The following is a 135,327-nucleotide window of genomic DNA, read 5'->3' as shown; positions in this document are numbered from 1 at the left end:
TTGGTGAGTGTTTTAAGTGGGCAATTCACAAATTAAGAACTATAAAGTTCATTCACACATGAATCAAAACAACCAGATTCTATGCTTTTTGTCTACTAAATTGGAAAAGAAATGTTAGCATAAGATTATAAATTGGTGTAACCTATCTGTAGAATAATTTGCTAATATGTATCAAAATTACCACTTATAAAAATATCCTTTGACCCATAATTCTACCTGAGGACATAATCAGGGCCAAGATATTCATTTCAGATTGTTAATAATAGGAAAACTTGAAAATAATTTAAAAAGCTATTTAAATAAATTATGATAACATTCATAAAATGGAATGGCAATCATTAAAAATGGTGATGTGGAAGAATATTTATCAAAATGAAAATAAAATCATAGTTCTTGTGAAATGAAAAGCCTGGCCATAAAACAGTATTTCAACATAATTCTGCTCATTACAACTTAATTCAGCAAAGTTTTATTGCTTATCTACAATACTGTAACTTCTGTAAGGGGAGAGCCTTTCTCTAAACTCATTTGATCCAAGCCAAAACATTGAGTCATGGATCTCTCATTCAATTTGAAAATGAATGAATTCCTTAATTCACATTCAAAAAAAGTTATTTAACTTATTTTTGAACACATCTTACCTTCTTCCCTTTTGTAATCCTATCAACATGGTTTCTGCTTACAGAATTTTCATGGAGCCCACCCAAGATAGTCAGTGACTATTGTTGAATTGAATTGTGATTACTCTCTTTGGTGTTCATACCTGCTCGTCTGGTCAGATTGCATCAGTGTTGTGTTAGGATATATATGTGTGTGTGTGTGTGTGTGTGTGTGTGTGTGTGTGTGTGTGTATTTTATGAAGGAAATAAGGTATGAACTCAGTAGTACAGAGATAATGTTGGTGTTATTTGTTGGCCACTATGTAGGAAAAGTCATTTTCAATACATTTAGCAGTTTCCACATGACTTGTACTTCCATGCAAGTGACCATCATTTAACTTGCAAGACAATTCACAATTGATTGACTTATTGATTTGACCTCATTGATAAGCCTTTTAGAAAGTATCACTCACATTAGTTTGTGGATTCTAAAATTTAAATTTACTTATTTAGAATTTCAGATGGTTATTGTTTGGAACTTATATTGTTTTCTTTCTTTTGTTTTTAATCCAAACTAGAGCCAAGAAGACGACAAGATTTTAGAATGCCTGAGCTCTATTCAAGTAATGGAATATCCACTGTAGTTTTGGTATATAAGATCTTCAGTATGTTTCTTCTTTCCTCTCTGACAGTCATGTAGGTTTAAGAGTTAGAAAGACATAGTAAGTACATTGAGTTAATTGTATTAGGACCTAGAGCTGAGAGATCTATGGTGGGCCTAGAGCTGAGAAATATATGGTGAGTCCTCATCTCAGAAGGCTTGCAGCCAAGAAACATTTCTGAGCTATCCATCAAAGTATTTAGTAAAAATCGTTCCCCTGACTTATTTTTGCTCCTTTGAGTTCCATTAGGTATTTTCCACGATCATTGTACTGCTGTGTTAAATTATGAATAACAACGACAGCAATGAACACATTCTTTGGGCACATTTTCCTAAGACTTTTACCATCTTTTGTATCCTAAAGTAGATGAATATTCCTTTACTTTACTAAATCAGTGACTTGTTTCCAAAATTATTGGAAAGGTCTGCATTAATTTTTGTAAACAGGTGATACTTGCCTTGAAAGTTTCAATTATGAGGGTTTTTCTTGTTCTGCCATCAAACTGACAATTCCAGAAGGAGCCATGTGCAACTGATGGTTTACAAAAGAGATTTTCAGCAGGCAGATCCCCAGCTTGGATAATAGAAGAGAGGAAGCACATTCTCCCTTGTTCTTCTTACTTTTGGCTAAAACTTACAAACTCTAGATTTTGGTTAAAATTAGTTTTCACAATTTTCCATCCCTCTCCACCCCCAGTTATATGTGTGCACTGAGCATGAGATAATTTTTTGGAAAAATGAACCAAATTACTGTTTCCATATTAAGATCCATGCTTGGAGGCTCCCATAGGAAGGGCTCTGGCTTTGCAGGTTTGTAATTGACTATTACAATAGCATGGGGAGTGTTGGACTGCTTCCATCTGCCCTGAGGCCTGGATGGTCAGCGTTGCTGGTCAGGATGTACTTCCTTCTCAGTGGAAAGAGGCAGGCTTATTGATAAGTAGTGAGGTTCTGAATGATTGTCCACTATGCAACTCTGAATGCTTTTACCCAAAGCTTTTCTATCCACCATGCCACTCCAGATGAAGCTAGAGATAGTCAAGCAGAAAGCAGGAGCTCTCCATGCCAAGGATGGGTACTGGCCTCACTTCAAGGCTCATCTACTCCCCTCAAGGAGTGCAATATTTCAAAACCTATCTGGGGGATGAAATGAAAAGTGATTTCTCTGAGAGAAACATCCTCAGTAAGTGTGTATATAACAATATAAATTTATAACTACTTGTCCAATATATACTAAACAAATTAGCATAACTCTTGATATCATCCTTCAGATTTCAATCCATGAAAATAGCATTCCAGTTTGAACTGACCACCTTAAGTTGGCCTCAACTTACTGGAATTCTCTAGAAAGACACTCTCACTTCTGATTTTACAAAAGAAAACTTTGCAGTCGTAAAGCTTTATTTTCTTTTTTCATCAATCTTGCTCTTTTTCCCAGGATCTCTTACATTGTTTTTTGAGTGGGAAGGAAGTTCTAGAGGTCCATAGTGGAGAGAAAAATAATCAGGGTTTGCAGGAGGAAGAGCACATTGCTATGGGGTACATTTGCTGTTGGTTTTCCTGGAATCAGAGTCAGGAAGGCCATTCTGAGATTGCACAGTGCCCTCAATGAGGTATACAAAAGACACATTTCAGTCTGACTTGAGGCCACTGGGGATTGCAAAAGTAAATGACTATTTCCTAGGAGCTTTAGCGACTTCCTATGGAGATGGAGGATGGGCCCCAAGGACAAAGACTCACTGAACACATCCAGCTGTCTCCAAAATGCCATTTGCAATCTCTTTCTAAAAAATGGAGTGTTCGGACATGAAGAGGAGAAAAGAGATGACTGCTTACCTTTCTGTTTCCATGTATGGAAGTTTAGTTACTGGTAAGTTGGTTGCAAGGATTTGAAGTGTTAAATTGCCCTCTGTTTTTTTTTTTTTTTTTTTTTGCATAAATATTGACACAGAGAAACTTTCAAGTATTCTAAGGTAGTCTAGATCTGCACTGTCCTATAAAGTAGCTACTCGTCCCATGTAGCAATTGAGCACTTGAAATGTGGGTACTGTGACCCAGGAACTGTATTTTTAAGTGTGTTTGTTGTGATTAATTTACACGAAAACCTTTTTGCATATTTATGCTGAAATGATTACATTTTAGATATACTGGGTTAAATAAAATATACTTTGAAATTAACTTCATTGATTCATTGCACATTTTAAAAAATACTTTGAATATTTTTATCAAGGCATAAATTGCACTTAATTAAAGTGAACAATTTGGTAAGTTTTGTCACAGGTATGCATCTATGGAACCATTGTCAAAATTGAGATACTAAACATGTTCAGTCTTGGGTAAATACCTCAGAAAAGAACGGCTGGATCCCATGGTAGGTGCAATTTTAAAGTTTTAAGAAACTGCTAGACTATTTTCCGAAGTAGTTGTGCAATTCTACATTTCCACCTAGGGTGAATGAGAGTATCCATTTCTCACCATACTTGCCATCACTTGGTCAGTCTTCAATTTTAACCATCTACTACGTAAGTAGTAGCATCTCATGGTTTTAATTTGCATCCTGGAATGACTAATGATGCTAAGCATCTTTTGACATACTTATTTGCAGCCAACACATTTTTGGTGAACTGTCTGTTCAAATGTTTTACTCAGTTTTTGGTTAGGCTGTTTATTATCTTATTATTGAATTTTGAGATTTCTTTACATGTTCTGGATAAAAGCCTTTTGTCAAATAGGAGATTTGCAAATATTTTCTCCAAGGTTCTAATTTGTCTTTTCATTCTTCTAACAGTGTGTTTCAAAGAGAAGGAAGTTTTTAAAATTTTATGAAGTCCATTTTATCAATATATTATACATATTATTTTATGGATTGGGGTTTTGAAGTCTCAATGTAAGAAATCTTTGCTAAAGCCAAAGTCATAAAGATTTTCTCCCATGCTTTCTTCTAGAGTTTTACAGCTTTCAGCTTGACATCTAGGTGTATAATCCATTTTGAATTAATTTTTTTATATGGTATGAGATATGGATCAGTGTCTTTTAAATATGAATATACAGTTGCTTCAAAACTTTCTTTTCTGCATTAAAGTTTTCTTGCATCTTTGTCAAAAATCAGCTGTCCATGGAGCGCATGGATGGTTCAGTGGTAGAAGGCTTGCTTTCCATGTGGGAGACCCAGGTTCAATTCCTGGACTCTGCACCCAACAAACAAACAAAAAAACCCATTTGTTCATAAATGCATGGGTCCATTTCTGAAGTCTATTCTGATTCTTTGACCTGCTTGTCTGTTTTGATGCCAAAGCACAGTTTTGACTATTGCATTTAATAATTAGTCTTGAAATCAGGTACTATTAAGCTCCCAACTGTGTTCTTCTGTTTTGAAGTTATTTTAGCTATTCTAGGTCCTGCACATTTGAACTTGAGAATAATCTTGTCAATTTCTACAAAAACTTTGCTTGGATTTTGATTATGATTGAGTTGAATCTATAGATTACTTTGATCAAAATTTATGTTAACAAAACTGAGAGTCCCCTGACCCATGCACAAAGTATATGACTCCATTTATTTACGTCTCCTTTATTTTCTTTCAACGATGGTTTATAGGTAGTTTTCATCAACAGTTTTTACAAGCTGTTTATCAGATTTCTCCTTATGTCTTGTTTTTGTTGCTATTATAAATGACATTGGTTCAATTTCCAGCTATTTGCTGCTAGAATATGAAAATGCAATTGATTTTTATATATTGCTCCTTTATCCTACAAACCTCCTGATTAATTCCAGTCACTTTTTTTGCAGGTTTTCTATGTAGTGAACAATGTCTATATATTTATATATTCTAATTATTTCATATAAGTTAGATCATCCAATATTTGTCCTTTTGTGTCTGGCTTATTCCACTCAACATCATGTCTTCAAGGTTTATCCATGTCATTGCATGTATCAGAACTTCATTTATTTACAGCTAAATAATATTCCATTGTGTGTATTGAAAGGTTTAGAAGGCCAAAGGGTGAGAAAGAAGGAAGGAAGACCGGGAAATTTAAAGCGGGCAGGTTTATTTCTGCACTTCCGGGCTGAGCTCACCAAACCCAAGATGGAGGGAGGTGAGTCAGCGCCTGGGTGATGGCGTGGGCAGTTTTTAAGCAAGGGGGTTCTCCGGAAGTCAGGTGTCCGGAAGGGGCGGTTCCAGAAGTCATGTTAGGAGGGGTGACACAGCCTCTGAAGCTCCAGTTGCAGTGAGTTTCCCCATTCCCCCGACCTAACATGTATATACCACGTTTTGTTTGTCCACTCATCTGTTGATGGACATTGGGTTGTTTCCATCCTTTGACAGAGTTGTGAATAATGCTGATATCAACATCAGTGTGTAAATATCTGTTTGAGAGTTCCCGCTTTCAGTTCTTTGGGGTATGTATCAAGAAGTGGGTTTGCCAAGTCATATTGTAATTCTATACTAAGCTTTCTGAGGAACTGCCAAACTGTGTTGTACAGAGGTTGTACCATTTTACTTTCCCCTCAACAATGGTGAATTCTTAATTCACAGTTTTTTTCTTCAGTACTTTAAAGATGTTGTTTCATTGTCTTCTTGCTTCTACCGTTTCTAAGAAGAATTCTATAGTCCACCTCTGTAGGTAATATATATCCCCACTGCCACTCCAGTTGCTTTTTTAAGATTTTTTATTTTTCACTGTTTTTTGAGCAATTTGGTTATGATATGCTTTTTAGTCTTGTTCTTATTCTTTGTGCTTTGGTTTGGTTGAGTTTCTTGGATTTTTTTCACAAAAGTTGAAAAATTTTCAGTCCTGCTTATTTCATTAACATGATAACCTAGTCTTTCATTTTTCAGAAACACAGAATCAGAGAGTTCCTTGGACAGTAAATAGTGTTAAAACTTGCCATCATCTCCACAAATATATGTCTTATAAAGTATGGTGGATATGTTTAGACTTATTTTCAGTAGATTAGCAAAAATGATTGGCTTAATTCATCAGGCTTAATTTAAAATTATTTTACCATTTCTAAGGCAATTCAGCCTATTGGAGGAAGAGGTTGTCAACACAGAATAAAAGTGCTGTTACCTGATCATACTCTACTGATTGCAATGTAAATTGGTATGGTCCTTCTAGAGGTCAGTCTGGCAATGTTTGTTAAAATTTAAAATGTTATACCTTTGATGCAGTCATTCCACTTAGAATTACTTGATATTTATCAGATATAGTTACACGCGAGAAATCATGTGAAATTAAATATGGCAACAGAATTTGCACAGCAAAAAAGTGAATTAGTCAACATGAGGGGACTGGCTAATTAAACTGTGACACTCACAAAAGGAAATGCTATTTCCTTCAAATGAAGAATGAGAAAGCTTCATATGTACTAATATTGAATAGGAGAAAAGATATACTATTGGGTGAGCATCAAGGTACAGCAACTTAATATTCTATCATTGGTACATCATCTTTCATTTGTATATGCTCAGAATATTTATAAAAAAGGTAGAGGAACTGGAAAAATGGAGACCAGGAAGGGATGGTTACTTTTCACTTTAGATCTTTTATATCCCTTAGATGCGGTATCGTGCACCTGAATTGCCCATTCTAAGAAAAAAGTACACAAACAAACCAAACAAGCAGATAAATTATGTAACATGGATAATTCACAAAAAGATCATTGAAAATCAACTCTACTTTCTCAAATTCTGCCCTCCAGAGAAATAAATAGAGACCAATTTTTCACAATAGGCTGGAGACAGTGAATTCTGCTCCTTTGTTTTAGTTGGGAGATCACTGGGTTTGAAATCAGAAGCCTGGATGGCGAGATAACTTGGGTAGACCTAAGTGGACATGGTTTCAAATCCAGGCTGTGAACCTGGTGATTTGGGAAGGTAAATCATCCTTTCTGAGCCTGAATTTTCTCATCTGTAAAGACTGGGTGAGATAGTAGATATGTAAATGCTTAGCATAGAACTTGGCTTGTATGTTGTTTTACATCCATCCAGGAAAAAAGTGCTGCATTGAAAACACAGAAGATATCTGAGGTTTACTACTTATTCATGCTACTTGCCATACTTTTCTGTACCAGAAATTCTCTGCAAGATACTCTTATGCTAAAAAAAGTCAGAACAAGGGTGCACGGGTGGTTCAGTGGTAGAATGCTCGCCTTCCATGTGGGAGACCTGGGTTCGATTCCCAGACCATGTGCCCCCCTCCACCAAAAACAAGTCAGAATAAGAAAAAAACTTCACATTTCAAGAAGTACTGCACAAAGGAATTTTAAGAGGTGTGGAATTTGGGTCCTTTTGGCCCTCTTATTTTTGTACAGCTGTCAAGTGGGAACAGAAGTTCTGAAAACTGCCTCTGGCTGTGAGGCAGAGTACTATGGTTGGATGAAAGAAGAAAGTTGAGCCTGAATGTTCCGGGTGTCTATGAGATTTGGGGGGAGAAAGATGAGAGCAAAGGAAAAAGACAAACTATAAAGCAGTGATGGAGTAGGAGCACATAGGAGAGGAGAAGAGTTTTAAGGAGCCGTCCTTTAATTGTGCATTTAATCTTCCTTATGAGTCTTCAGATAAATACTGGAACCACTTTATAATTACTTTTATTTTTGGACATTTGCCTGAGCCTGGACGATGTAGAATGTCAGAATTCAGGACGTTGGGTCTAAGCACCCTTAGAGACTTTTGGGAAGAGCTCTTAATGTTACTGTGGATTTCATTATCATTTTACTTTATTCTTTTCTTCCAGAAGAGAAGGAGTTGAGCAAAATATAATAGCACTTGCTTTCTCAGTCCATTAGGACATGATATTCTTTACATAATTGCACAAATCCCTCTTATGAGAAGTCCGTACCATGCCCGTGAAGGTCTACATGTTCCATCACCTCCCTGCCTCTTAACCTTACCTCTGCCACCATCCCCCTCACTCTTTCTGTTCTGTCCATGATGACTATCTCACTGCTCCCCAAAGTTGCCAAGCATGCTTCTACCCCAGGCCCCTCCCACCTGCTGTTCCTTCCCCTTGGAATGCTCCTCCCTCAGCTATTCCCATGGCTTGCTCCTCCTCCTTGCACTCAGCTTTATGCTAAGTGGCACCTCCAAGGGAGGTGGTTCAGAAACAAACCTATTTAAAATAGCTCTTCCATCTCTGTCCTCTACCTTCTTCTTCTTCCTCATATATCAAATTTATTAGTGACACTTTATTGCCACCGAGTGACTCTGTATTTGCTTTTATATTAACTTCTCTCTATTCTTCTTGAACACAGCTCTACAAAGGAATTACTTTGCCTTGCTGATGACAGAATTCCTGCTTAAATAATATTTGTTGAATGAATGAATGAATGATGAACACATAATGTGTCTTTTGTCTCACTTAATCATTTTAGCAGCATCCACTACTGAGGTACAGAATCCAGTACAAGATAACAGTTTAAGAAACAAAATAAAAAAATATATAAGCATGTGGGCTATTAGAGACATTACAAACAAATGGGGTAGGGGAGTGGGGTTGGGGTGAGAGGAAATAGAAAAATTGTGGCTTCCTTACAGCTTTCTGAAGGTTCAAAACAGTGTGTGTGCATCCTAAATGGAGCAATCATTGTGTTATCTTTCACTTATTTAGTGCTTGACTGCGTACAGACTGAAGTGTTTCCTCACATCATTTCTTTGCTAATGCATGTGAAAACTGATATGAAAATATGAACTCACCGAATAGATCAACTCAAGGGTGATTATTTACATTAAAAAAGAATTCTTTTCAGTACAAAAGAATTAGCAGCTGGGTTCCTTTAAATGGCATCTCCCTTAGTGCATTAAAGTGTTTATTAGTAGATCATTAGCTGCTTGATCAGGTTGCCACAGATTAGAGCAACTTAAAGACAACTGATCAGGAGACAGGACCAGTGGAAGATCAATTAAATTGGGAGATGATGTGTCCCTGATATGATGCATAAAGTCAGTAGGGAAAGAGGTTCCATTTACCTGAATTTGTTTTATCTCAGAAGAGAACACATAGTACACTGGGCTAACCACGCACCTCCGCCTTCCCATTCATGTTGAACCAAGACAGATCTGCTCCCTAGCCGATACCGCTGAAGTCTAAAGGTCCAGGGTCATGGTCATATCTGGCCTGCATTGGGTTGTGCTTTAATTAAGAGGTAAAAATTATTAAAACGGCAGCTGTTTCTAGCCTGAGGACCTGGGCCCAGATATAGCCAGCAGATGGTCCCAAGCAAGAGAGCCCCCTTGAATAAAGAAAGATTTGCAATTCATGAGTACTTGCGGGGTCTGTTTCCCTCATCCCCCAGTGTCCTGCTTGTCAGGGGGTCCCATTGTGTGGCCAGAGAGCCTGAGGAATTAGGCCAACCCCTTCTGGTTCAGGAAGTTGTTGTCTTGTGCTGATAAAGATTAAAAGTGTTATCTCTCGGAGGATTGAGGGATTGTACGCTCCAGAGTGGAGACTTCCTGTACCCTCTCTTTTCCCAGCAAGGCCATCTGAGTCACCCTTGATGTCACAGGCACTGCCCAGATGATTCGGCCTCCAGGACTCAAAGTGCTGAGAGAAAGTACCTGCTTCTCCCATTGAGTCCTGCATCCCTCACTTGGGAGTAGACTGAGGTCAGAACTGGGGCTGTCTTTGATCTACTGCTGGGAGAACTGGAAGGTGGAGGCTCTACAGGGATTATTATCTGGAGGCAAAATTTTCTGGCTAAACATGAGAAAACCTCTGTTCTCCTTTTGATGCCCAGAGTGTCCCAGGGCAAAGCCCACGCACACAGAAATCTCTGAATTGCAGTTTCATCATTTTTATTTATTTAGCAAATAGTTACTGAGGATCAGCTGTAAAAGGGAGAGGATAAAATTTGCCCTGCCTTGGGAGAGGACTCCCAGGGATGAATCCAGACCTGGCACCGTGGGATCAGCAATTTCATCCAGACCAAAAGTGGGAAAAGAAGTGTAACTAATAAAATATCAGTGGTAGAGAGAGTTCAAATAGAGTTGAGAGGCTACTTGGAAAGTTGCTCTTACACAAGCTTCAGGCAGACCTGCTACCTATCATAACCTGCCAACCCCCAATCAGGACCATTCTAGTCAATCCTAAAGAACACCTAGGGTAATATATAAGATTTCACAAGGGTTCCATGCACTAGGGTAACTTTCCAGAAACCTACAAACTCCAGGTGGGTCCCTGGTCCAGATAAGTCCTGAAACTTAAGAGTCCTGTTCAGCCTCTCCAGAACATCAGATAGTTCCATCTCCCTACCCCTTATTAGTGACAGACCCTTCTAATATCAAAAATTTAGAATTGCCATAGCACAAACAACCTTAAAGAGAGGTTTAGTAAAAACCTAAAATTGTGAAATTGTAACCCATGTTAAAGTCTGAAATATGTTCTACAACTAATTGTGGTGCTGTGCCTTGAAATTTACAGCTTTTTTGTATATATGTTATTTTTCACAAAAAAAAGAAGGAAAAAAAGTTGATTGTGATGATAAAAAAATATTTAAGCCCTCTAGTCTAGCTGGAGCAGCTAGAAGGGAAAGTATGAGAGGATTGTATGGTAGCCCATGACAAACTCTGGGATTTGTCTCGTAACCATTTGTTGAAGGGTGCTTTGAAAACTATTGCTTTTTTCTTTGTATGCATGTTATACTACACAGTAAAACAAAGTTTTAAAAATGTTACATTATGAAATGGAGAGAACTTCAGAAATCTATGTTTCAATTGATATTTAACAAGATTCAAGATGGCATTGCATCTATAAATTGTGAGTTATGAAAAATTTATGAGATTGTATAAGGATGAAACAACTGTCAGATTGTTAAAACAGATGCAGAAAACAACACTTTGATTTGTGTTCAAAATCATCAGATTTAGAAGACATGATTAGTGTGGTAGTTAGGTTCAGATGTCAACTTTGCCAGGTGAAGGTGCCTAGTTCTATTCCTGTGGACATGAGCCAACGGCATGTGAACCTCATCTGTTGCTGATTATAACTGCAGTTGACTAGTAGGCATGCCTGCTGCAATGAATGATGTTTGATTTAATTGGCTGGAAGCTTAAATGCGAGAACTCAATGTAGCACAACCCAAGCAGCTCAGCGTACCCCATCTCAGCACTCGCAACTCAGCCCAGGCCTTTGGAGATGCAGAAAGGAATCACCCCAGAGAAAGTTGTTAGAACCCAGAGGCCTGGAGAGAAGGCCAACAGAGATTGCCCTTGCCTTCCCGTGTAAGAAAGAACCTCAGTTGAAAGTTAGCTGCCTTTCCTCTGAAGAGCTATATGTTTTTAACTAAATAAATCCTCTTTTATTAAAAGCCAATCCATCTCTGGTGTGTTGCATTCTGGCAGCTTCAGCAGACTAAAACAATTAGAATGCATGAAAATGATGAAAGAATAGATAAATGCTACTGATCCAGAAGAGTTTACATATAATTTTCCCAAATTAAGCAGTGTGCCATTTTGAAGCTATTATGTACCCCAGAAAAACCATGTCCTTCCATCCTCATTCAATATTGTTGGGTGGGATCTTTTTCATTATTTCCATGAAGATGTGACCCACCCAATTGTGGTTGGTAATATTTGATTAGATCATTTCCATAGAGATGGGTCTCTACCCATTCAAGGTGGGGTAGCTTACTGGAAACTTTTAAGAGGGAATCATTTTGGAAAAAGCTTTAAAGCCAACAGAGCCAAAAGAGCCACACAGCTAGAGATATTTTGAGATGCTGAAGGAGAACACTCCCAGGGAAGCCTTATGAAATGAGGAGCGAAAGCTAGCAGACTTCACCATGTGTCTTTCCAGCTGACAAAGGTGTTCTGGACTTATTGGCCTTTCTTGAATCAAGGTATCTTTCCTTGGATGCCTTAATTTGGACATTTTCATGGCTTAGAACTGTAATCTTGCAACTTAATAAATTCCCCCTTTTTAAAGTCATTCTATTTCTGATATATTACATTCTGGCAGCTTTTGCAAACTAAAGCAAGCAGTCATGTATTTCAGAAGGTTTAGTCCAATTAAAATTTTACATGTTGGCTTTTTGCACAGGTAAATAGGCCTGGATGATTCTGGAAAATTGAGACTTCATTCTCAGATCTAGGAGGCAGCAAAGCTTGAAAGATCCCAGGCATATCCCAAGGAAACAGCTGACTCTTGGGTCAGGAATCACATTCTAATTAATTAGATTCTAATTATCAGCTTTAACTAGCTCTGATGGCAAAATAAGTTTTAGGATGCAAGTTTGGGTTTCAGATATCCCACTGGCCAAGGTAGAACCTGTATATCATGTATTCTCATGACACTGAATCAGTAGGCATTAAATATTTTCCTATAGCTGATTCATATCAAAGTTCTCACCAAGACATTAAATGTCTTTACTGCTTCATATTGGTGTCTGGAACTCTGAGTTACACTGGACCATAGATGTGAAGCTACTTGCTTGAGAGCACTTTTAGCTCCATTACTGAAACTTTAATCTTCTGAGACCTTCCTGCTGTCACCTTCTTTCTTCCTGTTCTAGTTTGCTGGCTGCCGGAATGCAATATACCAGAAACAGAATGGCTTCTAAAGGGGGGAATTTAATAAGTTGCTACTTTACAGTTCTAAGGCTGAGAAAATGTCCCAGTTAAAGCAAGTCTATAGAAATTTCCAATCTAAAGCATCCAAGGAAAGATACCTTGATTCAAGAAGGCTGATGAAGTTCAGGGTTTCTCTCTCATCTGGAAAGGCACATGTTGAACATGGTCAGGGTTCCTCTCTCATCTGGAAGGGCACATGGTGAGTACAGCATCATCTGCTAGCTTCTCCTCACTTCCTGTTTCATGAAGCTTCCCGGGAGGCATGTTCCTTCTTCATCTCCAAAGGTCGCTGGTTGGTGGACTTTGCTTCTTGTGGCTATGTCATTCCCTCTCAGAAATCTCTCTTTCTCCAAAATGTTTCCTCTTTTATAGGACTTCAGAAACTAATCAAGACCCACCCAAATGGGTGGAGACATGTCATCACTTAATCCAGTTTAGCAATCACACTTGATTAAATCACATCTCCAGGGAGATGATCTGATTACAATGTCAAGCATATAGTATTGAATAGGGATTATTCTGACTTTATGAAATTGGATTTTGATTAAAACATGGCTTTTCTAGGGGATATACAACCTTTCAAACCACACACTTCCCAACCCATAGGTGAAAAGGTCCAAGAAGAAGCTGGGTTTTTACTTCTGATAGCTTCTTAGTTAACTCAGGATATTCTAATTTAAGTAAAGCAATTTTAGGAATATTAAAAAAATCTATACAAGATGGAATTTTCACATTTAACTGGATTAAGACAACAAGAGTATCAAAACACATTATGATTGTGAAATAAAGATCCTTATTTGGCAGATTGGCATAAAAAATGACTACATAGGATGTGGTATTATTTTGAACTGTAATTTTATTACATTAGTATTTTTCATATATATGTTTCTGTCCCCTATTTTTGTTCTGACAGTGTATGCTGCCAACTATCCCTTTCTTTGAGAAGAACTGTCCTATATTGTGAAATTATTTCCTTTTTACTTACAAAATTTTCTTTTTAAATGAAATGATGGGGACTGTAGATGCTTAAAAAAGCTTTAAAAAGTTTTATCTTGGTAGAGTAAGGGAACTCAGTAATTGTTAATGTATATACTATCTCTAACCTCCCTCTCTGTGCACCTTCTCATTAAATATCTAGCAGTCTTTGAAGGGTGATGGGTCAAGGAACTACCACCTAGGTTCTAGGTAAAAGCAATCTGGACTGAGAGAGAACAATATTTTCTTTGTGGAAGTTGATGCTCTCCTTCATTCTTAAATTTAGACTCATGTGTATGTCTCTGTATTGTTGTGTATGTATTTATATACAAATATTCAAATACTGTAAATTTTCTAGAATTCCCATTTGGATCTTTTAAAAGTGTTACTATCTTTCTATAGAAAATTCATTTCTTTTCATTCATTCTGAGTATATTTTCATTTATCTCCTTGAGCATACTTAAAATACTCAAAATAGATCCACTAAAATCTGAACTTAAACATCTGGGTCAACTTGATGTCATCTCCATTGATTGTTTTATCTCTTGATAATGGGTCACATTTTCTTTCCTTCTTTTTTTCATATATCCAGTGATTTTGAATTGCATTCTGCATGTTATAAGTGTTCTTTTTGGAGTCTCTGATATCTATTTTATTCCTCTGAAGAAGACTGTGTTTTGCATGTTTGTTTTAGCAGACAATTTACTTGGCTGGACTAAAACAATAAATTCTATCACTTGTGCATCAGCTCAACTTCCATTTCAGTGATTTTATCCTTAGCTTAGCTGCTTGGAATCTGTACTGCACATGTGTGATTTGAAGGTCAGCCAGAGATTTGAGATGACCCTAGAAAATGTTAAGGGACTATGTTTGTGAACCAGAATTTCTCACCAATATGAAAGCACATATTCAGCAATAATACTGCTTATGTGCATTTTCTAAAAACATTGTCAATGAACTCTTTCTATATTTGAGAGGGAAATTAAATTTAAAATGCAATTGAAGAATGAGAAAGAAATGAAATGAAACCTGCAAAATACAGAGTGAAATAAAAATAACTAATTGATATCATTATGAATAAAAAATGCCAGAAATAATTCTTTAATGAGAAGCTACAGAATACAATAATCTAGTTAATAGAATTTTTTTTTAATCTAAAATTCAGTTTATAATGAACACAAACAGAAGTATGTGGATCTGGAGGAAAGCTGAGAAGTAAAAACAATAAGTCACAAGAATGAGTCATTCTCAATATTGTTATACAGGGAGAAAGAAATTCATTTTAAAATTTGAAGACAATAACTTTAAATAATATGTAGAAAATTATTTTTATTCCAAAATTACTGCCAGAATAATAATTACAGTTTGCATAATATACAAAAAATTATAAGTAAAGAAAAAGGAAAAAATATAGGAAGAGCCAGGAAACAATGATACATAAAGTTAATATGAGGATAAGCAATTGACTAGAATAAAGCAAAGGAAGACTATCAAAAGGAAGAAGATCAAAAACCAATAAGGGAACAAGAAGTTTTGTTTTCTATTGATAAAAGGATCACTGAACAACAAAGATATGACATCATAAAATTTTATGTGTCAAGTAACATTGCATAAAGTATAATGAAATATATAAAGCAAGAATGGTTAAGAGCACAGCGAGAAATGAACAAATCACAGTCATAGGGTAAGACTTTAAAATACTATAAAGAGATAAGGTAACCAAAATTATAAAAGGTACATTTGAAGAAGATGTAGAATGTTCTCCTCTCTAAACAGAGACAATCATTAAATATACATAGAACAGCTATAAAAATGGATCATAATTTTTAAAGACAGTATGTAAACACCAAAAAGTATATGAATGGTGTTATTTAAGTTATGATGCAAGGTAATAAAATGAAGACCTGTGGATACGTCACTAAAAAACAGAACATTACCTAAATCTTTTAATGTTCCCTGTTTCTTTTTTTCTGATTTCCCCTTTAATGTTCCCTGTTGCTTTTTTCCCGATTTCCCCTGGTCCCCCCTGAAAAGATAAAGGTCAAGGATAAAACATAATCTTTCACCTGGTTTCTATTTATTGTTCTCTTGATTATCTGCACGGTTCTGTCACATGCATAGGCATCCCTTTATAATTATGAACACGGATTCATTCTGCATGAAGTGTTCTGCGATTTGCTTTTGCTCGTTTAACATCATGTTTTTCAAATTCATTAAGGTTGATTTGAATAGCTACATCTCGCTCATTTGCATTCTGTATGGTATTTCATTGAACGACCATACTACAAATTATTTAACCATTCTTCTGTTAGTGGCTAGCTTTACTATTTCCATTTTTTTCCCAATTATTACCGACGCTTCTCTGAATATTTTCACATATACTAGCTGGGACATATGTGTACATGTTGTTCTATAGCCGTGATATTCAAACTATAGTTCCCAAACTATTGGAGGTCATTATATCAATTTCCTGAGTCACAATGTGCATTTTCTTTCAAATAATTAATTTTTTAGAAGATTAACCCCCACACACAAACACACACAGGAGCAAACTTAGCCAAAACAATTAAGGAAATGCAAATATACAAGATTAGAAGTGAATTGGGGAGGATGACAGAGAATTTGAGTGACTTAAAAAGTGGAAGAGAATTCCATAAATGAATTCAATGCTAATAAATTTGAATTTCTTAAAGAAAATAGAGTATTTTTCTAGTAAACATCAGTTACCAAAACTGACTCAGGAAGAAGAAACCTAAATAAAGATCACCATGAGAAAAATTTTAAAAACTTCTCAAAGAAGTATTCCATCCCGAAAATAATAGGTCAAGAAGGCATTAGAGATTAGTTCTTTGACCTTCAAAGAACAGAAAATTCTTGCAATATTTAGTGTGTTCCAGAGCATGGATAAAAATTGAAAGCTTTCCAGTGCATTTAACTGTGTTAGCGTAACCATGTATACTTTAGAGAAAACAGCAGAGAAGAGATGTCACACTCATACTAGGTAACTTGAAGGGAGTTCAGTAAAGGTGTAGGAAGGGTATAGATAAATCAGGGATTGTACAGTTCTATGTCCAACCTTAGGCCTGAAAGGGAAGGAGAGAGAGTGATGCTCAGAACCCAGCAGAAGAGCCTTAAAAGATCTGTGAACTTTGCTCCAGGGACCTAGCCAGCTTCTGGCAATACCATAGGGAAGGAGCTTGGAAAGTGCTGGGAGAAAAGTTGTCCTTCCTCCCTCCCATTTCCTTCCCCAGGCTCCTCATTGGCCTAACTCAACTGGAAGACAGAAGACAATGGAATCTTGATGTAGTCCATATAAGTCAGCCTCCTAGGGCAGGGGCAGGTGGAGAAGAATGGGGAATGGAATTGAAGGGGCAAATGGAAGCCATACAGCCCATCATGATGCACAATGCCTGGATTACAATCTAAAAAGGGTTGTGGAAAGAACACAAGTGGAAAACAAGCCAAGCTATGAATAGGGATGTGAAAATGTTGAAATAAAATGTCAGTGAACCAAATTCAGAACTATATTGTGATACTTGTTGCACAAAACGCTTCGGTATTGAGTTGGTGTCCATGTGTTTTTAGGACTCATTTTTGATTCTCTAGGTTTCAAGGAAAATTCCCACTGTTTCTTCCACCCCTCATTCTTCTCATCCTGACTTCCTTAATTGATGAGTATTAGAGAAGACATCAAGCATGCTGGTTCTCTTTAGGTTCTCTGTCCACAGAATGTAGGTCTCTTCTGCTCCTTTATGGAGTCATATTACAGAGACGGCTCCTGTCCTTCCAAATGGGCCCATGAGAAAGTTTGTGAATGACTGAATTCCCTGTGCTAACCAATCTAACTTTTATCAGTAAGAAAGCTAATAGTTATCTCCCTCTGACTCCTTTTACTTGTTCTAATTAGAAGGGAAAAAAAGGACAGTGTTATTTATTGGCTTTAAAAATGACAATACCATTTATATAAATCATCTTTCTCCAACCTCTCGCCACCAATGTCATCATCAAATGCACACAGCCATTGAGACTTTCTATAAACACTGTCTCTGGTTAGGGAGGACTCAGAAAATGCAAAGATCGGATTTACTGGCTTGTGAAACTCTTAAGCAGATCTTTATAAATCGATAGCAAAAATATACACATAATGGTCATGGCTTTTCTGCAAAAGAGGGGAATATTTTGATATTTCAGAAACTTGGCTTTAAGTGGAGAGTGCTGCCATCAGCTGTACACCATCTACCAGAGAGTAGGAAGAATTGGGGCTGAAGTAAGAAACATGCCTCTGTCCAGAATAAGGAAACAACCATAGGTAAGAAAGGAAGAATGAGAGGCAACTTGAAGTTGGAGGTTATATGAGGGGGTAGGAATTCTTATAGAATCCTTGAGAAATGATGGGGGAGGATTCTAGAACTGAAAGGGCCATTTTCTGGTTTCCCAGGGTGTGGTCCAGGTTTAAGTCCAAAATAATAATAATAATAATAATAATAATAATAAAATGCAAATGTAAATGTTAAAGTAATGCTGGCTGAGGGTAGTACATAGTTCTATGGATTTGAGGGTGGTGTGGGAGAGACTGGTTCTCTTTCGAGGAAAACAGCCCAGAATTCTCTACCCTGTCACTTCCCCTCCCCAATTGTGGAAGTGCCAAACCTAGAAGATTGAAGGTTGAGTGTTCTCTGGAACATAATTTGGGATTTGCTGCTGTGCACAGTGGCTGGATCTGATCCTGTACCCTGGATTTAGGTACAGGGCACACCTTGCTGTTGCTATTGTCTGTGACTGCCCTTTGGGTGATATCTCATCAACAGTCTAGAGATGCTTTAAGCTGCTGCACTTTCTCCTTTCCAGGGTTTCAGTGCATGGCAAAGGCACGCACTAGAAAGAGAGGAAGCTTGAAGTTGGAGGTGATGTTAACAGGTAGAGTTTCTTCTGAAATCTTCCGAGAAGCTGGAGGAGAATTCTATGCCAGAAAGGGCCATTTTTCTGGTTGTTGTTTCCTATGTCCTGGTTTCATTTCCCAAAAGCCTTTCTGTCTATTGCTTCTCAGTGCAGTGAGGCAGAGAATTAATTCTTTGGTTGGTCCTGTAATAATCATTTGAAGAGAGGCAAGGGGTGGGTGGTAAGAATGACACAAAAATTGAAACTTTCAAAGCATTTCTCACAGTTGGCATTCAGTTGGAAATTTTTAGAGATGAGGAAAGTGGGCTCCCCAGAGATTAAAAACAGAATCCAAGAAAACAAAGCTATGAAGTGCCAGAAAGTGCATTTAATCCCAGATTTTATGCTTCTAAGTCCTTGCTCCATCATCTAGCTGGGTATGAGTGATGGCCCCAGTCGTGGTGAATGTCAAATGAACTTTTAATGAGGTCTTAATCAAGTGCTTTGTTACTTGGACTCTCCGGGAGCACAGCAATGGCCCTTTGGAGACAAAAGCTGGTATTCAAGCCAGAGGGTTTGGGAGAGCTTACAGGTTCAGCTCCCTTTCAAAGACATGGCTGTCTGCCTTTTCACCCCTTTACTCCTACTGCCCTGAAGACCTAGAAGCAAACAAAAGGAAATCCCCTCAGATCTCCTTTGCATTTTCTCTGGACTGCCATTGGCCTTGGTGCTAATGAACTAACTTAACAAATTCTCTCTGAAAAGTTGCATCCATTTGCATATGTTTAGCTGCTCCCAGCATCCCTACATCCCAAGGCTGATGTGACCTTCGTCAAACCCCAGGAAGCCACCTTTTTCTCTCCTTTCTTCCTTCTTTCCCTCTTTTTCCTACCCTGTCTTGCTTGTTTGGCCAATCTTAAAACAGAAGTTTAGCCCCTGGCTAATTTTTCACATAAAAGGTAAACATGCATGTGCCTTCATTTAGAGCTGCTAACTTTGCCTGACAATCCCAGCTTGATGTCATCTCAGACAGTATTTTCTCCCACAAAGACGAAAAATGTGGCTGTGCTAACAAACTGATAGTGCTGCTGTTGAATTAGGTACTGTTCCTACCGCTCTTGGTTTTCAATTGGATGATTGAAACAAAGGAGATCTGTCATAAGCATTAAGTCTAGGAGCCAAGATTAAACTTGAGGAAAATTACTATAGCAATTTGGGGTATTTTATACTCATTCTCATTAGATGCCTTGAACTCGGGCCTTGAAAGCAACAAACACTAAAAAGTGAATTATTGATTCTGAGAACTTAACACTCAAACAGAATGAGTCTGGGGTCTTGCCCTGAGGATTTGCTGAGCCATAATATGCTAAAAGTATGAACATGAGCATGTCCATAAGTAGATGGTAATTGTAGCTACTGCAAGGGGGTTAGGAATATCTACTTATTGAAGGGTAGCAGAAAGCAGTTTGTCGTATTATAAAGAAATCAAACAGTGCAGTACATTCTCTTTCTTGTTTCATTTCTGTTAACACTAGACATGCAATTCAGCATCAGTGAGACAGTGATAGAAGTTATTGCCTTATGAGCTTACGCAAAGTACATTTGTCTCCTCTGAATGCCTTTTCTTCCATCCCCTTCTCCATCTTGCTCCCCAAATTCCTTGTTCCCAGAGGAGCAGGAGGAAGTGAAAACCAGAATTTAGCATCTAGCACACAGTATTACACATTAATAAATATTAAGTCTTAAGTCTTATGTTTCTGTTAGTTTTTTTCTCAGACACCTGCTTGTAAATGAAATGGGTTCCGGTGATTCTGGAAACAAGAATTGTACACTGATAGAAATTAAGGATCTGACAGAAGTACAATTGCTTAAATTATAGAGGAAGATGTCAAATGATTGTTTCTTCATTTGCCAGGGCTGCTATGACAAATACCATGAAAGGATGGCTCAAACGCTCACAGGGAGAAGTCCAATGTCAAGGTATGAACAAGGCTTGCTTTCTCCTGGAACCTGTAGCATCCCAGAAAACCTCTGTCACATGAAAATCTCTGTCTCCTCGTGTTTGCTTCTCTGGTTTCCACTGACCTTTGGCTTCTCCCTCACTGATCAGTTTTCTTTGCTTGTAAAAGAACTTCAGCCATGTGGATTAAGTCCAAAATTGATTCAACCTGGCCTCTTCTAAATAGAATCTTAGAAGATCCTATTCACAGATGAGTCCACACCTTAACTAATAATAGCACCTTCAAAGGTCCTATTTACAAGTGGATTTTCACTCAGACTTGAACACGTCTGTTGGGGAGACATGATTCACTCCCCAACAGTATTTTCTTATTTGACTTGGAAGTTAAAGTCCACTGGTTTGCAGGATGTTTTCACCGCATATATGTCTGATGTCATGTTCAGTTTGGGAAAAAAGCATTGTTGAGCTGAATTCAGTCTGCCTTGCAAGTGGTGATTGTCCATAACTCTTCCCAGCTCCTAGTTGAGTAATTTGTTTTGGAGATTTGAAATCAATCATGGTGGGAGTATCGGTGGGAGTACCCAGGAAATTAGCAAAGGCTTCAAATCAGAGGTTCCACCCATCTCAGCAGGGTTGATTTACCAGATTTGCTAGAATGTCACTGTTCTCACAAATCTGGCAAATCACCCCTATCTAGCCTTGCCGCTATTGCCAAATCATCTGCACCGATCTCTCTAATCTTATTGCTCCTCCTGCATTTCTTAGTTCAGGAAGTAGAGTGATGTTTCATTTACTGAGCATCCGAGAGGTGCAAAATTGTGCTGGATATGATGGAGGTTGCTGCAACGTGCTGACAGCTACTGTCAGCCAAGAAACTGTGGTCTGGAACAGAAGACCCATTCAGCATTGTGAAGAGGTGAAGGTATTAAAAAAAGACATGGATGGCTCTTGAGCTGATCTTTGAAGAATGGAGGAAGATTTCCATTGGATGAGAAATGGAGGGATGGTAGGGAGAGCGAGGAAGGGCATTTGGGTGGTGGGAACAACAGGAACTAATGGGTTGGGTCTGTGAAGCGACAGTGCAGGAGCGTTCTGAAAGCACAAGAAGTCATCTGTGACCAAAGGAAAGCATTTGTAACTACTAAAGGGTGGGGTGAAGGCAAAGTTTCAGAATTTTGAATGCATTTCTCATTTTTATGGGAGATAAAACTCCACTTCCTCATCTATGTAGCTATTTTTTGTTCCTTTAACTTTTTTCTTTTTCTTTCTTAACGCATTTTAATTGAGATATATTCACACACAGTTAATTCACAGTGTTATCATATAGTAATGCATTTATCACCACAATATATTTCAGAACATTTTCATTGCTCCAGGAAAAAAAAGAAAATGTTCATTGTTCGTCATAGTAAAATATATAATTATGGACAATATCTTGTGAAACTTTCTATAACTATCATCTATTATATAATATCACACCAGCTATAAAATACATTGTATGATTGTTGCTATATAATTATTGCTATGTGAAGATACATTATATAATATACTTATGAAAAATTCATCCATCAAAAAAAAAATTAGGTAGTCTCCTCACAGAGAGAAAGTAGAAAAGCACTGTTTAAAAACAGATGTTCTACCTCAAGGTGCTTTCAAAATATAGGAAATGTAGAAGCAAGTGCAGCAAATGGGTGGTTGTCTAGTAAAAGGATACAGAGGTTGGGGAATTCCCTGTAGGGCCCGTTCTGTCTCTTTTCACATTCAGGTAAATCAGAAAGCTTATTTCTTCCTTAAGAAAGAGACAAGAGAAATTGCCCAGTGTGTTACCCAGAATGCCTGGGTAGGGAATTACAGAGAAGTTTCAATTCCCTCTGAAACACTTCAGCAGGATGGCAGGCTTACAGGAAGATATGCTGTGGGTCAAGGACCTTCTTATCTGCTGCTCCTAAAAACACTCGGCCTGCCCCGTTGACGTTCTTGAGGCTCAAACTCACTAGTCTTTCCTTGGTGTCTATGACTGAGAAAGAGTCAAATGTAACAGGTGAGCCTTGTTCCCCAGAAACTCCAAGCGAGGAAGAACTGCTGGCTCCTGCTCCGAGATTGCCGAATTTGGGGGACTCCTTGGTACCAAAGGTTAATGCCAAGCCCAGCTGGCTTCAGTTCCCATCCCAGATGGTCAGTTCATGCCACCTGCCTTTAAGTTTGTTTTAGACTCTCCCCCTCATCTCTTGTGCATCTCTCTTCCTTGTTGGCAACCCCCAGTGTCAGCATAAAGGTAAAACTGACTTGATAGAAGTCATCTGGTTGGAATTTATCCCTCTTTGATATCTGTTTCCTCCCCTAACTCATGATTCTCTATCATGTCCTGCACCTCCCATATCTACCTTGTTGATCTGTTAACCCTCCTGCTGTGCCTTAGGGTCACCTACATCTTCCTGGACCACATCTTCACTGGATAGTCAGGGTTCTCTAGAGAAACAGAATCAACAAGAGATAATATAAGTGTATGTGAAAATATTAAGAGATTTATTGTAAGAATTGCCTCATGTGACCTTGGAGGTCGGCAAGTCTGAATTCCCTAGGGTGGCCACAATTTAGAAATGCACTGAAGGTGACAATGAATTTCCCAAAGAAGCTGAGTGGCTAAAGAAGAGGCAGGGATTCTTCTTTCTGACTTCTGAAGTCCTCAGTTCTTGCTTTGAATCCTACAACTGATTGCAGAAGGAGACTCACCTCATTACCAAGAACAATCTCCTTTGTTGATTGCAGATGCAATCAACTGATAAGAGATGCAAAGCCACTACAAAGTACCCACAGTAACAACCAGACCAGTGTTTATTTGAGGAAACAAATGGACACCATAACTCAGCCACAGTTACATGTGAACATAACCATCACAGTTAGGGACTCGATACAGACTGCCTCAGGCCAGGGAGAGGCTGAGGGATGAGGCCAAAGGGTGCCCTACCCATCCAGCTAACCTTTTAGCCCTCTTGAGTCTCAACTCACCATCCTACTAATTCCCCATAGCCCCCTCACTGTCTGTCATTCTCTTATATACAAGGTGTCTATTCTGTCCAGAGCTCTGTGTGGGAAGGGACTGTACCCACTGGCATATATCCCCTGTTAAAAAGCCATTGTGTTTAGATGTCTAAAAATGGGAATTATTAAACTGTAAAAGTTCTTACTTGTCCTAAATGTTATGCTCAAGAATATTTACTCGGCAAACTCTTGCCAACCAAACCCTTATTATTGCCACTCCCTATAAGGGTGCCTCTCATGGCATATGCCCAGCCAAGAGGATCACCCCCTAAATCTGTTTCTCCTTTCAAAGAGAAGAAGTTTGGGGAATCTCCTAAAAATGTCATAATCCAGATGCTCACCTGAGCCTGAGTCTTTAACATTTTGATAATCACTTTTCATCCCTAGTATCCAGGAAAGTGTCTGACTCATAAATGAAATAACATAGATTGTGTTGGCTGGATGAAAACCAATGAAACTGTGTGTGTGTGCCATGTGTATATAGAGGGGAGGGGCATTCAAATGGGATAAAGAATAAGATGCCACTCATAAAGAAAGCGTTCCCAGTGATGCTGATCACCTGGGAATAAAATAAGAAAAGAGAAAGCTTTAATGATGTGGTTGGGTGTGTGAAGGTGCAATGCAATTCCAACTCTACCCAGAGTTTGTCCACATTTCCCAGATTAATGTAGCCTTGCAAATTTATCCTTACTCCAGAAACCAGCTGCAAGTTTGGGGTTTCCCAGGGCCACCCTCACTTCTGACCATTTGGCTATAAATTCAGGGGTTCCCTCTACCCCTTCAGGTTCTACAGTATGATAGAATGATTCACAGAACTCAGGAAAGCACTATGCTTAAAGTCAGTTTTATTATAGCAAAAGGATTCAAATCAGAAGGAGCCAAAAGAAGAGATGAAGCCGAGGGCTACATCTGGGAGGTCCGCAAATGCTCGGTGTCCATGTCCTCTCCCTGGGGAGGCAGGATGTGTCACTCTCCCAGCATATGGATGTATCACCAATCTAGGAAACTCACCCAAGCTTCTGTGTCCAGAGTCTTTCTTGGGGATCCATTACACAGGTATAATTGGTTGAATCAGCACCCGGGTGGCTGAACTCAATCTCAGCCCCCTCCCACCACCCTCTGCTTCCTGGAGTTGGGCTGATATGATGTGACTCAGAGCCCAACCTGCTTATCTCAGGCTTGGTCCTTCTGGTGTACCCAGCACCTGCTGTAAGGCTACCTGTGCTAGGCTGGCCCTGCCTGAATCAACCAATAGCATAAAGTGCCAGGTGTGATCCAGAGACTGAATTATAAAGAAACATTGATCACTCCAGACATCCCAAGTACTAAGAGGAAAAGACAATGGCCAGATCTCTCTTTGGAGGCTGAATTCCTAACTATGCAAAAGGCAGTATTCGTAGCACAAATGATGGTTAGGGAATGGCCATTTAACAACCCCATCCTCCTATTCCTCATGGAAGAATCCACCTCCCACAGTAGAGGCTGAGCATGATAACTGTGGAGTATTTTCTCAGCTTCCCTTGCAGCTAGGACTGTCCATGTGACCCAATTCTGGCCAGGAGATGCTTGATGGAAACTTCTGGGAAATGCTTGTCTCTTCTAATAAAAGGGACACATAGATGCATATGTCCCTCCTTTTTAGCAAGATATGGTTCTGTCTCCAAATAATGCCTGGAATGGCACCATCTTGTCACCATGGAGCTCAGGTTCATGCACTGAAGAGTGGGCTATGGCTGCAGTAGGAAAATAAAAGAGCTTTGGTCTTTGACTTTTGTCCAAGTTGATTGAACTTTGACAAATTCTTGCCTCTGGACTTCTTGTTTGAGATAATAAATGGTCTTATTTTTCTCAGCCACTTTTCTAAAAATACAATTTTATTGAGGTGCATTCACACACCATATAATCATCCAAAGTATACAATCAGTGGCTCACAGTATCATCATATAGTTGTGCATTTGTCACCATAATCAATTTTAGAACATTTTCATTACTGCAAATAAATAAATAAAAAGAAAAAAGAAAATGCAAAACATCCCAACCCCTTATCCCCCCCTACTATTATTATTACTTTTTTCTTCATTTGATTACTTATTTACCCATATACTGCATAAAGGGACTGTCATTCACAGGTTTTTATAATCACATGGTCACACGATAAAAGCAATATAGTTACACAATCATTGTTGCAGTTATACAATCATTATCAAAGATCAAGGCAACTGGTTATGGTTCAACAATTTCAGGTATTTACTTCTAGCTATTCTAATATACTAAAAAAGAAATCTCTATACAATGAGTCAATAGTCATAATCATTTGTTAAAGCCTAATCTCTCTCTGATCATTCTCTCAGTCTTCAGGGATATCTGTGCAATGACCATTTTAATTTCTTCATTGTGGAAAGGGGTGATGACTTTTTGGGGTAGAGGAATGAAACTTGTTGCTGTTCTTTGAGAGGCTGGTACCCCTGAGTTTCAGGGCTTATCTGGCATGGGAACAATCTGGAGGTCTTAAGAGTCTGAAAAAATAAACTTGCTAAGAAAAACTTTTATAGAGTCTTAGATGAGCCCAGGGTATTCTTTAGGGTTTTCAGAAATACTGTTGGTTGGGGCTTGGCATACTGTGGCAATTTGAAATATCTGGCTGAAACTTGCATAACAATAACTTCCAGAATGACCTCTTGACTCTTATTTGAAATCTCTTGGCTGTGGAAACTTTTTTTTTTTCGTTTCTCTTCCCCTTTTTGATCAAGAAGGCATTCTCAATCCTGTGATGTCAGGGTCAGGCTCATATCTAGATGTAATGTCCCACATTGCCAGAGAAACTTACACCCTTGGGAGTCATGTCCCACATACAGGAAGGATAGTGAATTTATTTGCAGAGTTGGCTTAGAGAGAGGCCACATCTGAGCAACAAAAGAGGTTCTCTGTGGTTGACACTTAGGCATAACAATAAGTAGGCTTAACTTCTCCTTGCAGAAATAAATTTCAGTAGCACAAGCTTCAAGATCAAAGACTTGTCTTATTAAATTGGGAGTCCCTAATGCTTAAGAGAATATTAGGAATTCCCCAGGTGGGGATGTTTAATAGTTCCACATTTTTCCCCAGTTCCTCAAGGGGACTTCACAAATATTTCTTTCATTTTCTGCCCCAAATACTCAGAAATATCAGGGTATTACATGAACCTGCACAAAATAACAAGATCTCATTTACTTTTCTAAGTTCCATGTAATCCTGTTGTTCAAATAATCTGACCAGACAGGATAAATTAGAAGTGTGCTACAAAAATTTAAAGTTTGAACAAAATAAACATTTCTTTCTTTGGTCTCACATACAAGTTGATGTTTTAAAATACAGACAATATCATCTTTTACACTGTATTCTGATTTCTTAAGGAGGTCTGTTCCATTCATATCTCTAACTGAAATCTGATCTCTTTTTTGGCTTCTTTAACAGTTGCTGTATGGAGTAATGCTGACTTTCAGAGTAGTAGTATTCTATCTCTGAGTCTCAGCTGTCACACAGATACCCACAATTCCAGGGAACTACCAGGTATACACAAAGATCACAGCATCTCAGGATTTCAAAATAACAAAAACTCAGGAATAAATGTGGCTGCCATAAGAGCTTACAATCTAAGAATTTTTACAATGAGCTTTATTGGACATTCTGTTCTAATTAGTCATTGATTGCTCAGTCTCTCTCAGCTACTTTTAATTGTTACTTTGGGAGGAAAACATCCTCACTGATGCATTCTTATAGCCATTTACAAGAACATATAGCCATTTCTGACTAGCACAGAGACAGTTGTGTATAGCTATAAGAGTAAATTAACATGCATGGCTGCAGGGGGATTTTAAAATCTGTTCATAGATGTTTTATCTTTGATTTATGATTCATATTTTATAATTAGTAGTTCACAGCTTACTAATTAATGTGATGACATTCATTTAAGGTAGCTTTTCAATTTTCTGTATTTCCACAAAATCTTCAAATCAATTTTTTTACACTCCTAGAAGGTAGAACCAATGTATCCCATCATGTAGACCTGTGTCTAGTGCTGTGTGCCTCGGAGATGCTGTGAATAATGAGGGATTTTTAAAACCGTTAATCTAACTGAGAATCAAGAATTCTGGTTAGATATTATGAAATCTGTCCCGAAAAAATGGTGAAAATTGTATGAAGACCATGAGATCTGGGGAAATGTTTCAAATATGGGAACTTGGAGACAGATGGGAAGAGTCATGTCAATCCATAGTAGATTCTAAACAACATTAACTCATTATGATCAAGTTCTTAGGACGTTTCTTATTTGCCTTTGCTAAAGACCATCCCTTCTCCCCCACCTTCCACATGTTATAGGGAAATGAATGGTCATGAATTTAAGAGGCATTTTCCCTTCCCATTTCCACTGAAATATCCTCATAGCCTAGCAGCCAGTGCTTCTCAGTCAGGCTCATGAGCTCAGTTCACAGACATAGAAAAGAACGTGGGTCAAAATTCATTTGTGAAAACAACTTGAAGCAAATTGTTGCCAGATGCCGGTTCTGTTTTATTTGATCAGTGCAGTACCAGGTATGTCCACCGGGTGGTGCGGACAGCCACAAATCGGGGAAAACTAGCATGGCAGGGAATTAGTGGGGAACAGATTTACAGGAAATGCGCTCTTTTTCCTGTGCACGGGTCACAACCAATCTGTTTTTTTTTTTCAAATGTGCAGTTTACTATAGTCTCGAGCCAATCTAATTCTGCTTGGTAATACCGAGGTAAAAAAGGCTACACAAAGATCGTAACTGAGGAGCGTGAATCCAAGAATGAATGGCAGCTGAAAGCAGCTGAGAGGCGTGAAGGGAGGTGAGACACCTGGGTTGTACCTGCCGCTCTGGAGTTACCTAAGTTATTTCTTAGCTCTGGGCCTGGGCTTTTTTTTTTTTTTTTCAGATGAAGTATCAGATGAAGTGAAGAGCGGAGCTGGGGGTGGGGTGGGGTGGTATTGATCAGATTTCAAATCCCCCTTGCCTCTGAAATCCTCTGATTTGTGGTCTGTAAGTTATTTACATAACTCCTAAGGTGAGGCGAGGGCTGAACCAAGGTGGTGTTGGGAGGAAAGGAAAAGAAAACTATAAAAGTTTATTGCTTCCCGATACTCAGAATAAATAAGTGTCGCGTTTCTTTATTTTTTTTAAAGTCAAATCACGCCAGACCTGCAGGAGGCAAGTCTCCTGGGGACGACCAAGTTTGCAGGAGGCTCCCTCTCTCCTGGAGACCATCCGCCCGAGAAACCTCGTGGGTGTTCATTTCTCCACTGGGCAGCCCAACTACAGAGCTTGCGCGTTTTTAACTCTGCTGCAGTCCCGCGACTCATTGGTCAAGAAAGGAAAAGGCAAAACCGATCACATTTAATGAGTGAATGCTATTGAGCTAGCATGATAGGAAGGGTTTTTAGCATGATTTCCTTCAAAAAATGGAGAGAAGAGAGAGGGAGCTGCATTTGGAAGAGAGGAGATGTGTTCATTCCTTTGTTCATTTGTTCATTCGCTCACTCATAATTTTTAATTGAGTAAGAGACAATTGTCAGACACTAGGGATATTGTGTTAACAAACTCCTCACGGAGGTTTTAGTCTGGTGAGAGGCTGATAGTGGAGGAATGAACAAGCAAACAGGTGATTACACAGGGTGGCAAGGGCTCTGAAGGTTAACAGCACCAAATTACATATTTGAGTATGGATGAAAGGGGAAATTACAGATTACACATGTTACTAGAATAAAAGTTGAAAGAAAAAAAAAACAAGTATTGTAGAACACAAACAGTGAACCCTAATGAACAATAGTTAGTATAATTATGAGAATATTATTTCATCAATTGTCACAAGGTACCCCATAAATACGAAGTATTAATAATAAGAAATATTGGGGGGGATGTTTGGTAACTCTTTACTCTCTGCGTGATTTTTCTATAAATCTACAATTAAAAAAACACTAAAGAGACTAGTATGAAAATGATTAAAAAGAGGACAGACGGAGAAGTAACTGGGATGCAACGTTTAAACTGAAGTTTCCTGAAGCTTATCTGCTTCCTCCTTCAGGTAGTTATTATTTTGTTTTGTTGTTACATGTGTCATGCATGCATTTAGACACTATTAATTAGGTATCATGCACCTCTTAGACAGACTCTTAGGTACTTACTGGGCTGTAAAGGTGAGTAGATCTGTGCAGAGTAGAAGTTAGTTCCCAAGGGATACAGTCCAACCTTTACTACTTGCTAACTTGTGGCCTCAGGCAAGTTAATTCATTGCTTTGAGCTTTAGTTTGTGCATTTGTGCAATGGGAATTAATCTACCTGTAGGGTTGTTTTATGAAATGACATAAACCTAGTCACGTGTTTAGCACAGCGACAAGTATGATAGGAAGTTCTACCTGTTAATCTTTGAGGGGGTTCTCCCCATCTCTTGGGGAAGGCAAACTGATCAACAGGTTATAGTATCAACAACTACAGAAGAGATAGGTGCAACGGGGTGGGACACCGGGGAGAGAATTGAGGGGCAACCTTGAGAAGGAAGTTGACTTTCGAACTGAGTTTAGGAATTTGCCAGATTTTCCCCTCAAAGGAAAAAAAAGAAGAAAATGAAGCCAGGATTGGAGAGGAGCAGGGATGTTATGGGAAGCAGGAGCAGCAAGTCTTCAGCTGGATTTTCAGGCATGAAGATAATGGCACCAGGGTGTGAAATCATGGGGGCTGGAAAGCGCATGTAATGAACATGAATCTGCTCTAGCTCTCAGGAAAATGAGTTTCCTTCTTTGTCGATGAGAAGCCAGGCAGCTGGTTTTACTGCATTTTTCACTGGGTTAATGATGCTTGTATGTCAAGAAGAAACAACTTCAAAGAGATTGATGGGCAGCTTCTCACCCCGCATCATCTCAGGAGCCAGGCCCAGGGCTCGCGTCTCTGCAGCTGGGATGGAAGGTCCACAGATGAGGATGGTGAGCTCAGGATATTATATAAAGAGAGACGTCAGAAGGGACACACTGGCTCTGCTGTAAATAAAGCTGATCTGCACGAGGGTACCTGGCTCAGACTAAATCATGAGGTGAGGAAATCTGCTCTCAATGCCTCTTGGAAAAATCTGGTATTTCACTTCTGCATGGAATAGCAAACATGATGTGCTCATGGTACAGCTGTATAAAATGTCGAGGCCATACTGTTGACTTTTTCTTCACGCTACTTTGCAGAAGTCGTTAATCAGAGGTGCTGGAAGACTTTCCTGGGCTAGTGACTGTCCCCACGGGGCCTGGGCTGGCCCTCTCCCTGTGACTGCCTGTAATGCTGGTGATACATCCACCCCTTGCTCTCACCCTCTTTTCCTGTTAGACACCCTTAGAGGGTAGAAGAGCAAAGGCATGGCTGAGCCTTTCTAGCCAAACCTTCATCAGCCACAATAAATGCTATTTTGGAGACAAAGAAAACAATCCACATCCCCACTGAATGCTTCTTTGTGGCACCCAACTGTGCACAAAAGCATTTGGTAGGATTCATTGATGTTCAGGAGCCTCTGCTCCTCCTTTGAGGAGATCAGAACCTTTAACAAGTCATTAATTAATTTCATTCTCATTGCAAAATATGATATGTGAATAGTGGAAAGAGTGGAATAATACAGGGGAGCTCAAAGGGGGAAATAAAAATCACCTGTTATTCTGCCATCCGGAAATAACCTCTATTATATTATATTTCTTTCTGGTTTATTTCATTGCATGTGAATGAATACCTCTTTGGCATTTATTCTATACAGATGATTTCTAAAACTCAGTTTGCATATAATTTGCCATTACATTTCATTTTGTCTTTAACAATTCTTTTTCAACCTTTTAAAAATATTCAACTGCTCATTCTATTAAATTATGAAAACAATCTACAATATTCACTTTAAGAAAAAAAAAGACTCAAGTTCAAACAGCCCTTCAAGAAACAGATCGTTTCTATACCATCAAAGCACATTAAAGGCATAGAAACAATGGAAAACTTTCCAATTCATTCTATGAAGTTGGCAGAACTTAGATAAAAAAGCATGACAAATGTAGCCCACCAAAACAGAAAGCTACCCAGCAACATCATTTATAAATATTAAAGCAAGATCCTAAGGAAAATATCAGCAATAAAATCAATATGATAAAAAGATACTTATGACTCATTGAAGAAGGAGGGTTTTTGTTTTGGGTTATTTTTCAGAAACCGGGATTGTGATTCAGTCTTGGAAATAGATGAATATAAATGACTGTATTTGTAGTTTGAAAGAGAAGCCCATAAGGAAATCTCCATAGATAATCTAAAATATGTTTGAAAATTTCCTGAAAAAAAGAAGGGTAAACTGGCCCATAAAGAATACTTTCTGACTCAGAAAATATCTTCCTGAAATAAACCACAGACATAATTCTTAACAGCAAGACTCCAGAGATTTCTGCATCAATGCCATTTGCAAAACCCAGGATATCAGCTTTTTTCAGGCCTACTTGTACCAAAGAAATCCACTGATTTCTATCCCCTTACTGTATGCCAGCAACAACCAGCTGGAATTTTAAAATGGAGAAACATATCTAATGATCAAAATATATAAAATGCCTATGAACACATGACGAAAACTACAAAATTTACCTGAAATAGATTAAGCAGGGCTTCAAATAGAATAATTCCTATCCATCATCCTTTACAGGAAGAAATATTATCAAGATGTCAGTTGTCCCCTAAATTGATCTATGAATTTGTGTAGATTTCTTACCAAGATGAAAATCTCTCTTTTTATTTCTACCATGAAAGAACATACTTATTGTTCAGAGATTAAGCACTTTGGAAATATATATAAAGAAAAAAGCACAATTACTAATAAAAAAAAAACTAGAGATTACCTCTGAACATATTTGTTGACAATTCTTTCAGAATTCTGTGCACAGATAATTTAGCAGAATAATCTCCATTTCATTCTTGCTCCTTGGGTCCATCACTCCAAGAGCATGGAGATTCCTTTGAGGCCTTACTAACTCCAGGGAGCAACAGGTTCCTTAGGCTAGCCTGCCTTCCATCCTTTTATTTTCCAAATGTGGAGCTCTGGGAGGGGAGAAAGTGGGTGCCCTGGTGTGAGGGTGATGAGGGTACTGCAGGGCAGAGCGGTGCCTCCCCGACTGGAATGGAGATCGAGACCTGAAGTTGCTGATACTGTTGACCTCTATTCTTGCCCTTGTCTATGAAATGCACAGAGGAACATTCTCTCTTTCCTAGAGTCTGGAATTGTTCAAATATTCATAGGCATTATGAATAATTATATAGTATATAATGATAAGGAATAATTATATATTGAATTCAGCTACTTCTTTATTTCTGTAGTGACTCTGTGATTAGATTTCCAACTTCTTCTGTGGAGATCTGTCCCAGTTTTCTTACTCTTCTTGGATGCCTTTCAGAAACATGTATTTTGATAGGACAGGAAGATCTCTTTTCCCAAGATTTTCCATGTAGCACCATAAATTCTACATAATTATCTATTCCTTCATAAATTCATTTGTAGTGGATTTACTAGGTCATTTTTTTATTGTGAAAAATAATGTGTACAAAAAAGCAATAAATTTCAAAGCATACTGCAACAATTAGTTGTAGAACAGATTTCAGAGTTTGGTACGGGTTACAGTGCCACAATTTTAGGTTTTTATTTCTAGCTGCTCCAAGACACTGGAGTCTAAAAGAAATATCAATGTAATGATTCAGCAGTCATACTCATATTTTAAATCCTAACTTCTCTTTCATAACTCCACCTTCTCCTTTGATCTTTCTCCTAATCTTTAGGGTATTTGAGCTATGCCCATTCTAACTTTCTCATGTTGGAAGGTGCTGTTGATAATATGGAATACGGGGATGAAACTAGTTGATGTTCTGGAGAAGCTAGACCCTCTGAGTTTCAGGATTTATCTGGCTTAGGAACCCATCTGGAGATTGTAGGTTTCTAGAGAGTTATAATAGTGCATGGAACCTTTGAAGAATTTTAGATAACATCCTAGGTGTTCTTTAGGGTCGGCAGGAATGGTTTTGTTTGGGGTTTGACAAACTGTTATAGGTAGCAATGTCTAGCTGAAGCTTGCATAAGTGTAGCCTCCAGAGTAACCTCGCAACACTATTTGAATTCCCTCAGCCACTTATACTTCTTTTCCCCCTATTGGTCAGGATAGCATTGTTGACTCCATGGTGCCAGGCCAAGCTCATCCCTAGGAGTCATATCCCACATTGTCCAGGAGACTTTCACCTCTGGATGTCATATCCACATAGGGTAGTGGTGGTAATGATTTCACTTGCAGATTTGGGCTTAGAAAGAGAGAGGCCACACCTGAGCAACAAAAGAGGTCCTCTGGAAGTAACTCTCAGGCATAACTAGGTAGGCTAAGATTCTCTGCTACATAAATAAACTTCACAAGAGTAAACTTCAAGATCAAGGGCTTAGTCTATTGACTTGGGAGTCCTTAATATTTGAGACAGTATCAGGGGTTTCCCCAGTGGTAATGTTTAATAGTTCCATATTTTTTCTCCTATTCCTCAAGGGACTTTGCCAATACCTTTTTTTTTTTTACATTTTTTTATTAATTAGAAAAAATTAACTAACACAACATTTAGAAATCATTCCATTCTACATATGCAATCAGTAATTCTTAATATCATCACATAGATGTATGATCATCATTTCTTAGTACATATGCATCGATTTAGAAAAAGAAATAGCAAGACAACAGAAAAAGAAATAAAATGATAATATAGAGAAAAATAAAAATAAAAATAAAAAATGCAAAAATATATAAGAAAAAAAAATAAAAAAAACCAAAAAAAACTATAGCTCAGATGCAGCTTCATTCAGTGTTTTAACATAATTACATTACAATTAGGTAGTATTGTGCTGTCCATTTTTTTTTTTTTTAGAAATCATACCATTCTACGTATGCAATCAGTAATTCTTAACATCATCACATAGATGCATGATCATCGTTTCTTGGTACATTTGCATCGGTTTAGAAGAACTAGCAATACAACCGAAAAAGATATAGAATGTTAATATAGAGAAAAAAAATAAAAGTAATAATAGTAAGAAAACAAAACAAAACAAAACAGAACAAAAACCTATAGCTCGGATGCAGCTTCATTCAGTGTTTTAACATGATTACTTTACAATTAGATATTATTGTTCTGTCCATTTTTGAGTTTTTGTATCTAGTCCTATTGCACAGTCTGTATCCCATCAGCTCCAATTACCCATTATCTTACCCTGTTTCTAACTCCTGCTGAACTCTGTTACCAATGACATATTCCAAGTTTATTCTCGAGTGTCGATTCACATCATTGGGACCATACAGTATTTGTCTTTTAGTTTTTGGCTAGACTCACTCAGCATAATGTTCTCTAGGTCCATCCATGTTATTACATGCTTCATAAGTTTATCCTGCCTTAAAGCTGCATAATATTCCATCATATGTATATACCACAGTTTGTTTAGCCACTCTTCTGTTGATGGAAATTTTGGCTGTTTCCATCTCTTTGCAGTTGTAAATAACGCTGCTATAAACATTGGTGTGCAAATGTCCGTTTGAATTTTTGCCCTTAATTCCTTTGAGTAGTTCCCAGCAATGGTATTGCTGGGTCGTATGGCAATTCTATATTCAGCTTTTTGAGGAACCACCAAACTGCCTTCCACAGTGGTTGCACCATTTGACATTCCCACCAACAGTGGATAAGTGTGTCTCTTTCACTGCATCCTCTCCAGCACTTGTCATTTTCTGTTTTGTTGATAATGGCCATTCTGGTGGGTGTGAGGTGATATCTCATTGTGGTTTTGATTTGCATTTCTCTAATGGCCAGGGACATTGAGCATCTCTTCATGTGCCTTTTGGCCATTTGTATTTCCTCTTCTGAGAGGTGTCTATTCAAGTCTTTTTCCCATTTTGTAATTGGGTTGGCTGTCTTTTTGTTGTTGAGTTGAACAATCTCATTATAAATTCTGGATACTAGACCTTTATCTGATATGTCGTTTCCAAATAATGACTCCCATTGTGTAGGCTGTCTTTCTACTTTCCTGATGAAGTTCTTTGATGCACAAAAGTGTTTAATTTTGAGGAGTTCCCATTTATTTATTTCCTTCTTCAGTGCTCTTGCTTTAGGTTTAAGGTCCATAAAACTGCCTCCAATTGTAAGATTCATAAGATATCTCCCTACATTTTCCTCTAACTGTTTTATGGTCTTAGACCTAATGTTTAGATCTTTGATCCATTTTGAGTTAACTTTTGTGTAGGGTGTGAGATATGGGTCCTCTTTCATTCTTTTGCATATGGATATCCAGCTCTCTAGGCACCATTTATTGAAGAGACTGCTCTGTCCCAGGTGAGTTGGCTTACTACCTTATCAAAGATCAAATGTCCATAGATGAGAGGGTCTATATCTGAGCAATCTATTCGATTCCATTGGTCAATATATCTATCTTTATGCCAGTACCATGCTGTTTTGACCACTGTGGCTTCATAATATGCCTTAAAGTCAGGCAGTACAAGACCTCCAGCTTTGTTTTTTTTCCTCAAGATGTTTTTAGCAATTCGGGGCACCCTGTCCTTCCAGATAAATTTGCTTATTGGTTTTTCTATTTCTGAAAAATGATTTGTTGGGATTTTGATTGGTATTGCATTGAATCTGTAAATCAATTTAGGTAGGATTGACATCTTAACTATATTTCGTCTTCCAATCCATGAACACGGTATGCCCTTCCATCTATTTAGGTCTTCTGTGATTTCTTTTAACAGTTTTTTTTTCAGTTTTCTTTATATAGGTTTTTTGTCTCTTTAGTTAAATTTATTCCTAGGTATTTTATTCTTTTAGTTGCAATTGTAAATGGGATTCGTTTCTTGATTTCCCTCTCCGCTTGTTCATTGCTAGTGTATAGAAACACTACAGATTTTTGAATGTTGATCTTGTAACCTGCTACTTTGCTGTACTCATTTATTAGCTCTAGTAGTTTTGTTGTGGATTTTTCTGGGTTTTCGATGTATAGTATCATATCGTCTGCAAACAGTGATAGTTTTACTTCTTCCTTTCCAATTTTGATGCCTTGTATTTCTTTTTCTTGTCTAATTGCTCTGGCTAGAACCTCCAACACAATGTTGAATAATAGGGGTGATAGTGGACATCCTTGTCTTGTTCCTGATCTTAGGGGGAAAGTTTTCAATTTTTCCCCGTTGAGGATGATATTAGCTGTGGGTTTTTCATATATTCCCTCTATCATTTTAAGGAAGTTCCCTTGTATTCCTATCCTTTGAAGTGTTTTCAACAGGGAAGGATGTTGAATCATGTCAAATGCCTTCTCTGCATCAATTGAGATGATCATGTGATTTTTCTGCTTTGATTTGTTGATATGGTGTATTACATTAATTGATTTTCTTATGTTGAACCATCCTTGCATACCTGGGATGAATCCTACTTGGTCATGATGTATAATTCTTTTAATGTGTTGTTGGATACGATTTGCTAGAATTTTATTGAGGATTTTTGCATCTATATTCATTACAACGATTGGCCTGTAGTTTTCTTTTTTTGTAATATCTTTGCCTGGTTTTGGTATGAGGGTGATGTTGGTTTCATAGAATGAATTAGGTAGTTTTCCCTCCGCTTCAATTTTTTTGAAGAGTTTGAGGAGAGTTGGTACTAATTCTTTCTGGAATGTTTGATAGAATTCAGATGTGAAGCCGTCTGGTCCTGGACTTTTCTTTTTAGGAAGCTTTTGAATGACTGATTCAATTTCTTTACTTGTGATTGGTTTGGTGAGGTCATCTATGTCTTCTTGAGTCAAAGTCGGTTGTTCATGTCTTTCCAGGAACCCATCCATTTCCTCTAAATTGTTGTGTTTATTAGCGTAAAGTTGTTCATAGTATCCTGTTATTACCTCCTTTATTTCTGTGAGGTCAGTAGTTATGTCTCCTCTTCCATTTCTGATCTTATTTATTTGCATCCTCTCTCTTCTTCTGTTTGTCAATCTTGCTAAGGGCCCATCAATCTTATTGATTTTCTCATAGAACCAACTTCTGGCCTTATTGATTTTCTCTATTGTTTTCAATTTCATTTATTTCTGCTCTAATCTTTGTTATTTCTTACCTTTTGCTTGCTTTGGGATTAGTTTACTGTTCTTTCTCCAGTTCTTCCAAGTGGACAGTTAATTCCTGCATTTTTGCCTTTTCTTCTTTTCTGATATAGGCATTTAGGGCAATAAATTTCCCTCTTAGCACTGCCTTTGCTGCGTCCCATAAGTTTTGATATGTTGTGTTTTCATTTTCATTCGCCTCGAGGTATTTACTAATTTCTCTAGTAATTTCTTCTTTGACCCACTCGTTGTTTAGGAGTGTGTTGTTGAGCCTGCACGTATTTGTGAATTTTCTGGCACTCCGCCTATTGTTGATTTCCAACTTCATTCCTTTATGATCCGAGAAAGTGTTGTGTATGATTTCAATCTTTTTAAATTTGTTAAGACTTGCTTTGTGACCCAGCATATGGTCTATCTTTGAGAATGATCCATGAGCACTTGAGAAAAAGGTGTATCCTGCTGTTGTGGGATGTAATGTCCTATAAATGTCTGTTAAGTCTAGCTCCTTTATAGTAATATTCAGATTCTCTATTTCTTTATTGATCCTCTGTCTAGATGTTCTGTCCATTGATGAGAGTGGTGAATTGAAGTCTCCAACTATTATGGTATATGAGTCTATTTCCCTTTTCAGTGTTTGTAGTGTATTCCTCACGTATTTTGGGGCATTCTGGTTCGGTGCATAAATATTTATGATTGTTATGTCTTCTTGTTTAATTGTTCCTTTTATTAGTATATAGTGTCCTTCTTTGTCTCTTTTAACTGTTTTACATTTGAAGTCTAACTTGTTGGATATTAGTATAGCCACTCCTGCTATTTTCTGGTTGTTATTTGCATGAAATATCTTTTCCCAACCTTTCACTTTCAACCTATGTTTATCTTTGGGTCTAAGATGTGTTTCCTGTAGACAGCATATAGAAGGATCCTGTTTTTTAATCCATTCTGCCAATCTATGTCTTTTGATTGGGGAATTCAGTCCATTGACATTTAGTGTTATTACTGTTTGGATAATATTTTCCTCCAACATTTTGCCTTTTGTATTATATATATCATATCTGATTTTCCTTCTTTCTACACTCTTCTCCATACCTCTCTCTTCTGTCTTTTTGTATCTGACTCTAGTGCTCCCTTTAGTATTTCTTGCAGAGCTGGTTTCTTGGTCACAAATTCTCTCAGTGACTTTTTGTCTGAGATTGTTTTAATTTCTCCCTCATTTTTGAAGGATAATTTTGCTGGATATAGGAGTCTTGGTTGGCAGTTTTTCTCTTTTAGTAATTTAAATATATCATCCCACTGTCTTCTAACTTCCATGGTTTCTGCTGAGAAATCTACACATAGTCTTATTGGGTTTCCCTTGTATGTGATGGATTGTTTTTCTCTTGCTGCTTTCAAGATCCTCTCTTTCTCTTTGACCTCTGACATTCTAACTAGTAAGTGTCTTGGAGAACGCCTATTTGAGTCTAATCTCTTTGGGGTGTGCTGCACTTCTTGGATCTGTAATTTTAGGTCTTTCATAAGAGTTGGGAAATTTTCAGTGATAATTTCTTCCATTAGTTTTTCTCCTCCTTTTCCCTTCTCTTCTCCTTCTGGGACACCCACAACACGTATATTTGTGTGGTTCCTATTGTCCTTGAGTTCCCTGATACCCTGTTCAAATTTTTCCATTCTTTTCCCGATATTTTCAGTTTCTTTTTGGAATTCAGATGTTCCATCCTCCAAATCACTAATTCTATCTTCTGTCTCTTTAAATCTATCGTTGTAGGTATCCATTGTTTTTTCCATCTTTTCTACTTTATCCTTCACTTCCATAAGTTCTGTGATTTGTTTTTTCAGTTTTTCTATTTCTTCTTTATGTTCAGCCCATGTCCTCTTCATGTCCTCCCTCAATTTATCGATTTTATTTTTGAAGAGGTTTTCCATTTCTGTTCGTATATTCAGCATTAGTTGTCTCAGCTCTTGTATCTCATTTGAACTATCGGTTTGTTCCTTTGACTGGGCCATATTCTCAATCTTCTGAGCGTGGACCATTATCTTCTGCTGCTGGCATCTGGGCATTTAGTCAGATTTCCCTGGGTGTCGGACCCAACAAGGTTGTAAGATTTTTCTGTGAAATCTCTGGGTTCTGTTTTTCTTATCCTGCCCAGTAGGTGGCGCTCGTGGCACACGTTTGTCTCAAGTGTTTGGAATGGATCCCCCTGGTCACCGATCTCCACGGCCTGGGGATTTCCGATCCAATTCTCTCCGTTGGTTCAGGGGCCGCGCATGGTGGGGGCCTCAGCCGCCGTGGCTTGAGGGGACCCTGTGGCTGGTTGCTGGCTGCAGCGGGCCCGGGGAATTCGCCACCGGACCAGGAAGTAGCCCGCGGGGGAGGGGCGTCGGTCACTGGCCGCCACGGCCTGGGGAATTCCCCACCGAACCAGGAAGCCGCCCGCGGGGGGGGCCACCGCGGCTTGGGTACCCCTCTGATCCGAGACTCGTAGCCGCGGACTCGAAGCCGAGACTCGAAGCTGCCCTCAAAAGAGGGGCGCCGGCCGCCTCGGCTTGGGAAACTTGCCTCTCCGAGACTCTCAGCCGACCCGGGAAGGAGGGAGGGAGTAGCTCCGACCGCCGCAGCTCGCCAATACCTTTTGATTATCTGGTCAGCATTCTCTGGGATGCATCCAAGCATTACATTAATCTATACAGAATTACAGGCCCTCATTGCCATTCTGGGTTACATGTGTTTGGGTTGTTTAAATGATCTATCCAGACAGGTTGAATTAGATTATGTGCTACAGAAACTTTAGGTTCTGGACAAAATAAACCTTCTTTCTTTGGTCTCATAGAGTAGGAGAAATTCTCAAAACATACAATGTCTTCCTTACCCCTATATTATGAATTACCTTAATCCCAACCTGATTGGCTTCTTTCTTATATCTAATTGAAGCCAGTAGATATCTTATATCTAATCTTTTTCAATTTCTTTAACAATTGTTGTATGTGGCAATGCCATCCTTCAGAACTTGCAGAATTCCTACGCTGAGTCTTAGGTTTCACACAGGTACTGAGAGTTCCAGAGAAATACCAGGTTATACATATATAGCACAGCCTCTCAAAATATAGAAATAACAATTACCCCTCTGGATTAAATGTAACTGCTATAAAAGCTTAGAATCTAGGCCCCAATTTTCTTATAAGTATTTTCTAAATGAGACCATACAGTGTTTGCTCTTTTGTTTCAGGTTTATTTTGCATCCCATAATGTCCCACAGGTTCATTCACAATATTGCATGCTTCACATCTTCATTCCTTTCTGTAGCAGCACCACTGTTCGCCATTCTACTTCTCAGCCAGTGTATCCTTCAGCCACCTCCATCCATTTGACATCTTACGGAATGTCCAAAGTCAACAGTCTATCAACACTCTCAACTTTAGACACTTTTCATTACTCTCAAGAGAAAAATAATTGATGAATCCACCCTCAGCAAATAGAAAATTCACACCTCCCATTAACTCTTGTCCGTCCCTGCCATTATTTACCCCTGGTATTGCTGTGGTACTGTTGATGTCATCTGCTAAACATAGCCCATAGTTTCTGGACAAAATAAACCTTCTTCGTTTGGTCTCGTAGAGTAGGAGAAAATCTAAAAACATACAATGTCTTCCGTACCCCTATATTATGAATTACCTTAATCTCAATCTGATTGGCTTCACGTTTATATCTAATTGAAGGTGATCTCTTTTTCAATTTCTTTAACAACTGTTGTATGCGGCAATGCCAACCTTCAGAACTGCAGAATTCCTGCTCTGAGTCTTAGGTTTCACACAGGTAATAGCGGTTTTCCCCCTATACTGCAATATTATATACTCTTTGTACAAGATTCAAACCTTTGAAGTAGTTCATGCAAGAATTTATTTATATTTGTAGTGTTAATTGGTGGAACACATGGGTCTATACAATCCCTTTTAATCATGTTCGCCTTCAATATGACAATGTTACTTACAGACCCACTAATGAACTGCTTTCACATCTATCCATTCCTTTACATTTTAGTTCAACCTCATTAGCTAACTGTTCACCCATCTCTAGCTTCCATGCATCTCTAAGTCCCCTATATTCTGTATTATAAGCCTCGAATTTACCTGTACCATGGTCAAGAAAGTGAAATCATAGCACAACTATCCTTTTGTATCTGACTTATTTCACTCAGCATTATGTTCTCAAGGCTCATCCATCTTGTCATGTGCATCAGTACACCATTTCGTGTTATTATTGCATAATATTACATTGTATGTTGTGCCTGTTTGAATCTTGTGTACACTAGAAAAGCCATGTCCTTTAATCTTCATTCAATATTGCTGCATGGGAGCTTTTTGTTTGTTCCCATGAAGATGTGACCCACCCAATTGTGAGTGGTAACTTTTGATTAGATGGTTTCCATGGGGATGAATCTCTACCCATTCAAGGTGGGGTTGCTTACTCAAGCTCTTTAAGAGGGAAACATTTTGGAAAGAGCCACCGGAGCCCACACAACCAGAGACCTTTGGAGATGAAGAAGGAAAATGCCCCTAGGGAAGCTTCATGAAACAAGAAGCCTGGAGAGAAAGCTTGTAGACTTTGCCATGTTTGCCATGTGCCTCTCCAGTTGAGAGAGAAACCCTGAATTTCATTGGCCTTCTTGAACCAAGCTATTTTTCCCTGGATGCCTTAGATTGGACATTTCTATAGCCTTGCTTTAATTTGGACATTTCCACAGCCTTTGAACACGTTAAATTTTCAACTTAATAAATCCCCCTTTTTAAAAGCCACTCCATTTCTGCTATATTGCATTCCGGCAGCTAGCAAACTAGAACAAGTAGTGATACTTGAAACCCTGAAGTTGGTGGTCATTTCTTGCACAGTGGCAGGGAACTAATATACCTACATGGAACATAAGCTTCCTGAGGCCAGGCTTCTGGTGTGTCCTGCATCACTATATATCACTGGTGCCTAAGACAGTGCCTAGCAGATATCAGGCATTCCAAACATATTGATTAATTAAGTAAGTGACTCACTGATGGACAACAGTATTAGATGCCTGAGTAGCCGATCACTTACCTGGGTTTTAATCCAGTTCATTGTCTCATGATTGGATTAACCTTGGGCAGTTTCATCAGTTCTTCAGCCTTAATTATTGGAAAACAAGTTGACTTGATTTTCTCAGTGGTAGTTTTGTTGTAATAGACAGGAAGGACATACACAAGACTTTGTTTCTCTTCATTTTATGAGTTGAATTACCTTGAGTTTCAATTTTTTCCATTTGGAAGTTATGGGGCACCATAAAATGGATATAATTAATTTTTTCAAAAAATGACTTTGACATTGCAGCATAAAAGCATTATAAGTTTCATTGTTTCTTTTCCAGGGCTTGTCATTCTTCAAACCACCACCTCATGAGTTCTGTTATAGAAATCATCTGGAAATAAAATATGCCATTCTACCACAAGAGGGTGTATTTAACCTTTGTAGGCAATGACACTTAATATTTAAAGCCTCTTTTCATAGACATGGACTTTTCAGATGGTTTATTATATGAGATCAATTCCAAATGTCATCATCAAATTCTTTAGGAAAGTTATTTGTGTGTGTGTGCGCGTGTGTGTCCAGGAAGTCTATATATCCATCTCATATGTTTTCTGATGACGATGGAATGGGAACCATATTTTGACAACATATTCCAAACAATAAAGCATTGGGCATTAAAACAAGAAATTATCCCACGAAGAGGACAAGGGTTTCCATTTGGATTCCATTAAAAAAATTGACCTCAAAAATATTGCTGCAAAATATGTCTTGCCTATTGGAGCAAGTTGAATGGCTCGTGGGTATAAAATCCAAGACCAGAGTACTAAGAAGCTGAAGGAGATGCTTTTCTTTCTAAATTTCTCCATTGATAATTCAGATTTTTTCCCTTCTTCTCAAAATTCTACCTTTTGTCCCTTTCTCTAAACCAGAGAAATTCCAGTTCAGATTTTCCATCCCAGGTGGGAAGACCTATTTGTTCTGTCTCACAAGATACTTACTAGCTTATGCCAAACTGTGATATATACTGTGCCTTATCTTGATATTTTCTGCCTCCTTATTTCTTCAACGCTACAACAGTAGAAAGAGCAGAGGCTTGGGGTCAGACAGACTTGAACTTGAATCCTTTCCTATTGTCTACCAATTGGGCTACCATGGACAAAAAATTTAAGGTTACTGGGTTTCAATTTTTTCATTTGAAAATTAGAGAATCTGGTAGTCAAGTCACAAAATTGTTGGGGCATTTAATGAAATGACATCAATGTGGCAGTATACTTTTTGTGTATACGGTGGTTTTTGCTTTCCCCTCTGTTTTTTCCCCTTTCCTGCACCCATTTCACAAAACTAAACAGCTCTTTTATGCTTCTGTGCTCTGGAAAAGGATTTCATTTATAGTAGAAGTTACTTGCAAACCACATCCCTTCCCAGCTGCTACGTTACTGAATCCTGAGCTCATTGAAGAAATTCCACTGAGTGCCTTTGAAGGCTACCAGTAAAGAAGGAGAGTGGGAAGGAGAGGGAGATTATCAATTTGTTCCTGTAATAAAAGGAAAAGTTTAGAAGCCAAGGTGGAGTACAAGAGCAAACCTACTTCATCCTAAAGTGTCAAGACACACAGGTGGGTAAGATCAGCCTTTTCCAGAATGCTTAGTCGGCTAGAGCTTCAGTTCTGAGACTGCAACCTGGACACAGATTCTTAGAGCCACCAAATCTCTACAAATCATTACAGATTCAGACAATCAGGGTTTCAGCAGGGCTATGATGAAATGGGAGCTAGAAGCCCATCCAGCCGTTGCTAGGTATTGCACAAATCTTGACTCTGTTCAATTTTTGGAGGGGTGAGGGCTCCTGAAGTGACTGAATTTTCTGTTGATCTGGTGGCAAGCATCAGGACTCAAAGTCAGATGTTATTGGACTTAAAGAAAATGGAGAAATGGGTAATTTCTGCAGCTCTGAGTTTGTGGACTGAGAGTCATTCATGTTATTTGCAAACCCTCAAATAGGACCGAACAATTGGAAAGTTCATGGTAAAGCTACCACTTATTTGTCTTCTTGAGCAAGTTGCTCAACATTTCTTGGTCCCAGCTCTCTTTCCCGATGGTAAGACTCTACAGTCCATATATCGCTGCAGGAGACTCTTTTCTACAGTCCATATATTGCTGCAAACTCTAACTTATTCTCATTTATTCGCAAGTATTATTAAGTATGTACTCTATGCCAGGAACTGTGGTGATAGACTGGAGAAATAACAGTGAACAAAAATAATCATAGTCTCTGCCAGAGTGGAGGTTACAGTTTGGAGGTAAATAAAGATGCTAGTATACACACACAATGTAGCATTCCAACTGTTTTAGTTTGCTAAAGCTTCCAGAATGCAATATACCAGAAACAGATTGGCTTTTACAAAGGGGATTTATTAGGTTTCAAATTTACAGTTCTAAGGCTATGAAAATGTCCAAATTAAGGCATCCACCATGTCTCTGAAAAAGACCAGTGGCATCCGGGGATCCTCTGTCACATGGGAAGGCATATGGTGAAGTATGCTGGTCCTTTTCTCCAAATGTCTCTGGACTTCTGTGTGTCCTAGCTTGTTTTTCCTGGGGCATTTCTGTCTCTGAGCTCTCTCTAAAATGTCTCTGCCTTTTGTTCCCTCATTAAGGATTGCAGCAAGGAAATTAAGACCCATCCTAAATGGGCCAGGTCACATCTCCATGGAAACAACCTAAGCAAAAGGTCCCATCCATAACAGGTTTGCCCCCCACAAGAATGGTTTGGAAGAACTTAGTCTTTTCTGGAGTACATAACAGATTCAAACCACCACTCCAAGTATAGTGAGTGTTTGGAAATACATGTGATTGTGGAGTGAAGTATTTTGAAATAGTTGAGGAAGTTTTGCTAAGACATGGTGAAGGCTTGGATTTGAAGGATAAGGGAGAGGGCATGTTAAAAAAAATCTAGATTTTGGCTTGAATGCCTGGATGGATGGTGGTGCTATTCCCTGAGGAGGGAATCCTGTATAAGAACTCATTTTGGTGGAAAGATCATCAAACTGAATATTCTGCATTTGTCCCTCTAATTCTAGTCTTAATTCTGTTTCACTCTGATCTGAGCTCCAGGAGGCTGGCCTTTATGGACTGCCTCAATAGGCTCCCACATTTTCTTCTTGAGTTTGCCAGTGGGCAGGTAGTCATAGGACAGGAGGAGAATGATATCAGAATGTTTATTCCACCACCTCCCTCTTTGCTAAGCCATGAATTGGCAGTGGCTGTAGATTTCTACCAAAGGCCACAGCTCCCATAGCTACTGCTCCTTCTCCTGGTTCAGATAACTACTCTCTCCCCATCTCCCTTCCATGCCAGTTAGGATCAGGGAACTTAAACATTCTTTGTTGGTTTCCCTCAACCCTAGCCCACTCCTTAGTAAATTTCCTCTTCACTAAATTCTTCTTAATTACCCCATTGGAGGATACCATTTCTTTCCTGCTGAGATGTTGACTGACACATTAATGAATTAACTATTGAGTATGAGACATTCGAGTAGCTAGATCAAGCTGGTATATGGGAATACGGGACAAGAGTTCAGAGAAGAGGTCCAGGCTGGAGATAGAATGTACTAGTCATCTATGTGTAGGTGATACATGAAGCCATAGGCATGGATAATAGAAAAAGAATATAGAGTGCAATGAGAAGACCTAGGACCAACCTTTAAAAATGCCAACATGTTTGGTTGCAAAAAAAGAGCATAATCCTGGGAGTGCGACGGTAGTTCAGTGGTAGAATTCTTGCCGCCATGTGGGAGATCTGGGTTCGATTCCCTACCCATGTACTTCCCAAAAATAAACAAGCAAACAAAGAAAGAAAAAACAAATAATTCAACAAAATGGTGCTGCAATAATGGGATACTCACATGGAAAAAAGAATGAAATGTGACCCTGCCATACAGCACATAATAATAATAATAATAATAATAATAAAAGCATGATCCTGCGAAGGAGGCAGAGAAGAACTAGTAGAATGTCCAGAAGGTGAGAGAGTGTTTCAAGAAGAAGATGGTGATTAACATGAAACATTGCTGGGAAATTAAACAAAATAAAGGATTGATAAACATTGCTTATAGTGGCAAAGAGATGTTTTGATGACCTTTTGGGAAATGAGGGAGATGGAAGCCACTTTACAATATATTGAGAAAGCGTGTTAGGTGAGAAATTGGAGATCAGCAGTTTAGGAAACATTTTTAAGAAGTTGGGATGGAAGGAGGAGGAGAGAAATAGGGTGAAAGCTGGAGAGGACATAAGAAGTTGGGTGAAATTGTTGTGTTTTGTTTGTTTGGTTTTGGGTTTTTTTTTTTTGTAAATGGAGGAGTTGAGTTCATAATGTCTAGAGTAAGCCAATTGAGAGAAGATTAGAAATATAATTCAAAATGAGGTTTAATTTCCCAAATAGCTATGATGTTATGTGACAGTAGCATAGCAGAAGAAATAGGAATGATTGAACTTCTAAGTATTTGGAGATATTTGGACTGGTGGATGAACACATCCTAATTGTGCTGGAAGAAAGATGTGAGATGAGGGTAGGAGGTATAGACTTTCTTCAGAGAAAATGGGCATTCTGTAACAGGCATGTGCTGTCATTCTTCATAACTCATTCAAAGTCACATCAAAAGTATCAGGTCTTCCTTACTGTTGTGGCATTAGGGTTACTAAAAAATGATTAGAAACTGGAAAATCCAAATTTAGGATAAAAGAGTAATGAAATGAAGTCAAACTTTCAAGTGACCCAAATGAGTTCTTAAACCAAACATAGACGTCAAGTCCAGAGAGGGTAAGGAAGTGCCATAATTGGGACATTCCAACTGGAAGGAGGAATGATTGGAGAAAAGAAGCCCAGCAGAAAGACAAGAACCACAAGTGTGCCTGAGAAGGGAACAGGGTTTTAATCTGGTGGAGCAGCAGGCCTGAAGGCAGATTTTTACATTTCTAGGGAGAGATGCCTTGGTCAAATTTAGAGATAGAGAAGAGATGATTAAGTTGATGAAAAGAAAGAAATTTAAGGATGTTGACCAGGACATGGTCTTGATTCTTAGAAACCAGAAGGTTAAGGAGAGGTACAAGGAGAGAAGCTATATAGAAGTGATAGAAAGACTCTGAAGGAGGAAGTTGGAAAAGCTCAGGTGAGATGCCTGCAAATTCCTGGGGAGGGAGATGGAGTCCCTAGAGAGTGAGGACCACAGCAAGAACAGGCTGGCCTCATAGACCCTTCTCCAAATCAGGGGAATATATGGTGCTCGTTTTGCTAGCTAATTGATATGGCAGCTCTCATTGCTGTCTCTACATCTTTGTGTCTTGATTTCCCAATTGTCCCACCAGAATTGGGAAATGATGCTCAGCCTCTGCAATTCCCAGCCTAACAGACATGCTTGGTTGGATAGAAAGTTTGAGTCCCTAGTGCCAGATTATCCCAGCCACCCAGCCCTGACTTCAACTCAGAACTCTGCTGAGGACAAAGATGGCCAACATAAAACCGTGGCCACAAAACGTGCTCATGAGGACAATCCACAAAGACAAGCCTTTCTTGTCTCTGGCTAAAGGCTTTTGCTAAAGAAAAGCACCCTCATTCTCATTTCTGGCAGAAGGTAGAAAATATGGGTACCAACTCTAGGCAGAAATAGTGTTCTTTTTCCTGCAGAGGATCATAGGTTACGTGAGAAGGGTTGACAAGGTCCCTTCATTTCACACATAGGAATGATGTGCATTTCCATTGAGAAAGTAGGGGTCATTTGTTCTAGGGGTACTTGTGAAAAAGACCTATTTTAGAATATAGCTATTATTCTAGATATAATTTTCAGTGAGACTGGGACCATTTATATGCCCCTTTTGGTGGTTCTCGCTACCATAATTCTGTTTGACCACTTTCAACAAATGTCTACATTGCCTTAGTTATAGGACAGAAAAGATTTAAAAGTTCCTTTTTTTATTTTCTTTTTCCCAAAGGGGCACAAGAGACAGATTCCATTTTGTGTTGTATTAGCTCATTTAAAATGCAAGTATTGAGAATTTGGGGCATTCTAATGGTTTGTTTCAAATTTTACTGAAAAATTTGATTCAACATTTACATATATACCTGACAACCAATGTAAATTTTTTTATCTTCCTCTCCTACCTTCTTCCATTATCCCCAACCGTTTCTACTGACACTTTGATGAGTATCCTAACACTTTGACCACAGAGGGACTTGACCTTCTGTACCCCACAGATATCTGTTTTCACTTCAGCTCCCCTCTGCACAGCCCTCCTTCAAGGCTTGTGTGTTGACCACGCAGGGGGGCTCTGTTCCCATCATAGCCTGTGGGTGGCTATACATTATAGCTTTACTCACCCTAAATCTCATTGGCACTTGGAGCTCTGAAGCTCTCTGGAGTCTTTAATGCTGAACTTTTTCTCTTTGCTTGTACTATCCTTACCTTCACCTTCTTATCATTAACCCTATTTAAAATATTCTTCTGATTTTTTTTTACCTTTGGCTCCTTGTACTCCTTCATCATCCTGAGTCATCTTCTTTCACCTTCCTCTCTCTTCACAGAAACCCATTTCAGTAATGCCTGGTTTCAATGAAGTCTCCTTCTTCCACCATTTATGACACCTCCAACCCCATTTTAAGCCTGCTGTTGTTCCTGGGAAGTCCCAGACATTATTGGAGAACACACATGTACACACACACATGTGTGTGCTAATTTAGAACACTCCAAACCCATTCTGTTCAATTCAGCAAATGTTATCCAGTATTTTTATGAACAAAGCACCAAGGGCTTCCAGAAGGTACCTGAAGGTTCATTTAGGAGGAAGACATTGTAATAAATGGAAGAGAAGGGTTTCAAAGGAAGAAAACTCATGTAACTCAAAGGAAGAAAAATTACTCCCGAAATTCCGTGCCGCCCTGAACTTGCTTTCAGTTTGGTTTGTTACTATCTTAACTGTGAGCCTTGAGAGTGACTGTTTCTCCTCTTAGCAGTATAGACATGTTTCCTGAACACTCTGGCAAGTCTTGGATTGAACATGAACTCTGATTATGAATTCTCACTCATTAATCTTTTATTTATTGGGCTTAGTTTGCCTCCTGCAGAGAAAATTGCACAACCTGAGCAGCTTATTGGATCCTAATGTGAATATGGCCCATTTCTATTTTTTCTTCTTGTGGCCCCAGCCCTGGAAGAGGTGAAGTAGAAGCATCCTACTTTCTCTTGGTTCTAAGTGACTAAAGAGAGGTGCATGCTGTAGGCATCTTAAATATGGATAACATTGGGCAGTGTGATGGTGGCTCAGTGGCAGAATTCTTGCCTGCCGTGCCGGAGACCTGGGTTTGATTACCCGAGGCTGCCATGTAAAAATATATATATATATATATACATATATATATATACACATATACCCATATATATTTATATATGGGTAATATATGGGCCCTATAAATGTTAATTACCAAGGTGGCTGCGGGTCAGTGGGAATAATGGGGCACAAACCAAATCTCCTAGACTGTTTGCATATTCCCTCTAATTTTAGGATGCCTACATTGGATATCTAACTGTGCATAGAAAGGGGAAAAATACTCCTTTCAGACTATGAAATCTACATCATGTTGGGAAAATGTATACAGACTTGCCTCCTTGGTAACTATGGCAGGCTAAATCTCAAGAATGAGCTGGCTCTTATTTGTAGCTGGGGAGGTGAACGAGAATGTTTATAAAACGTGCAAGGATCTGAGAGGGGAAATTTACTATCAACTGTTTGGAATTTCTTTGTCGGCTTCAGCATGAGGGCTTTAGCGAGGAGAGGTTAGAAATTTACAACTTTCACATGAGCTAGATGCTGCATGACTTATTTTCAGTCACAATGGTTTAAAATGGCATCTGACTCACCGCACTGTTGGCGTCTCTTTCAGTTTCCCACTCATGAGGTTTTGAAGACAGGGTAGGATTAAAACTAAGCCTGATGAACAAGCAGATGCCAGAATGTAGAGCAAGGTGGATGGGGCCTGAGGGACAAAAAACAACAGAGGTTTTTCCCTCATGGCAAACTCAGACTTTTCCTCATCATGAACACTATTCCCTCTGAAACAAAGGGAGGGAGATATTTCCTATCTCACCCCATGCGCTGAGCCTGGGAAGACATTGCTCTTCTGTATAAGTTTAGCCTTTTGTAATCCTGAAGAAACAACTTTCAGAAAACCAACCCAAACCAAAACAGAACAAAAGCAGGCAAAAAGGAAGTAGGCACATCTGACCAAGGCGGGTGACAATGTCATAAGTGCAGTGGGAAGTAGGGGTGTGGGAGCAGCACGTGCTGGGAGTGGTGGGTCCAATGCCTTGGATTTATTTAAGGGGTCCTAGGTCCAGCAGAAGGGGTGAGAGACAAATCCCACCTCTGTACATCAGGACTGTAGGAAGTGAGTGCCTGCCAGATAGAGAGTTGGTCTGAGCTGTGCATATAAGCCTGCCCCCCAGTTGTGGATCTGAGAGGAGATTCAACTGATTCAGAAGCAGGCCTGAATGGGGCTAAAACCAATAAATAATGTTCATCTCTTGAGAATCCAGTTTCTTGAACAAGACCCTCTTTTCTTCATTGAATATGCATAAAAATAAACTAGGAAATTCAACATAGGGGTCTAGGAAAAAATATTGTAGTAGTCTAGCCAGGTTTATGTTTTCAAATGCCATCTGTGGTGGGTTGACTTGTGTACCCAAGTTTGGAAATTTTTTTGTCTCTGTCTACATTTTACTGGGTGCGGACCCATTGTAAACAGGATCTCTTCAAAATATGACTTCCTTTAAGGTGTGGCCCCACTGAATCAGATTTGGGCTTTAATCTGGATGACTGGAGGCCTTTAGAAGCAGAGTGAAAGTCAGATGGAAAGAAACGCTCTGAGTAGTCCTGACTTGTTTGCAAGGCCCAGAGTCTCTGAATGCTTCCAAAGTGCCTTATGCAGCCCATTCATTTTGCTCAGAGGCATGGGGACGTCCCCAAGTAATCATAGCACATAGCAAAGGAGCCAGAGTGGGACACGAGTCTTCTGACTTTCCCTGTAGTGTTTCTTTCCTACTCACCACCATTGCTTACTGACCTTGATAATTACTCTTCATAGAAAGTGGGGGGACCTCTTCAGGAGCCCGGCTGGTCCCCATCACACGATGGGGTATAGAGTGCCATTTACTGGAGGCCTGTGGTTGCCCAGCCTGCTGCTCACTCGCTGTGTGCTGTTGGCCAAGTCGATTCCCTTCCGCCGAGTGACCCTGCTTCTACTCCCCCTTCCCAGTGCCAGTTACAACCTCAGCTCATGGGTGGTCCAGCAACTGTGAGAGCTCAGAATCGCCATAAAGATCTTCTAAGTTAAATCCATCATTCTACAATTACAGATGGAGAAGCAGACCCCCAAAATTTATACCTCAAAATCACAAAACAAGTAAGTAATAGAAGATGCGCTGGCAGCTGGTGAAATTCGAGCAGGAAGACATAGGGGGAGTCTTCTGTGTTTTAGGAATTATATTGTTTGCTTTATTCTTAGACCACAGTGATCACTGGTAATGGGAGGAAACAAGGGGCTGCCTGGACTTGATAGTTCTCAAAGTGACCAATTCAGAAAGTCACATTAAATACACTCCTTGAGCATCTCTGTATGACCTGGTTCTTGATTTGAAAAAGGAGAGGTATTGCGGGGGTGGGGGGCATGCTGAGCACAAAAAATGGGTCATAAAATGCATGTTTTGTTGTCTCATCTTCTATATCAGGTAACTCCCCGATAGTTACCAGGAAGTTCATTCTGTATCCCACTTCATCCTGTTTTATCAGTGGGACAATGTTGGAAGCATGAGGGAGGGGAGATACATTAGCTGCTGGGGGGTTGACCTTAAAGCATGCCCTAGAAGGAGGTGCTGCCCTTCACATCCCGTGTCTTTGGTCCTCTGCCCACAATTTTCTCATCTCTAATGGGGGTTAGGACCCTCCTTGTCCTATAACTTTCTAAGTGATTTTTACTGCTTTATCTCCAATAAATGGAAGAAATTAGCATTTGCTCTTCAGAAATGAGACCTCTGGTCTCTGTTTTCCCTCACAGGAGGAGTTTAAATAATAGCGTTAACATAACAAAGTCCAAAAGGAATTAAACTCTGATGACTTTATCAACTACCTTGCCACACGAAAAGCAGGGTTAAGGCAACAGTCCTTAGCCATTTTTACGACACACAGTGTCCTTTTTAACAAGGTGCAGGCATAAATAGAGAAAAAGGCAAAGACCAAATTTGGCTACGTTTCTTCTGCAGACATTATGAGGTAAACAGTGCTATAATTTATAGCAGTCCATTACTCAACACCTTGGACTCATTGTAACAAATTGGGCTGATGGAAATACAATGCTTGACCTTCCATTCCCTACCCCCACCCACTTCCTCCATCTGCTTATAATATTCACTTCTAAGCACATAAAACCCATTAATGTCTCTAGGAGTTGGCTTGTTTTTTAATCAAGATAAATATGGACAACTTCAGAACAATTAAAAAGGTACTGGGTAAAAATGACTTCAACATATATTTTTCATTCATCATGGATTATAAACAGAGTTGACCTTATTGGTATCATATTCTCCTGTAACCCACTCTCTAAAGGCTTCTAATGTTATTGTTCATTTATCTGTGGCTGCCATTCGGAGCTGTTGACTCTGAACAAATGATTGGTTTACCCATTAAGGACCATTCGATGCTGGGACTTGTGTTCAGTCAACCCAGGATTGCACCTGCCACTGTCATCAACTTTTTAAAAACTGCTTCAGCTTATGGAGCTTGTCATTACACTGGGATGTAGTGCTCCGGGTGTGGTTAACATGGAGGGATCTGCACCAGGCTCGTGGGAATGATGTTGATATGGACACGGCTTTGAGAAGAGGCAGAATGGGGACAGTCCTGGTCCAGTACTTGCCCATCCATTGGTTTTCACACTGCTTAAGACAATGTGGAAGTTGAGTTCTCCAACAAAAATTCCTAAGAATGGAGGAAGCTCAGAGGCTTGTGGGGCCAGACAGGTAATATAAAGAAGCATTTCAGAACAGGTGAGTTTATTATGTGGCCCATGGGGAATGGTGGACTATGGTGCTATTGAGAGCTGATGGTCCCTCTGAAAGGGCACGGCCACAACCCACATCCAACAGATGAAGTCCATGAGGGAGCGTGAACCCAGTAGTGTAAGTTGGAGCCCAAACCTGTGTTTTTGTAAGGAGCTTATCAATTAAAAACATCTAAGAACAAAGAACACCACATGGGCTTTATAAAACTTGTTTGGGGATATCAAATGGATCAACCTTCAACATCTCTTGTATAGAATTTGGGAAGAACAAATCTAGACCCAAGGGAAACATTGTTCAAACTACTTTGGGGAGATATTGTAAAGGAAGAGCTGGATAGAACAAGTGGGGTGTCCTAAGAAGGCACCAGTGGTACGGTAGAGCATTTCTAAGTACCTGTTTAGATAAATAAATGAGTACCCAATTTTCAGGTTCAGCAATGTAAGTCTACCAGTTTTCCCAGTGTGATGGTTAACTTCATGTGCCAACATGGCTATGTTATGGTGTCCAGTTGTTTGGTCAGTCGCGTGCTGGCCTGATTGTGTCTATGAGGGTATATTGTGGGCTTAATCAATTGATTGCATCTAAGGCTAATCGTATCTACAATCAATAAAGGAGCTTACCTTCAGCAATAAGAGGTGTCTCCTAATTCAATCTGTTGGAGTCCTTAAAGAGAGGATTTAAAAATCAAAAGGATTTCAGTGGTCAGAAAGAAAAATCTCTATCTCTATTTAACCAGCTAGCTTCTCCTCAGAAAGCCATTGTCACCTTCATCAGAGTTGTCAACTTGTGGCTTCTCCTGAGGAATTCAACATCACCATTGAATTCCCAGCTTGTAGCCTGCTCTATGGAATTTGGACTTACTGATCCCTATGGTCATGTGAGCCAGTTCCTATAATAAATCCCTTAATAATTTTATATATAACTCCTGCATGTGTTATCCTGTGGATTCTGTTTTTCTGTCCTCAATCTTTATTGTTTTGTCATTTTAAGAATGTTAAATAAGTGGAATTGTAGTGTATATAACCTTTTGAGATAGTTTTTTTCCTTCACTTAAGCATGATACCCTTAAGATCCATTCAGATTGTGTTTATCAGTAGTTTCTTCTTTTTTCATTTCTGAAAAGTATTAGATTGTACAAATGTGCTAGGGTTTATTTAACCATATGCCCAGTGAAGGATGTTTGAATTATTTCCACTTTTTGGCTATTATGAGTGAAACTGCTATGAACATTTGTGTTCAAGTCTTTGGGAGAATATACATTTCCATTTCTCTAGGATAAATGCCCAGAGTGTGGTTGCTGGTTTGTATGTTTACTTTTATAAGAACAGCCAAACTATTTTCCATAGTGGCTGTACTTTTGTACATTCCCACAGCAAAGAGTGAGGATCCAATTTCCCCACATCCTTGCCGGCATTTGGTATTAACACTATTTTTAATTTAGCCATTCTAGTAGGTATGCAGTGATAGCGCAGCATGGCTTTAATTTCCATTTCCCTAAATGACTAATGATGTTGAACATCTTTTCATGTACTTATTTGCATTCCATATCTCTTTTTTGGTGGAACATCTGTTCATGTCTTTTGTCCATCTTCTGATTGGATTTTTGTTTTTTACTGTTGAGTTTTTAAAGTTCTTTATATGTTTTAGTTATTAGTCCTTTATCAGATATGTGGTTTGCGAATAGTTTCTCCAATCCTATAGCTTGTCTTTTAATTCTCTTATTTTTTTGTAGAGTAAAAATTTAAAATTTTGATGAAGTCCAATTAGACAATTTTTTCTCTTATGAATTGTGCTTTTGGTGTCATGTTTAATATCTTTTTGCCTTAGATTTTGTTTTATTATCATATTCTTTGTCCTTTCAAAAACTGTTCGAAGTGAACAGTCATATTCAGTTATCTACTTCATTTGTTCTAAAACTCCTATGGATACATTGCCTAGTATTTGCTCAAGGTCCCCTTTATGAAATCCTAGTGCAGGATACTTTCAGAGCAGTGCTTTTCAAACTTCAATTAGCATATGAATCATCTGGGGTCTTGTTAGAATGCAGATTCTGATTCAGTGGGTGTGGGGACAGCTTGAGATTCTTCATTTCAAACAAGCTTCCAGTTAATAGTGATACTAATGCTTCAAGGACCACTTTTAAGCAACAAAGTTTTAGAATCCAACATCCTCTGATATCTAATAATGGGAACTAGGTAACAAATGCTATCTTCTTTTTCCCCAGGGAAATGAAGACGTAGATTCAAACCATAACTATAACATGTTATGTTTGGCATTTTTGTGTTCTTATTTTTCTTGGTTCTAACTTTCTAGACTTCTTTCTGGTTTTTATTCTAGTGAATGTAGTCTTGTAACTTTTCTCAAAACCTTTCCAAAGTGAACTATAAAAAAAACTAAATGATCATGTTTGAAAGAGAGATTTCCTTTGCCTCATGAGTCCAGCCTACAGCCTGGGAGTCTATGTTTTCAGTCAGGAAGTGGTGTGTTCCCTTATGCTTTTGATTGTGTGTCTTTGTAAATGTGTTTTTAAAGTCATTTTGCAAATACGTGCATGATCTGCTTCTCTCAAGATGGTATGTTTTCTAGGACAGAGACTCTTATTTCTTTTACAATCTCCCACTGATCCTAGAACACTTGTCTGCACCCAGGTTGGGGCTGGCTGTGGCGGTTGGGGTGGGAACTGAGTTGAATTTTTCTAGGAAATACTCTAGCTTTATATGTCCTACTAGCCTAGGAGACATTACTTTGGCCAGCTGGTCTACCATTGCCCCAGAACTTCTTTGGTTATTATGGCTGGCCTGGAAGCCTGCTCTGAAGTTCAAGGGCTCTGTGGGAAGAAGTATGGAGGATTAAATTCTAAGCCCTTTGTAGGAAGGGTCCCAGGACTGTGAAGCATTTCCCTTTAAGTCTTTTCCATTAGAGGCAGGAGTTGTAGGGATCAATACATGACCAAGAGGGACCCAGTGGCAGATGTTTTCCTGGAGTATAAGGAACTTGGCCCCATCTTACTTTTCCAGATTGCTCTATCCCATACCACACCATGGGTTGGCTTAAATGATGGAAACTTATTGGCTCATGGTTTTGAGGGTAGGAGAAGTTCAAAACTGAGGTGTCAGCAAGATGGCCTGAGCATTCTGGTGCTGCCTTGCCAGTGGTCCTTGGAGTTCCTTGTTTTGTGTCCTTGCTTTGTATCACCTGGCAATGTCTTCTTTTTCTCCTGAGCTCCATCGATTTCATGACTTCCTCTTTATAAGGCCTCTGGTAGTAAGGTTAAGATCCATCTGGCTCAGTTGGGCCACACCTTAAGTAAAAATAACATTTTCAGAAAGTCCTGTTTACAGTGAGTTCACACCCATAGGTATGGGACTAAGATGTGTTTTTTCTCAGATACATAACTCTGTCTGCCACTGTCTCACAGCCAGCACTGTGGCCAGATGCGTGAAGGATACACAGACATGGATCCTTGGGGGTTAATGCAGCTGGCACTCCATCCCTGCTTTCCAACTCCACTGAGACCCTACCATGGAGAGCCTGAGGCCAGGCAAAGCAAGCCAGGGACAGGGCTCTCCACTCCTAAGCTTCTTGCAGACCTTCTTGGGTTTGCCACTCCTTAGCCCATCTTTCACCTCTGTGCTCATTGCCGTGCCTTTTGGACTGTACAATGTCTCTCTATCTGGTTCCTTTGGCTCCAGTTTCACTTCCTTCCAATGCATTCTTCAAACTACTGGAGAAACAATGCTTCTGAAGGGCACATCTGGTTGTACATAATGCTTCAAGCTCCGAGGATGGGACTCAAAACTTCTTAGCTTGGCTTATAAAGTCTTTGGACTCTCAGCTCCCACCTGGGTACCTGTTTCTCTTGCTTTACCTCTCATCATTGACACACACCCTTTTTTGTTGATATTTAAAAAATATTCATAAAGTATTTCAGGTGGGACTTTACAAGTGTACTCATAACTTTTTCACTTTTTTATGAAAAATGTTTTTTCTTTATTTGTGAAAAATAACATATATACAGAAAAGCAATAAATTTCAAAGTACATCACACCAATTAGTTGTAGAACAGATTTAAGAGTTTGGTATGGATTACAATTCCATGTTTTTAGGTTTTTACTACTAGCTGCTCCAAGACACTGAAGATTAAAAGAAATATCAGTATAATGATTCAGCAACCAAACTCATTTGTTAAATCCCACCTACTCTGTATAACTCCACCATCACCTTTGCTCTTTCTCCCACTCTTAGGGATGTTTGGGCTATACCCATTCTAGTTTTTTCATATTGGAAGGGGCTGTTGATAATATGGGATAGGGGGATGGAACTACTTAATGTTCTGGAGAGGCTGGCCCTTCTGGGTTTCAGGACTTATTTGGTCCAGGGACCTATCTGGAGGGTGTAGGTTTCTGGAAAGTTACCCTAGTGCATGGAAACTTTGTAGAATCTTATATAATGCCCTACATGTTCTTTAGGATTGGCAGGAATGGTTTGGGCTGGGGTTTGGCAAGTTATGTCAGGCAGCAATGACTAACTGAAAATTGAATAAGAGTGACCTCCAGAGTAGCCTCTCAACTCTATTTGAACTCTTTCAGCCACTGATACCTTATTTGTTATACTTCTTTCCCCTCTTTTGGTCAGAAAGGCTCCCCCTTTGTTCAGGATGTTGCCATACATCCTGTTTGCCAGGCATACTGACCTAGTTGTGGTCAATGAATGTGCTAACATTTTCCTCTTCTCTTTGTCTTCCCATAAGCTCTGCTCTCAGCTTAGAATGCCCTTCCCTCCTTGATGTTCTAGAAGACTCATAATTTTTAAACTTTACCTAAAGCATATCCTCCTCTTCTCAAAATTTCCCTGATTACCCCAGACTAGATGCTTATCTTTGTGCTTCATCAAAGTCACATGCATATCTTGATCTTGGCACCATTCTCACTGTCTTAACAATTTTCTATGAGCTTCTTAGTCTGCCCCAGTGATTGGAGCTATGACCATCTTGTGTGCGTGTAATTTAGCAACTGCAGAGAGTTCGTGTTCTGAGATTTCTCCAAAAATAAACCATTGCAATCTAATTTGTTTGGTGAGTATATGATGATTCAGGCATCCCTCTACAGATGGAAGAGAGTCTAACCACTAAAACAAAGGGAAGAAACAGAGCTTAGAAATTGACTTCTCTGTTTCCTTGAGTGGTCATGAGGGTTAGGTAAGGAAGAAAAAACAGGCAGCCTCTCCAGCCAGCTCTTCAACTTATCGAGAAAATGTGTTGCTGTTGTATTTCAGACACTCTGACATTTAAGTTTACAGGGTCCTTGGAATTCTTAGAGAGTAGCTACACTCATTGGGTAGAGCTTATACTGAAAAATCGTTCCTTCAAGTGCACCCACCAGCCATGGAAAATGTGGGAAACTGAGGGCTATCTCAGGGGAGAAGGAAGAGATGCCCATCAGCCACCTTTTATCTCCAGGGATCATCTTCCTTCTGAGACTACAAGGATTCCTATCCTACAGACTCATCCAGGAAGAATTCCAGATCTATTATTAATAAAAAGATGTTGCATGTGCAACTCCTTGGCAGTGCTCCAAATTTAGCCCAGGAGTTTAAATTACCTACAGAGGTTTTGAGGCTGTGCCAATCAGTTAGGCTTCTGGAGAAACCAGCTTTGAAAATGCACAAGGTCATACTTCAATCAGTAACATTGTACATTTTTCCTGAACCCCTCCCTTCTCCTTACCATGTTCTCATCATCCAGATGGAGTGGTCAAGAAATAACGTGGACCCCATTTCTTGTATATACCGTGTATCATAGTTCTTTTTTTTTAAAATAGGAAACCACCCAACCCACTCCTGCCTCTACTTATATGGCCGTATCTGTAGTGCATCGGTCCCACAGTCTTCTGCTTTATTCTCCTTAGTTGAGTGGACTCGTCAGAACTGGTGTTAGTGTGATTGAGGCTTTTGACTTGATCTCCAGTTAGTTCACACAGATGGAAACTGTTCCGGGGTCACTGCCTGCGCTCTTAATCCAGCCAAGTGATTTGCAACCTAATCCCAGACATGCACCCAATTCTTCACCATGCAATATCCACATGTTTTAAGCCCACTGAGACAGAGCAAACATATGATTCCCTGTAACCTATTTCCTCTACTTGCAAAGTTCAAAGAACACTTCCTTGCTGACTACATGCATGAAGCCTAGTGTGGCAGGAAATTCTGATTCAGTTGATTTGGGAGACTTTGGGCCACTGCCTAAAAACAATCATGCCAAAATGTAAACACTGTGTAGCTTAAAAAAATCTCACTGAGTTGTGCACAACAATATCCTTGAGCCCATTCTTCATCTGTATCCATCATTCCATCACCTTGGTGGAGGGTCATCTCAAAATGAGAGTTGGGGTGAGCATCACAGACAGTCTGAGACTGATAAGAGAGGCAAGACCAGGGATGAGCTGAGGATGTCCATCTGGCACATTAAAGGTGATAGTGCAGTGGTTTGTTTTCAGGATATATCAAACTCAGAGACAAAACAACTCTATCAAAGAGACTGCATCATGATATCATGCATGGTTAGGGAATGAATGAATGATGGGGCTGACGGAGGGTGGAAAATTGGATAGATTGAGGTACAGGTGGTCGGTGAGGGGTGTGGGGGGTGTGGGATGGGTGCGTGTGAGATTTTTGTTTTATCTTTTGATTTCTTTTTCTGGAGTGATTCAGGTGTTCTAGGGGTGATAATGGTGATGAATGCATGGTTGTGTGGTGATGATGTCAGCCACTGATTGTGTATCATGTATTGACTATGTGTGTGTGTGTGTGTGGGGGGGATTTCTCAATAAAAATATTGATAAAAAAAGGAAAAAGCAAAAAAAAGATATGCATGGTGCCTGTCTTCCCTCTCCCCAGGTGAGACTGAGGCATGCTGATGGTGATAGCCAGTACTCCAATGTAGAGCAGAGCTTCCCGTAGTTTACTGTGCATGCCAATCACCTGGGGCCTTGCTCTGAAGCAGCTTAGGAGTCAGAAAGTCTGGACTGGGCATGAGATGCTGTGTTTCTTGCAGACTTCCAGGGATATTTGTAGAGAATCTTATGGTAACAATAAAGACCCTTATTATGGAAAGGCAGGGCCAACTTCAGCCATCAAGAAGAATCACTGCTTCACCAAGGATTGCCCACCAGGCTGCTATAACTCCAAGTGACTAATTGTAGTTTTTCTTAGACTCTTTTAGGGGCATTATATACTTTTCCAGATCTTTGGGGAGGAAAGAAAGAACTTAATCTTGCAAGAACTATGCTAAGGATCAAAGTCACCATTTCCTAAACTATGCATTGATGACCCCAAAGGGCATTTTAGTTGAATACATTTTGAGAAAGTGCTGACTGCTGTCAGCTGTTCTGGACATCTGCCACACACACTAGCATGAATAAGTTTTGAGAAGTACTGTAGTGAAAAAACAACCAACCAACCAACCTAACACTCAACAAATGTTTGATTTCACTTAGCCCACAGTTTCTCAAACTGATTTCACCACAGAACCCCTTCTTTCTCAAAATAATATGATTTCCCAATGCATGAGATTTTGGCAAAATGTGGAAAAGCTGATCTGAATCCTGAGTTTGCCTGATGTTGGTCATGAAGGGCATTTGCCCGTGCTGGTTTGTCATCATCAATGGAGGGTTCTCATTATTTACTGAGAGTGCCGTGTTCCTTTTTGCCTTCATCTACTTGCCTGAGCAGTTTCTTGCCCATATGGTTATATCTCTTTAATTTCTTTATGTTACATGTGGGATTAACTTTGCTGTAACATATGTCAGTTGTGCACACAGATGAGACAGTGCCTTTAAAGTTGCTGAATCATTTATCCAGCAGCCTCTTGGTAGGGGATTAATGGTGTGTAGCCAAAGTCCTGCCCATGTCATGTGCCTTTATACAAGGAAGCTGACAAGAGGCTTGTAAATATTCACGCAACTAGGAAAGGCCCCTAAGTAGGAGGCTTTAGGTAGCATGTTAAAACTAAAAGGACAAATCAGTCTAGGGAAATTAAAAAGGTGGCTTTTAATCTATTTTTCCATAGATAAACAATATTAGTGGAAATTAATGTTTTTTTCTGTTATAAAAAACATTTGTAATTAGTGGAGTAAGAGAATGAATTCTAAGAAAATGATTAAAAGTCAATTAAGAAACAAAACTCCTTGTACCCAGGCCTCTTCTTTTTTTCTTTTGCTGTGTATTGATTTTTAAATTTTTTTATTGTGAAATATAACATATATACAAAAAATAATACATTTCCAAGTACGTTAACAAGTAGTTATAGAACAGATTTCACAGTTTGGCATGGGTTACAGTTTTACAATTTCAGGTTGTCCATTTTAGCTGCTCTAAGACACTAGAAACTATAAAGAAATATCAATATAATGATTCAGCAGTCCAACTCATTTGTTATGTCCTATCTTCTCTGTTATAACTCCTCCTTCTCCTTTGTTCCATCTCCCTATCTTTATGGTTATTTGGGCTATGCCCATTCTAACTTTTCATGTTGAAAAGGGATGTCGACAATACAAGATGGGGGATGAAACTAGTTGATGTTCTTGGAGAGGCTGACATCGGCCTAGGAGCCATTTGGAGGTTGTAGATTTCAGGAAGGTAAATTTAGCATGTGAAACTTTTGTAGAATCTCAGATAGAGCCCTAGGTGCTTGAGTTTTTATTTATGTTAAAGGGCATGTGAGGTCTTAATTTTGAAATTCATGTTTCTATTCCTTCTTCAAATGTATGCTTCCCTAAGTTCTTTTTATTGACTATCAGAGACCAAACCATTTTAATAACTGTTTCATCATGAGAAGATGTATTCAACACCCCTTTGGGGGTGATGAAGAGAAGGGAGTGTAGTTTATCCTTGCTCTACTCTTTGAATGGGAGTAAGAACATAAGACAACCTGTCTCATCGGTCTTTTTCCTTTTTCTCCAACTTTCCAAGTCTTAGCTGTATACCTATAAGGCACATGTTCTTAATTTTAATATGCATAATTATGTGTGATAATTCATGTGTAAATAGCACCATTTGAAGTTGTTATTCTTAGATAAGGTGTATCCAACCTAATCAGGGTGAGTATGATTCCATGTTACTGGGGGCCTTATAAAAAAGAGAAACTGAAAGCCAGAAGTCACAGAAAGCCATAAGGAAATGATGAAAGTCAGCAGAAACTGTAAGAGCAGACATGACACAAGGAGAGGGAGGTAGCCACGTGATGGGAGGCAGAGATGGAAGCCAAGAAACCCCAAGGATTGCATTAAGCCAGCACCAGAATTCTACAGACTTCAGGGAGAAAGCATGGCCATTTGGATTTCTAGCCTTTGAAACTGTGAGACAATAAATTCCTATTGTTTAAGCCAACCAGTGTGTGGTATTTGTCATAACAGTCCCATAAAACTAAAATATTACCCATTCCTCAAAGCCAATATCAAACCCTGAACATTTCGGGTAAGTGCTTGGAATGTTCCAGGTGCTCCTTTGAGTAATCTCTTAGTCAAATAGTTGACCAACTATTTTTTAATAGTTCATGTTTCTTAGTTGCCTGTTCATACTGACTATCAGCTTCTCAAGAGAGAGATCTCACCTATTATTTAAAATTGCTCAAGTAAAACAGTGGAAGATTTGTTCCTCACCTCATAGTTTTGGAGGTTTATTTTAGCAACATGCTAAACACGTTGCTCTTTAGTTTGCTTTTGTGTCCTCACTTTGCAACATATTTTAAATATAGATCCATATCAGTACATGGAAATCTATTTTCTGTTTAATCAGCACATAGGATTCCATCTATGATGTGTCAATATTTTTTTTAAAAAAACTTTTAATCATAGTAATATATATTCAACTCAAAGCTTTCCATTTTAACCACTTTCAAGTGTACAATTCAGTGGTACTAATTACATTCACAAAATTGCACTACCATCACTGACATCTACTGCCCCAATATTTCATCACCTTCAACAGAAGCTCTCTACCCATTAACCATTAATTTTTTTAACCAGTTTCAGTTGACTGCAATTTAAGTGTTCATGAATTATGTCTGCTTTGCATGGTAATGAAACATGGCTGTTTTTTCTAAATAAAGGTTTGGCCAATGTCTGTGTAGTACTAATACAAGCTGTGAAGGTGGTGGGGTCACGATGAATTATTCCAGTCAAGTGGTCTTGGAGAACAAGAGTGGTTAATGATGATGATGGATGATGGTGACTGCTCAAGTCGTTTCTCTGCCTCTATGATTTTGGGTATTAGGAAGAATGGATAAAAATGCTGCAGTTTTGTTTAGAGAGGAAGAAGAGAAGGGGAGTAAGCAATTGCAGTTTGTTTGGTCCTCATATGGCCTCATATCCAGAGTTACAGAACCACTGGGTTACATCCTAAAGGAGAGGGTGCATTGGCTACTCCTTCCAGCCAAATTCAACTAGGACACAGTGCACATTCTAGCATGAACAGAGGGTTCATTATGTCAAGAGAAAAGAAAAAACACAGCCGTGAGAGTCGACTTCTGCCTCAGCAAGGGCCACCAGTGGGTTCTAATAGTCACCCTACAGCAACTGTAGGACATCTAAATCAGCATGTCAAGTGGGGCTCTTGCTTGGGCTTCTGGTCCTTAGTACTGCCTCTCTGCAGCTGTACAGCAGCTGCTGAGTTTATCCAAGAGGGGACTAGCACAAGATGAAACCTTCTAGTGCAGAGTATGTGTCACTTGGGGGTTAGCAAGGCACTCACACTACACCTGAAGTTCTCTAATGAACACAAGGAGACAAGGCAGTAGGAAGCAGGGAGGGCTGGGCAAGTGGACAGCTCATTTATGGAGAATAAAGACAGCTGCTAAATCAGACCAGTGCAAGGATGGAAGAGATTGTGCCTCGACTGGACCAAAACCAGAAAAACTTTGACTTTAGACGCCCAAGCATTGAGGAGGGCTGGGCTGAGGGAAAAGATGTCAGGGTACCTTTGTGTACTTTACCTTTGTTGATATTGTATTTTTGTCAAGAAATGCAGCTAAGAGCTTTATTGTGCAGACCGAGTTCAGTGGTGCCAACAACAACCAAATCTCCTGAAATAAGGATTGTTAGAATTGTGCATGGCTAATGATAAGGACCTTGTGGGCTGGTGCTGCCCAAAGCACCATGGATTGTATTTTCACAAGAAAAAAGTTGGCTTTTTTGACACATGCACACAACTGGTTGCTACAGGTTATTTTTAAATAAGCTCTCACAATGACACTTCCCATGCTGTTTCCTTCCCATTGGCATAAAATCCCCCAAAGTTACTTTCTATCATTCTTGATTTTCTTCCTTTTTATCGATAACTTCTCAGCCTATGGCCTAGAATTAAACAGAAATACAGTGAATAGATTTCAAATAATGGGATTTTAATGTATATGTTTCTGGGATAATGGCCCCAAATATGCCCCTGGGAGCAAGTTAACTGCCAAGGTTTGCATCAGTGATGTGGATTTCCTGCTGAATTTGTTTTGAAAGAACAAATACGAGTGGAACGAAACTGCTTTATAGATTTTCCCCTCTGTACGGTCCTCCTTTCTGCCTTAATCACCTGGATTGACTCTGTGAAAGCACAAACGGACACAGCTCACTGAAGAGCATTTCCGAAACGTGCACCTCTTCCTGTGATGATGTGTAATTAATTACCTCTGGGCAAGGCAAACAAGTCAAGGTGGCTTTTAGAGGCTGTCCATCTTTTCTCTTCTCTTCTTCCTGTCTTGTTCGTGTTACAACAATGTGCCGCTTTCCTTTGATTGTTCCCCCTCCAGGCTTAATGAGAGTGACTATGTCACATCATCGGAAGCTACTTTGAACCACCCTTCTCTTCTCTGGGTACAAAGGCTGGGTCCCCATGACATGGGATACTTGGCTGAAGAAAATGCAGTCTTCTGAACCAACACACACTGAACTCTCTACAGCTCCCAACTTCTTTCAACTCACTTTCTCCATCCATTTCTTGCTGTGCCCACCAATGGAGCGCCTTCACACAGTGGTCTTTCAGTTAGCAACTACCTGGTAAAGACATATTCTGCCATAAATAACTCCTTTATGACATTTGTATTGTAGTAAGGGCGCACTTGAAGCCTTCTTTTTTATTAGGCCCAGAAAAGTTTTGTTCTCTGATAAGAGAAACCAATGCATCAATGAGTAGACTGGGAAGATTCAGGAGTAGAGATGAAGGTGGTTGCACGTATGGTCCTCAGAAATAACTACTGGCATGGGCATTCTAGAAATAAATGGGTGCTTAGGGAGAGCAAAGGATTGGTGTTTGTAGAATAAAAGAATTGGGCTGTGCCACCTAAAACAGCCTTTTGTGGAGTGCCAGGGAATTTGAAATCAGAGGACACAGACCATCTATTTGATCTAATGACCAAATAATTCCCTGTATATTAAATAATGCTTATACATACCATACAATGTGCCAGTGTCAGGGACCAGGGCTGCTTTCCTGACTAACACTGCATTCATGAGCAGGTGCATACTGGGACCCACTCAGGCTTCAGGTTTTCTGGTTCTGCCCCAACAGACTTGAACAAGCCATGACTGAAGCCTCCAGATTGCCTACATTCATTGCTCCAGGGCTGAGGAAAGAGCCCAGACTGCCGGACTTCCTACAAGATCCTGCTATGCTTGTCCTGTCTGGTCGAGATTGCTACTAGGGCCAAAGGTGGCACTTGGGGTACTGCATTGAGCCTTGTGCCCACTCTGTACAATGTTCCTTACATGAGGAAGCTGAAAATTCCATTTTTGGGGGTGGGGGGTGGGGGTAGGATCAGGGAGGGAGATGGAATGAGCCAGGGAGCAAGCCATTGTACAATAAGAACCAGCTTTGCCTGGCACTAATTTGGATACTGATACATATGTAAAGTTAACTGTGTCTCCCTCTCCTTGAGAACTAGAAAGATAAAAAAAAAGTGAACACCACTTGAAAACTGAACCAGGACTCTGACAGTTGAGGTAGGTGCTCAAGGAGACTTGGAGAATGTATTTTGGACTTGCCATCGGATGTGAACAAATTCAAACACTGGCTGCTGAGTCAGATGTGAAGGAAGCTGTGCCAACAGGCCAGCCTCAGCTTCCCCACCCTCATCACCTCTCCTCTGTGTCTCGGTTTGATTTGCCTTGTAATGGGATAATGGAAACTAAAAGCATTTTGCTGGTCAGATCTCAACAGTAGCCACCATCATATATCAGGCCTGATGCCGAAGGGTGTGTTAAGATAAAGGGGAAAATGATGTATTCTTAAAGAGCTCTTATTTGGTCCTAACTTAAAAGCAACAGTGTAAATTTCTTTCAAGTAATGTTTCCTTAATTATTCGTTTTCTTTGGCACTAGTTAAAGAGCCAAGTAATGGCTTCTGTCTCTTTATATTTAGTCTATTATTGTTTGAAAAAGGCCAGAGGAAGGACAGACCAGTGCAAAAATGATATTTGCTTTTTTAAAAAATTTTATTACCAACAGCCAACGTAAAGGGTAATATAATCACCAGCAGCTGAGAGACAGTGACATTTTTATAGACCTTCTGGCAACATCGAAGTGTGAAAGAGCCTGACAGGTATTTGGCTTTCCAGCTTGGTTTTTCCACTGCTTTCCTCATCAGACTGCCTGCTGGGAGCACCAGCCCGAGGCGAGCCCCAACTCCCCCTCCAGATAGCATTTTAAGAGCTTGAACAGCAGCTGTCTATTTAAATTTGGCGATTTTATAGATGGGAACCAAGGACAAATGCTTGCAGGACCCCCGCTCACCCAGTCATATGGGACTTGGCAGAAGTCCCGTAGAACCTCCAGTTGGAGTCTCATATTCCTTGCAGACTTCAAAGGCTGGAGAACATTACCATAGAATTGGGACATGAATGGCCCATTATAATTTGGAATATTTTCTCTTTAAATGTGATTTTCCTGTGGGGTCTTTTGAAAGCTGGTTTCTAGGTGCAGGAATCCATTGTTTTGTTCTCTCATGGCTAAGCAAGGCTTATAAGGAAGCTGCGTTCACTGCACCCCAATCTGGGTAAGGTCCTGTGATGGAATGATTCCAACCGGTACGACTTAAAACCTAGGTGGGAAACCTGGACATTTAGAACTCTTCAGAAAGGACAGAGAAACCAGGGTCAGTTTTGCAGTCTGAAATGGTACCGTTCAGATAGGCACTATTTTTCTTTATTTTTTATTTTTATTTTTTTACATGGGCAGGCACTGGGAATGGAACCTGGGTCCTCTGGCATGGCAAGCAAGCGTTCTTGCCGATGAGCCACTGTGGCCCGCCCACTATTTTTCATTATACTCCTTTTATCTCTGCCAAGTGTGAGGGTGTTTCTTCAAACTTCATTGGATGGGGGGCAAATGTTGTCATCTGCTACTTCTGGAGTGGGTATAGAAAAAGTCTTATTATTGATAATGTCTTGCTTTATGCTTTTGATCACTGAATATGTGATATTAAATCTTAACTGGTGAAAAGATGCTTAACATCATTAGTCATCAGGGAAATGCAAATCAAAATTACAACCTCTTGACGCCCAGTAGGATGGATATTATTTAAAAAAGAAAAACACAAACAGAAAATCACAAGTGTTGGTGAAGGTATGGAGAAATTTGACCCCGTGGGGGGCTGGTGGGAGTATAAAATGATGCAGCTGCTGTAGAAAGCAGTTTGGCATTTTCTGAAACTTCTGAAAAAGTTAAAAAAAGAATTACCATATATACGACCCAGCAGTTCCACTTCTAGGTATATACCCCAAAGAATTGAAAACAGGAATTTGAACAGATACTTATACACAAATGACATTTTGTTCATAACAGCATTATTTATACAACTAAAAGGTGGAAACAACACTAGTATCCAGTAACAGATGAATGGATAAACAAATACAGCATAAACATAATATGGAAAATTGGTCAGTCATAAAAAGGAATGAAGTTCTGAAACATGCTACACCATAGATGAACCTTGAAAACATTATGCTAAGTGAAAGAAACCAGACACAAAAGAACAAATATTGTATGGTTGCATTTATGTGAAATATTTAGAATAAGCAAATTCTTAGAGACATAAGACCAAAGATTACCTGGGGCTTAGAGGAGGGTGGATAGGGATTTATTGCTTAATGGATTTGGAGTTTCCATGTGTGGTAAGGGAAATTTTTCAGTAATGCAAGGCAGTGATGGTTGTACAACATTGTAAAAGTAATTAATGCCACTTAAAAATGGTTAAAATAGTAAACTTTATGTTGTGTATTTGTTACTATATCGAAAGAAAATAACCGGTAAAGCCAGAACATGAATAGATACACCATTAATGAACACATTAGCTTCCATGAAGAATTTAAGCTTTCCTGAAGATGGACATGTAGTGCAGAGCTTTATTGTTTCATTTTCCCATTGTGTTTAACCACCGCCTGGGGACCAGAAGACACAGGCTCTACTCTCTGCTCGCTGCTGGTTGTTCAATCAATGGGAGGTACCAACTGGAGATCAGAGGGCAAGAAGAGGAAGGAGTCCTGTCTTTCTTCCTTGTTCTCCACTGTACCGTGCTCCGTTTCTGGCATGGCCACATCTCACCATGACAAGGGCTCCTGCTGGGCAGCCCCTCCTCAGCTCCTGCTCTGCCTGGGCTCCAATCATATATACCATTTGGTTCTTCAGGCTTGTGCATAGTTAGTTGCCAGATAGAATACTAAACACCCATTCAACGTGAGTTTCAAGGAACACAGATACATTTTTAGTATAAGTATCTCCCAAATATTGTACATACTTACACTAATTTTTTTTTTTTTTGCTGTTTATCTGAAATTCACACTTAACTGGGTGTCCTGTATTCGCATTTGAATCTGGCCCTAGACCTGAGAGTGTCTCCCACTTTAGCTAATATCTGGGAACCTTAACTTGACTTGTGGTTTCCTTAAACCTGACCACAACCCGGAGTCAAGTCCCTCCGTTAACTTTTTGTAATCAGGGTTAGATTCAGTTTCCTTTGGGAACCCTGTTAGACCCCCCGCCTTGACCCCATGCCAAGGCTAGAACTGGGTGAAGGGCGACTTCCAGGGCTAGAATATAAGACAGATAGAAGGTTCTGGGTCTTCTTGAGTGAGCATTTCATCCTACTGGAATCATGACCAAGCTTGAGGGTGGGGATGGGGCAGAGGAAACTCACTAGGGCGGTGACACTCGGCTGGATTTTGAGATAGAATCACTTCACTTTGCCTTCGTGCAGTAGTAATCCTATAATCCCATCCTATGAAAATGCAGCTGCGAAAGTTGAATCTCAGTATTTTCTTCATTCATTCGACTTTGCTGTGAGTCACATTCTGACCATGATACTATGTACTTCGGTCTTCTAATCTGTTCCTACGTCTATATTTTTAACTTTCAATAGATTTCCACAGACTAGATAGTGTTAGGATAGCTTCCCCTGGCTGGGGCTGGGGAACGCCAGCATGCTTTTTTCAATGCTATGCTGCTTCTCAGGCACAGGAAGTGGTTTCTAAGCTATTAGATTCAGCCGGCTTGTGACAAGCCCTGTTTATTGCTCAGAAATCTAGAGGAAATTCCCCTCTGCCAACAACTTCCCTGGGTTTTTGCTTGGTGGGGATATGGTAATGGTTCTCATTTAAAGCCCCTGAAAGAGAGAGCTTTATTCCAAGTGCAGGGAATTATATAGGCTAGCAAAACCCAGGAGACAATGTGGCCTATTTTAGAGAGTCTCTCTGGTTTTTAAATCCTCTAATACCACATTCGAGTATGTATAGAGCTCTAAGTAAAGTAATGCATGCTGTAGCCCTTGTCTTCACTCATCTATGAACCATTCCATGGCAAGGGCTATATTTTTTTAATGCTTGTGTGCTCAGGACCCAATACAGTGACTGGTACAATACGTATATTTTGAATTAACACATGTAATCTGCAATGTGAGGAATCTAAGTATTGCATCCGTTAGAGAGTTTCCAAGTATTTGAACCTTGCCCTCCAAGTGCCAAATTTTAACTTAAACCTTATTTTCCTTTTTAAGTCAGTTTTATCGAGGTATTATTTATATGCAGTAAAACACACTGGTTTTAGTGTACAGTTCGACGAGTTGAAAAATGTATGTATTCATGTGAACAACTACCCCAATCCAGATAAATCATCAACACCCCAAATTGTGTTCCTTTGCCATAAAAACCCTCCACTTGACCATTTTTGATTGGAAATTGTCTAAAATGCACTTCCTCTATTTTGTTAAATGAGGATGCTGAAGAAAAGTATATTTGCTATTGACCACAATGCTCACGAAAAGTATCAGTTATTGTTGTTCTTTGAGAAGCTGGGTGAAGGGAAGAGAATGTTTTGCCTTTTCACTAAATGAACTTGCACTGCCTTGGTTTGGAGGTTCTTGTGTGCTTTCAAAAAAAATATTAGTATCTTCTCTAACACCTATTGCTTTTGACATTTTTGTCATTTTTATTTTTCATCAGATAGTGTTCCTGTTTTTAAAAGAGTCCAGTCCATTTCCTTATTTGCCTTTTCTAATCTTCAGTAGGCTGGGAAACGTGATAGTCAATCATATTAGAATTGCTTAAAATTAAAGCAAACGGGGCAATCTTGTGAATAAACTGACACAGATTTAGTGCATGGATTTGGCGTCATCTCTTTTCTCTGTCCAAAAGCCTCAGTATCTTCCTGGGTCTTGAGTTTGGATAACTGATGTCTGATCATACTCAGTTCTTAGCATCCCTTTGACCCACCAGAGGAAACACAAAGTTGTCTCACAGATTGTCTTAAGGGACTACAATAACTGGTATTTATAATGAACACTGTAGTTGTTAGCAAATACAGTTCTGTTCAACATCTTCATTTAACAAAAAGGAGGGAGTGCATTTTAGACAACTTCCCATCAATGTCAACTGGACCACCATTTTCTACACCCTGAAAGATATAGGCTGAATGATGGAGATTTTACCCTTGTAGTATTTAAACTTTCAACTGCGGAATATGAAAGGTTTCAGTTAAATCCCAGAAGTTTCCTTTTAGAATTTTAGAACAATTGTTTTACAGCCATTGTTCAACCTGCAAGTTCTCTCTCTACAATAATTTTCAGTCTCTTCTATTGTCTTATAGGAAGATTTCTCTCCTTGGCTTCTTAGCTGACCCTGTCCTTCTTTGTGCTTCTCTGAACACCACTGAGAGCTTTGGGGTAAGTCAAGATTGAGTGGTTCTTGATCACACTGGATGAGCTACAAAGGGGATTCCTAGGACTCCTGCATTACATTCGGAAATGGCCAAGGACCAGAAAAGAACAATCAGTACAGCCATTCCAAAGACAAGGGTAAATGATTGGGGATGGTTGTTCCTTGGTGACTCAGAAGCTTTGCTTTCTACAGTGATGTGCAAAAGGAGACTGACCCTAGTGATCCTTACCCCACCCGGCAGAAAGATATCATTCTGGGTCCTACCTTCTGGCCTGATGTTTTCAATGATGCAGGAGGTGACTCATCACTTATTCCACACATTGAATCTTAAGAACTGAGACTGGTGGCCAGTTGGTCACTGTGGCAATGGCAATTGGCATTGATCATGGAACCTGCCACTATAAATTAGAGGGGCATTTGTGAACGCATGCTTGAAAGTCAAAGTCCAGACGGAAGGAGGATAAGAGAGAGAAATCAGAGAAGTTAGGAAAGATGATACATACAAAACCTGCATTTACTTGGAAAATACACATTACAGTTATTCCTAAATGTTAAATTGGTCTAGTTATAGATCATTTCAGATGCTTTATATAAAAAATAATGTCGTTTTAAGCTGACATGCATGAAGAAGATGAGTTTTTTTCAACAGTCCATGTAATTTTCATGACAAAATGAAGAAAGATGAGGTCACTGCTTTTTAATGGACAGCTTCTGACAATTTCTCATTTAGTGACTCATGGCCATCCACTGCCTGTGCTTTTCCCCAGGTCACCTTTTGTGCCTCACCTGACTTTAGTGGCTTTCACGGCACCTTGACCTGGTGTTATGGGTAGAATTGTGTTCTCCCAGTAGGTATATGGAATTCCTCGTTCTAAGTCCTTTGAAGTGATCTTACTTTTAAATAGTGTACTTGAAAATGTTATTAGGATCTGGCCAAACTGGATTATGGTGGGTCCTAATTCAATAGGACTGGTGTCTTTGTAAGGAGAGGAAATTTAGGCAGAAAGGGAGAGAGAAATAGCGAGAAAGAGAGGCAGCCATGTGATAGAGGCAGAGGTTGAGTTATGCCCCCACCGACAAGAAGTTCATAGATTGCTGCATAATATTCCATCATAGGTATATGTCACATTTTGTTAATCCGCTCGCCTGTTAATGAGCACTTGGATTGTTTCCATCTTTTGACAATTGTGAATAATGTTGTCATGAACATCGGTGTGCAAATACCTTTTTGTGTCACTGCTTTCAGCCCTTCTGGGTATATATGAGTATTGGTGTTGCTGGGTCATAGGGCAACTCAATATTTAGTTTTCTGAGGAATCCCCAAACTGTCTTCCATAGTGGCTGCACCATTATAAATTCCAAGCACTGCATAAGTGTTCCAGTATCTCCACATCCTTTCCAACATTTGTAGTTTCCTGTTTGTTTAATAGTAGCCATTCTTATAGATGTGAGATGATTTTTCACTGTAGTCTTGAGCTGCATTTCCCTTATGGCTAATGAGATAAAAATCTCTTCATGTGTTTTTTAACCATTTGTATTTGTTCTTCAGAAAAATGTCTCTTCACATCTTTTGACCTTTTTATAATCAGATTGTTTGTTCATTTGTTCTTGAGGTGTATGATATTTTATATATACTGGATAGCAAACCTTTGTCTGATATCTGATTTCCAAATATTTTCTCCCATTGAGTTGGCTACCTTTTCCCCCTTTTGACAAAGTCCTTTGTGGCACAGAAGCATTTGATTTTGATGGGTTCTTATTTATCTACTTTTTTCTTTCATTGCTCATATAGCTTTGGGTATAAAGTTTAAGAAGCTACCTCCTATTATTAGATCTTGGAAATGTTTTCCTATATTTTCTTCTAGGAATTTTATGGTACCAGCTCCTATATTTAGGTCTTTGATCCAGTTTGAGTTAATTTTTGTATAGGGTGTAAGGAATGGGCCTCTTTCATTCTTTTGGCTATTGATATCCAGTTCTCCCAGGCCCATTTATTGAAAAGAATATTCTATCCCTGTTCAGCGGATTTGGGGGACTTGTCAAAGATCAATTGAGCATAGATTTGATGGTCTATTTCTGCACTCTTGATTCAATGACGTTAATGAATATGGCTATCTTTGTGCCAGTATCATGCTGTTTTGACCACCATGATTTTAAAATAAGCTTTAAAATCAGGAAGTCTTAGTCCTCCCACTTTGTTCTTTTTAAAAATATTTTTGGCTATTTGAAGTCTCTTTCTTTTCCAGATAAATTTAATAACTAGCTTTTCCAGGTCTTCAAAGTAAGTTGTTGGAATTTTGATAGGTAGTTCATTGAAACTGTAATCAGTTTGGGTAGAGCTGATATCTTAGCAACATTTAACCTTCCTATACATTACCATGAAATGTCTTTCCACCTATTTAGATCTTCTACGATATAGCAATGTTTTCTAGTTTTCTTCGTACAGGTCCTTTAAGTTTAACCAGGAATGTAAACACTTGATTCTTTTAGTTTCTAAACACTTGATTCTTTTAGTTGCTAAACACTCTATTCTTTTAGTTGCTATTTTGAATGGAATTTTTCCCTTAACTGTCTCCTCAGGCCATTACTTGTGTATAGAAACAATACTGATTTTGCACATTAATCTTGTATCCTATACTTTACTTATTTGTTTGTTAGCTCAAATAGCTTTGTCGGAGATTTTTCAGAATTTTCTAAGTATAGGATCATGTCATCTGTAAATAATGAAAGTTATACCACTTCCTTTTCAATTTGGATGCCTTTTATTTCTTTTTCTTGCCTGATTGCTCTAGCTGGAACTTCTAGCACAATGTTGAATAATAGTGGTGGTGGTGGGTATCCTTTTCGCATTACTGATCTTAGGGAGAAGGCTTTCAGTCTCTCACCATTGAGTATGATGCTGGCTGTGGGTTTTTTCTATGCTCTTTATCATATTGAGGAAATTTCCTTTGATTTCTATCTTTTGAAGTGTTTTTATAAGAAAAGAATGCCAATTTTGTTGTGTGCTTTTTCAGTGTCAATTGAGACAATCATGTGATTTCTCCCTTTAGACTTGTTAATGTGCTATATTACATTGATTGATTTCTTTGTGTTGAACTACCCTTGCATATCTGGTATAAATATCACTTGTTTGTGGTGTAAAATTCTTTTAATATGTCGTTGGATTTGATCTGCTAGTATTTTGTTGAGAATTTTTGCATCTATATTTGTTAGGGAGATTGAACTGTATGTAGTTTTCCTTTCTTGTAGCATCTTTATCTGGCTTCAGCATTAATGTAATGCTAGCTTCATAAAATGAGTTAGGTATCTCAATTGTTTTGAAGAGTTTGAGCAGGATTGGTGTTAGTTCTATTTGAAGTCTGATAAAATTCTCCTATGAAGCCATCTGGCCCTGGGTTTTTCTTTTAGGAAAATTTTTGATAACTGATTGAATCTCTTGTGATGGGCTTGTTGAGGGTCTTTTCTTTTTTTTTTGAGTCGGTATAGGCTGGTCATTTGTTTCTAGGAACTTTTTGTTAATGTATAGTTGTTCACAGTACCTTCTTATGACTTTTTTTAAAAAATTTTTTAGGGTTCATGGTAATGACCCACCTGTCATTCCTGAAATTGTTTATTTGCATCTTCTCTCTTTTTTTTTCTTTGTCAACCTAGTCAGAGGTCCATCAATTTTATTGATTTTCTCAAAGAACCAACTTTTGGTTTTATTGATTCTATTTTTATCTCCAATTTATTTATTTTTGCTTTAATCTTTGTTATTTCTTTTCTTCTAATTGCTTTGGGGTTACTTTGCTGTTCATTCTTTAGTTCCTCCAAGTGAGTGGTTCTCGCGTTTTGTTCTTTCTTTTTTTCATGTAGGCATTTGAGGCAATAAATTTCCCTATCAGCATTACCTTTGCTGCATCCCATAAGTTCTTATATGTTGTATTCTCATTTTCATTTGTCTCTAGATATATATGGATGTCTTTTGCAATTTCTTCTTTGACCCTCTGATTGTTTAAGAGTGTGTTACTTAATCTCCATGTTTTTGTGAAAGTTCTGGTTCTTTGGTGGTTATTGACTTTCAACTGCTTTCTGTTGTGATCAGAGAAGATTGAATATTTTCAATCTTTTAAAATTTATTAAGACCTGGGGAAGAATGTATATCTTGGTGTTTTGGTGTGTAATGTTCTGTATATGTCTGTTAGATCTAATTTATTTATCACATTGTTTAGATTCTCTCTTCCCTTATTGATCCCCTGCCTGGTTGTTTTATCTATAGAGGAGAGTAGTATATTGAATTCTCCCACTATTATTGTTGAAACATCTTTTGTTCCCTTCAATTGTGCCAACGTTTACTTCATGTACTTTAAGAGCTCCTATATTGGGGGTATAAATACTTATGTTTGTTATTTCTTTTTTATGAGTTGTCCTTTTTCTTAATATCTAGTGTTCCTCTATGTCTCTTAGGCCATCTTTGCATTTAACTCTATTCTGTCTGATATTAGTATAGTCACTCCTGCTTTCTTTTGGTTACAGCTTGCACAGAACATCTTTTTACATCCTTTCACTATCTATTTGTATCCTTGGGGTTAAGATGACTCTTTTGTACACAGCATATAGCTAGATCATATTTTTAAATTTGTTCTGCCAATCTCTTTTAAATGATGAGTTTAGTCTGTTAACATTCAAAGTGATAACTGAAAAGGCAGTTCTTGCATCTACTTATACTTTGGTTTACATATTTTTTCCTCTCTCTCTTTTTTCCTTTAAGTTACCCTTATTGGTACTCTACAATTCTGTGTCCTCCTCCAGACCTTCCTCTCCTGTCTTTCTTTTTTTCAGCTGACAGGACACCCTTTAGTATTTCTTATAGGGCAACTCTCTTATTAACAAATTCTCTCAGCATTTGTTTTTCTGTGAAAATTTTAATCTCTCCCTCACTTTTTTTTAATATGTTAATTTCTTATTATGCACTTCCCATGAAACATGTCAAGAAAGAAATTGCAATAATTTTAAATGCAATCCCTGGACTCAATAACTACCTTTTTAATTACACCGATCAATATCTAGAAATGTATGAACACTAAGTCAGCTAATGAGTAAAATAACTATGTAAACTACAAACTTCAGATGGGATTGTGCATGATCAGGTAAGTCACTTTGCTACCATAAATGTTTTTAAGTGCGGTTCACATTTGTTTCAATCACATACACATCCATTGCAGGAGTTAACTTAGGCAGCTGATGCTAACAACTTGAAACTATGATCTTCAATATCTTAAAATTCATTTTGATACTAAGAAATAAAGAAGAGAATCTCAGGACCTCTGATCAGAAGCTTTAAGTGTTTGCTGTTCAACTTTGGTGTACACAAAGTTCAAGTAAGGCTAAGAAAAACACAGTGTTTCCTTTTCAAACTGAAGACATGATCCAAGAAGTAGGCAAAATTGACATTCTACAGAAAGAGCTAGCCATTAGGATGTTACAAACAAAAAATTCCTTAGATTAGCAACTAACCAAGTTTAAAAAGCCTTAGCCAATGTTAAAAAAACATATTTAGAGTAATATTTATGAATATGAGCATAATGTTAAAGTAATATTTATGAATATGAACATAATAGCTTTTTTTTTGCCTCCTATGAGCAGTCGTCTTTGAAATGCTAAAAGTGGATTCCAAGTTGTGATTCTTCTCTGTTGCAAGAAGTGAGGAACTGCAGGTGTACATAGGGTGATCTACTGATTCACTTTCTCAAAGTCTTCTTTGGAAGCTGTCAGACTTGGCTTGATTGTTGGAGAAGCTGGTGTCCAGTTGGCTGGGCAGACTTTTCCATGGGTCTCCACAAACTGGAATGCCTTCATCGAGCAGAGGGTCTCTTCCACCTCTTCCCTGCCCACTGGAAGGTCACTGACACTGAAGTGCTTGATGACTCCATTGGGGTCAATTATGAAGAGACCAGTCCCTTCTAATATCACACCATAGTCTCAAGAAACTTGTTTAGTCAAATCTGAAGAGAGTGCAATGCTCATGTGGCCCAAACCTCCATTCTTCCTTGGTGTATTTATCTAGACGAGATGGCTAAAGAGGAAATCCAACGAAACAGCAACAACTTCGCAGTTCACAACATGAAATTCATTGGCTTTGCCACTGAAAGCAATAATTTCTGTAGGACACACAAAGGTGAAATCCAAAGGATAGAAGGAAAGCACCAAATATTGCCCCTTAAACTCATTAAGGCTTAGTTCTTTGAACTCTCTGTTGGTGACAGCTGTATACCCAGCACGTGCTGGGTGACAGCAGGAACACAGTTTAAGGAACTGATGCTGAAAGCCAATTTTGCTTGACCATACCTGGACCACACTACATTTGCTGAGCACTTTCTTTCAGAGGCTGCAAGTCTAAGAGCTGCAGTGTCAGAAACCCCCAAGGAATAGCATTTGAATGTCAGGCAATCGAAGCCTGGAGCAGTCTTCCTGCAGCACAAGCCATTTTCAATGCTTTCTTCACTTTTCTTTTCTTTTTTGGGAGGTGGCGGAGGTGGTGGTGGTGGTGCATGGCCCGGGAATCAAACCCAGGTCTACCACATGAAAACCAAGCATTCTACAACTGAATCACCCATGCATTCCCGCCTTCCTCACTTTTGAAAGACAACTTTGCTGGATAAAGAATTCTTGGATAGAAGTCTTTCTCTTTCAGAATCTTAAATACGTCATACCACTGCCTTCTCACCTCTATGGTGCCTGTTGGGTAGTCTAAACTTAGTCTTGTTTGACTTCCTTTATATAGGATAATTGCTTCTTTTCCTGCTTTCAGGATTTTCTGCTTCTCTTCTACATTAGAAGTCTGATTCGTGTGGGTCTATTTGGATTTAATCTATTCGGGGTTCATTGGGATTTTTTGATTTGCATATTTATGTCTTTTATAAGGGTTGGGAAATTCTTCCCCATTATCTCCTTAACTGGTCTTTACTCTTCTCTTTCTGGGACACCGATGATTCTTATATATACATATGCCTAGTGTTGTCCATCATTTCCCTGAGATCCACTTCCAACTTTTCCATGTTTTTTGCTCTTTGTTTTTTTGTGCATTTACATCCATTTTCCTGTTCTTTAGCTCATGTAATACTTCTGCCTCTTCAAATCTGCTGTTGTGTGTCACTAGTATATTCTAAATTTGGTCTACAGTATTTTCCATTTCTATGAGATCCATTATTTTTCTATTATTTTTTCAAATACTTTTGTATACACTTCTGATATCTTATTGATAACCTTTATGTCATTACCCAACCCATTGAATTTATTTAGGAGATTTGTATGAATGTTTTTGATTGATTTTTCCAAATTCTGTGTCTCCTCCGGTGTTTTAATTTTTTTCATTTGACTGAGCCTTATCTGGGTTATACCTGCCTGCATCTTCATGTGCTTTGTGATGTTCTGTAGGCTTCAAGACCTTTGATTATCTTGATAAGATTATTTTGAAATTGATTTCCCTCACTCATTTAAGGTTTTGTATTTGCTTGAGTTTGTGTTGAAGACCTCCTTGTGCTCTTGGTTTGTTGGTAATTCCCTACCAAACCAAGGCCTGGACCTCACGCAGGTGATAGAATTCTTCTTGAAGAGGTATTGAAAGCTAGGCAGGTAGTTAGTTTGCCAGACTGAACTTTCCACGTCTTCTCAGAAGATGGCACTCTTGGGCCTCCTCTTCCCCTCAGGCCTGCCTCTCGACTGCGGCAGCCAACTAAGCAGGATGGAGACCCGGCTGCAATTAACCAAGGCCTCTGGTCTCCATGTGCACTGCAAAAGCTGCCAATCCTGGAGCTGGGGTTGGTGATACGGGGTGGGGAGGGCAGCAGAGAATCCACCTGTGGGCCTGGTGGGTCTGGTAGTCACCAAGCTCCCACTTGGAATGATCCTGAGTTGTGGGACTAGGTGCTTCAACTGCCCCTGCCCTCGGTCAAGCTGGAAAAGCCTGGTGGTGCAGGATGGCTTGGCTCACCTCTCTTCCTTGGCCATGCCTCTCTGCCCCTGCACACCTGAGGGCTCCAGGCCTCCACGGGGAAAGGGAATCCATGGCAGGACCCAGCAAGTCTCTTTTCCAATTGTCAAACTGGCTCTACTCTGTCTTCTCCTCTTCCCAAAAGAAGGGCCCCTTTCGTCTCTGCCAAAAAACCCAGCACCCATAGCAGCCTGTCTTAGGGGTCAAAAACAGGCACTGTGTACTGGCTAGAAGGTCTGTGTGCAAAGAAATCAAGTCTGCTGGCTTCAGGGTTACCCACAGGAGCACCCAGCTGTGCAGCCAAGAGGGAAGATCTCCCACACTAGCTGTAAAGACGGGCCCTGCTCTTTTGGAACCCACTCTTTCCTGTACACCACTGCTTGCCCCAGGAGGAGTTATGACCCGGGTGGAGTCACCCCATTCTCTTCATTCTACTTTCTCTGCTTTTTCTTCGAGGCCCTCCCTGTATAGTGAAGAAGACCCTTTCTGGTTAATTGCATGCTGGAAATGCTGTGCTGGTCGTTTTTCTGTCACTTCTCTAGCTGCTCCATGGAACAGGGGGGACCTCAGCCTGTCCTATGCCACCATTCAATTGTGGAACCTGGTAAGCAATCTCTGTAAGGTGTTGTCTCAGCATCTGAAGCTGCAGTTTAACTTCCACAGTGCAGGCAATAGGAAAGAGAGTTTGAGTGCAAACTAAGAGCTATCAGAGGCAGGCTGGAACCACAGTCACAAGCTGGAATCACACTTGTGTTTGACATTGGGGGCTGACAGAAGCCAGAGCTCTTGGTCACAGAGGTAACACATACAAATCTGGAGTCAAAGAAACTGAAGAAGGATCCAGGTGAAAACTAGAGCAATTGTAAGGCCAGCTGGTGCTTCACCTCATTTTGGAGGTGGGAGTCTTTAATTTGACACACACCTGGGCAGAATTGTCGTTCCTCCCTTCTTCACCCCAAACCTCTCCTTGTCTTTTTTGAAAATCTGGGTGGACCTCAAGCTGCCCTAAGCTTCTTTTTTAGGACCCAGTATTGTCACTGGGTGCTGTCCTCTAGAAAACCTTCCTTTCAGAGAGTCCCTCTCAGGCTTTATCTTGGAGGCAAAAGCCCAGTTGCTAATGCCAGGCTCCCTGCTTAGGGGAGGAGACGAAGAAGTTCATAATGATCCCAGCTTTTAAAACTGTGATTGTAAGCAAAATATACCAGGGCTTCCTGGGACCCATTCCCTGCCCTGCTGCACTGATTGTGTTAAGAAAACTGTTTTGTTTTTTCCAGATTTCTCCATCAATTTTTATACCTTTACTTCGCTTTGTATCTTCTAGGAATTATTCAAAGTGTCTATTCTGCTACTGAGATACTTTCTTGTTTTAGAGAGATTTAGGGCTATTATGATTTCAAATACATCATATATATGTTTATATATGCTATATTATGTGTGTGTGTGTGTGTTTCCAATAGGATATTTGGCACAGAGTGCATGTTCAATCTGTCTTTTGAGCCAAAGATCCTATTTTAGTGTTTAGTGATATGCTCCATACTATTTACTATTATGAAGTTATTAAGGAATGAGATAGGGTCAGCAATGGTGGCTCAGTGGCAGAATTCTCGCCTGCCATGCCAGAGACCTGGGTTCAATTCCCAGAGCCTGTCGAGGAAAAAAAAAAAGAATGAGACAGATTTCTATACACTGACATGGAAAGGTTACTGTGGAAAAAGACCATGAAAATAGTAGTTACAGAATAGTAAGTTTGTAACAAAGTAACAGTCTCTCCCTCCCTCTCCCTCTCTCTGTATGCATATCTCTTCTCTTCCCCACTCCATAACCCTCATGTCTAGAGAAAGGTCTACAAGAAAGTATACCAGATGTTTTAGCCCTGGTGGATGCAAAAAGGGAATATTGAGGAAAGGTCATTTCCACATTTTACTTTATACCCTTCTCTTCTGTTTAACACTTTCCCTCACAAGTGTGAACTGCTTTTACATTAAAATTTTAAGAAAAGAAACCAGAAACCCACTGGCCGTATAGAAGTTGTCATTGGTTTCCCCCTGTAGTAGTCAGGGTTTTCCAGGGAAACAGAACCAAGGGGAGATAGCTGTAAATATGAGATTTTATAAAAGTGTCTCTTGCAACTGCAGGGATGCACAAGTCCAAATGCTATAGGGCAGGCCGTGAAATGGGAACGATGATGAAGAGGCTGGCTGGCTGAAGTAGAAATGAAAGTTCTCTTTTCTGAAGAAGAAATGAAAGTTCTCTTTTCTGGCTACTGAAGTTACCATTTCTCCCTTAAAAGTCATTGACTGAGTGGATTATATCCAATGATTGGATTCTCTATTGCAGAAGACACTCTCCTTAGTTGATTGTAGTTGTAATCAGCCACAGATGCAATCAACTGACTGATAAGATTTAAAGTTCACAAAATGTCCTCACAGTAATGGCTAGGCCATAGCTTGCATGACCAGACAACTGGACACCATTACTTGGCCAAGTTGACATCTGAACCTAACCATCACACTCCTGAAAGGATTCTGGAAGCTGAGCATGCTACTCTGCATGGCGGTCAAGAAGGACCATGTAGAGTAGGAAGTGAAAATAAGTCCTGCAGCCTCCCCCCAGGAAGCATTGGGCAGTGTTCTGCTGCAGTGGAGATTGGGGTTTGGGAAACAGTAGGTAAAAGGGTTGAAGTGGATCGGAACTTGCTTTCTCAGCCAGATGGGAAATAAAGCATTGTTGGAGGGCGAGATGAATAAACTGTACCAGAGTAAACTTCCCTAAGGGGCCCCATTCCCTCCTTCCACACCTGTCCCTGCCCACTCCAGCCCTAGCTGCTCCCACCCCACCCCAATGTGAAAGGAAGTGATGATGTGGTTAGAACCAGAGGCAATCATTGAGATGTCTTCACCAGTGGGCAGAGTTAAATGACATTAAAAAGGCCTACCTTTGAGTGTTACCTTCTGGCACTTTCTACATATTTCCTTTTGCAGGTATGCCTCTTCTCCCAGCTCCTGCTCCATGTGGCTGTGTGGATCGAAGGATTCAGCACTACTAAGAGCCTTCAGAAGGCAAGCAGAATTTCATCCTGCACCCCTAGATATAGAGCTGAGGGTATTCTAGCACATCTCTCCTTAACTTATTGTGTCATGCAGCCAGTGAGATTCAGCAGGAGACAGGAAGCATCACTTAGGGCTTGAGGCATCCTAAGGAATAAGACCAGATGACCTTAAATAAAGACTTTCAAGCTGGGCGAATTTGATGTAGATATCACTGATGTTATTTGCATTTAGTTACTCTTTCATGAGAAGAGCTTCCCTGAGAACAGCATGGGGAGAAAGGATGTCAGGATCTGAGCATTCTTTGTTCATTGGGGTAATACACCATCTAATATTAAAATGTCACCATAACCCTCATTCTTAAAGACTGGGAATTTCGTAGCTTATGGGAAGGTATGAGAATTTTGCTTCAGTGTCTTAACGTTTATATGTCTTACTGTAGCTCTCTGATAGTGACACCTGCACTGCATTTCAGCTATTTCCTAAGAGTGCTGGAAGAAAGAATATCCTAATTCATATTCTATGCAATAATTACTTTGGAAATTGATGTGAGATCTTGTTGACACAGGGTGTTACATTATTTTTTTATGAATCTCTTCAAAACCAGATGTTTTATGCTTTTATATGCCCCACTAAAATAAAATTGAGTTGAAAGAAAATGAGTCTAAGGGTTTTGATTTGATTGATTGATTTACACTTCACCTTGTATGAAGCATTTGAAGTAACTCTTTAACGCCTTGATCCTAAGGGTGGGGGATGGATTAATGCTCAGCAGAATCTCAAAATTTATTCCTGGAGCAAATGCTTGAATCTGTTCTAAGTCTGCAACAGTCAAACATAACTTTTCAAGTCAAATTCTAAGTATTTAGCCTGTTTCTCAGTAGCAAAACTGTCCACACTTCCATTTCCCTTTGAATTATCAATGTAAGAGCATGACAACAGCATAAAAATGCTGAGAACAAAACTCTTAGAATTTCTTTTTAAGCTTTGCTTCTCTGTTTTTTCAGTGGAAATTCATTAACTGTCAAAAAAATTGCTGTCATGTTAATCATTGGATGAGGAATGTTTGACAAAATGCCATTTTCTGATTGAGATGTGATTTCTGAAGCATGTGAATCATAAAGGAACCTCCATGAACTTTATTCTGCACAGCACCTCTGCTTCCTCCAGGCTTGGGTAAGATGATTCTCATCTCCTCCTACAAAATCTGACCCAGAGCTCACCACTTTCAAGAGGTCTGTCCTGAATAGCTACCCATTGTGACCATTTGCTTTGAACAATCTTCCTTCAGGATTTACCCTGTACACATGTGTTATATCAGTGGGAAGCCATAAAAGGATTTGAGAAGGGAAGAGATGTACGGAGATTTATATTTAGAAAGCTCACTTTTGCCATAGGATAGAGATTATGCTGGAGGGGGAAGAGGCTTTTGTCAGTGAACTGGGTTTCGGCAGTGGGAAAAACATGGAAGAGCTGGAGGGGAGAAGGTTTGAGGTGGTATGAGTATGGAGGCAGAGGAATGTCCCGTGGGTCAATGACAATTTGAGTGTAGATGGAGTTGAGTTGGAAAAAAAGTTGTGTCTTAGTTTGCCAGAGCTGCTGTAACAAAATATCACAGATTTGTTGGCTCAAACAACAGAAATTTATTTCAGTTCTGGAAGCTAGAAATCTAGAATCAAGAGGTTGGTAAGGCCATGCTTCCTCTTAACGGGGAAATCTCTTCCGTGCCTCTGCCCTGGAGTTAGGTGGATGATCGGCAATCTATGGCATGTGGTTTCATAAGTCAAGCTTTGGCTCCATCCAAAGCTTGGCTGTCTCTGTCTCTCGTTGTGTCACTGTCTGTGTCTACATTTCTTCCCTCAAAAGGATATCAGTTGTATTGGTTTAGGACCCACTCTAACCCATTTTGGCCTTATCCTAACTAATCCCATCTTCAAAGTTCCTATTTACAAATAAGTTCACATTCACAGGACCAGGCACTAGGACTTGAAAATGTCTTTTTGGGAGGGGCATAATTCAACCTATAATATGTTGGAATATAAAACATAAGTGTGACAAGCATCCGTGTGGGTCAGGAGGTGGTAGACAAATCCATGGGAACACTTACACTAAGTGAAGAAGTTCACCATTTGCAGTAGTGGAAAAGGAAAGGCTAGGGAAGGAATATGAGCAGGAGGGCTCAGAAAAGAAGGATGAGAATGTGGAGAATTAGCTTCAAAGGGGAGTTCTGTTGAATTTATGCATTCAATTCAATGACGCAAGTATTTATTGAACTATTGGAAAGACATACTGCAGGGGTCTAACAACACAAAAGAGGTCCTTGTTTTTAAGGAACTTAAAATGAAGATGGATCAATAGACATTTATTGGGTTGAATCATATGAAAATGGCAACATTCAAATATTTTTGACTCATAAAAATTGTAATTTCATATATTCAATCTAATGCCATTTAAGACAAATACAGTCATTGTCTTCACAGATAATATAAATATTTGCATACACAGAGGAGGGACTGGGGATTGAAGCGCATGTGCCAGAAGTCCTGACATATGCATCTGGTTTCCAGAATTACTTTTGTTTTAATTGTCTAAAACCTTTTGAAATGTCCGCTTTAACCTATGACTTTCTTGCTTTGTTGTCACAGGGTGGCTGCTACAACCTACACTTCCCCTATGTCCAGAGACCGAAAGAGAAAATTTGAGTTTTTCTTTTAACGATCCAGCAAATAGCCGGAGAATCATTGTCTCATCCTGATTAGACCAGCTAGTTTCTGTGCTCACTCTAAACCATGACTGGGGGGTTCCATGTGCCAATAACCTCAGGTCTGGGATATTGCCCACCCAAGAATCAGAGGTAGAGTCATTCCCACACAAACCTGTAACTGCTGTCTAATGGAGTAGGGATGAGTTGGATATTGCGAATGCAAACAGACATATCGCTTCAGAGTTTAAGCAACAGGATGCTAATTCAGTGTTAGAAAGTTGCTTTGGCTGCACTGTGGATGTATATGTCAGAGGTTTGCAATATTGGAGACAAGGAAACCAGTCAGGAGATAATTTAAGGAATCTGGGCAAGGAAGGATGGGTGTAAACTAAAGTAGGGGCAATGAGAGTCCGGAGGAAAGGGGCTGATGCAACTGATGCTGTGATGGATCTTAGAGGACTTGGGGACACCTGAGAAGGAGGAGGAGAGGGGCAGAATGGGAGTGAGAGTGATCCACACACTTCTGCCTGATTGACAGCATGCATGATGGTGCTGTTCACAGTAAGAGGAATAGATGGGGAAACAAGATTGGTGGGAAGATGACCATGTGTTCTAGTTTGCTGGCTGTTGGATGCAACACACCAGAGACAGATTGGCTTTTAATAAAAGGGGGTTTATTTTGTTAGTTCTTCAGAGGAAAGGCAGCTAACTTTCATCTGAGGTTCTTTCTTACGTGGGAAGGCTCAGGGTAATCTCTGCTGGCCTTCTCTCCAGGCCTCTGCGTTCTAACAACTTTCCCCAGGGTGATTTCTTTCTGCATCTCCAAAGGCCTGGGCTGAGCTGCGAGCACTGAGATGAGGTATGCTGAGCTGTTTGGGCTGTGCTATGTTGCGCTCTCTCAGTTATGCACCAGCCAATTAAGTCAAACATCATTCATTGCAGCAGCCATGCCTCCTAGCCGACTACAGATGTAATTAGCAACAGATGAGGTTCATGTACCATTGGCTTATGTCCACAGCAACAAAACTCGGTGCCTTCACCTGGCCAAGTTGACAACTGAATCTAACTACCACACCATGATTGACTGTTTTTTTCTTTTAATATTTTTTCTGCAATTGAGGTGACTTCAGATTATGAAGATGGAGACTGTCATTAATGCCATAAATGGGTCTGGACTTAGAAGAGGTTGAAGACACAGATTTGGGGTTGGCGGTGTAGGTTTGAAGCCATGCATATAGGCGATGTCCTGGGATCATGGGAGCAGTGAGGAAAGGGAAGAAGAGGACTGGATGGAGTGGACAATGAAGGAAGAGAAAGAGCTGCCAGTAGGGAAAAGAAAGGCACTTGGGAGAGGGGTTGGAGTTCTGAGCAGTTGCTTTGGAGTAATGTTTATCTGAGTAGGAATTCAGACCCTTCCACTAACTAGCTCTATGATTTTGGGCAATCTTTTCCAACCGTTGTTTCCTTAACTGCAGCCTGGGGCTAACAATTATAGTAACTGTCTCGTAGGCTTCTTTGGCTGATTATGAGGGAATGTAGATGAAGAGTGTACACAAAGGAAGCATTGGCAGAAATTTTGTGTCCTACTTAAGGTATCTTTTTTTAAAATTTAAAATGGCATTATTCAGGATAAAGAAAACAATCAGTTAATGAGGTGAGTCAAGGCTTGTTCTTCTTGTCATGTGCTTATAGGGGCTGAACACATGACCTGGGAATCTTCCCAGTGAGGCTTTACATGCAATTGCAATCACCTTCCAGGTGTTTGGTCTTGGTGAAGCTTCTTCAAGCCCTTTTCTCCACTGTAAAAGGACAAGTACAATATACACTTCACAGGGATGTTGTGATAATTAAATGGGGCTATATGTAAAAATCTTTAGCAGAGTTCCTGGCACATAATAAACTTTTAGGAGCTGTTATTAAGGGAGTAAAATCCGAAGGGATTAGTGTCTCAGAAGCCCAGGAAGAAAGAACAGTGTCAAAAGCTGGATCTTACCCAAGTAGCATGAAGACAAAAAGCATCCACTGGATTTGGCAATAAGGAGGGATTTGTTGACCTGGGAAGATGCAGTTTTGAAAGAGTAGTAGGGGTGGAACCTGACTGCAGGTGGATGGAGTATAAGAAGGTGGTGAGAAAAGTGGGGCCAGCATGAGATGTGAGTATAAAGGGAAGGAAAGAGGGTGATAGCCAGAAAAGAAAGGTTCACAGGGGCATGAGTAATCTGGTTGTTGGTTGGTTTTATTTTAACACAGAAATAGGTTCATTTCTAGAAAGCTTTGTTGTATTTCTAAGACGTGCTTTCAACTCAGGTTCCATAAAGAATTATAGAAATGCTGGCCATACATAACTTACGATGAAAGCTTTTTCTTCATTCAGATTTAAGTAAGACAGGTTTGTTTGGATATAAAGACTGCCTCTTAATCAAGAAAAATGGTTTAAAACTGTTAGAAATACTTGCTTTAATTTTCTTCCTCTAAATCACAGTCTGTTTAAAGTCAACTTAATCAGACAAGGCAGGAAAATTGCACTGTTTGGAAACATGGAAACAAAGAAAAAGAGAGCCTATATGTTTCTCCTTCTCTCATCCGTCTTCTAATACTTCTCTGGATGCAAATGTCTTCTGCCTAGATGCGTTGCTAGCTAAAATCTATGTACTGACACATAGAACTCTATCAGACACATCTCAGTTTTCATATGAGGAAACTGAAGTCCAGTCTCTCTCCAATACCATACAATTAGTCACAGATAACACCTAGCACTAGGTCCTCCCTCCCCCACCCATGGACATGTGATGCCTGCTGTTTATTCCTGTTTTTCACCAGCTCTGTGAACCAGATATTCAGTGTTTCCTTCCCTTCTGCATACTTCCATATCACATTGTACCTACCTCTGTTTATGAGATGTATTTACTCCGCTTTGAGATCATGAGATTCTCTCTGATTAGCACAAAAAGGCTAATGAGACAGCCTTCTTTTTTAGCTTGGGCAGGCACTGGGAATCAAACCCGGCTCTCCAGCATGGCAGGCAAGAACTCTGCCTGCTGAGCCACCATGGCCTGCCCCATATCACCTACTTTTAACAGGCTTCTAGACTGTTTTTGGATCAATTAAGAATACTGTCTCAGATTGTCTATCCCAGAAATGGAGGACAGTGCTAACTTAAAGACTCCAGGCATTTGATCCTGTAATCTCCTTCCTTTTTTCAAAAGAGTAGAGTAAAATTTTAAAGTCTTCGCCACCCTCTGGCCATTGCCTTCTTTCTTCCCTTTATACCCAAACATCATTGTGGTCTCCTGTATTTTCAACTCCCTGCCATTCCTCAACCCTCCTGCAGTGAGATTCCACCCCTGCATTTCTTACCTCCACCTTTACTTACACCCTGTGTTTTTGTTTCCTTCCCAGGTCGAATAATTAAACATGTGTGTTGCCTGCTGAAAAACTAGCAACAGTGATGAAAATAATCAACTCTTAAGTAAAAAAGCCAAAAAGCCTTTGGTAAGCCAATCAAATATATACTTGCATGGAGAGTTTCCCTACACTTGGAAAGATAACAGTAGTCATGAATTGAGAAGAAAAAGGGAAAGAGAGACTATGGAAGCAGGAGAAAGTGACTTTGAAGATCTTAAACCTACAAGAGGAGTTGGGTTGCCATCACTGCTTCCTTTGAGGGTCACCAAGAAAGGGGTAGAAAAGGAATAAAAGACATGCCTATAAAAATTTTAGCCAGAGCACAGCCTCTTCAGCTTTTCTTCCCTCTAGGAAGAGTTTTTTGTCTCCGTGTGTGTGTTTGTGTGTGTACGTGTGTGTATCATATACAACAGTAATTTGAATGCATCTGCACTGATATTACAAACCAGTGGGAGGGATTGCATGAGAAACCAGAGCTCTTGCAGACATGGACCCATAGGGACCACTCTGCTTTTATAGGGCCCTGAAAATTGTCTGCTGGATTCTGTTCACAATTGCCTTCAGGTCTTCTACCTGGATGCCTCTCTTAGAAGATCACCATGGACAGAATGCTGTTTTCCTAAGTTCACCCTTACTCTGTTGTATCAGTCTAGACTCTGTTAGTTGTACCCAATAGAAACCCAACTCAAATCAGTTTAAGCCAAAAGAAATTGATTAACTCATGTAACGGAAAAGTCCATGAGCCATTTCCGCTTCAGGCATGGATGGATCTGGGGTGTTCCCTCCTTCTGCCTTGGCTTCATTCTCTTACAAACTCTCTCCACATGATGGACTTCCCAAGGCTTGTAAGGTTCATCTTACGTCAGAAGGACAGATAACCCCTCAGGCTTCCAAATCCATGCCAGCTTCTGAAAAAGAATCCTGATTGACCATGGTTAGGTCATATGCCCATCTCAGAAGAGTCTCTGAATCCAGGGGAGTTGGATATGTCTGTCATCTTGAGTTCCCACTGGGGAAGAGGAAATTGGTACCTTGATTAATAGATACACTAGAATTACATGGAGTAGGGCAGAGCAGTTCCTAAAAGGAAGTGTTATAAACCAAAAAGAGTAAAATAAAAGATGACCATCAAAACTGCTATACTTGAAAAAAAAACCCTGCTATACTTGAAATAATCACATAATTAAGTCAATAACTCTGAGGAAAATGACAAATTAGGGGTATGATATTAGAAAAAGTCTTATACCAATATAGGCCCCTTTGATCTTGTAAACTTCTAAAGTGAAGCTATTAGAGAAAGGAGAATTTCTGTTTTGCTTGTCATTGTATTCTCCATACCTGGCACACAGTCAGTACTTAACACAGTCCCTTCATAATGGAACATCAGGTGAGGTGAAATTTAAGACAGTAAGCCAGTGTCTACTAAGTTACATGTGAAAAGAGCTAGAAAAGGTGGGGTGATTTTCCTTATTGTGGGAAGCATCACTTTCATAAGCACCACTCTCAACTATGAAATTGGAAGGAATGGACCCTTATGGGAGAGGAGAATGGATGTAATCAGCAGGGTGTTTAACACATGGCTCTCCCCAGGACAAGAAGAAGAGAACACTGATGTTTAGCCATTGCTGATACCTGTGGTGTAAATACTCCTACCACAGCTGATTTCAAGATACTGGACATGAGTCACGAAAGGTAGGACTGGGAAGTGAAGTGATGTAAACGTTGGACTCTTGGGAGCCAGTCTGAGCTGCTTCAGCCTAGCACGCAATGCAGTCAAACTTCTTGTGATTTGAGGAAGGTTCTGCTCCTCCCTGAGGCCCTTTACAATGAACATCTTGAAAGGGTTTCATCTACTGCATAGAGAACTTGGGGTTTTCTAGGGGATGAAAGATCAAAACCCTTCCTCCAATATTTGAAATTAGTTAAGCATGGTGGAGTGTTCCAAATTGGCCCCTGACTAAGGTTTTGGTCAGATAAGGACCCCAAGAATCCCAAAGCAAAGCTCATCACTATTAGGGTAGTAGTTGTCCTGGTGAATTGTCTCCAACATTAGTAGGAGGGATTCCCAAGGGAGTTCTAATTTCTACTTAGTCTGTGGCTAAGGTTATAAGCTGCTCTGGACCCAGCCACCCAGGCAAGGGTGTTGCACTTAGGAAAATAATGGCTAAGAATTTGAGTGTAGCTAAAAATATTACAGTCATGAAATCCATTGTTTTGCACCATTTCAACTCTGACAGGCTTCCAGAGAGCAGGAACATCACCAAACATCCTTTGACTGTAAGGTACAAGTCCCAATAGTTATGTGCACTAGGAGTTTGCAGCTAAGACCAAAGTGCTTATGGGGTGTATCAGTCAGGATAGGTTTCAGTTATGCTGTAGTAACAAGTGAAACTCAGGTTTCTGTGGTTTAATGCAATGCAAGGTTGTTTCCCACTACACTTTGTGACTATCATATCCTCTGTAGGCTGTAGGCTATAGGCTGAAGGAACTCTCCATATTCATCATAAATAGTTAGGACCTAGGATGATAGAAATTGCTTCTCTGTACTTGCTTCCATCACTGGTGAGGTAGGAAAAGTGGGGCAAATTCACACACAGAATCTTAAATGATGCATCACTTCTGCCCTCATTCCATTGTCCAAAGCAAATGCTATAGTTGCCCAGGGTAGGATAGAGTGGTGCAATCTTAGCATGTGTCCAGAAGATGGAGCTGGCAAACAGCACTAACAATGACCACAGGGATGGACTGAAAATTCCACTGATTTTTTACCCCCTGAGTCTTTGTTAGGAGAAACCACCCTGGTTTGATGTTTGAACTGAATGAGCTCCCGGGGAAATTGAACAATTTAGTTGGATGGACACTTTAGGAGAGTTGCTGTACCTTCTAGTTTTATAAAAGAATACTTCCAGCAATTACTTACACAATATAAAGAGAGGTGGCAATTTTGGTATGTCAAACCCATAAAATTAATTAAATCAGGTACATGTTGAATGAATGAATGAATGAATGAATGAATAAAAAGTCATTCAAGTGAGATTATGCTTTGTCCCTGTAAACATTTTTTGTGAGTCTTAGATGTTTTTCAGGGAGATCTTGTCCCTTTCATTCAATTGTATTTTTACTCTAGGTGAGAATAATCATTTACCTTTCTCTCGTAATAGGAAAGCGTTATGTTAGAATTTATCCTTCTGCCAGTAGGTGTTATAGATGGAATGGAGAGATTTATTTATTTATTAATAAGTGGAAGTCAAAATGCTGAATGAGGGATATTCAAGCATGAGATGCAATAAAGTTGGGAGAGCCTAAGTTTTACCTTAGAGCACAGAAGTTTACAGGTCACAAAACTATTTTTTCCTAGTTTGTTGAATTGCTCCTTCAAACTCCAAAGGTAAGCACACTTGTTGCAATATGACAAGCAAAGAGATACACTAAGAGAAACCAAGAATCTCTCCTGCTACACCCAACCCCCTGAGGTAACCAAAATGAAAAGTTAGATTTGTCTACATCATATCTTTTCCTGTGCTCATAAAAACACATACATATCTATGTGTAGCATGCACTCATTTGAGGATGCTTTGCCCTTTCTTTCTTCCTTCCTCTCTTTCTTGCTCACTCCTTTCTTTCTCTTTCCATAAATGAGATCTGAGTAGGCACATTACTCAGTAATTTGTTATCCTAATTTAGTAGTTCATGAACGTCTCTCTAGTGTTTCTGAAACTGTGGGCTACCCACTTGTGTATCCCCAAATCAATCAACTGGGTCTTGACCAGCATTTTTTTTTGTTTGTATGGGCAGACACTAAGAATCGAACCTGGGCTTCCGGCATGGCAGGCAAGAACTCTGCCTGCTGAGCCACTATGGCCAGCCCTTGATCAGCAACTTTTAAATGAAGGATTAGACTAGAATAATAAATATCATTGAACACCGCATGTGATAAGTTTAAGTATTGTTTCATGAAAATTTTATTTCAGATGTGATATGAAAATAGTGTCTGATTTTATAGATGAAAATTATGAAAACTATAAAAATTATAAAAGAAAGTGACTGCCTCAAGAGGTTGCTGGGAGAGTTAAATGACATTTTATGTTTTATGTGCTTAGAACAGTGTTAGCATTTTGAAAGGAAAATATAGATCTCACCATCATCCAAAATTTCCCTACTCCTCACTAGTCTTCTAAAACATTTTCCAGTCTTGCTTGTGTTTCGGTTTTCGTTAGTCTGGTTACTGGGTTGAATGAATGTTTTTTCCTATGTCTATTGTCTCTCTGCAACTTCACTTGGATTAATTTATTGTGTATTACCTATGTCCATTTGTCTCTAGGTTGATTGACTTTAAAACAATTAAATTGTCTTTCTTTGAACAGTAGGGATATTTACTCACTGACTCTCAGATGCATTGGCAGATAATTTCTTCCAATCTATCTCAGGCCCCTTAGCTTTATGTATGATGACTTCTACAATTCAAGATATTTTAAAATTTTGAAATAAAATTTATTCATTCTTTTCCTTCGTGGTTTTGCATTCCCTTCTTGCTTAATAAAGACTTCCCCACACAATGGCTGTATAAATATTATCCTAAATTTTCTTCCAATCTTTTTTATTGCTCTATTTATCACTATAATTTTCTCCATCTAAGTTTATTTTTGTATATGGCCTGAAGTTGGGAACAAATGCTGTTTTATTCCAGAAGAATAGCCAATTATCCCAGGCTCATTTATAAAATAAACCATTCTTTCATGAATGAATTTGAATACCACCTTTCTCATATATTAGTCTCCTATATCTATTTGGATCTATTTCTAGACTCTTTTCCCGCTAATTTCTTTGTCCATTCTTGTGTCAGGACCATTCTACTTTATTTGCAGTAGTCCATATACTATCTCTCCCTTATAATTCCTTTTCTCCCTTGTAATCCTCACATACTGATTTTCAGTATGAAGTTTAAAATTATTTTATCACTTTTTAAAGAATAATTTGTGATTTTTTATGGGAAGTAAAATTAACTTATGTTGAGAACGACTGACAATTTTTGGGATATCAAGTTTTTCCAACCATTTATTTTGATCTCCTTTTGTGTTATTCATTTTTTTTCTTCACATGGCCCCTATACCTTTTGTGTGAAGTTGATTCCTTGGCAATTTAAACTTTTAATGCAGTTATTGGTGGAATTTTTAACTCCCTGTTTTCATACTAAATGACTTCTGTTAGTACAAAGACCATTTTTACAATTTTGTCTATTGATTCAATTTCTTTTTTTTAACCAAATTTGCTTGTTAGTAGTCTTTTAAAATATGTAATTATGTTTTCTTGGGTATTCTAGGCCTATGATTATATAATTTATACATAAAGACAATTCTTATTTATTTGTTTATTTCAACTGTTTATTTCCAAATATATGCAATTTATTTCATTTTCCTTTATTTTTGCCTTAGGTAGAACCTCCAAAACAATACTGAATAAAAATAAGGCTTGGAGGCGTCCCTCTTTTCTTTACGATTTAAATGAGATTAGTCACCATTTTACATTTTAATATGATATTTGATTTAGCTTTTGATAATAGTCTTTATTATGCTTAGGACATTGTGCTGGTTTGAAAGGAAGTATGCCCCCTAGAAAAGCCATTTTTTGATCAAAATATCATTTCATAAAGGTAGAATAATCTCTATTCAATATTGTATGTTTGAAACTGTAATCAGATCATCTCCCTGGATGATGTGATTTAGTCAAGAGTGGTTGTTAAACTGGATTAAGGGATGACATGTCTCCATCCATTTGGGTGGGTCTTGATTGGTTTATTGGAGTCCTATAAAAGAGGAAATATTTTGGAGAATGAGAGATTCAGAGAGAGTAGCACCATGAAGCAAAGTCCACCAGCCAGCGACCTTTGGAGATGAAGAAGGAAAGCACCTCCCGGGGAGCTTCATGAAACAGGAAGCCAGGAGACAAAGCTGGCAGATGACAGCGTGTTCGCCATGTGCCCTTCCAGCCAAGAGAGAAGCCCTGTGTTCACTATGTGCCTTCTCACTTGAGAGAGAAACTCTGAACTTCATTGGCCTTCTTGAACCAAGGTATCTTTCCTTGGATGGATGTCTTAGATTGGACATTTCTATAGACTTGTTTTAATTGGGACATTTTCTCAGCCTTAGAACTATAAACTAACAACTCATTAAATTCCCCCTTTAAAAAGCCATTCCGTTTATGGTATATTGCATTCCGACAGCTAGCAAACTAGAACAGACATTTATTTCGATATCTGTTTATTTCAGCAATAGTTGGGATTGCGGAAATTTATCAAATATCTTTTCATTGCCCCTATATTCAATTTATTATTGCAATAAATTTTATGGATAAATATTTTAAGTTTAATTGATGTAGCATTCCTGGAACAAATGACTACTTTGAATTCCAAGAGGGTAAAAATAATTAAAGAAAAGAGAAAGCAATGTCTGTATGTAAATGTGTATGGAGTGTGAGAAAATAAACACCAAAATGCAAATAGCAAGTGTGGCATTATTACTGATATTTGAATTTAAAAGGAGGAAGTGAAGGAGAGGGAAGAAGGAAGAAATGTCCAACAATGAGAAAGGAACAAAACAAAAACAAAATCCCCCTTTGCAAATATCCTTAGTTACCTTCACCACAAGGAACCAAAGAGATTGTGCCTTCTTATTCCTGAGTGGATGAACAAACAATTTTCCGATTGGTAGACATGGATTCGCCACAGTATTTGAGTAAAACTATTGGATGGAAATGATTATATTCTCCACAGTATTTGAAAAGAGCAGCAAATGATAGTTCTATGACTTAGTAAATGAAAGTGTAGTCTCTTCCAGTTGTCCATATTTCATGGGCCACTATCTGGAGTTATTTCTAGATCTTGAATACATCTCAAAACTGCTGCCTTATTTCCCCTACCCCATATTCTCGACAGCCGCTTCCAATGTGAAAAAGTTAGAATGGGCATAGAATTGGCAGAGAGAGTTCAAATAGAGTCGAGAGGCTACTCTGGAGGTTACTCTAACGCAAGCTTCAGGTAGACCCTGCTTCCTGTCATAACCTGCCAACCCCCAACGAGGACGATTCCTGCCAATCCTAAAGAACACCTAGGGCAATTTATAAGATTCCACAAGGGTTCTAGCACTAGAGTAACTTTCTAGAAACCTACAACCTCCAGATGGGTCCTGGTCCAGATAAGTCCTGAAACCTAGCCCAGCCTCTCCAGAACATGTGAATATAACCCCTAAAGAGTGGGAGAAAGATCAAAGGTGATGGTGGAGTTATACAGAGGAGGTAGGGCTTACAAATAAATGAGTATGAGTGCTGAATCATTACATTGATATTTCTCTTGGCCTCCAGTACCTTAGAGTGGCTAGAAGTAAAAACCTTTAATTGTGGAATTGTAACCCATGCCAACCTCTGAAATCCATTCTACAACTAATTGTTTCAATGCGCTTTAAAGTTTATTGCTTTTTTTGTATATGTTATTTTTCACAAAAAGGAAAAAAAAGTTGATTGTGATGATAAATTCACAGCTCTATGATAATATTATGAACCACTGATTGTACACTTTGGATGATTACATGGTATGTGAAAAGATTATATATCAATAAAAATAAATTTAAAAAAGATCAAATGAGAAGGTGGAGTTATAAAAGAGATGATAAGATTTATCAAATAAGTATGATTGCTGAATCATTATATTGATATTTCTTTTAGTCTCCTGTGTCTTGGAGCAGCCAGAAGGAAAAACCTACAACTGTGGCACTGTACCACATACCCAACTCTGAAATCTGTTCCATAACTAATCATGGAGTGTGCTTTGAAATTTATTGCTTTTTTGTATTTATGTTGTTCTTCACAATAAAAAAAAAATCAAAACAAAACACAGTGCCTTTGTGGGATCAACAATTACATCCTGACGAAAAGGGGGAGAAGATGTGTAATTAATAAACTGTCAGTGGCAGAGAGAGTTCAAATGGAGTCGAGAGGTTACTCTGGAGGTTGCTCTTACACAAGCTTCAGGTAGACCTTGCTACCTATCATAACCTGCCAACCCCCAACCAGGACCATTCCTGCCAACCCTATAGAACACCAAGGCAATATATAAGATTCCACAAGGGTTCCAGCACTAGAGTAACTTTCCAGAAACCTACAACCTCCAGATGGGTCCTTGGTCCAGATAAGTCCTGAAACCTAGCCCAGCCTCTCCAGAATGTCAGATAGTTTCATTTCCCTACCTCATATTAGTGACAGGCCTTTCCAATATCAAAAATTTAGAATTGCCATAGCCCAAACAATCCCAAAGAGAAGTATGGAAAGATCAGAGGTGATGCTGGAATTATACATAGAAGATAGGACTTAGCAAATGACTATGAATGCTGAATCATTAAATTGATATCTCTTTTAGTAAGCAGCTAGAAGTAAAAGCCTAAAATTGTGAAACTGTAACCCATGTCAAACTCTGAAATATGTTCTACAAATAATTGTGGTGCTGTGCTTTGAAATTTATAGCTTTTTAGTACATAAGTCATTTTTCACAAAAAAAGAAGGGGAAAAACTCAATTATGATGATAAAAAGATATTCAAGCCCTCTAACCTCCTATATTCTGGAGCAGCTAGAAGGAAAAATATGAGAGGATCGTATGGCAGCCCATGGTAAACTCTGGGATCTGTCCTATAACCACTTTTTGAAGACTGCTTTGCAAACTATTGCTTTTTTATTTCTTTGCTTTGTATATATGTTATACTATACAATAAAAAAAGTTAAAAAACAAACAAACAAACCTGGTGCCGAATCTTTTTTCCACAGCCACTACTTTAGGTCAGACCTTATTTCCCATCTTGGGGGAGAGAATTCCTAGTTTAAAAGGCAAAGGACCAAGGAACTGAAACTTGGCACCTGGCCACCACAGGAACTGGTAAGGAAAGATGTAACTAAGGAAGGAAGAGATTGAAACTCTGACTCACCTTAGAGTTATGTTGACCCATTGCAGCAAAATAACACACTTTACAGAAAAAGAATAACAAGATTAGAAATGCTGCCTTTTCCTTTGGCTTGAATGAATGTGGGGAAATGTTACAGGGGGTTCTGTGTTCCAAGTTTTAACCACTCCTTCCTTGGTGCCTAATGTGGGCCACCCAAGGGGGGCTGCTGAGAGAGAGACCGAGCAAGCTTGCACCCCTCTTTCCTGTGGGTCCCCGCTTCTCCCGGAGGCAGGATTTGCCCAGATATTTGGCTTTGTAAGGCCATTTCCTGCTCTGAGATGCAGTCCATACGCTCTTGCTAACACACTCCACCCATCATCCACCTGGACTTGCATTTCTGATCAACAACTGCACAGCTTTTATTTGCTTTGACTGTTTAAAATTAATTTCTGCCCTGCCCTTTTTGTCACGGATGAATTTCCAGAGAGGATGCTTCTTGGAGCAGCTTTTTGCTTATTCCCCTTTCCCAGCCACTCCCTTTATTCATGAGCCTTAAATTTATGCTGTTCCTTGTTAATGTTTGGTTCCAGCCTGTTTTCCTTTGTTCCCAGATTAACCTCTCAGCTACCTCTGTCATCACCCTCCCCAGGGCACACCTGGGGTCCTATTTTTAGGACTTCTACTGTAAATCTGAGACACAAGCTGCTTCTTGCTCTGGAAATCTCACAACAAAGAAGTCTCAATTAGCATAATCACCATAGTTCATGTCATGTGTACTTCCCCAGACTCCGTGGGACAATAAATCCCAGCATCAAATGTGACCAGGGATTGGGATTTCTTTACCAGGGGCCTGTCCTGATCTCCTGCAGTGCCCATCTCAAGAGAATCAGAATTAGGGGGACGTCCAGAGTCTCGAGGGGGCAGGTTAGAAAGGGTGAGAGGCTCAGGGGAGAGAATGGGATGTCAATTGTTCAACAGTTCAGCCTAAGAATAGGACTGTTATTCAAGAAAAGCTGGGCCCTGGATTAAATTAAAGAGATGTTTGTCTCACTGACTGTCTTTCTTAATAATTATTTTGTTTTCTTTGATTTTTCCTCTGTAAATAGAAATCTGGTGCACCAATCACATAATCCAGAGTAAAGTCTATTCATAATAGCAGTTACATCTAGGCTGCCATGTTTCTACAGTGGCATTAGTATTGCATGGTTCTCCCAAGAAGACCATCTCTTTGTACAAGCCTCATCTTCTAGCAAGGAACTATAGTGTTGGTTCTAATTTTCAAACATGAAGGACTAATGCATGGCCCCACATAACAAGTTTGGTGCATATCCTCCCTTAAAATAAAGGCTCACTACTGCAGCAAGGGGAACTAAGCTTCAACTGATAGCTTCTACTTACTGGTGGATTGTACAGTTTGTAATATTGTTTGTTTTTTTCTTTTTTTTTTTTGGCATGGGAAGTCTCTGGGAATAGAACCCAGGTCTCCAGCATGGCAGGTGAGAATTCTGCCACTGAGGTACCATTGCACCACCCTTTTTCATTCTCTTTTAAAAACAGCCCTTCGATTTCAGAAAAACTCAATGTTGAAAAGGAAACACCAAGTTTACCTCACATGGGTTTGCTGAACACTGATGTTGAGCCATAAGATATTGATTCCTTCCCTTACAATTTACTATGGCATAGAATTCCTCAAGTCCTAGTCTGAAGTGATTTCATTTTTTCACTGTGTTGACTAAGTGTTCTTCTGTTATGAATAATAAAAAGTTCCCATTTGCAGGAGAAAAAAAATCACTGGCTCACATTTCTTAAGAGCCCTGAGGTGGTTTTAAAGCATGCAGGTTCAAACAAAGTGACCAGGAGTTGATGTCTCTCCTGTTTTGCTTTTTGCTTGGGGCTCAGTTGATTTTACTCTCAAATATGCCCTTGTCTCCTGGTGATAAGACAACTACAGAAACTCGAGCCTATACTGCAATGCAGACAAGCAGAACCATGGTTAGGAGCACAGCTCAGAGTAAGGTCCACCTGGGTTCTAATCTTATTAATTGTGTGACCTTACACAAGTTACCTTTCCCCCACAAGTCTCGGTGTACTCATCTGTGAAATGGGCTCCTAATAAATTCTTGCTCTTCTAGTAGCCATGCATATTAAATGAGAGAATACATGTAAAACACTTGAAGTTTCCTGGCACATAGTAATCTGTCAGCTGTTGTTAATGTTATCTTTCCTAGTAAAAGGTCAGTAGAAACAAGTGTCTACCTCTCTCCCAAAAGTTACAACAAAAGTACATTCTATCGTAATGTTTCCCTGGCTGCAGTGATTAGTCCATAGGTAGACAAGGGATCCAAGCTGGTGCAATCAGAGTGAACCTTTGGATTTTTCTAGAACCAGCAACAAACTCTTCCTCTTCCTCTGAACAGTGTAGCAGACTGATGTGAGGCTTGGAATGGCTGCAGCTCTCTTGCTACAACCCAGCCTGGGATGAAGTTGTCACAGATGAGATAGCAAAGTGAAGAAAATCTTGGCAAAAATGAACCAGAGCTCCAGCAACATTGTGTGCTTCTGGATCAAACCATTCCTGAAGGCTGGCTGCCCACTGCTGAATTCAACTGTGAGTTGGGTTCTCTATTTCTTGCAAGCAAAACAACCTTACTGGTATATGAAATATACACATAGGATTACCAGTTACTTTGCTAACTAAGGACACAAAAATCAAAGTAAAACAACCCAGATAAAATCTGCCACTATGATTTAATTTAATGGCATTTTACCATTGGAAAAAAAGTAGAAATGAGTTAGTTTTGGAATACGGAAGTCTTTTAAGTCGAATATACTTGTATTTTGAAAAATTCATTTCTAATGCATTGCAGACCAGGAAAAAATTCATTGTGAATTTTATTGGATGACGAACAAGCTTTTGATAACTCGTTGGATAATAGACATTAAATGTTTATCCCAAGGTTCAGCACACACAGTAGATGGTCCACAAGTCGCAGCTCAACATGCTTCAAAGAGCCATGAGGAGGTCGCAGTGCAGTCTTTGTGCAGCAGACAGGAGAGGGAAAGTCATTTTTATTTCTGGATTCCCTGCAGAACCCAGCACACAAACGGGATTCGATATTTATTGAATGAATGAATGAACTTCCAATTTGGGATGATGAAAAGCCTACAGAAATATGAAAATGCAACACATATAAAGGAAAGAGCAGAAGAGTATCCTTCAAGGGTCAGCAGTGGGGTCGGGGGGCTTCCCTGGAATTCTGGGACTGAGGAAAGCCCATGTGTCCTGTACGCTTAGAATATTTAAAAAGACAGAGAACCTCGTGGAAGAGCCTGGGGGTGGAACGGGGCTGGCTGCAGAGCCAGGATGGTTCCAATCGGAAGGGTGAAGCCTGAAGCTGGGGTGCAGATAAGTGCGATTCTTTTCTAAAAAGAGGAAAGCTGGGACATAAAGAGCCAGCTATGGAGCAGGGAAGAAATGAATTTTGTGGGGAGGGACTGTCTGCTATTAAGCCAGAATGCAAAATGTATTTGGCACAAATGACCATCAAGGGTGAATTTGGGGTGCAGGGAAAGCTCTTCAAGTGAACCCAAAGTAATCATTATAGTGGGTTTGAATGTTCATACTTACCGGGGAAGTTTTATAGATCAGCTAGCCTAAGAGTGAATGTTTAGGCAGTGGTGATCTCCAAGTGGGTCAGTCAGCTTCATTCCAGGCAGAAAGCTTAACTCCAAAGTTCAATGTCAGCCAGGGAGCAGAAATTTCTTGATCCACGTCCAAAATGCAGAAGATACAAACAATGCCATACTTGTAAATATAGGAATGCAATCCTTGACCGGCTCTCCTCAATGAACATTTCAAATATTTTCCACTCAACTTAAATTCTTGAACCCCAGCCCTTCAAATCCAATGATCTTTCCTCTTTCCTTACAAGGAGAAAAGACAGATGAGAAACGGTCAGCTTTTACAGTGGAACCCCATTTCCTTTTTCTCTCCTCTTAGGCCAGGAACGTTCTTCTCTCCTCAAAGGCCAGACTCTCTCTTGTCTTCTGAGTCTTTCCCCCTCTCACCTTTGCAAGGATTTTGGGGTTAGAGGAATGGGGTAACTTAGCAAATTTCCAGACCTCCATTTTAAGTAACTCCATCAATAGGCAAGAGAGAGTGATGCGAGGACTGCTCTCCTCTCCTACTCCTACTCCCCCCCGAAAGGAGGATGTCTGCAGAGAGGCTTGTTCTCCATGTGTCTTCATTGCCAGAGCTGCTAGAAGTAGGCAGCTTAAACGACAGGCATTTATGGTCTCACGGTTCTGGAGATGATCTGTCAGAATTAAGGCTGTGCTCCTTCTGAAGTCAGGAGCGCTCTAACAATAGCTTGCAGGTAATCCATGTGCTCCTCGGCTTGTGGCATAAGTCAACATTGGCCTGTGTCCCACGGCCCTTTCTCTTTCTCTCTCGGTCTTTTGCTGACTTTGTCCAAATTTCCTCTGCTTATAAGGGCAGTAGATATATTGGTTCCAGGGCCCACCCTAATTCAGTTTGGTCTCATCTAAACTAAACTCGACCTAAGAGCACTTTCACAGATCCTATTTCTAAGTGAGGTCACTTACTCATGGGACCGGGGGCTAAGACATGAACATAACTTTTGGGGGGATACTGTAAGTCCTTTATCTGAGGACATCATCTCCTACGATCAGTGCATTTATGTTAGCATTTTCCCTCAAAAGCATATCCACTTTCAAACCAACTGAGATTTGAGTTTGCCATAATTCTTCAAATTCTTTCACTTGCTAGTCGCTTTTGAATCACATTTTTTTTTCCTTTTAAGATTTCATATCCTTATCAGAAGCAACAATTAAGGCCAAGGAGCAATAATAAAAATTTCTATTTCCCCTAGGAAGAAAGGTACAGTGGGACTTGCTAAAAATCCCCCATTAAGTTCTTGCAGGCATTTTCTTAAATAAATCTCCAGGCTGGGAAATTCGTGCCAGCAGGAAGTAAATTCAGTAAACTATTCTGGTTCTGTTGCTTGGCAGAGCCTTATGTTTACCATGGATTAAGATTAAGGATGATCAAATGAGGGTGGACTACAAAGAAAACTTGTCCATGAGACCAGGAAATAGTAATAAGGAAAACCACACTGGCGAAGTTAATTTGCTGGGGGTGGGGGTGGGGGTGAATCAGTAATAGGGAATGCTGATGCAGGCAGTTGCCACCTTCTCTATTTTGTTGACCTGCAAATATTTAATATGCCAAACTATATATTTCTTTGGTTCCCCCAATCAATCACATTTTTAATTGCACCATTATTTTCCATGCAATTAAATGACTTTTTTTTTTGCATCAGATTAGCCATTCATTGATTGCATTAATTAGCACAAATGAGCTGTTATAATAACCGTTAAGTGTTGTATTACCCATGACTTGACCTGGCGCTTTGTAGCGTGTGGTCACGCTTGGCGCCGCAGTTACACGGCGGCCTTGTACAATCTTTGCCACTCCATCTGTGTCTCTCCCCCTGGGATCCTGGGCTCTCCCTGTCTGTACATCCACGAGGAGCCGGGTGGAAATGGGACAATGTGTGGCCGCCGTTCTGACTCTCCCAGGCTGTGATCACCAAGCCTCAGGGAATTGTTTTGTTTCTATCATCTGTCTCTTCCCAGCGGAGTGCGTGGGGAGGCATTTTCTGGTTCTGAATTGGAAACCAGTGACCTTCACCAGCAATGTCTAAGAGACTCATTCTCACACGCTGGACACACTCAGTGTTTGGACACAGACTGGCATAAAGGCGAATGATTTTGATACGTGTGTTTGTCACTGACTTAGTCTTCATACATAACACAGACTGCAGTTACATCTGGGTCTTAAAGTTGAGAATCCCATGCAGAATTTGTACGTTGAGTTGTTCTAACAAATGATGGCAGGTTCCTTTGGTTCTGCTTGTTAAAAAGAAAGTATGGCTTCTTAAAGAGGAGATAAGTGCCTTTTTAGTCATTCATCAGCTTTGTTAATAACACTGTAAGTCCCAGTCCATGGGTAAAGATATCCTGGAGACTCTTAATAATCAGTTTTTACGTTATTTGAATGTCAAAAAGTGAATATTTTGGATTTACTGTATTATATAAAATATATTAGCAAATTAATTTTACCTTTTCTTATTTAATTTTAAAAATATGGCCACCCCAAAAATTAAAATGACACACATTGCTCACATGTGTAGCCCACATTATTTTTCTATTAGATAAAGTTGTCTTAGACATGGCCCAAAATGCCCACCATTCATAGAACACTGTTGATCTATAAAGCACAGTTTGGAAACAAAGCCCTGCAAAATCAGAAGCTATAAGTTACATGGTGACATTGGGCTAGACACATTGAAGGGGTGTTTATACAATGCTAGTCAAATCCGTCTCTGCAATAGCTCACATGTGCTTGGGGTTAGCCACTTGGAATTGATAGTTGGGAAGGTCTTGTTTCTTTCAAGCTTTTTTACCATCCTGGCCCATACCTAAAGAGGCATAAGAAGAACAGGGAAGCGCTTCTGCCACCAGCAAGCTGGAAAACATATCCTGTTTCTGGGCCGATAGGCAGAGCGCTGAAGATTTTGTAATGCCATACCTTAGTTCTAACACCCCAGCATCATGCCAACATCATGTCTTTCTTCCAAAAAACTTCCAGTCAAGTGCTTTGGTCCTATTTGCTTCAAAAAACCTGCAGGCTGGGCACCTTGAGCAGATGACAGCTGTCTACTTTGGTAAACTCTTCAAGTTCTGCTGTGTGGCCCAGCCTTATGTTTACCTAGTAACCCCATGGAGACACATACTGATCCTTTAATCCCTCCACATCTCAGTTGTTCAGTCCCTTCTGAGGCAAATACAGGTCAGCCAGAGGTGGTGGGTCAGTTAAACCTGACAGCTCAAGCGGAACAGAGGCCACACCCAATGCAAGGACTTGGACTCTTGCAGATTCTGGGACTCCAGTGCTCTAAAATCACATATTGCAAGATAAGGCCAGGCTGGTGATGGGTGGTACTGGAATGACAGAGGTGGGGCGAGGGTGGTCAGAGATAGGCCAGGAGGTATGGTGTCTGTGGGTTTTCATCATTTCTGGTTTCTAGTTTGACAAAACAAAACAAAATCTTAACTAAACAGACTTTCATGGACTAAACAGAACTAGCACTTCTGCAACACCATTGATAGGGCAGGTTGTAAGAAACAGAATGTCCTGTTTTCTGCCGCATTTTGATGTGGTCCACTTTTTCTTCTCTCTGGAACCTCAGGACGTTATGGGATATCGAGGGGCAAGCTGGAACATTGGAAGTGGGGATAAAGATATCCCTACCCGTTCATGTGCACAGTGAGGGTAAAGATGAAATTCTGATGCATGGAGGTGGGTGTGAGGAGGCCAGAAATTTATCAAATAGTTTGAGTCCTTTGCTCTTACCTGAAATGGTTTGAAGAAAAGGCTGCCGAAGATCTTCATGTGGGCTGGGCGGTATCCTGATGGGGTTTTGAGAGAAGGTCGGGTCATTGGCAGGATGACTTCCCACCTTCTTTTTTAGAAAGCCTATCCATATCAGAGAACTCCTCTTTCAGGAGGCACCTCTAGTAGTATCTTTTGCTAAGCATTGCTTCCCACACGCACGCTTCATCTGAGGCGGGAGCAAGTTGCTATGAAAGTCTTTAGGGAAAAACAAACAGGGAAAATCAACAGTTATCATTTTCAAAGAATCTCGTTTTCAAGCACAACCCTTCCTTCCAGGGACCTCCCAGATACTGGCTTTGATCCTCTGCTTTGAGGGCAGTAGTTAGGGAGGAGAGGACAGAGGCAATTGTAGGTCTTTCCATTTAGAGCCCCAGGACAGATCTGAAAGGACCCTTAGGGATCATCTAATCCAACATCTTCTTGGTACAGGAGGCTTCTAAGAAAAATAGGTGGAAGAACTTTCCCAAGGTCTCATGCCTCAGGATTTCAGGAATGTTTTCTCTATGCAGAGAGGTTGATCACTGGGCAGTTTATGAGATGGGGAGCAATTACACATCTCTGTACTGGAATCTTTGTATCTAGGGAGACTTTAAATGAAAATATACATGCTTTCAAAACAAAAGTCTGGCTGAGTCATTCTATGTAAACGACCTTGACCCACCCTGATTCAGTTTGGCTTTACCTTCACTACTAACATCATCAAAGATCTTTTTTACAAATGGGTTCAGACCCGTAGGTTATCACTTGAACATTTCTTTTTTGAGGTCATGATACAATCCATAACAGGTACCACAGGAGTAAAGACACACGAGCTTGCTCCAGTCCTCTGAGCCCTTGGGGAATAGGATTTTGTCCAGCTGGCATACTCTTCCCTGGGGACTAGAACCCTTCCAACCTCTGCACATGAATCTGGCATTTGGTTTCTCCTTTATGCTCTAGAGCCACTCAATGAATGAATGGGAAAATGATCCAGGCATTTGGTACCTCCAAGGACATCTACGGGGAAGATGGTTCTCATCAATTCGAATGTTCAGGGATTCTTTGTCAAAGCAGATGACAGATCTCCCCTTTCATTTGAGGTCTGAGTCAGAATGAACTTTTTTGTGTCACCAAATAGGTGGGAAAGTACCAGGCTTTTTCAGACAATACCTACTAAGCTCCATCTATGGTCCAGCTACAACAGGACTGCAGGACATGCACGGATGGCTGAACCAGTCCCCTACCGTGCAGAAGTTCGAAGCTCAAGCGACAACTTCAGGCCTATCTTTGAGTTAGAGAAACTGCGTGGAGCCTTAGGATATCTCCTATTTCATGGTCTGTGCCTTTGATAGAGCTGTTTCTGCTTCAGAGAAGGCTTTTCTTGGGATCTTAAGGTTCCTCTCCCCTAAACTCAGTTCCAAGAAAGGATTGAACCAAACAAGGACTTCAACTCCAAAGTTGTGCCTGGAGCTGTGAAGTTTTTTTTCCCTTAAAAAAAATATTTTTAAAGATATTTAAATTGTGTTTGAATAAAATTCCAACTGTATACCTGACCGAGAAGATGCGTGGGAACTGTTCCTTGCCTCTCTCTAACCCCTCGCTTTTGCAGATTCCTGGTTGTACTCCAGCCATTTCCCCTTTCAGCCACTGCATTTGCTCTTTCTTCTTTGGATCACTCGTTTCCTTGAAACGACACTGTCTCCTCATTGTATCGAGTCAGTTCAAATGTTACCTCCTCAGAGAGGCCACTGTCGACTACCCTTTCACCAAAGCAGGTCCCCTTGATCGTTAATTTTTTCATCGTGCTGTTTATCTAATTTGTTCATTTGTTTATGTGTTTACTGGTCATTTTCCCATTAAAATGTAAGCTCCCTTAGGCCAGGCGCCCCTGTCTTTCTTGTTAATATCGAACTCCTATCTAGAACACAGTAAAGGCTCAGGAAAATTGGGAAATTTTGAATTGCAAAACCTGTACAAAAATACACAGAGTAAAAAGTGAAATTTTCCCTCTTTTCAAACACCACCTCTCCCCCAACCCATGTCTCAGAGTTAACTGTATATCCTATCCTTCCAAATGTTTTACTGTGCATTTACAAAATCACTTCAACATCACATATGCACACTTTAAAAAATTGTTTATAAAACTGGGATTATTCTAAAACACAGTTTTCTTCAAACTTTTTATGGGAATGTCTCCACTGTGGTACCTAAGCATCTACATCATTCTTTGTAATGACTGTATCGGATTTCATAGCAAGTGTTTGCCACAATGTCTTACTATTTCCTTTATAATGAACATTTAGAGTGTTTCCAAAATTTCACAATAACTCACAGTGCTCCTGTGGATATACCAGGAGTCTCTAACTATCCACAGAAATAATTTGCTTTAAGGAATCCTAGAAGGGGTATTGAAGTATCAGATGTAAATAGATACATTAATTTTTTTTCTCTTCAAAGTAACTGTTTCAATTTACATTCCCTTTAAAAATGAGTAAGACTAACTTCATCAACACTAGAAAAATGTTAATCTTTAAACTAATTTTTCCATCTAATGAGTGAACAGTAGAATCTTATTGGTTTAATATGTATTTTAAAAAATTCTATTATCCTTCCTCTACTTATTTGTAATTTGTATTTCTTTTCTTTGAATTGTACATGTACTGTTCATGAACATTTTTCTATTAGAGAACTGGTATTTCAAAACTGATTAAGAAAAGCCTTTTTTGTATTATATTAACCTTTTCTCTACTATACATTTTGCAGTAATTTGTCTTAGTCTTTTAATTTTCTATTAGCATTGTTTGTGCAATCTTTTACAAAATAATTAAAAATTCATGCTTCCCAATAACTTGGTATTTTTGACCCAGTTTCTTAGAATTATCTGTTTTTTTTTAATTTTCCTTATTTGAAACTTTTTTCACCATAAAACTTATATACTAGATGCACCCTTTTCTCTCTCAATTTACTCTTGGAAAGCTAGGCAGGGAACATAGTGGGTCCCTTGAGAAGGCAGCCTGGGGTGGTGGCCAAGGCAGACTATTCTGAGCTTGGCAGAAACATTCTTTCTTCAAGAGTTCTTTACCTGGCACCTCTTTTCTTTCTCTTAGGTCCATCTGCAGAAAGACCCCAAGAGTGTTTGGTCTTCAAACCTCCTGATTAGGTGTTATCAGCAGAAAGTAACAGAAAACACGAACTCAAAGGAACTTAAGTAGTATGGAAACTTGAATCTTGCACAACATAAAAATGGGGATGGAAGGAGGGAGGGGTAGGTTATTTGATTTAGTAACTTAATGACATCAAGAAAAACCCATGTTCTTTCCATCTCTTTCCTTTTCCATTGCTGTTGTGTTGGCTTTGGCACGAGACTGGCTTCCCTCATGGTCACAAGGTGGCTGCAGCAGTACCAGGTGTTATGTCTAGAACAAACAATATTCAAAGATATGCTGGGTTTGGGATTTCTTTCTAGGGCTGAGGAAGCATGTCCTAAAAGCCCCCCAGAAGATTTTCCATATATCTCATTGGTCCAAATCAAGCCACCAAAATGTAGACTTCAATCAATGGAAAGAGTCCATGTTCTTGAATAAAAAGACACGACATTAAGAAGATAACTGTTTTCCTTAAGTTAACGATTTTAAGATATTCCCAATAAAAATCCCATAATAGAGTTGTTGTTACTGTTTAACTAGAATAATTGCTTGAAAGTTTGCCTAGGCATCCAAATGAGGTAAGAGTAGTCAGGATCTCTGCAACAAGATTATACTGGGATGTGGATTCTAAGATCCCAGCAGATGATAAAGTACCCCCTTTTCGATTTGGTTCTTCTTCGCCTAACTCTTCCTTGATAACTTCGTGAGTGCCTTTGTGGCACGTTAGGATTGAGTATTCTAAATTCTGACCCCTTCTTCCTCTTTATGTAACAGTGCCATAACTGATAACTTCCATAATTTGAAAAACCCAAATATCTCTATAACACACCTGATTCTGAGACATGAGAAACCAAGACCACCACAGGGAGATCAAGTTTTTGTATCAGATTAGACCCTGAAATGCAACCGCAGAAAGCAATGATCAACTATTTCAGAGGTTAGAGATTACTTTCAGAGTCCTGAGTAGGCTTATTTGGAACCTTAAACTGTAAGTGTAGCTACTCAGGGTCAGGACAGCAAGACACCTTAACTGAAGAAGTGTGAAATCCAGACATGGTAGTTGAAAGAACTCTTTAACATGGCAAAAATAAATTCAAAATGTAGGACAGTGGTACTTCTTGGGACCATTATTTATTTTCATATTGCTTTCATGATCAGTGGTTGACTTGTGTGTAAGCAATCCATTTTTGTGAACTGAGAGTATAATGCAATAATACTCTCACAATAATACTTTGCTCACAATAAGAGTGAGCAAAGCACATTTAACAAAAAATGGCAACAACATGCAAATGAAATGATACAGTTTATGGAATAGTTGCCAGTCGTACCAAGGCATGACATGACTTTTTTGTGTGTGAAAATGATGATAATTGCAAACAGAGGGATTTGGAGGAAATCATAATCTTGCAATTATATTTGTGAAATGTCTTTGATGAACATACAGTTTCACATCATTTTTTTGTAATGGTGTACTTATTCATTTATTTTTTTCATCTGGAAAGCCAGAATGATCTGAGAACTGCTAGTAAATTGCCAGCACCCCAACCACACTTGAAGAGACACTGAAATAGAAGATTCACATAGGCCTGTGTCTGCAGATGACAAGGATTTGGAGACTAAAGTCCTGAAGAGTGATAAATTCATTTGTCTTTGCCTGGTAGGAGAGGTTTCTCTGTCATAGTCAAGGACCATCTCAGCATGACTTACTCTATGGATTTTCTAGTTGCCTGAAAGCCTCATTCATTCATTGAGGGGAGCTTCTTTCCTTGAGCTGGTTTGTTACAAGGATGAATGACACTAAGTTAATTACTGGGAAAACCACATTCTTCTTTTTTATCCAATGCAAAATTATGTTTCCATGCTATATGTGATGCATGATATAAGGAGTAGCAAGGCTGGACAGTTAAAATAGGTGAATCCAGAGAGCTCTAGGCACTTAGGTGAAGGAGTATTAATTTTGGAGCTGACAAACCTATCAATCAGTATGACTGGAGTTTGTACCAGTCACTAACTTGTAGTATTCATTTCCACAGCCATATACATAATAAAAATTGAATATTTTATTCTCAAGGTTTCAGAACATAGACATAGTCCCATGGTCCATGGTGAATTATTACTCTGGCTCAGGACTTGCCCTACAAATAATCCCTGAGACTGAAAAACTCATAAAATAAATCTCCACACGTTTATAACTGGAATTTCTAAGAGTTCTCAATGTCATTTGCAAGATAAAGCAATCACCGTTCAGAGTTTTCTAGTATTGTATGTTTCCCCACCCTCCTGCCTCTCTAGCTCTGTCTCTCATTTTCTCTTGCGTAAGAATGATTTAATCTTTGTAGAGAAAGGCAGATACTTAGCTGTCATCTGCAGAGACCAAGGATGCTTTAACAAGTCCACCAATCGATTCCATTTCTCATTCTGATTGGTTGTTGGCCGGCCTGCCACTAAACACACTTAGCAAATCAGCGCGGATCTCGTTGTGGCGCTTTGCCCTCTGAGATCCAGTTTGGGCCCATCTGCTGTTTTTGCTACCATTTGAAAAGAACTTTCATTTTAAAAAATGTATAGAATAGTCCTCCACTTCAAAAAATCGAAAGTAATGATGAGTTTCCTTCCTTGACCGTACAATCTTCTGTTGGAAATTCGTGCCTGAATTGACACGGAGGCTAGAGCAGATGTTGAGTATCTTTTACCTCTCATCCTGATTTTCCCTTGTGCCTTCCCGTTTGGGATGTTCCATCTAGCATCAATCCATGGGACGACGGCTGCTCCTGAGCAGTCTCAACAACCCTCTCAAAGGAACACGTGGGTCTGAAGCGATCATTAAATCACTTCTTTTTCAATTTCTCAGAAATCCTTCTAAGAAGCTTTGGTCCTGGCTGGGGACATTGGTGATATTTCTTTCCTCCAAAATCACCGTTAATCTAAGGTCAGGTTCAATGTGCCTGGAGGCAGGAATTGCAAAATAATTGAGTTGCATGTTTTCTTTTTCTAAGCTAATATGATCAAGCAAAAAATAATTGCCAGGTGGATGGCATGGGTTGAATGAAGATTTTTAAAAAGAAGTTTTTTTTTTCTGATTATAATAGTAATAAATCCTTGTTGTAGAAAATTTTGAAAATATACTACTCTATCATTTCAGTCAGGAGATAAATATCATTAATATTGTTGTTTAGGCTTTATTTCCCTTTATGTATGTGTTTCATTTCATCTTAGTTATATACTATTTTGTCATGCTCTCTATAAACTGAGTTTTTATATCATGTAGCCTCAGCCATTCAGCATTTTTCCATCTCTTGAACATTCATAATAATTCTTTTAAAATACGGTAAAACCTGGGCGGGCCACCGTGGCTCAGCAGGCAGGAATGCTTGCCTGCGATGCCAGACGACCCGGGTTTGATTCCCGGTGCCTGTCCATGTTAAAAAAAAAAAAAAAAAAAAATACAGTAAAACCTATGCATAGCCAATAATATTTAACTGGTCATCCAATGGATACATATAAATATATAATTTCCTGTTTTTTTTTATCATAAACTATAACAGGAATATCCTTTTATGTAAATATTGGCATGCAGCTCTGATTGTTTCTTCATTATAAATTCATAAAAAGAATATAAACATTTTTCAAACTTTTAGGACATATATCACCAAATTAATCAACAGATAAATCACATTCTTGGCAATTCCACAAGCACTGCATTAGAACACACAACAAAAACAAGACAAATTATTCAAAAAAATATTATGTTGCCATATGAAGATTAGACAAAAGAAATCTGTTTTAAAAACTTAATTCTGTTCTCCTTTTTTTTGTTTACATATATTTAGTGGCCTTTTTAACTCTTCTGTCATTTTATCTGTTTATATTCATAGCTCATTTTTATTGTTTTAAATGGTCTACTTATAAATTATGGCTATTAACCTCTGGTCTGAAAAAATTGCTTACCTTTTTTGAGACAGAAAAGTTTACATTTTCATGTTAACTGAGAATATTGACGTTTAAATGACTTTTTATGCACAGGCCTCTTTTTTCCCATGAGATAAATAATCAAATATATTTTTAAATTTTAATTTACATATTTTAAATTTATTTTGACAAATAATACACTAAAAAAAACATTAAAAACAAAAGCCAGTGAAAACAAAATCCATCTCCTTCCACTCACAAATTGAAGTCAGTATGATATACAAGTTGGGAACACAGATTTCTGGGACTAGATGCCTTAAATAACTGTCCAGGCAAGTTACTTGTCCTCTCTGTCTATCAGATTCCTCATCTGTAAGATGGAGATCAGTATAGTACTATACTCATAGAGTTGGGTTGAGTAGTAAGTGAATCAATGCTGGTAAAGTGCTTCAAAAAGTGCCTTGACTTAGAAATTTCTTGATAAAGTTAGTTACTACTACTAGTAAATTCTAATGTATACTAGATTCATTAACAGGTACACATCAGCAACTAGTTGTATAGGATATCAGGTTGGGCTTGCTAGCTACAGTTTAGGCATCTATTTCAATTCTGAAAATCTCTTAATTGCATGGATTTGTACAGTCTACTTAAGCTCTCAGAACTTGTTTCCTCACCTGTAAATAGGAAACACTATCTAAGTTTCTACAATATTTTAATGTTCAAAATACATTTTCATTTCCTTTTTGGTTTCTTCTTTGGCCCATGGGTTACTTTGGAATGTTTTATTTTTTTCCCAAATATTTGGCGACTTCTCAACTATCTTTTTATTGTTGATTTCTAACTTAATTCTGCAGTCGAGGAAAACGCTTTATACAACTTAATTTCAAATTGAGTCAGACTTATTTTAGGATCTAGAATTTGGTCTCTCTTGCTAAATATGATTGATCACTTGAAAAGAGAGTGCATTTTGTTGACATTGGGTGGAATGCTCTATAAAAGCAATGTCAGTAGAAGATCAACTTTTGGCATGACAGTGTGAGAAATTCTGCCTAACTGTCTCATGAAACTGATGAAAACTATTTTATAAACAACCATTTAAAATCTCTGGAAATGGCCCCAAGGGTAAATAGCAAATGAAGAATCATCTAGTCAGGACATCTATTGAAATTCAATAACTAAGGCACGAGTCTGTGGTATTTGAATCAAGACTGCTTCCTTCCTCTCTGCTCCCAACTCAGAAAGGCGAGTCTCCATTCCAGACGGCTCCGAACAAGAACACATGACGCCCTCCCCTCCCCACCCCCAGGAGGATGGTCTTTCTTCCGGTTATGAGCAGGACTTGAGTTTCTCATTCTGTCCCCAGCTGCCTGTTGTTGAGACTAGGTCTTGTGTGAGAGCAGCTGAGAGTTGGGGACGCACCATTTTCTTCAACTCTCATCGTGGAACGGAGTTTCTTCTTTGGACATGGTGTGCTGAGAATCCTGGGGTCCTGATAGTCCCTACCATAGCTCATGAGTCAGTAGCTCCATGCCAGGAAAAGCCAGCCAAGAGAACCCCAAGCTACTGACCCTCTCTTCCTTCTCTACTGAGTGTTCAGCTCCCATAGTGGGAAAGTCAGAAAGGCCATTGCCCGCACCCCCAGTTCTGGAGTCCTAGCTCAGAGGTTTTGCAGGTCATAAATTAAATGGCATCTAATCTCTTCCTAAAGGAAAGGAATTCATTTGCAATAGAGAATGGAGAAGTTTAAACCTAAGGATGCTCTCAAGAACAGTGGAAGTTGTGGTAAAGGGCAGTTGAGAGGAGACTTGTAGATCTAATGAACACACAGCTTAGACTTTAGACTGGTTAGATTTCAGGAGAGAAGAAGGGGATAGAACAGCTGGGAGGAGCCTTCCTAGGCTGTGGACAATTATCAAATGCTGACCTCAAAAACAATTGCTTCTAAGGAGTCACAGTTTGATGGAATCAAATTGCAGAGGAGATTATGCCTTGGGGCATTATTGTAAACAATAGACCAATCTTCCAGCAATTAGTGGATTTTAACAACCTTAGGCGGTCAGGGGAGGTGTGGAAAAGAGCCTCCCCCCTTACCACTGACTTTCCAGGGTCACTGGGAGCAGACCCAGTGCAGCAGCTTCTTGAGGAGCAATCTCTGAAGCTTAGCAGGGAAAGAGACCTCCCTAAAAAGAGACATGAGGCATATAGAAAACAAAAAATAAAGTGGCAGACATAAATCCAACGATATTAATAATAGCATGAGATGTGCATGTATTAAATAATCCAGTAAAAAGGCAGCTCAGATTCAAAGACTCAGAGGCACTAAAAGTAAAAAGATGGAGAAAGATAGATTGTGTAAAGGGAAGCTATAGTAATGTAAGAGAAAAAGATTTTAAATAAAAAAACAAGGTTACTGAAGATAGACAGGGACATTTTACAGTGATAAACAGGTCATTCAATCAAGATGAAAACTGTTAGGTCCGGGGAATGGGAAAGGGCACCACAACCTGAGCTGCGGAGGCTGTGTCGCCCCTCCCAACATGACTTCTGGAACTGATGAACCGCCACTTCCGGATGTCACCTGACCTCCATCCTTAAAAGCTGCCCATGCCAAAGCCCGCGTGTGGACTCAGCTCTCTCTATCTTGGGTTCAGTGAGCTCTACCCGGGAGTGCAGAAATAAACTCGCCCACTTTAAATTTCCTGGTCTACTTTTCTTCTTTCTCACCCTTTTGCCTGCTAACCATTTCAGAAACCAGTCTCAATTGATGCAGAAAATCATTTGGCAAAATCCAACCTACTTTCATGATAAACACATTCAGCAAATGAGTAATAAAAGGGAACTTCATCAACCTGATAAAGGGCATCTGTGAAAAACCTACAGCCTGCATCATACTTAATGTTGAAAGACTGAATGCTTTTCCTGTAAGGTGAGGAATAAGACCACTTTCATTCAACATTGTACTAGAGGGTCTAACCATGGCAATTAGGCAAGAAAAAGAAATAAAAGGTACCTAAATCAGAAAGGAAGAAGTAAAATTATCTCTATTTGAGATTTTCTATATAGAAGATCATACTATAATTTGAGATATTACGATCTTCTATATAGAAAATCTGAAAGACTTCACTAAAAAACTACTAGTACTAAAAATTAGTTCAGTGAGGTTGCAGATACAAGAATAACATGCAAAAATCAATTATATTTCTATACACTTGCAATTAACATTCTCAATATTAAAGTTAAAAAGAAGCAATTCCATTCACAATAGCTCCAGAAAGAAAAATATACTTAGGAATAAATTTAACAAAGAACACAAAATGTATACTCTGATAACTACAAACAGTTGTGAAAGAGAACAAAGAAGATAAATACATGGAAAAAAAATACTATGTTCATGGATCAGAAGATTTAACATTGTTAAGTAGACAATACTCTCTAAACTGATCAACAGATTCTGCACAATCCTTATCAGAATTCCAGATACCTTATTTGTAGAAATTGACAAAGCATTTCAAGGGACCCAGAATAGCTGAAGCAACCCTGAAAAAAAGGAATAAAGTAAGAGCACTCAAATTTTCCAACTTCAAAACTTACTTCAAAGCAACAGTAATCAAAACAATTTGATACTGGCTCAAGAGTAGATACATACTGCACAAGGATGACATGCAAATTCGTGAAGTGTTCCATATTAAAAAAAAAAAAGAAAGAGAAAAAAAACAGAGTAGATACATAGACAAAAGGAGTAGAATTGAGAGCCCAGAAGTAAACTCTACACGTATGAGTACCTAATTTTCAACAAGTGTACAAGACCATTCAATGGAGAAAGAATAGTTTTTCATACAAAAGTTGACTCAAAATGAATCAGAGACCTAAATGTAAGATCAAAATGATAAAACTCATAGGAAAAAATATTAGGGGGAAATCTCTGTGACTTTCACTTTGTAAATGATTCTGAAATATATACCAAAAGCATGATTAACAAGAGAAAAAGTAGACAAATTGCACTTCATCAAAATTGTGCTTCAGAGCGCACTATCAAAAAAGTGAGAAACAACCCACAGAATAGGAAAAGATATATGCAAATCATATATCTGATAAAGGATTTATATCCAGAATATAAATAACTTTTATAACTCAGAGATAAAAAGAGAACCCAATTACGAAATGGGTAAAGTACGCTAATAGACATTTTTCCAAAGAATTCATATACATATCTGTTAAGCACATAAAATGATGTTAGACATCATTAATCATCAGGGAAATGTCAAAACCATGATGAGATAACACTTCACTCCCGTAAAGAAAGCTAGAATCAAAAAGTGAGATAACAGTAAGTGTTGGCAAGAATGAGAGAGATTGGAGCCTACATTCACAGCTGGTGGGAATGTAAAACAGTGCAGCTGCTTTGGCAAATGTGTGGCAGTTCTCCACAGAGTTAATTGATGTATTTTAGCATTCTGTTTAGGTAGTCCACTGGCTTCTTAGCTATAACTTTCAAAACAATTTTAGTGGCTGTTTGAAAGCCAAAAGTCTGTACCATTAATATTGTAAAGTCTGTTTAGTGTCAATATGATAGCATGTCACATTTCATACTTCACAACGGACCCTTAAAATTTTGTAATTTTCACCTCACGCTTGAAACCTTCCAGTTTCCTTTTCCATTTAGAACTTCAAACTTCACACATTCCACTTTTTAACATCCACTTCACAAATACAGTCTTCTAACAGTATAATTCTATTTACTCACTCACTGTCTATGTGCTATTGTACATGTAATATATCTGATATTCACTTACATCTTCATATGTTATTAACTGCACATTATAATATTATTCTTTTTTCTTTAAATAGCTAGTCATCTGGTAAGGAAATTAAGGTAAGAATGAATAACAATTTTTTACCTACATATTTACATTCAGTGCTCTTCTTTCCTTAATCTGAATCTCCATCTGGTATCATTTTCTTCAGCTTGAAGGACATCTTCTTTGCATTTCTTATGGAGGTTTGCTGGCAATGAAGTCTCTCAGCCATTGTATACCTGAAAATGTCTACTTTACCCTTACTTTTGAAGAGTATTTTTCTGCATATGGAATTCAAGGTTCACTTTTCTTTTTCTTGTAGCACTTCAAAATGGAGTCTTTTTTTTTAAATGAGAAATCCATGGTAGCTACTTTGTTCTTCTATATGCTATGAGTTTTTTTATCTGACTACTATCAAGAATTTTACTGTGTCTTTAGTTTACAATAGTTTGATTATGATGTGCCTCTATATATGATTTTCCTTGTATTTATCTTTTAAATGTTGTTGAGTTCTTGGATCTGCAAGGTTTTCTTGTTGTTTCATTTTTCATTAAACCTGGAGTATTTTCTCCTGTTATTTCTTCAAATGCTTTTGTGCTGAAAAATTTCTTATTTTGAGGCATCTTTGTTTTCCCAAAATGATGCAAAAAACTTATTTTTTTCAGGAAGAATGTGTTGCTGGATATTTATTTAGTCTAAGAATTTTGTTTCTTATATTGTACATAAATGACAGTTGAATTAGGTTTTGAGTTCTTGGTTCTTTTCCTTTAAAATGGTGTGAATGCTTCTCCAAGGTCTTTTGACATTTAGTGTTTTAGAGAACACATTTAGATGCCATCTTCAGTTTTTTTAGGTAACTTTTTTGAGGGGTAGCATGCTTAATGCTCATTGAATTTTTTTCCTTTCTCTTTGAAATTGAAAAATGTAAAGAAACTAACATCTAAAATAAATGTAGCTGTGTATCATTTTTCTGATTTGGCTTGGTGCTCTATGGGCCCATTCAATATGAAAATTCAAGTCTCTCTACAGTTTAAGGATTTTTTTCTTTTCACCGATTCTCTCTTAGTCAGAAATAACACATACACACACATGCTCTCGGGTCTCCTGAACCTATCATATTCTTTGGGTTTTTCCCTTAAAGCTTTAAACGGTTTTTATCCCATTTCTCTGAGTTCCAGGAAATACTTCAAGCCAATTGTTCCTGTTTGAAGGAATTATGTACCCTAGAAAAGCCATGTTTTAATCCTGATCCATCTCGTACCTTGGAAACTTGATTTGATTATCTCCACAAAGATGTGACACTCCCAATTGTGGTTATTAACGTTTGATTAGAGGGAGATGTGAATCTACCCATTCCAGGTGGGTTTTTATTAGTTTATTGGAATCCTTTAAAAGAGGAAGCATTTTGGAAAAAGCTTCAGAACCACGGGAGAGCCATGAGACCCCAGAGAATGGAGAAGGAAAACATCCCTTAGGAGCTTCATGAAACAAGAAGCCTGGAGTGAAAGCTAGCAGATGTCACCATGCTTGCCATGTGCCTTTCCAGTTGAGAGAAAACCCTGAACTTCATCAGCCTTCTTTGAGTGAAGGGAATCTTTTGTTGGTGCCTCAATTTGGACATTATTATAGACTTGCTTTAATTGGGACATTTCCACAGCCTTAGAACTGTACACTAGAAACTTATGAAATTCCCCTTTTTAAAAGCTGTCCCGTTTCTGGTATAGCGCATCCCTGCAGCTAGCAAACTAGAAAGAACACCAATGTACGAATTCCTGCAGTGTGTCAAGGACCTGATAGTAGGAGCACTTGTTCCAGATGCAGGCAAAAAGGGGGTGCTTTGTTTTCAGAGAATTACAGAACAATTTAAAAAACTGACTCAGAACTTGCCTGCTTTATAATGTCTTTATAATTCTAAACAATGTCAGTGTAGCATTTCTCTCCATATAAAGGCCTTTTGTTGGTCTAAATTCTAGACAATCACTGTAAATATTGTTGCATATACTTTATATGTAAGCATCCATTTAGCCCATTTGTATTACTTATCCTTTATGTATTTTATATTCCAGATGGAAAAGAACTCCCAGTTATAGAGTTGGCCTTCAGTATTTGAGGTTTTCACTGCAGACACTCATTTTGAGAGTAAATTACTAATAATTTAGAATTGTTTGAGTTTACTTTGGGCACAATTTGTATAACTCTACTCTTGTGATACTACTATTCCTGCATATAAATAGAAAAGCAGAAATAAGCAGTAAATAGTGGGGTGGAATATTTATATAAATTATTTGGAATTCTTTTGCATTGAGAGATTTGTCTATTTTATCCCATGTATTTCTGTAACCATGTATTTATATCAGTATGGACTCAAGGATATTTATTTGATACTTTGGGTTATCATTCAATACAGCTTCATTTATTTAGTTCTCAAATCCTTCCAGCTTTGGCTTTTGGAAGCTTTTATGTCCCTTTAACAAGCTCCCATCAATGCGGGAATATATATATATTTTTTTAGCATTTTATGATTTCTCAGTACTACAAGATGTTCTAGATTTATGTTGCATATCTCCTGCCTCAGTCCTATTGTCAGCCATTTCTCCAAGGAAGAAATGGTTCCTTTTATTGTAGAATGGTATTAGAAACCAAGGGCTGGTGTTAGGTGTGTTCACTGCTTTTGGGGTGTTGTTGCTTCCAGGTCTCTCACCTCACAAAGCAAGGGAATATATGTGTCTGTGCTGGTTTGAAACTGCTGTGTACCCCAGGAAAGCCATGTTCTTTTAATCTAGTCTTGTGGGGGCAGACATACTGTTGAGTAGGCCCCTTTGATTGGGTTGTTTCCAAGTGGCCCTACCCACTAAGATGGGTCTTAAGCACCTTACTGAAGTTCTTTAAGAGGGAAACATTTTGGAGAAAACTCAGACACAGATGTTTACAGATGCAGAAGGAAACTACCCCAGGAGATGCCAGAAGCTGAGAGAGCCATTTTGAAACCAACCCAGAAGAGAAGGGTCAGCAGAAATTGCCATGTGTCTTCCCATGTGACCAAGGAATCCCCAATGTTATTGGCCTTTCTTGAGTGAAGGCATCCTCTTTTTGGTGCCTTAAATTAGGCATTTTCATGGCCTTAGAACTGTAAGTTTGTAATCTAATAAATCTCCTTTGTAAAGCCAATCTATTTATGATATATTGCATTCTGGCAGATTTAGCAAACTGAAAGTGTCTATGTTAACCCATGGATATACACATATTTCTAAGTATTTCTATGTCTACCTATGTGTATATTAAGCTAAATGTGAATTCCTGCTAAAATGTCCAACTCAAATTCATTACCACATGAGTCATTTTCACTTTCTCCCTTTGCTTATCTATAACTTCCAACCCCCAAAGTTACAAACCCGGCTCCTAGTATCTGCCATTCATTTATTTACTTTTTAAATTCCAGTATACATTCATGGAGATGTCAGAATTGTTAGCTTTCATGTATTTTTAATCCCCCTTTTAAAAATGGATTAATATAATTTAAAAGTATATAATCTGTTTTTTCCTTTTTGGTACTATAATATTTATTTTTAATTTATATTTATTGGAATGACATGATATTCAATCCAAGAAAAAATTCAGGTCAGCACTTATTTTCTGGCTATGCGTTTGCTTTACTTCATAATTATTAATGAAAATAATTCTGGTAGGGCCACATTTAAATATGTTTTAATTCTAGTGTTAAATATGGTAGGTATGCCATAGTCTAATTAATTAATTTGAGATTTATGCTGTACCTGATATGCTATTCACTGTTGCCATGGCTTTTAAATTTGGTAACTAGCACTCCTTCTTGGTCTTAGAGCGCTTCCTTGTTTTATAGGCAGTGTCCTTCTGTTTCTTTGAGTAAGTGGGGTAGAGGGGGAAAATGTGACCTGTTTCCTCGGAGCAGTTCACTTTGTTTGCACTGTTCACTATTCCCAGCTATTTCAGTTTCTCCTTTATTTACTTGTTTGGAGCTTCAAGGTGGTGGTGGGGTGCTGTCGTCTACTCTTTCTCCAGGTGTTTATTTCTTGCCACATGTTGAGTTGTAGGCTGGTAGGTACAGCTCACAGTTTAATTACATTTTTACTTCTGAATTGCAGGAGTTTTTCGTATTTCCTGGCCTTTAGAGAGTATGTATTTTTCCCAGCTCACAAACACTCACTCCCATACACATTTTTTCCTTATTTTCAAGTTTCTTTGAAGTTAACAGTGGAGTTTCAAAATGGGGAGGAAATTGGAATCAGGGATTTAAAGTTACATTTAAAATGGATGCCTGGGGATGGCTTCTTAGCTATAGCTCCAACAACTGATTTGGTGCTTGATACATGGACAAGGGCAAGATGGAGAATCATGTGTGCATTGATTAAATTATAGGAACCCTAGGAAAGACACGAGTTTCATCTTCATCTGTGTTCCCGTGGGCGTGAACTCAGTTGTAAATAGGCCCTCTTGAATATGTTCTTCTTAGTTACGATATGGCCCAGCTGAATGAGTGTGGGTCTTCACCCTATTGATGGAGGCGTTATAAAGAGAAGAAACCAAAGCCAGAAGTCAGAGAAGATCACACAGAAAGAAGTAGGAAATCAGCAGAAACCAGAAGAGCAGAAAAGACAGGACATCGCCATGTTATGGGAGACAGAGGCAGAAGCAGGGAACCCCAAGTATCACCAGCAGCCAGCACTAGAACTCTACAGACCCCAGAAGAAAGCAAGCCTTGCCAAAATGTTGACTTTGGACTTCTGCTACCTTCAAAATTGAGACAAGGGCAGGCCATGGTGGCTCAGTGGCAGAGTTCTCACCTGCCATGCCAGAGACCTGGGTTTGATTCCCGGTGCCTGCCTATGCAAAAAAAAAAAACAAAAAACAAAAACAAACCAACAACAACAAAAAACTGAGTCAATACATTCCTGTTGTTAAGCCAATCCACTATGCCACTATGTAGAGCTTGTCATGACAGCCTGGAAAACTGAGAAAATGTTATAGAAGTTTCTATTGAGAATATCTTTCGATACATTCCAGATATTACAAGAAAATGTACTCTATCCAACCGACAAATGAAGCAAAATAAAGAATTTAGGGATAAGGAAGGTACAGCATCAGAAATAGTGGAACCAGTAAAACCTGGACTTGACTTCTAAGTGACTATCTGGTTTTATTTTGCTATCAGTCTTTTTTCTGTCTGTTCTGATATGCCAGTGGGTTCTCACAGACCTGTCTCCTTCACCTTTCTCTTTCACCCTCATCACTTTTACCTCTTCAATCTTTCTGAAGAAGCTTGGCTGCATTTCTAGAAGCTGACTTTTACTTCATTCAGTTTTCTGCAGAATCCTATCTTCTATTTAAAGTCAAAATAGTAATTTTCAACTCAACAATCAAGTTTTTTTCTTTTAATGCCCATCTCTGTTCATCACAGATGATTTTTCTACTCTGAACTGTTTAACGTGGATTGATGAATGAAGTGCCCATTTACAAGTTATTATGTCCACAGATGAGCAGTTTTCTAAAAACTTGTTATTTCTTAAAGCAAATTGATTTAAGAGAGTGGTGTTTCCTTCAACTTTTCAATGGGTTACCCTGTTTTCCACATTAACATCTTTTCCAGGTCTTGAGATTTTTCTTGTTGGCCCGTTCTTTAAGAGGGAGTTCTTTGCTTGTTTAAACAACAAAGCGATAATAAATTCTGTCAAAGATGAGTGTGGATTCCTGCCCAGATTCTTCAGTTCCAAAGGAAGGGAGAATAGAAAATTTACATTTTACTCTGCATCTGTATTAGGAATTTAATAGCTTGCGGGTGTGCGTGGTTGTTGAGAGTTGAAGCTTAGGCAGTCACTGCTGGGAACATCTCCATCATTCCAAAGGATAGCTCTTTGTTTGTTTTGGCTCAAACTAATGCACACACCCATGATGGATTAGTCCAGGGCTGGGGCAACAGGAGGAGGCCTATACTTTGCATGCTAAGGACCTGTTATGGACTGAATTGTATCCCCTCAAAAGATATGTTGAAATCATGACCCTCAGTCCCATGAATGTTGCCCCATTTGTAAATAAGATCTTTGGAGATGTGATTAGTTAAGATGAGGCCAACCTATATTAGGGTGGGCCATTAATTCAATATGACTGGTGTCTGTAAAGGCAGGGGAAATTTGGACACAGGAAAAAAAAGACAGAGAGAGAAAAAGAGAGGTCTGTGGGACAGAGGCAAAGGTTGATTTATGTCATAAGGCTAAAATCATGGATTGGCGACCAGCCACCACCAGAAGAGTCGGTTTGGCCCTGCATCAGCTTGATTTTGGACTCTTAGCCTCCAGAACTGTGAAATGGTAAATTACTGTGCTTTATTCAGTCGGTTTATGGTACTTTGTTACAGAATAAATAAGACGTGCTCTTTGCCCCATTGCTTGCCTTCTTCTTCCAAGTTGGGGAGTGTCATTGAAATTTTGATGAAGTCTTCTCTACATTGAGAACACTCTACTGTTTGGATGGGAAGGGGAGTTATGAATCAACAAGATGTGCTTCTGTAAATCAGGGCCATGTACATTAAATCTTGCAGCAATTTCTCTCAGTTTTATCTATTTTTCAATGAGAATTTCTTTATAGGTCATCACCTGTATCAAGGTCATCCGGAAGTCTCAAATCATTTAGCAGTGCTTTTGTTCCCATCTTGCAAAGATGTACCAGAGCCTCTATTTTTAAATTTTTTTTAAGAAAGTCCTCTTTCAATAGCCTGCAAAATTAGTCTTGAAAACTAGTTTGTAAATTTGGTTATGAGGGTAGTATGGTGGAGGAGAGAAGAAATATGATGTCGGTGCCAATGTACTTGGAGCCAACTGAAAATTGTGAAGCACTCAGACAAAATCCCTCTAAGGCACAGAATCCACAGATCTAAAAGGGCAGAACCAACAGGCCTGATGACATCTTGATTTACACTTGGTTGATTTGAATACAACTAAGATTGAAAAACAATTTTTAAGGTTACCTCTCTGAATGATAGATTTTGTGCTCAATGTGAGATTCAGCCATTACGTTTAAATAATCAAGAAAAACAAGTGAACGGATCGACTCTGTAGTTGATAGCCTTGTTGGACGTATGCGATTGATCACCACCACAGCAGAATTCACTTGATCACAAGAATAAAATCCCTGAACTTCAATTCCTTCCTCTGTGAAAAAAAGCAGTAGAACCTTTAAATGCCTGAATGCTTTATATACATATATATATATATTTATATTTGTATTTATGTCTATGCTTGACTCTGAAAATTCTTAAAGAGTGCTGATTACAGGAATAGAAACTCCATTTGTCTGGTTATATGAGTTTTGCTATCTTTATTTTAAAAAGCAACCACTTCGTTTTATATAGTTAGCTACTACTATCTTTGATAAGCAGCACAGGTTCAGGGGTTATTGTAGAAGATCAATATGGTTGAATAAATGAATGAGCACATGTCACATTTGTCATATTACTTCTAGTCTCTCCCTTAGAGTTGGGCTCCAGCACCCTGACCTGAGTCCTATGATTTAGAAGGCTCAACAGTCCCTCTTCCTGCTGTGACATTCCCCATGGAATAAGTAGTTTCTGGGTCTAACGTTTCATGTCCGTCTGGAAACCCTCCACCCCACCTAAGTTTAGGATACTTGATATTGAGAAATCATCTGTGCAAACAGCCTCAACCCTGCTTCTAGGACCTACATCCATCTCCTCCCTGGATTTTCCTCACAAAGGTGTACTGTACGATAAGTGTACCTACTTCCAGGCCTGAGGGTAGCCAAGAAGGGGCTGTTTATAGGATTGGAGGTGGAAAGAGTAGGGCGGCATTTTCTGGGAGCCTCCCTTTTATTCTTGCTTCAAGTCTGGTAAATGGTAGGGACAGGTGACTTAATCATTTACCCTCTTCCATCTCCCCAGATACTCAGCTGATTTTTTTTTCCTTTTGGAGTTAGAAAGACTCAGTACACATTAAAACACATATACACACACATATACATACACACATCACAAAACCCAAACCAAACAACTCCTATTCTCAAGAGTTAATATACATACATAATAAAGAAAGAACATGTCTTTTCTTCTGAATTCTCCTTATAAAATGGTCTTTATTTGAGTGATGCAATAAACGACTGAAAGTAATCCAAATTTTCAATCTTTCCTGATTAGATCTTACTCTCTCCTACCATTTTTGGTCTTTTCTCTAAACACTCATTAAATTCTGAGAAAATATTAATGAGCAGAATATTGCAGGAAAAATTATATCATCACTGAAAACCTTTAGCTTCATAATTTCACCCTGGATTAATGTCTTTGGCAAAGTACAGATTCCTCAACTCAGGCTGTTTTGCATGGGCCTCTGACATAGCCCTTTTGTTCTAATGTGTTGAGAGTACTGGTAGAATGATAACATTGCTTTCCTCTCCAATCCCTTCACCAGATCTCAGTTAAAAAGAAGCTTTGTTTGCCTGATTTTCCTTGTATGGGTTTAAAATATTTCCGCTTTTCCACAGATATATTAGCATTTGCCCACCCGTGTGATGTGCCCATTCCGATTCTGTCCTTCAAAGGTTGGAACAAACACCACCCTTAGAATTCCCCTCACAAAGCCCAAGGAAATCCCTGCTAAGGCACAGCGAACCTGCCCCTGCCGCAGACTTCATAATTAGCTTCTGTAATAAAGTCCTTCATCAGAATAGAAGCTCTTCCTAATTGCAGCAGGAAGTGGGTTCTGACGTCTCACCACAGTTGGGGAGAGGGACGGACAGAGGTATCTGGGAACACACAACCACATGACTCCAGGGCTCTGCAGAGCCTGGGGTCTTAATTAGCCCCAGCAATTAAAAATGAAAACAAGCCTCCGTTTTCTCATTACGATATGAAAGCCCCTCCCCCACTATGTCACCATGAATGATAGTTTTGCTACCCCAAAGACGGTCTCCATTTTCACAGCCACCTCTGATTGCCAGAGACAATGGTTAGTTCCCACTGACCTGCAAGGCACCCCGTCACCCTTCTGCTGGCTAAATTTCAGGCACTTCTGCATAATGGGAGATTGATTAGGATTAATAGACTTATTTTGATTGGTCAAGACGCAAAATGTGTTGGGCTGTAGGTACTCTTGCACAGAATATTGCAAGCTATCAATCAAACTGCTTAAAAGAAGGGCAGCCCTTTCTCCCTCGGAACTCTTGGCAACAATTGACTTTTGTTTCTTCCCGGCTCCTGTCCCCCTTACTTTCCTCTGCTTCTCCTTGTTAAAACCACCACACAATCTGCCTGAAAGACAGATGGAGGGAGGGACTGAGATTCGTTTCCTCAACTCTTTTTTAGAACCCTGGAGGTCAAGAGTTTCCCTGTTTGCTCCTTGGAATTCCTGTGTTTATTTTCCCTCCATTTCTAAGGTAACCGGTGCTTAGCAGCAGCTGTAACAACAGTCAAAATCTGTGACTCTCACCTTGATCTGATGGTCAAAGTAATACAGCTAGAGGAAGAGAGTTAAAAATTAAAGCACGGAAGACAGCTTATTCCAGGGGAAGTTTTGACTACTTAGTCTGCTAGAACTTGGCCAGATGAGTGGGTCACCCTCTTAGTTTGGAGTGTAGAAGCTCCTGACTTATCACTTGGGAAGCAAAAACCAAATGCAGGGTAAAAGTCCTTTGGAAGCTTTCTTTTTAAAGTTATCACTTAAAGAATAACTGAAAAGACATTGCCTAAACAGGAGGAAATGTGAAAAAATGCTTTCCTTATATAATTTCAGAAAACATTCAGGAAAGTATCTGGCTATGAAAGTTGAGAACATTTGGGAGGATTTTGCCCATGATCATTAGAGGTTGCCACTTCTTTTCCTTTCTCTTGGTGAGGGGTGACCATGCACGACCCTGGAATATTATTACTTTTTCACCTAGTCAAGAGAAGGCAAAGCTGGTTTGGAGATATAAATTTTTTTCACCACTTTTACAAAATCACCCCCTAAGAAGATGCTTTCTTAATTTCGAAGTGTTATGACAGATGTAGCTGAGGGCTTGTTGGGGATTAAATCATGCCTCCCATGAAGGCATTTTCAAGCCTTATTCTGCGTTCCTGTGGGTGTGAGCCCATTTGTAAATAGGAGCTTTGAAGATAATATTATCGGTTAAGGTGTGGGTGCATTTGTAAATACGATCCTTGAAGATCCGATTTAGATAAAACCACATTAAATCAGGGTTGGCTTTGGCCCATGTAACTGGAGGCCTTGTAAGGAAATTTGGAGAGGAAATCCGGGGGTAGTCAATTGGTAGACGCCAGAAGTCCATGGAGATTGGAGCAATAGACACAGGAGGGTGGTGTCATCATGCAATGGAGGATGGCTGGAACGCTGCAGACCCTGGGAGAAAGGGAACCCTGCCAACATCCAGATTTGGGATCGCTAGCCTCCAAAACCATGAGACAAAAAATTTACAGCCTGTAATACACACTGTTACAGCCAGCCCAGTGTGTGGTATTTGTCACAGCAGCCCTTGCAAACTAAGACAAGACTCAACACAAATACATTTGATGATATCAACAAGCTCCCCTGAAGAGTTCTTCCCAGTTCCCCTTCCCCTTGCCTTTTCTCTTTGCCTGAATCTTTTTTTTTTCTGACTTCCGCTCAGAGCCGCATGGCTTAGCCACAACAAATCAGTAAGTTAGCAAGTATTTTTCTCAATTTCATAGCGCTGATATTCCAACTGGTTTCTAAGGGGAAACCTCAAAGAGAATGAAAACAAAAGTGTGAGTGGAAGTTGGAAGTAGAGAGGAAAGAGGCATGTACAGAAAAGACTGAAAGAGCACTTGGAATTCTGATTCTCGGCCATATGGCAGTCAGCTAATGTGGATTTGCCTTCCCCTTTGTTAGGCACTTAGAAATACATAATGGCATCTACAAATAAAGTTTAAGGCAAGAAATAAATATAAGTCCATGGGTACAGGAAATAATGGGGATGGTGTGGCCACAATGGCAATTGCCCTTTGCCTCCCAGCCTTGGTGAAATTTGGGGCCATCAGACCTGGTCTTGTGATCTGAAGCAGAGGTTTTATTGCCCTTATGTGGGTGGCAGAAAGAGGGGGTGGAGGACAGGAGATGATCTTTGGCCCTGCTTAAGATAGGGAGCCATAACTGATTCCTTTTATAAAGCTGGGATACCGAAAGGGCGTCTAAGTTCATAAAAATGAAGAATTCCACCTCTCAGCTTGGAGGCACAGCAAGAAAGCACAGGGTCTGTCTCAGGCATTAAGTGGATTTTTAAAAAGGAGAAGAATGTGAGAAATTCTTGCGAAACCTGAATTCCAAGTCTGCGCCAAACACAGGCATTTCAGTTTTGAATTTATGTGCATGGCGTCATAATTCCAACCTGACAGGTTAGCATAACGTTGTGCCATACTCACTGCATTCTTGGGAAGAGCGATAAAGCACTGTTCTGTGAGTCCACACGTACCTTCCCAGCTATGCAAGACCCTCTCAGGGAAGTCAGGCCCAGCAAAAAACACACAAAAAACTTTACAATCTGGACAAGGAAACAAAGAGTTATGAAAAGGAGTCACCAAGAAAATACATGGGAGAATGAGCATTGTTATTTGGTGTACCAATAACACCATCTGAAAAAGATTATAAGTAAGATTTAGGGTCCTTGTATTGTTTGAAGAGTGCGGAGAGGTTGATGATCTTTGTTGAGTATGTTCACTGAAAATGTAAGGATAACCACCTCACAAATGGACAAATAATGTAAAATTTTTGAATAAATTGAGGGGAAACAAGAAAAACCCCACAACATCCAATGGAAGACACGAAACGAAGAAAATAAACAGCAAGTGATAATTAAAGAACAAGAAGGCAGAAAAGAGTTCAAATAGATTAGTAATTTCAATAAATGTAACTGTATCCAATCCCCTTGTTAAAAGACAGATACAGTAGAATCGAACAAACAAACAAGATAGTTCACAAGCCATTTCTAAGAAATACATCTGGCATTAATGACACAGAAAGTATGAATGTAAGGACAGAGAAAAAATATGAAAAGAAACCTGGTGTAATTTTTTTTTTTTTTTTTAAAGGAAAGACAGAGAGAAGGAAGGAAGGATAGAAGGAAGGAAGGAAGGAAGAAAGGGAAACATCTTTAAACATTTTCTTGTTTTATTGTATTTTGTTTTTCCGTTTTTTGTTACATGGGCTGGGGCCGGGAATCGAACCGAGGTCCTCCGGCATAGCAGGCAAGCACTTTGCCCGCTGAGCCACCGCGGCCCGCCCAGAAACCTGGTGTAATTTTTTAATATCAGACAAAATTGATTTTATTAGGTAGGGATAAGAAGGGCCTTTTCTTAGAGATAAGCACAAGTTGCTTGGAAGATCCAACAATTTTGAATTACAAAACCTCAAAATATACAATGTAAGAATTATCTGAATACAAGGAAAATCCATAATAACATTGGAAATTTTAGCACATCTTTATGAGTGAATAATAGATGGAAGGCAAAATTTCCAAAGAATATAGATCTTTTGATTAATACATTTATAAAGCTCGCTATATGGATATATTTAGATTCCTGAACCCAAATAAAAAGAAAACCCATGTACTTTTAAGTGTACATATAACAGTTATAAACATTTTCCATATATTTGGTCACAAAAGAAGTCTAAATAAATACAAAAGAAAGAATATAGCTTAATTCATGCCCTTTAATAAATTTGAAATAAGGATGTTAGTGACAATTTTAATTAGTAACTAATGATTCAAAAATGAATCAAAGTTAAAATCAGGAAATTTTAAGTAAAATTAAAAGCTCGTGTCACAAGCTGTGAGGTACAGTTAAAGTAATACTTATAGGGACATTCATAATCTTAAAAACTCTGAATGCATGTATTAGGAAGAAGGAAAAAGGAGGCATTTATCTCAAGAGGTTTGAAAATCAATAATAAGAAGAGTCTCTCGAAAATGAAATAAAGGCAATAATAAAGATAAATACATAAAGAATTGTTAGAAAAAACAGAAGTTAATAAAGCAAAACAAATGGTAAGAAATATGAAAATGTAGATAAAATGGGCCATTTCTTAGATTAAAATAAGTAGCTTAAATTGTCTCAAGGAAATAGGGGAAAGACCAAACATACATACAGTCTTTAAAGAAATGAAATTAATAGCTAAAATTTTGTTAGAAACAACAACAAAACTAGTCTCAGAAAAGCAAAGTGCCAAGAGTAAGCATGATATCCTGTAAGAAGAATGAGAAGCTTACCCAGAGATAACAAGGCATATTTTTAATATGTAATAATATAAATGATGTGTGTGTGTGTGTGTGTGTGTGTGTGAAAGAGAGAAATAGAGAAAGAAAGACAGAGAGTCAACAGAACAGGACAGAATTGGGAGCTGAGGAATAACTAATGCAGCACAGAGAAGGCACTACAAATTGGTGCAGAAAGCATACACTATTCACTAAATGCTAAAGGATGCTGAGCTAATTGAATTTGTCCATGGAATTAAGTAAAAGTTAATTCTACCAGCCAATTTCTGACCTTGGAAGCAATGGGATAGAGGACTTTCAATTACATGTGCAATGTCTTATTTCTTTAAAACAATAGTTAAACATATAAATAAATTAGGCAAACTGGCAATGTTCATTAAATCGAAGTCATCGTGCATTTGGTGTTTATTTTCTTTGTACTTAACTGTAAGTTAAAATCTTCTATACGTACACCACACACTTACGTATCTATACATTATAGGTGGGCTATTCTTTATCTACTGTTTATCTATCTGCTGTTTATCATCTATCTATAGAAAGTAGGAGTCACAAATGAAAGGCCATTGATATCATGCTGAGGGAGAAGTATGAGCTTTATCCTCAGGGCAGTGGGAAACCATTGAAAGGCATTTAGGCAGGAAAGTGACATGATTGGATTTTCATGTCAGAAAGATCACTCAGGCTGCAGTGTGGCAAATGGATTAGATGAGGGTAAAATTGGAGGCAGAGGAATCAGTGAAGAGGCTGTTTAAGTATTTCAGGGTGAAGATAATGGTGGCTTAAACAAAGGAAATGGCAACCACGAAGGGGAGAATGGGAAAGGCTGGAGAGATGGTAAGGAGACAGAATTTCCAGTATATGGTATGGCGGTGGGGGAAGGGGAGGCAGGGAAGAATCTGGAATGCCCTCTGAATTTGGGTCCAGGTCACAGGGTACCATTCTTTCAGAGAGGCCATAAGAAAAGAGTTTGGTGAAAGCTGACTGTTGAGTTTAAATACGAAGGGACCTGCAGAATATCCAAATGTTTAAATAAAGTAGGTATTTTTGTTTATGAACCACTGTTTTTAATTAAAGTTAAGCACAGTTGAAAAACATAATTAATTAAAAATAAACTTTTGAACAAAATATGACCATAAGGTGTAACATTCTCTATTTTATAGTGTTTATCCAATTTTCTTTTAATTTGTCTGTCATGAGTCTAATGATGTGTCACCTAAATAAAATGCAGCCTAAATATAAATAATGTTTTTATAATAAAATTATTCACAAAAATTAACGTGATGCCCTGATTGATAAGCACATGCAATATAAACTATCTTAAATTGGTTCCATATGCTATTATTATTAATATAATAATTACTCAGGCAGACCAATATTTTAGTTTTTCTTTTCTATGTTATTTCTTTGATATTGAGGGAATACTGTACTCTTAGAACAAGAAAGGATCTTATAAATATGTAATTTATCATTGCTCAAACTATTCTTAACAGACATCTTCAAGATTTAATAGATGTTCCACACACACACAAAGGAGAAGAGAAGTGAATTTGGGGTCCAACTCATTGGCTCAGTTGGGTTTATAAGTTTATTTTTCCAAGGCATTTGGAAATCAGGGTCATAATGACAGTGTGTTGCATTTCTGCTGGTCTCTGGAGTTGATGGGACACATAAACTGCCAGAAATGTATACGACAAAATACAGCAAGCTGGTATGAAGAGTGAATAGTGAAGCAGACATAAAAAGAGAAGCAGGCAAGTGGGGACTTGGGGTCTCAGAGGTGGGAAATGTAGCTTTCACTGCTGACTTCCCAGTCCTTCTGGCTCCAGTCTTGTATGAGATTTGGTTGCACTGGTGTCGTAGGTTCTATGAGTTAATCTTGTACTTTAATCCAACAACTTAAGGTTTTTGGTTAAATAGGTCTGTACCTTGTAATAATATTGAGTTATGAAAATCACAAGGGAGTAGGATTTGAGTTAGGGGTTAATAAAACATAAGATCTGAATAGAGGAAAATAAATGAACCATGAATTCAAGGCAAGAGCATCATGCAAAGAGGCATTGAAATAGGAGTGTAGCAAATAATTGAAGGATAATAAATAGACCATTAGGTGAATATGGAAGAAATGGAAAGCAAAATAATGGAATAAACTTGTGCAAGACTGGTAAGACATTTCCATCTGGTAGTGAGCTGGTGAGCGCTTAACAACTGAATCTCTTAAAAAATTGTCATTTGTAGCATTTTATTTTATTTTTAACTCCCATTCTGGCTGATTTAAAAGGTACCAACATGATATCAGTGACTCTGGAACCCATGGGAGCTGGTTATGGCATCCTATTATGCCTATCCCTGAGCCAATTATTCTAAACATGTTGATAAGCCATGATGATTAGTGTAGGTCAGTCAAGACCAGCCTCTGAAGCTGATGTGGGATCAAATCCATCCATGTATATGTGGGGGAAATACATGGCAGGACGGCCACTGTCAAATGCTTAGGACTGTTGAAGCTAACGGAAGAATAAAGACAAGGAAAGAAGGTAAACTGTGGGAAAAAGAAGATGAAGACAAATATGGTGTGTGAAAAAGGAGCCAAAGATGAGTGAGTGGTGTACCACAGAAAGCAGGTGAGAAGAATGAAGAGGAGTTAAAGGGGAAATGATCACAGATCTACCAAAGTGCTCATCCTTGTTCTGGAAGCTTTCTATGGTTTGGCCCAATTTCATTTCCCAGAACTATATGTGTTGGGCAAATTGCAGAAGCTGTTCTTAGCACTTGTCCTCCTTTGGATGTATAGGGTATCACAAGTATTAACTCAGCCCATGAGAGGTTGTAGGGTAGCCTCTAGAGCTCAGATGCCTGACTTGAATTCCAGTTTTAGCAGTTGCCAGCTACCTGACCTTGGGCAAGCTGATTAAACCAATCTGCATCTCCATTTTCTCATCTTCAAAATGAGGATTATAATAGCATCCACCTCATAGGTTATGAGGATTAAATGAGTTAATATATAGAAATCACTTGAAAAGTGCAAGCACTGCATGGAAGTCATAGTTATAATTATATACAGTAGTTAACAGAGTCTTGGGCACATAGGAACTTTTTGATGAACATTAGCTATATTTATTAGTTTGTCATCTATGACTCCCTAACCCAGATTTTATATTAGGAAATTATTTCAAGGCTGAATGGGAAACCCAAAGTACATCAGACACACCTCCACAACTTTGCTTTGTGCTGTTTTTTCTTCAATTGAACCAGTCTGCCCACATCCTAGCCTTCTAAAATCCTATGCATATCTTAAGGTCCCTCCAAAATGCCATCCTACTCTCCATTCAAGAAGCCATGCCTGATTCTTCAATGTAATATAATTTCTTCCTCTGAGCTCTCAAGCATTGTAGCTGCAGCTCTATGAGTTGTTTATTTTGGTTTTCTGCAACATTTTCTCATTCATTCAAATTCTTGAGATAAAGCTTGGACCTAGATGTTCCTCATCACCAAAGATTTCAGCCCAGCACCTTGATCACTGGAGGTAGAAAAAACTCAGTATTCTGTGAAGCTTTAAATCATACCCAACTGACGGTCTCACTCAGGAGCACTTACATAGCTAGGAAAAAGAGGATGCTGATTTTAATACATCAAACTCATTTTAACACAATATAAAATATCTTGTATGCAGACCCTGGACTTTGACTTTTCCTACTGGTATATAGGGGGAAAGAATGGACTGGTGTATCAATCAGGGTCCCAGCAGGAAACAGAACTCCCAGATGCTTCAAATGAATAAGCATTAATGGAGAGATGGCTTGAGTTGGCTTGGGCAGGGTTAAGGGAACTGGTGAGGGAGGGGGAGACACCCAGAGATGAGCAACACTGGAAGCCATTGCCTCAGAGGGCTAAAGTGACAAATGAAGGATATTGTGTTGCCAGAGCCCAGTGAAAGATGGAGCCATGGTGGAGGGGACACCAAGTGGGAACTGTAACAATAGAGACAGCCAGTTTTATTGTGGTTCTAAAGCAGGGGGTAGGGAAGAGGAAAGAAACATCTGGACTTTTTTTTCCTCCTTCCTGGATCTTCTGTTGGTGTCATTTTTGGCTGAACTCAACCAGGAATCTGGCTTAGTCCTCACAGGTTGACCTGCTGGAGCATGGGACAGGTCAGAAGAGCAGAAAATGGCTGGATGGGGGGTCAAAAGGAGAATAACACCAAATCACTCTTTCTGGAGGACAGGAAGTCTACTTGAAGGTTAATTCAAGAACTTTGTAACATCGCCCAGAGCTAAGACTTGATATATGTGAGTATGGAAAACAGAGTTTCTTCTTAGGATGATAAAGCACAACAGTATTCTTCGTAGGACTTTAGATGGCTATGATTGCTTTTTCCATAATATCAATAGATTCTGATTTTGTTCTTTCTTAACCTTGCAAAATTTCCATTTTGCACCATGATGACTCATGCCTTTGCTACTTGGGAGTGTTGTGTAACTGAGAAGTTAGGATTTTAGAGATGATTATGATTAATGAATTATTATATAGGTATTCCTTTTTACTTT

General features: G+C 39.1%; 1 long non-coding RNA gene and 1 pseudogene across 2 annotated transcripts; one reads left to right on the top strand and one right to left on the bottom strand.

Moving 5' to 3' along the window:
* Positions 1–18,644: 18,644 nt before the first annotated feature.
* Positions 18,645–89,576, top strand: LOC143686108 (uncharacterized). 2 transcript variants are annotated; one of them, XR_013176904.1, is made up of 3 exons: positions 18,645–18,718; positions 20,595–20,659; positions 89,277–89,576. It is a non-coding gene; the product is annotated as an uncharacterized LOC143686108 (long non-coding RNA). The 2 variants fall into 2 exon arrangements; XR_013176905.1 differs by lacking the exon at positions 89,277–89,576 and adding an exon at positions 52,167–52,309.
* Positions 77,867–78,620, bottom strand: LOC143686107 (thioredoxin-dependent peroxide reductase, mitochondrial pseudogene; annotated as a pseudogene).
* Positions 89,577–135,327: the final 45,751 nt, after the last annotated feature.

Source organism: Tamandua tetradactyla, chromosome 6 (genome assembly GCF_023851605.1).
Source record: "Tamandua tetradactyla isolate mTamTet1 chromosome 6, mTamTet1.pri, whole genome shotgun sequence".
NCBI classification, from domain to species: Eukaryota; Metazoa; Chordata; class Mammalia; order Pilosa; family Myrmecophagidae; genus Tamandua; species Tamandua tetradactyla.
The sequence above is the reverse complement of the archived record's forward strand: the minus strand, read 5'-3'. Positions and strand labels throughout refer to the sequence as shown.